The 144,179-nt window shown below is 45.5% G+C and overlaps 1 protein-coding gene, 1 long non-coding RNA gene and 1 pseudogene across 3 annotated transcripts; all 3 read left to right on the top strand.

Moving 5' to 3' along the window:
- Nucleotides 1-28,934: 28,934 nt before the first annotated feature.
- Nucleotides 28,935-52,030, top strand: LOC141173769 (gastrula zinc finger protein XlCGF66.1-like). Of its 2 annotated transcripts, none has more exons than XM_073658183.1 (5): nucleotides 28,935-29,043; nucleotides 36,949-37,098; nucleotides 37,228-37,407; nucleotides 37,491-37,614; nucleotides 51,912-52,030. In XM_073658183.1, exons 2-5 carry the CDS (start codon nucleotides 37,021-37,023, stop codon nucleotides 52,013-52,015), a joined length of 486 nt encoding a protein of 161 aa, XP_073514284.1. In that variant the 5' UTR covers nucleotides 28,935-29,043; nucleotides 36,949-37,020; the 3' UTR covers nucleotides 52,016-52,030. The 2 variants fall into 2 exon arrangements, with proteins under 2 accessions (XP_073514284.1, XP_073514283.1); XM_073658182.1 differs by lacking the exon at nucleotides 51,912-52,030 and adding an exon at nucleotides 51,672-51,850.
- Nucleotides 52,031-57,654: 5,624 nt separating this feature from the next.
- LOC141173772 (uncharacterized) lies at nucleotides 57,655-59,618 on the top strand. The gene is made up of 2 exons (XR_012252665.1): nucleotides 57,655-57,762; nucleotides 59,150-59,618. It is a non-coding gene; the product is annotated as an uncharacterized lncRNA (long non-coding RNA).
- Nucleotides 59,619-77,460: 17,842 nt separating this feature from the next.
- Nucleotides 77,461-98,332, top strand: LOC141173770 (uncharacterized; annotated as a pseudogene).
- Nucleotides 98,333-144,179: the final 45,847 nt, after the last annotated feature.

The raw sequence follows: 144,179 nt of genomic DNA, 5'->3' as shown, positions 1-144,179 counted from the left end.
GTCTTAGGCAGAGCTGGAGCCGGGTATTAAACACTGAGCAAAGATGGTGACTTTACCGGAAATGTGAAGATCCAGGAGAAGTCCACTTCAGGAAGACAAAAGTTCTGAGATCCCAGAGAGAGTGAAACAACAGCCAGCAGTTCCTTTCAGCAGAAGTCCCTTTAGCGGAGGATTCAGGCAGCAATCCTTTCAGCGGATGACTAGAAGTAAACACAAAGTCAGCAAGACTCTATTCAGAGGGCTAGCACAGGTGAGTAGCAAGCTACAGGCACACAATACTCAGGCAAGGCATAATTGCAACACATGCAGTTTAAGTAGATCCACAGGCAGGAATCACATGACCCCAGTGAGGCAGTGGAAGCCATCTTGGCTAAGGGAAAAACTACTGGCAAAGTAAAATTAAACCTGGCATCCTGACAACCAGCTGGTGTTACCACCTCCAAAGAAAATGATGACCTGCCAATCACGCTGGCTGTTGCGGGTAAAGAGGTGGCAGGTCTGCGCCCCAAAACAGGTGTGACTGCTGTCCCCCCAGTCACAGAGGATGAAGAGGCCGCGGATGCACAAGATATGGCAGACGGTGGTTGGCCCGGCCGGCTAGGCCGCATTGTAGCACACTGAGCTTCCCACTGCAACTTATGCTTCATGTCCATGTGCCGGTTCATGCATGAAGTACTCAAACTATGTATTTTTTGGCCTCTACTTAGCTTTTGCTGACAAATGTTACAGATAACACGAGTTGGGTCATCTTTATCGATCTGAAAAAATGCCCAGGCTATGCAAGGCTTAGCACCCATGCGACCTGAAGAGCCACCACGACTTGTGGTGAGAGGCAGAGTTGTGTTTGAGGATGCAGTTGTTGACGTGCTTCCAGTACTACGTCTCTGTCCAGGAAGGCGCAACCTGACCTCGTCGTCACTAGCATCTTCCTCCACCTCCTCTTCTGACCTCATCTCTTGGCTGACTGTGGGTTGACAGTAAGTGGGATCTCCGACCTCATCATCATCACCCTGTGCGTTATCACACCCGTCGTCCTCAGAGCCAACCTGTTCCTGCCCTGACAAAAAACTAAAGTTGTCGCTCCAATCAGGTATTTGAGTCTTATCATCGTCTTCCTCATTGTCTCCACCATCAGGAGTTACAGTTTGGGAATGAGGGTCTACATTATGGTCAGAACCTTCTGCGTCTGGTCCTGGATCCGACTCATAAAGATTCTGGGCATCAGTGCAGATCATTTCCTCATCTGGATTCACAGAAGCGCTGGAGTCGACCTCTGATTCCCAGGCTATAGTATGAGTAAACAGCTCTGCAGACTCAACCATCTGTTCTACCTCATACTCAGACGGGCAGCTGGAGATTTGGGAGCTGTGAGGAAGCAAGTGCGATTTGGGTGACACCTTTGAGGACTGGAGTATTTGTGATGTTGAAGTTGATGTGGAGGAGAGCCCACTTAAAGGAGCACTTGATATCCATTGAAGCACCTGCTGTTTTTGTGCCTCATCTGGAATTTGTAGCGATTGGCGTGGCCGTAAGAAAGGGATCTTATCACATTGTCCGCTAAAAGAAGTAGACATTTTAGTTTGGCCGGAAGATGGTCTTTCTTCTGCAGATGTTACTGTTGCTTTAACACCTACCCCACGGACACAACCTTTTTTCCCCTTCCCAACACGCCTATTCCCCTTTCCACCAGCAGCAGGCCTTTTTCCACTCATTTTGGTGGTTAACTAATTCACAACTCTGGAGTTGTTTGCACAAAAAAACAATGGATGGTAACCGAGCAGAGCAGAGTGGCCAAACTGTGGTATTAGGCCAAAACTATTGGCTGGGTTAGATGCAGAAAAAAATTATTTTGAATTTGCAACCTGATGGAGGTCAGTATAGATGGACTAATACAACAAGTCCCACACACAGCTAGAAGCCCAAATATTTTTTCAGAGGTACTGTAGATGCAGATAAAAATTATTTTTAATTTGCAACCTGATGGAGGTCAGTATAGATGGACTAATAGACCAAGTCCCACACACTGCTAGAAGCCCAAATATTTTTTCAGAGCTAGATGCAGAAAAAAATTATATTCAATTTGCAACCTGATGGAGGTCAGTATAGATGGACTAATAGACCAAGCCCCACACACTGCTAGAAGCCCAAATATTTTTTCAGAGCTAGATGCAGAAAAAAATTATTTTGAATTTGCAACCTGATGGAGGTCAGTATAGATGGACTAATAGACCAAGTCCCACACACTGCTAGAAGCCCAAATATTTTTTCAGAGCTAGATGCAGAAAAAAATTATTTTTAATTTGCAACCTGATGGAGGTCAGTATAGATGGACTAATAGACCAAGTCCCACACAGTGCTAGAAGCCCAAATATTTTTTCAGAGCTAGATGCAGAAAAAAATTATTTTTAATTTGCAACCTGATGGAGGTCAGTATAGATGGACTAATAGACCAAGTCCCACACACTGCTAGAAGCCCAAATATTTTTTCAGAGCTAGATGCAGAAAAAAAATATTTTTAATTTGCAACCTGATGGAGGTCAGTATAGATGGACTAATAGACCAAGTCCCACACACTGCTAGAAGCCCAAATATTTTTTCAGAGCTAGATGCAGAAAAAAATTATTTTGAATTTGCAACCTGATGGAGGTCAGTATAGATGGACTAATAGACCAAGTCCCACACACTGCTAGAAGCCCAAATATTTTTTCAGAGCTAGATGCAGAAAAAAAATATTTTTAATTTGCAACCTGATGGAGGTCAGTATAGATGGACTAATAGACCAAGTCCCACACACTGCTACAAGCCCAAATATTTTTTCAGAGCTAGATGCAGAAAAAAATTATTTTTAATTTGCAACCTGATGGAGGTCAGTATAGATGGACTAATAGACCAAGTCCCACACACTGCTAGAAGCCCAAATATTTTTTCAGAGCTAGATGCAGAAAAAAATTATTTTTAATTTGCAACCTGATGGAGGTCAGTATAGATGGACTAATAGACCAAGTCCCACACACTGCTAGAAGCCCAAATATTTTTTCAGAGCTAGATGCAGAAAAAAATTATATTCAATTTGCAACCTGCTGGAGGTCAGTATAGAAGGACTAATAGAACAAGTCCCACACACTGCTAGAAGCCCAAATATTTTTTCAGAGCTAAATGAAGAAAAAAAATATTTTTAATTTGCAACCTGATGGAGGTCAGTATAGATGGACTAATAGACCAAGTCCCACACACTGCTAGAAGCCCAAATATTTTTTCAGAGCTAGATGCAGAAAAAAATTATATTCAGTTTGCAACCTGATGGAGGTCAGTATAGATGGACTAATAGAATGATGCTATGCCCAAAAGATTTTACTTCACTAGGTGCAGTAAAAAAATTGGTATTCTATACACAGGTGGTATATCTTGCAACACAGATAGGCTACTCCACTGACTAACACACTCTGCAATAGGCCAAAAAGGATTAGCTTTGCTAGATTCAGCCAAATGCTGTGAAAAAAACTTGCACAGCACTGGCACAGACCTGCCTGGCAAAAACTGATCGGAACTCATGTAACCTAGTCCTGAAAAGGACTCCAATTACAATTAGTCTTTACTAGAGATGAGCGTTGTTCTACTCGAACTGTTCGCCAATCTCAAATTCGAGCTGTTTTGGGCGGTGTTCGAGCCGGTCGGCGAACACGAACAATTTGAGAAAAATTCGGCTGTTCGAGGTTATGTTCGATAACTGTTCGTGCACCAAAATCATAACTGGATTTTTTCTCAGTAATGATGAAAATTAATGTTAATACGCAGTTTGAGTGTACAGCGGGGCGGGGGGAGGGGCAGGGGATGGATCTCTGCAGGAACAATGAAGATCTCCATTTTTTTTTCTCTTTCCCGCATTTGCAGTGGGGAGGTGCAATCTGTCAGCCTATCAGCAGCGCACACACGGAGCGAAGTGCTTTTTTTCACACAAGCAAGGGCATGTGTGATTGGCAGTGTATGTCACATGTCCTTGCCCTATAAGACCAAGCCATTTTCCCCGTCGCCACCATTTTCTCACTGCTGCAGCTGCGTGTTAGACGGCACCGCTGTTGCTGTGTGCGCTATACCTTGTTAATTTCAAACCAATTTTCGCACAAATATACAGATAGCTTGGGAGTAGGGAATAGTTGTGATTGCAGTCCTTTTAAGGACTAGGTTACAGCATTTCCTACGACTTTTATCAGGCAGGTCTGTGCTCTTAAATAGATAGATTGTGGGAGTAAAGACTAATTGTAATTGGAGTCCTTTTCAGGACTAGGTTACATCAGTTCCTATCAGTTTTTGCCAGGCAGGTCTGTGCCAGTGCTGTGCAAGTTTTTTTCACAGCATTTGGCTGAATCTAGCAAAGCTAATCCTTTTTGGCCTATTGCAGAGTGTGTTAGTCAGTGGAGTAGCCTATCTGTGTTGCAAGATATACCACCTGTGTATAGAATACCAATTTTTTTACTGCACCTAGTGAAGTAAAATCTTTTGGGCATAGCATCATTCTATTAGTCCATCTATACTGACCTCCATCAGGTTGCAAACTGAATATAATTTTTTTCTGCATCTAGCTCTGAAAAAATATTTGGGCTTCTAGCGGTGTGTGGGACTTGGTCTATTAGTCCATCTATGCTGACCTCCATCAGGTTGCAAATTAAAAATAATTTTTTTCTGCATCTAGCTCTGAAAAAATATTTGGGCTTCTAGCAGTGTGTGGGACTTGGTCTATTAGTCCATCTATACTGACCTCCATCAGGTTGCAAATTAAAAATAATTTTTTTCTTCATTTATCTCTGAAAAAATATTTGGGCTTCTAGCAGCGTGTGGGACTTGTTCTATTAGTCCATCTATACTGACCTCCATCAGGTTGCAAATTAAAAATAATTTTTTTCTGCATCTAGCTCTGAAAAAATATTTGGGCTTCTAGCAGTGTGTGGGACTTGGTCTATTAGTCCATCTATACTGACCTCCATCAGGTTGCAAATTGAATAAAAAAATTTTCTGCATCTAGCTCTGAAAAAATATTTGGGCTTCTAGCGGTGTGTGGGACTTGGTCTATTAGTCCATCTATACTGACCTCCATCAGGTTGCAAATTAAAAATAATTTTTTTCTGCATCTAGCTCTGAAAAAATATTTGGGCTTCTAGCAGTGTGTGGAACTTGGTCTATTAGTCCATCTATACTGACCTCCATCAGGTTGCAAATTAAAAATAATTTTTTTCTGCATCTAGCTCTGAAAAAATATTTGGGCTTCTAGCAGTGTGTGGGACTTGGTCTATTAGTCCATCTATACTGACCTCCATCAGGTTGCAAATTAAAAATAATTTTATTCTTCATTTATCTCTGAAAAAATATTTGGGCTTCTAGCAGCGTGTGGAACTTGTTCTATTAGTCCATCTATACTGACCTCCATCAGGTTGCAAATTAAAAATAATTTTTTTCTGCATCTAGCTCTGAAAAAATATTTGGGCTTCTAGCAGTGTGTGGGACTTGGTCTATTAGTCCATCTATACTGACCTCCATCAGGTTGCAAATTAAAAATAATTTTTTTCTGCATCTAGCTCTGAAAAAATATTTGGGCTTCTAGCGGTGTGTGGGACTTGGTCTATTAGTCCATCTATACTGACCTCCATCAGGTTGCAAATTAAAAATAATTTTTTTCTGCATCTAGCTCTGAAAAAATATTTGGGCTTCTAGCAGTGTGTGAGACTTGGTCTATTAGTCCATCTATACTGACCTCCATCAGGTTGCAAATTAAAAATAATTTTTTTCTGCATCTAACCCAGCCAATAGTTTTGGCCTAATACCACAGTTTGGCCACTCAGCTCTGCTCGGTTACCATCCATTGTTTTTTTGTGCAAACAACTCCAGAGTTGTGAATTAGTTAACCACCAAAATGAGTGGAAAAAGGCCTGCTGCTGGTGGAAAGGGGAATAGGCGTGTTGGGAAGGGGAAAAAAGGTTGTGTCCGTGGGGTAGGTGCAGAAGAAAGACCATCTTCCAGCCAAACTAAAATGTCTACTTCTTTTAGCGGACAATGTGATAAGATCCCTTTCTTACGGCCACGCCAATCGCTACAAATTCCAGATGAGGCACAAAAACAGCAGGTGCTTCAACGGATATCAAGTGCTCCTTTAAGTGGGCTCTCCTCCACATCAACTTCAACATCACAAATACTCCAGTCCTCAAAGGTGTCACCCAAATCGCACTTGCTTCCTCACAGCTCCCAAAATCTCCAGCTGCCCGTCTGAGTATGAGGTAGAACAGATGGTTGAGTCTGCAGAGCTGTTTACTCATACTATAGCCTGGGAATCAGAGGTCGACTCCAGCGCTTCTGTGAATCCAGACGAGGAAATGATCTGCACTGATGCCCAGAATCTTTATGAGTCGGATCCAGGACCAGACGCAGAAGGTTCTGACCATAATGTAGACCCTCATTCCCAAACTGTAACTCCTGTTGGTGGAGACAATGAGGAAGACGATGATAAGACTGAAATACCTGATTGGAGCGACAACTTTAGTTTTTTGTCAGGGCAGGAACAGGTTGGCTCTGAGGACGACGGGTGTGATAACGCACAGGGTGATGATGATGAGGTCGGAGATCCCACTTACTGTCAACCCACAGTCAGCCAAGAGATGAGGTCAGCAGAGGAGGTGGAGGAAGATGCTAGTGACGACGAGGTCAGGTTGCGCCTTCCTGGACAGAGACGTAGTACTGGAAGCACGTCAACAACTGCATCCTCAAACACAACTCTGCCTCTCACCACAAGTCGTGGTGGCTCTTCAGGTCGCATGGGTGCTAAGTCTTGCATAGCCTGGGCATTTTTTCAGATCGATAAAGATGACCCAACTCGTGTTATCTGTAACATTTGTCAGCAAAAGCTAAGTAGAGGCCAAAAAATACATAGTTTGAGTACTTCATGCATGAACCGGCACATGGACATGAAGCATAAGTTGCAGTGGGAAGCTCAGTGTGCTACAATGCGGTCTAGCCGGCCGGGCCAACCACCGTCTGCCATATCTTGTGCATCCGCGGCCTCTTCATCCTCTGTGACTGGGGGGACAGCAGTCACACCTGTTTTGGGGCGCAGACCTGCCACCTCTTTACCCGCAACAGCCAGCGTGATTGGCAGGTCATCATTTTCTTTGGAGGTGGTAACACCAGCTGGTCTTGAGCGCTGTCCGACATCGATAGCACCACCTTTGGATCAAGGCAACCTAACATGTCCGCCTGCATCTTCCTCACAGACCGGCAGTTTGCCGGGGACACCCTTATCAACCCCGTCTAAGCACAATAGCCAGCCCTCGGTCCCTCAGATGTGGACAAGTAAAAGACCATTTCCTCCTAGCCATGAGAAAGCTAAGAGGTTGAATTTCACCATCTGCAAGCTCTTGGCTACAGAAATGCTGCCTTTCCGCCTGGTGGACACAGAGGATTTTCGAGACCTTATGTCTGTCGCAGTGCCCCAGTACCAGATGCCCAGTCGGCACTACTTCTCAAAGAAAGGTGTGCCTGCGCTCCACCAGCATGTCGCACACAACATCACCGCTTCTTTGAGAAACTCTGTGTGTGACAGGGTGCATTTCACCACAGACACTTGGACGAGTAGGCATGGACAGGGGCGTTACATGTCGCTGACTGGGCACTGGGTAACTATGGTGACAGCAGGACAAGGGGCTGCTGTCCAAGTCTTGCCGTCCCCACGAGTTGTGCGTCAATCCTCTTTATGTCATTTTTCCTCCACTGCTTCTGCCTCCTCAACCTCCTCTCGGTCTTCCACCTGCACCCAAAGCCTGTCTGGTCATGCCACAAGCTTTCTAACTGCGCAGAAGGGATCCTGCACACCTCCTTACTATGCTGGCAGTAGGGCTCAACGTCATCAGGCGGTTTTTACATTGAAATGTCTGGGAAATGTGAGTCACACAGCTGAGGAGTTGTGGTCAGCTCTGGAGAACCAATTTCATGAATGGTTGTCTCCACTGGACCTGAAACCAGGGAAGGCCGTGTGCGACAATGCTGCAAACCTGGGTGCGGGCCTTCGCCGGGGCAATGTCACACACGTGCCTTGTATGGCTCACGTGTTGAACCTGGTTGTCCAGCAATTTTTAGCCCACTATCCCAGACTAGATGGCCTTCTGCAGAGGGCACGGTCGCTGTGTGCTCACTTCCGCCGTTCGCATCCCGCAGCTCAGCGACTTACATCTCTACAGAAGTCGTTGGGCCTGCCACTTCACCGGCTAAAATGCGATGTGCCTACCCGGTGGAATTCAACTCTGCACATGTTGCAGCGACTGTGGCAGCACCGACAAGCCCTGGTGCAATACGTTCTGACGTATAGCCTGGGCCAACGAGATTCAGAGGTGGGGCAAATCACGCTGGAGGAGTGGTCTCAGATCAGGGACCTATGCACCCTTCTGCACAGTTTTGAAATGGCGACGAAGATGTTTAGTGCTGACGATGCCATTATCAGCATGACTATTCCGGTGATTTACATGCTGGAGCACATGTTAAACAGAATTCGGAGTCAGGTGGTGGCACAAGAGGAGGTGGAGGAAGTAGAGGAGGAGGAGTTGTATGCGGAAGGGCTAACATCTGCAAGGTCCAGACGGTCGGCAGCACCAGGGCGGCAGGCATGTGAGGGTGGGGGAGATGATTTTACCAGGGCGCATGGTAGCAGCCAAACTAGTGAGGAAGGTGCAGGAGCCCAGGAAGAAGTGGAGGACGAACTGATGGAAGACTCATCAGATGAGGGAGACCTTGATCACATTTCTGTTGTGCGAGGTTGGGGGGAGAGGACAGAGGAAGGAAGCATGATTGTTACCTCGCCACCAACACAACAGGGACTTGGTGCTCCTGGATGCGCAACACACATGAGTGCCTTCTTGCTGCACTACCTGCAACATGACCCTCGAATTGTGAGAATTAGAAATAATCCTGACTACTGGGTTGCCACACTGTTAGATCCCCGGTACAAAAGTAAATTTGCAGAAATTATTCCTGCCATAGAAAGGGATGCACGCATGCAGGAGTATCAGCAGAGACTGTTGCAGAATCTTACATGTGCTTTTCCACAAAATACCAGTGGTGCACATAGTGAATCTCACAGTTCCAACTTGCCAACCGTGGTCTGTATGGAATTGTTCAATAAAGGGCCCAAAATTAAGATAACATAGATGGGAGAGGTCTCTATGAATAGGAATTCCTAAGTATTTGATACCCTGTGAGGGCCAGGCAAAGGGAAAGTTGGACTGGATGGAATCCTATATGGATTTAGGGAGGGAGACATCGAGGGCCTCAGACTTCGCTGCATTGATTTTAAAATTTTACCATGTAACAAAGTGATCTATTTCAGCCATAACAGCAGGGATGGATATATGTGATTGAGTGATATATACTAGGACATCATCAGCAAATAGAGAGCACTTGTACTCGGTGCCTCCCACCTCAATCCACCTAATATTGGGGTTATGGCGAATTGATGAGAGCAGGTGCTCCGTCACTAGGATGTATAAGAGAGGGGACAGAGGACATCCCTGCCTTGTCCCATTGGTGATTGTGAAAGGTGATGAAAATGTTCTGACGCACCCCCTGGGCCTTGGGACACCCGGAGCCGGACCCTTTTTGGTGGATGCTGGTGGTTGTAGTCTTCGTGGCGGCGATCCGGTTCCGTGGCTCAGGGCGGTCAAACCAGTGGCGGAACTATTTATGTGGTTTTGATGTTTAAATGTCCGACTACGCCACCCGTGGATTGCGGTCAGAGTGAACCGCCGCTACAGGGCAGACCGCTAAGGCTGGTGTTGTGGGTGCAGCAGAGCGTAGCATAACTCCCCACGGGAGGAGTATAGCCTCAGGGCAGTGTATGCGGAGGATGGGGGTGATGGTGCAGGGCAGCAGCAGTAACGACACGGAGTCAGTGATGCAGTTCAGGGCCTTTACTCACAGTTCTTATTATCCAGACCACGTCTGCAGGTAACGGCTGCCCACGTCGTACTGTGCTCACCAGGTGAGGGGCTCAGACAACTCCCAGATAACTTTGGAGCACTTCACAGGACCCCCTTTGTGTGTCCTTTGTCTGGCCTTTCTTACCAACACTTCTGTCCGGCTGCCTCGGGCCTCCTCTTGGTAAACTTGGCGCCAGTTTCCCTGACCCTATGTGGTGCCTTCCTAGCGGGTGGAGCAAGGGGCTGCGCCACATAAAATGTCAGAGCCTCTGGTTTCTAGCTGAGGGTCGTTTCCTGCCTCCACTAGTTCGGGGACCGGTCTCCCCCTTTGGCCTGACCCCTCCACGCAGGTGGATTCGGGCGTGCGGTGGCGACTCGCCCGTCCGCACCCCTGGGATCCCTTCATTCCTCGTTCCTGGAGCCTTCTCCGCTCCTCTTCCTTCCTTCTCCCTCTTGCAGGCCTGGGCCTCTGTTACTAGGCCCGCCTCCGGAGCAGAGCTCATGCAGAGCCCCTGCTCCCTGCCACTTCTGCTCAGACTTCTCTGCACTGAACTAAGATGGTGCCCACCTTTTATACTCCCTTCTCAATGCACCCAGGAACTGCTTCCTCCCTGCTCCTGCACTGCAGGGTTCCCCTTCCTCAGTGTTCCCTCCCCCCACTCCAGCCAGGGACAGGGACTGTCGTGCCTATCTCAGGGGCATATTGGTCGCCCTGCCCCACGGCAATGTGGTGTAATGCATGCAGGTGTCGGGTCCTGATCCACACTCCATCCTTATCTGAGAGTGAGATATCACACCTCTGGGTGAGGTGCAATACGTCTGTAGCAACCGAGCCCTCGGTGCTACAGTTCCATTTATCTTCAGCCTAGGTGACGTATTGTGATACAGGGCCGTGATTTTGGCTATAAAAGGGTCCCCTAGACCCCTACCCCAAGCTTTTTAAGAGAATCATATATGGCGTGCCAGGAGACTCTATGGAATGCTTTCTCAGCATCCAACGAGAGTATCTACTTACAAATTTTTAACTGCATCTAGCCCAGGAAATACTTTGTGCCTAGTAGCAGTGTCTGCTAGTCAGCGGATTATCCCGGCTGTTAAGCAAGCTACACCACCTGTAGTTTGGACACTTAATTTTTTCAAAGGAAATGCTTCGGGACCACGGGATACTTAGTGAAGAGCATCAGGAGGCACCCCAAGGCATAGGGGCTGGGACTGGCACTAGGATGCCTTGCGGTGGACAGCCGAGCTCGATCCTTATAAAAGCTTTTTAACTGCAGCAGCTTTAGTGGACGCTACTGGAGCTGGAATTACGCGGCTGCTGGCATGAGACTTGCCCTCCAATAGATCCTTGTAAATGGATTTAAAGTGTATTCATTCAAATTAGAGGGACAATTTAAATTAAAAAGCTTAGAGCTGCCTCCACCACAGGGGGGCTCTCTCGACCCACCAGCGGACAGGCACCAGTATTGGGAGAGGGGGGCTGGCCGTCAGGGTTCACCGCGGCTCTGGCACAAACCCGGCGACACGGAGGTGGCACGGGCAGGAGCGGACTGGCCGTCTCGGCTTCTCACTTTTTGGATTTTAGAAGGGCATGACATGCCTATATCTGTGTCTCCCCCTCCTTTTACTCCTCCACCTCTTTTCTTTTCGCATGACTATATGTACTTGTCACTTTTCCATGTGTTAGTTGTGTCTTCTGAGCAGTTTGTCAGCTTTTGGACACCTTTGAAGGTGTTTTCTATGTGTTTCTATGTGTTTTTGTTTGCCTGCCATTGGTTTTAACGGTGTTCGAAGGTGTTCGACGAACAGTTCGACGAACTGTTCGGCGAACACACGGGTGTTCGACGAACCGAACCGAACTCGAACACTACGGGGGTGGCTCAACACTAGTCTTTACTCCCACAACCTATCTATTTAAGAGCACAGACCTCCCTGATAAAAGTCGTAGGAAATGCTGTAACCTAGTCCTTAAAAGGACTGCAATCACAACTATTCCCTACTCCCAAGCTATCTGTATATTTGTGCGAAAATTGGCTTGAAATTAACAAGGTATAGCGCACACAGCAACAGCGGTGCCGTCTAACACGCAGCTGCAGCAGTGAGAAAATGGTGGCGACGGGGAAAATGGCTTGGTCTTATAGGGCAAGGACATGTGACATACACTGCCAATGACACATGCCCTTGCTTGTGTGAAAAAAAGCACTTCGCTCCGTGTGTGCGCTGCTGATAGGCTGACAGATTGCACCTCCCCACTGCAAATGCGGGAAAGAGAAAAAAAAATGGAGATCTTCATTGTTCCTGCAGAGATCCATCCCCTGCCCCTCCCCCCACCCCGCTGTACACTCAAACTGCGTATTAACATTAATTTTCATCATTACTGAGAAAAAATCCAGTTATGATTTTGGTGCACGAACAGTTATCGAACATAACCTCGAACAGCCGAATTTTTCTCAAATTGTTCGTGTTCGCCGACCGGCTCGAACACCGCCCAAAACAGCTCGAATTTGAGATTGGCGAACAGTTCGAGTAGAACAACGCTCATCTCTAGACCTGATATTTTTTTAACAATGACCTGTAATCCTAAATGGCCGGAAATTACAGAAAATCTACAACCCTGGCAGCAAGTTGAACACAGGCCAGACTTAGTTGCACGCGTATTTCGACTAAAACTCAGCAGCCTTTTTGAAGACATCAAAAAAGGCCTTTTTGGAACAGTCGTAGCAATGGTACACGTCATAGAGTTTCAGAAACGAGGTCTCCCACATGCGCATATACTAATTATTTTAGATGCGGATTCCAAGTTTCGCACGGAGGATGAAATTGACAACATAGTGTGGGCTGAAATTCCTAACCAAGAAAAGTATCCTGAACTGTATAATATTGTAATCTGTAATATGGTTCATGGCCCATGCGGTGTAGCAAATCCAAAAAGTCCATGCATGGAAAACGGAAAGTGTACAAAAGGGTTTCCAAAGCAGTTGAAACAGCACACTGTTAAAGATTTGGACGGCTACCCATCCTACCGGAGACAACTGATTGATAACATTGTACACAACAAAAAGATTATAAATAACTCATGGATAGTTCCATACAACCCGTACTTATTAAAACGCTACAACTGTCAGATCAACGTTGAAATCTGAGCTTCAATAAAAAGTGTTAAATATCTTTTCAAGTACATCTACAAGGGGCATGACAAAGCTAACGTCGAAATCCTACAAAAAACAGTCAATCACGATGAATCATCACGGTTTGTTGACTCAAGATATGTTAGTGCTCCAGAAGCTGCTTGGAGAATATTTGCATTTCCAATGCATTCACAGTCCCATGCCATTATACGTTTAGCTATTCATTTACCAAATCAACAGCAGCTTTATTTCTTTGAAAATGCTCAAGTCGAAGATGTCTCTAAAAATTTAAGCACAACGTCAACATTAATGGAATGGTTTTTGCTGAACCAACGTGACGAAAACGCAAGGCAGTATTTGTATCGAGAGATTCCAGAGCATTATGTTTGGAATAAAACTTGGAAGCCAAGACAACGAGGACTTAGCAGAATAATTGGACGCATGTATACTGTTAGTGTCAAGGATCAAGAAAGATATTACCTTCGGCTGTTACTACTGCATGTCAAAGGAGCTAGAAGTTACGAAGATTTGAAAACAGTTAATGGAGTATTGCACGATACATTTAAAGCTGCAGCTTTGGCTTTAGGAGTTCTATTGGATGATACTATGTGGACACTTACTTTAGAAGACGCAGTTACTCTACATATGCCTAAGAAACTTCGTGAATTGTTTGCCTACATTTGTGTCTTTGGACCGCCTACAAATCTGGCTCAACTTTGGACAAATTTCAAAGAACATATAATTGAAGATTACTGCTTACGTCTTCACAACAAAAGTGGAAATTGTCACAATTGCGAATGTTATGCCATGCAAGATGTCCAAAATATCCTACTACTGCATGGAATAACGTTTTCAGACTTTAATTTGCCACAGCCTGCAAGTCAAGTTGCACAAATTCAAGAGTATGACGAAGCTTATGAATTATTGTTGGCAACAGAGAAGAAAAACTCCTTAAATCAAGAACAACGGATTGCATATGACACTATTGTGAGCGCTGTAGAAAACCAAGCCGATCCAACGCCAAAATGTTTCTTTATTGACGGTCCTGGAGGCAGCGGTAAAACATACGTCTATGAAGTTTTAATGCATCACGTTAGAGGGTTAGGAAAAGTCGTATTGCCATCGGCTACAACAGGTATTGCAGCAAACCTTTTACGAGGAGGTCGCACTATGCATTCACTCTTTGGGATACCAGTTCCGGTCAATGAAATCTCCGTTTCCAGAATCAAACAAGACACATTTGCAGGAAAACAGTTGAACAGTGCAAATCTTTTGATACTTGATGAGTGCACCATGGCGCCCAAATATGCTTTGAGCTTAATTGACAGACTTCTGCGTGAAGTTATGACTACAAATATTGCTGAAAAAAATGAAATTCCTTTTGGAGGTAAAGTTTTTGTCCTTGGCGGAGATTTTAGGCAATGCCTTCCAGTTGTACCGAATGGAACAAGAACAAATATTATCGAGTCAACCTTAAAAATGTCAGACCTTTGGAAAGAGTTTAATAAACTACAACTAATTAACAACATGCGATCTTCTGACCCAGAGTACAGCAACTGGCTTCTTAAACTTGGTAATTGTGAACTGAGCAATGAATATAACCTTGGAGAAGACATTATTGAAATACCAGAAGACATGGTGTGCACTGACTGCATCGTAAGTGATGTTTTTGGACAACGCGTTGAAATAGATGTAAACGACCAAAGCAGTGTTGAGAGGGCCTCTTCCTATGCAATTCTCTGTCCCAAGAACGATGACGTAGCTCTGCTAAATTCCCGTGTGATGGATAGAATGCCTGGAGAGTATAAATTATACAAAAGTGATGATTCGGTGGATGTCGACAATGAAGATGAACGAGAGCATTATCCAGTTGAATTTTTAAATAGTGTTACGCCATCAGGAATGCCATTCCACAGACTACAACTTTAAAGTTGGAGCAATCGTAATGTTGCTTCGGAATCTAAATACAAGAAATGGTCTATGTAATGGAACTCGCCTTATTGTTACTGGACTCCATTCCCACATAATTCAAGCAACAGTGATCACTGGATCTGCAAAAGGAGAGGAAGTGTTCATTCCACGCATTGATTTATGTCCTTCAGACACCGATCTTCCATTTAGGCTTCGACGTCGACAGTTTCCAGTAAAACCAGCATTTGCCATGACAATAAACAAGTCACAAGGTCAAACTCTACAACGTGTTGGCATATATTTACCGGAGCCCGTTTTTGGACATGGACAACTCTATGTTGCATTTTCAAGAGTTAAAATGAGATCCAATGTCAAGGTGCAAGTTTTGGATACCCATTTACAAGGAAAGTTGCTTCCAAATAGTCCAAAAGTATTCACCAAAAATGTCGTGTACAAAAATATTTTAGGTTGATATTGTTAATAAATAAATTCTAGGGTCTTACTTCTTTTGTCCGATGATTTATTGTAAAATATTGTTACATATTCATGGAATTGTTTATATATTTTGATCATCTGTTTAATAATTTTGTTCAGTTGTATTAAGTTCTATAACCAATAATAGTTAATAAAGTATTATTCTGTGTATTCATTGTATTATTGTTAAATCTTCATAGCGGCATCTGCAGCATGTGCTACTAAAGTGAATGCAGATTTGTGCCTCTCCACGCACTTAGTCCCGGCGTGGAAAGCAGCGAATCTACAGACAGCAGCTAATCACAGCAGTATCTGAGAGCGCGTGCTGTGCCTCACATCCTGCGAGGAGCTGCTGAAAACAGGACAGACAGCGCTAGAGCAGAGAAAGGAAACAAGGGGAGGATTAGGGTTTAGTTTTTGAACTGTGCTGTAGAGATGGGGGAATGAGTAGGTCATACAAAACCAGGATAAGGGGGCCATACAAGCTAAGATGAGGAAGGCGTACAATCCAAAATAAGTCAGCCATACAAAGCAGGATTAGACGAATGACGGAGCCATACAAACCACATTGACAGAGCGCGCGGTGGATGCTGGATGTGACACGATGACGGATAACCCCGGCCACAGCCCGTCATTCACTGTGGTGCGCGGAACAGCACACCCCCGGCTGCAGCCGCAAATAGTTGTGATGTAAACGGAAGCAACATACGGCTGCAGGCGGGAGAATTACGTGCTGGCTGTGCGTCGTCAGCGATGTTGTCACAAGCAGGATTGACAACATGACGTAATGACAAAATTCATTAGGGGCACCGAGGGGATACATTGTGAAGTTAATTAAAAGTAGTGCACAACCCATTTAAACACTGCTTCGCTGCTTAGTGGCGCCCGGTCAGCCGCATGTTTATTCTAGAATACCCGATGCATTAGAATCGGGCCACCATCTAGTAAGCTTTATAAATGCCTCAAACTTCTGTGTGTGAATCAGACATGAGATCTAACGTGATAGAAGATTTCAGTCTGGGGAAGATGGGAAACATTCATATAGACGACGGGTGGTGATGTAGTCAGTGACGGACTCTGGCTAACTATGTTTCTAGAGCCTTAGTAGAAGATGAAGATATCGTCCTCATCATGAAGTAGTTATTTCTCATGTCACGTGTAATGAATATCTCCTGCAGTTTTGCTAATGCCGATTCCAGTGTCGGTAAATGAGTCGAGAATTAGCTTTATGGAAGATAAGTCTATGAGAAACGTGTTCAGCTGCAAACTCCGAGGAAGAAACTGCTTGTTGTCTGCAGCCTAAAATATATAGGTTTTATTACAAGATGTAAAGCAGAAAGCTAAATACTGTAAAATAATAAATCTCCTCATATGTTCCCTTTATTATCTCCAGTAATTGTATTATTACACAGGATTTTTATGATGTTGCATAGGCTCATCATTTTCTCATTGAGGTGTCTACAATATTGAATCCTCTCAGTGAAGATCTTCTATATAAGAAAATTTTCCTGATTTACCCATCAAGGATGGATATGGACAGAGAGAAGATGGCGGAGAGGATATTACACCTCACCCTAGAGATCCTCTTCCGGCTTACTGGAGAGGTGAGAGATTCTGATGACGTCACATTACATCATTCTTATCTATGGGAATAACAGATGGACAGAACTGGAGAGGTGAGGACTCTGGAAATGTCTGTAGTGAGATTTATTAATGTGTCTCTCCATAACTAGGGTTATACAGTAGTGAAGAAGACCTCTAGAGAGTGCTGTCAGGACCTGGTGTCTGAGGGATGGGGAAGACCCCTGAGCCTAATCACGGGGCCTCCACCTCACCCCCTGATACATGAGGACATCAATGACCAGAAGATCCTAGAACTCACCTACAAGATGATTGAGCTGCTAACTGGAGAGGTGACACTGCTGGGAATGCTGGGACATTATACAGTAATGCTATGAAGAGATCGGTGGGATGACTGTATCATTGTATGTGTCAGGTTCCTATAAGGTGTCAGGATGTCGCTGTCTATTTCTCCATGGAGGAGTGGGAGTATTTAGAAGGACACAAAGATCAGTACAAGGACATCATGATGGAGGTTCCCCAGCCCCTCACATCACCAGGTAATAGACAGGACTAAATACACACGGCCCATAATTATCTGTATGTAAAGAATGAATTCAGTCCCTGTATGTGTTTCCTCCAGATGAATCCAGTAAGAGGACAACACCAGACAGATGTCCCCGTCCTCTTATTTCGCAGGACTGTAGACAAGAAGATCCCAATATTTCTCAGTATCATCAGGTAGATGGAGAGAAGGTGTCATGAGATCTCCCCTATGATGTGTAGACGGCTGTGAAGGTCTTGTGCTCAGTCTTGTTTTATCCACCAGTATTATATGTTTTATACTTGTGTAATGAGAACGGTGGAGATGGCAGGATTAGAGATGATCATAGAGGTGACTTCTCCATCTGTCTGTGACTTTTACAATATTTGTTTCAGGGTGAAGATCTGACCCATATTAATACTACACAGACATATGTGAGGGATGATGATCAGTGTACAGAGAAGACTCCTATAAATAACCGACCAGGTGAGTAGTAACCACTAAATGCAGAGAAGTCACAGATTCTTCCCAGTCACAGGCTGTGGCTGCTTTATCGGTCGTGTAGTCCGGTCATATCACAATCATGTGATCACCATTTTGCCGCTAGAGCATAACATTCTCCCCTAGTTACTCATTTTTCTGATGGAGACTGTTGAGTTTGATCATTTCAGTAGATGTGTTATTGTCTATAGTCACAGTTTTTTACTACAGTAGTTAGTGCCCAAAATACTGATTTAACCCCTTCCTGCAGCCAGTTTTGTGTTCCTAATCAGGGCCCATTTTTCAAATCGTGTGTCACTTTATGTGATGATTAATTTGGAATTCTTCACAAAAGATAATAGGAAACAAATGGACCTTACAAATTATTTTCAAACTTCTCTTGAATCCGACAATCCCCTATATACGGTTGTACACTACTGTCTGGGTACATGGCAGGTTAAGAGGGGAAGGAGCGCCATTTACCTATATGATTGCAGATCTTGCTGGAATAGTTTTCAGATACAATGTATTGGGAGCACTGTTCATGGTCACATGGCAGCTCAAAAGATGGCTACCATCTACTCCGGAGCTATCTACTCCGTTTTCCAGATCCCAGGGATTGTCTTGCTCATCACTTATTTAACCCCTCTACATGGATCTGGAGGTACACAGAGACCCCTAGGCTTGGGCCATGGTGTTGCCTGCTATTCTGTGGAGTGAGATTGAAAGAAAAATAGTCAGGTAGCCGGGTCAGAACCAGGAGGGCAGAGAAAATACAAAATCAGAAGACACAAGAGTAGTCAGTAAACGGGCCGAGGTCACAACAGGAAACAAATACACAAGCCGGGAGCTGAGCACAGAGGACTAAGCCAGAGGAGGACAAGGCTGTATCTGGCAGCTTCCAGCAATATGCTTCCAGCTTTAGTAGGGTGCGGTGCTCTCCAAATGGCTGAAGCAGGGAGCAGATTACTTCAACTGGACAGCACACATACCATACTGCCAAACTGGATGGTACTACTGGTCCCAGGCACCCAAATCATAGTGGCTGGACAGAGCCTGCCCCACCCAGAGCTTCTGGTTCTCACATCTCCTCCATTACCAGCGCCGCCTGCAGGATGAATAAGTCATTGCCTGATGATAGAAACAGACGTCGCAGGAGCAGATCCCAGAGGAGGTGGGACACACCCATGTGCAGAAGCCCTTATATGTCACAATGACAGAAAACCAGAGCTGTAGAAATCCCCATAAAGTGACTCCATTTTGGAAATTATAACCCTCAGTGAATTAATCTATAGGAGTAGAGACTATTTTGACTCCACAGCCAATTTCCTGGAAATTAGCACACAGTGGATTTTGGTGAGTGAAAATTGCAAATACGAGAGTCAGTCAATAAGTAATGCCTCCTATTTTTTTTTCTCCTTTTAATTGGCAAGAAATTCAAATGCAATTACATAGGTTGAAAACCACAACATTAACGATTAATTTGTCACTTTTCAATATAATCTCCATCCATTTCCACAGTCTTGGTTTAACAAGGGCATGTATTCCAGCATGGTAAAAAGCATGGTCTTGCTTCCTAAGCCATTGACGCACGGATTTTTTCACGGCCTCCTCATACTCAAAGTGAATCCCACGATGAGCATCTTTTAGCAGCCCGAACAGGGAAGGTCACCACGAATGATGTCATCGACTCGCTGAATGTTGCTTGGAGTCACTGCGGTTACTGGCCTGCCACTCCGCATTTTATCAGCCAAAGGTGATGGCCCTTCAGCTGTGTTACAGCGACAAACCCATCGTCTAACAGTACTGACATCCACTGTTGCATCACCGTACACATTTTTCAGTCTCTCAGAATGGGCGTTTCACCTTCTGCATGCAAGAATTCAATCACAGAACGTTGTCTAATACAAACATCGATGTCAGCCATTTTGCAAACAGATACAGTCCTGCCACCTGTTGGTGCAGGAAGTTGCAATTGCTGTGGATTGGAGAAGAAGGTTTGAGGAATTGTGCCAAATTTGAATATTTAACATAACTACCTTATTTAAGGAGAAAAAAAAATAGGAGGCATTACTTAATGACTGACCCTCGTATATTAATTTATTACCCAACACATAGTGCCCAGATTGTGCTCCAGGACACATACACACCGTAAATTAAGTGGGTTCTTCTCACTATAGTAATGCCAAATACATGGAGGCTAAATGTGGTTTGGGCACACTGCAAGGCTCAGAAGCTGAGGGGAGATTTGACTTCGGGAGAGTGGATATTGGTGGATTGGTTTATGGAAGCCATGTTGTTTTTCAAGAGCCTTTGAGCCACTAATAATGTGGAAACCTCTGTTTTTCCACTGATAGATGATGGACCTGAGCGGAGTCTTGTTTTTTTGTGAAATGAATTGAAGTTTTTATTGCTATTATTATCACTTACATAACATTGGTATGAAATGGAATGTATAATTCAAGGATATTATATTAAAAAATATATTTTTTTTATTCTTAGCAGATGACTGTGTCAGGAGATCAGAGGGACAGCTGACATCTTCAATTTTTAAATGATCTTGAGATTACACAGGATACAATTGAAGTAAATACCATTACTCCAGATATACCATCATCCCTTCACAGCAAAGATCTGTCATCTGATCCTTTGAAACAGGTCCTGTCTTCTGATTCATTACCTACTACTAAGGAAAATAAGAGTCACAAAATAAGCATTAAAAAATGAACTGCTCCTAAAGCAAAAAAGCCATCTTCACATTCAAAACCTGGAAATAGTTTTCCCCTCAAAAAGTCTCTTCTTAAACATCAAAAAATTCACACAGCAGAGACTAGATTTTCTTGTTCCAAGTGTGGGAAATGTTTTAACCATAAATCATATCTTGTTTGTCATGAGAGAACTCACACACAGGAGAAGCCATTTTCATGTTCAGAATGTGGGAAATGTTTTAACCGGAAATCAGATCTTGTTAGGCACCAAAGAACTCACACGGGGGAGAAGCTTTTTTCATGTTCGGAATGTGGGAAATGTTTTAACCAGAAATCAGATTTTGTTAAGCACCAAAGAACCCACACAGGGGAGAAGCCTTTTTCATGTTCAGAATGTGGGAAAAGTTTTAACCGGAAAGCAAATCTTAATAGCCACCTCAGAATTCACACAGGGGAGAAGCCTTTTTCATGTTCAGAATGTGGGAAATGTTTTAACCGGAAAGCGAGTCTAGATATCCACAAGACAACCCACACAGGGGTGATGCCTTTTTCATGTTCAGAATGTGAGAAATGTTTTAACCAGAAATCAGATTTTGTTAGTCACCAGAGAACTCACACAGGGGTGATGCCTTTTTCCTGTTCAGAATGTGGGAAATGTTTTGTGAAGAAATCATCTCTTCTTAGTCACCAAAGAATTCACACAGGGGAGAAGCCTTTTTCATGTTCAGAATGTGGGAAATGTTTTGTAGAGAAATCAAATCTTAATAAACATCAGAGAACCCACAAAGAGGAGAAGCCTTTTTCATGTTCAGAATGTGGGAAATGTTTTAACCGGAAAGAGCATCTTGAAAGCCACCAGAGAACCCACATAGGGGATAAGCCTTTTTCATGTTCAGAATGTGGGAAATGTTTTGTTGAGAAATCAAATTTTAATAAACATCAGAGAAGCCACATAGGGGAGAAGCCTTTTTCATGTTCAGAATGTGGGAAATGCTTTAACCGGAAAGGGCATCTTGATAGCCACCAGAGAACTCACAGAGGTGAGAAGTCTTTTTCATGTTCAGAATGTGGGAAATGCTATAATCAGAAAGCGCATCTTGATAGACACCAGAGAACCCACACAGGGGAGAAGCCTTTTTCCTGTTCAGAATGTGGCAAATGTTTTGTACAGAAATCATCTCTTCTTAGTCACCGAAGAATTCACACAGGGGAGAAGCCTTTATCATGTTCTTAATGTTGAATATGTTGGAAATCAACTCTCAATAAAAATCAGAGAAGTCACACCGAGGGGAAGCCTTTTTCATATTCAAAATGTTGGATATTTTTAACCGAAAATTATATCTCCTTAAAGGGGTTGTGCACTACTAAAGCAACCCCTTGTCATTCCTCATGTTTGGCCTGGTTAAAATAGCACTCATACTCACCATTCCGGCGCTGTTCCTGCGGTGTCATCACTCGCATTTTCGGGGCTCATGTTTGGTTGTTACATCACTCGAGCCCTGCGCCCAATCAGCGCCGGATTCACTGTCCCCTTTTTCAGACTTATTGAACATCAACAGGAAGCCAGGAGTGCGGCTGCTCTCTGACTTCCTCTTGATGTTCAATTTGTCCAACTGTGGAGACAGTGACGCCAGTGCTGATTGGGCATAGGGCTCACATGAGCCACGGGAATGCAAGTGCCGACACTGCTGGAATGGCGCCGGCATGGGAGATTAGTTTGTGTTTTTATTTTAACAGAAGAAAACCTGTATGTGTTTGAAAATGTGCATATTGCTCCCCATCTTAATTATCCAGATGTGATAGAATTCTAATAATCCTTCTACACTGATTGGGGACAGTTCATCAGCATTTCTTTACGCGCAGACACTAATGTCTTCCTTGCAAATAAACTCCACATGTAATTGATGAGAACCGACTCATATCCATTGCATCCACACGTGTCGTCCTCCACACCCTGTCGTTCCTGTGTTAAATCCAATATAGTGTCGTGGCCTGGTATTCAATCCGTTGAAGCTGGCACAGTTCCTGTAGTTGCCATTTCTTGTTGCGGCTATGCATCCACTCTGGTCCTCTTCCCAAGGCGAAGCTTCTGAGGTTGGACATGGTAGCATCTGAAACCTGCTATGTATGCCTCACCTATGGTCTCCTGGGTCTGTCTATATTCCTCCCTGGTTGTGAAACCTTTGAACGGTGTCTACAACCGCTAGTCCCCTGCAGCTCCCCCGGATTGGCCGGGCTGAGTAGTATCCCACCGCTGCCACCAAATGTGAAGACACGGGGTCTTCCATGGGCGTAATACTTCTCAGACATCATAGAGTCAAACCATATGGCAATACTTTATTGAACCAAAAACAGACAATAAACATATAGAACAGTCCCAGCAATGACCCAAGATGGTGCAAAATTACACAGTCTGGACCTTGCGCTTACTCTTCCAGGACCAACTACCTCAACCCCACACCCCGCTTTGGTTGGACACCCACAGAAAGGAAGTAGCTGCAAGCTTAGGAAGGTGACAGTCCATTCAAATAAGTGGCCAGGAGATCCGAGGATCCTACCTTAGCTTCTCCAAACATATCCATGGAACCAGGTGACTGGATGGTACCAACCTGGCTTTCTCCGAGCGTACCATGGGTTCCAGTTGACCAAAGGGTCCCACCTGGCAACCCCAAAAAACATATCCATGGGACCAGGTGACCTCACTGTCCCAACCTGCTTTCCCCAAATGTATCCATGGGTTCTGTGATCGTCAATGGCGCAGATCTGTATCCCTTTCAGCTGAGCCGGGGTCCTCCTAAGCTGACATCCTGTATCCCTCTTGATCGAGCCATGTGTCCTGCATGCTGTCCTGAAGAGTCTCTCAATCTACTTGCAGCATGACAGAAATCCTTTTTTATATTTAAATCTGTGGCTCATTCACAGGTCAGGGGGGAAGTTGGCAGTGGCTTAGGGTTCATTGTTTGAGCATTTAATCGATTTGCATAGTTTGTCCTCTGTTTTGCGAGTCAACAAGCCACAGGGCTCACACAATGGTTAATCAACATATATAGCAAAATTGTTCAAAGACCATACATCTCTGTCTCACAAAATTATCAGGGAATAAGTTGCAGTAAATATCAACTTAAGTGTTAACATTCAGATAATATGACAAAGTCTCCTGACTTACTGAAAATAGACGTCTGAATAATTAAGATTAATCTCTGTGTTACAGCAAATGTGCATATGTAGCAGAGCTCTGTGTGTATGTAAATGTGCTTATGTAGAAAATCTGTGTGTATATAAATGTGCGTATGTTGCAGAGCTTTGAATGTATGTAAATGTGCATATGTAGCCGAGCTGTTAATGTATGTAAATGTGCTTATGTTGCATAGCTGTGAATGTATGTAAATTTGTGTATATAGCAGAGCTGAGTGCATGCATTGTCTATGCAGCAATGTTGCGTGTGTATATATGTGCACTGTAGAGTGTTCATTAATGTTCTTGCTGTGAAGCTATATGTGAATAAAACACATGGTGCAGAGAAACACTAACAATAGATCTACTAGTTTCATATTCTACCCTAGTGCATTAAAATGTGTGATATTCACCCCTCCACTTTACACCAGCAAGGAAAATTTAATTAGTAGAATAAATATTTTTCCTTTTTACTGCTGTCTTAACCTTGGATGTGTCTTATGATTAGGTGTGTTTTATAGTCAGCAAAGTATAGTATATTAGAATTAAAAATATATGCAGTTACTAATATCTTTAATCCAAAAAGCTATATTCAATGTGCATTCAATATTTCACATTGTTATACAGTGGGTGAAATAAGTATTGAACACGTTGTCAAGTACACACTTCTCAACATGTGACGTGGGGTGTGCCTGCAAGGGTTAATTCATCTCCTCACACTCAACCCAACACTCAACCTCTGTTCTAGGCTATAAAATGAGCGTAAATAACACCCCGACTTGGTCCGCACACCCCGGTTACAGAACACGATGCCACCACTCATCAAACCCCAGGTGATAAGTCCCCTAAATACAGTGGGAACGGAAAGTATTCAGACCCCTTTAAATTTTTCACTCTTTGTTTCATTGCAGCCATTTGGTAAATTCTAAAAAGTTCATTTTTTTCTCATTAAAGTACACTCTGCACCCCATCTTGACTGAAAAAAACAGAAATGTAGAAATTTTTGCAAATTTATTAAAAAAGAAACACTGAAATATCACATGGTCATAAGTATTCAGACCCTTTGCTCAGTATTGAGTAGAAGCCCCCTTTTGAGCTAGTACAGCCATGAGTCTTCTTGGGAATGATGCAACAAGTTTTTCACACCTGGATTTGGGGATCCTCTGCCATTCTTCCTTGCAGATCCTCTCCAGTTCCGTCAGGTTGGATGGTGAACGTTGGTGGACAGCCATTTTCAGGTCTCTCCAGAGATCCTCAATTGGGTTTAGGTCAGGGCTCTGGCTGGGCCAGTCAAGAATGGTCACATAGTTGTTCTGAAGCCACTCCTTTGTTATTTTAGCTGTGTGCTTAGGGTCATTGTCTTGTTGGAAGGGGTCTGAATACTTTCCGTACCCACTGTATGTTAGTGTCAGACAATCAAAAAGGCCACACACTCTCTGAAAGGCTATAGATTCTTTAAAGCATACAAGGATCAAACCTATTAAAGATGTTAAGCTTTAATATAAAAATATACAGTGTTTACAAATAAAGGTATAAAAAGGTAAAAATAAAACCACACACAAATATGCAAAACAGCTATCAAATAAAGAGGGATAAATAACAGAAATGCCCTAATGTTTACATCTACAATTAAGTTCTATTTCCTTGAGGGAAGGGGAATGAATTATGAATCAGACCGGTACATCAGGCCCTCACATGTGAGCAACTGTCTTTTGTGCAACCCATCTTTTATATGCCTGGTCCTGGGCTCATGTTTCCTGGACGGACTGGATTATAATATTACAATTGCTGGTCTGTGACTGGATCCTGGGCTAATTTAGGGGCAAGCACTTTGCATTTTAAATAGTTTGTGCCTCAGTACCTCTCAGTATTCTTCCAGGAGACCCCACTATGGTTCTGAGTTCCAGCAATAAGAGTAGGCAGACATTGTATTTGTGTAGAGACAGTCATTGGGATGCTAACTTAACTAGTTATTTTACTGCTGTTCTACATTTCCTTTACAATGTAAAATTTCCTTCACACGCATTTCACCAATTTTCTAACTAAATATATTTCTAAATGTGCTATTGACATGAAATTCTCACCAGAATGTCACACAAGAAAGATCTCATCATGGGTAAAACCAGTGATCTGTCTCCAGACCTATGCAACTTTATTGTTGCAAAACATACTGATGGCATTGGTTACAGAAGAATTTATAAACTACTGAAGGTCCCAGTGATCACTGTTGCATCAATAATCCGGTAGTTTAAAAAAACGTAATTTCAGTATAATTGGCCATAACCAGGTTTCAGACAATTTTAGAAAGAGGATTGAAAAGAATTATACAAAAATTGTCCAAGAGCCAAGTATTACATGAGGAGAGCTGCAGAAAGACCTGGAATCAGCCGGTACAATTTTTTTCAAAGAAAACTATACTCCTACTTCATTAAAGTATGTTTAAGCGTGTTTTAAAGTTTGCTGAACAACATTTAGACAAGAATGTGAAATACTGGGAGAAAAAGGTCTGGTCAGATGAGACCAAAATTGAACTCTTTGGATGCCGTATTACACACCATGTTTGGTGACGGAAAGGCACTGCATATCACCACCAAAACTCCATAGTAACAGTGAAGTTTGGAAGTGGGAATATGATGATGTGGGGCTGTTTTTCAGCATACGGCAAACTTTATATCATTGAAGGAAGGATGAATGGACAAATGTACCGAGACATTCTTGATAAAAATCTGCTGTCATCTACCAACATGATGAAGATGAAATGAGGGTTTACATTTCAGCAAGACAATGATTCCAAACACACAGCCAAGTAAACTTTCAATAGGTTTCAGATTAAAAAAAATAAAGCTGCTACAATGACCCAGCGAATCACCTGACCTGAATCCAATAGAAAATATATGGAAGGAATGAAAGCTCAGAGCTCATAGAAGGAGCTCATGGGTCCTTCAGGATTTGAAGAATGTTTGTGTGGAAGAATAGAACAAAAACACACCTGAGCAATGCATGCGACTAGTTTCTCAATACAGGAGGTAACATAGCTCTGTACACAAGGACAGAGAGATCAGACAAGGTCCTCATATTCAGGCAGCTTCTATTTTACTCCAACCCTCTTTATAAGAACAAGATCAGAGTCTCATTATACCGAGCAGAGAAGCTCCAGGGACAAAGACCCCATCTGGTCCTAACACGCTGGGGGTCCGGAGTATCCAGCCACGGGGCCCGGATTCTCTCATTTGTGGCCCCAGCGTTTCTTGTAGAATAAATCCCTTTCTCATCCAGTCCTGTAGTAATCAGTTACCAGGTTTTGTAGGAGGGTTTGTCTGACTCCATCTTATGTTATCAATATCTGTGCGAGAAACAGGAAACGTCCGAGCGCAGTTTTACCGAGTGTCCAGTGTCAGTTCTTCTACAGTCTGATAAAGAGCCGCGGTGTCTCCGACCGAACCTGGGGAGTATACAGCTGTATACAGTGTACACACCCGGCTCCGTACACACACAGCTCTGTACACACATGGCTCCGCTCCATACACACATGGCTCCGTACACACACGGCTCCGCTCCGTACGCCTCGTGCATGTGCGGTTCCGCTTCGTACACCTCATACACAAGAGGCTCCGCTGCACACAGGGCTCCGCTCAGTAAACACTCTGCTCCGCTCCATACACACATGACTCCACTATGTAGACACATGGCTCTGGTCTGTATACAAACCGCTTTGTACATACGGCTCCAATCTTTACATGCACAGGTCCACTCTGTACACGTACGGCTACGCTCCGTATACAGTGTACACACATGGCTCCGCTCCGTAAAACACCTCGTACACTCATTGCTACGCTCTGTACACATATGGCTCCGCTCAGTATACGACATATGCACACAGCTCCGCTCCATATACCTCATACTCACATGGCTCCGCTCCGTACACCTCGTACACACGCGACTCCGCTCCGTACACCTCGTACACGCGCGGCTCCGCTCCGTACACCTCGTATACGCGCGGCTCCGCTCCATACACCTCGTACATGTGCGGCTCCGCTCCGTTCACCTCGTACACGCGCGGCTCCGCTCCGTACACCTTGGCTCCGCTTCGTACACCTCGTACACGCGCGGCTCCGCTCAGTACACCTCGTACACGCGCGGCTCCGCTCCGTACACCTCGTACACGCGCGGCTCCGCACCGTACACCTCGTACACGCGCGGCTCCGCTCCGTACACCTCGTACACGCTAGGCTCCGCACACCGCGTACACGCGCGGCTCCGCTCCGTATACCTCGTACACGCGCGGCTCCGCTCCGTACACCTCGTACACGCGCGGCTCCGCTCCGTACACCTCGTACACGCGCGGCTCCGTTCCGTACGCCTCGCACACGCGCGGCTCCGCACGCCTCGCACACGCGCGGCTCCGCTCCGCACGCCTCTCACACGCGCGGCTCCGCTCCGTACGCCTCGCACACGCGCGGCTCCGCTCCGTACGCCTCGTACACGCGCGGCTCCGCTCCGTACACCTCATACACGCGCGGCTCCGCTCCGTACACCTCGTACACGCGCGGCTCTGCTCCGTACACCTCGTACACGCGCGGCTCCGCTCCGTACACCTCGTACACACGCGGCTCTGCTCCGTACACCTCGTACACACGCGGCTCTGCTCCGTACACCTCGTACACACGCGGCTCTGCTCCGTACACCTCGTACACACGCGGCTCCGCTCCGTACGCCTCGTACACACGCGGCTCCGCTCCGTACGCCTCGTACACACGCGGCTCCGCTCAGTACGCCTCGTACACACGCGGCTCTGCTCCGTACGCCTCGTACACACACGGCTCTGCTCCGTACGCCTCGTACACACACGGCTCCGCTCCGTACACCTCGTACACACGGCTCTGCTCCGTACACCTCGTACACACGCGGCTCTGCTACATCCACACTATAAACCCCTCCTGACCCCACACATTAAACTTCAGCTAATCCAGCACCATGACAACCAGCACAGCAGAGTCCTGCATCCACTGAGGCCCCTGATCATGTGACCCCTGACTCCTCCCCTCCTGTGACCTCATCACAGCTCCTGTGCGCACAGAGCAGCCATATATGTGGTGGCGGCTCTGCAGGTGGAGGTATGTGGAGACCCCATTACTGGGCGCAGGGGGCAATAACCCCTTCAGCACGGAGACTCTTTTGGGGTCTTGTGTTGCCCCTTTATAAGAATCATAAGGTTTTTGTTCTGTTTCCTGTAATAGATACATACGACCCAACTATGGAGACAGGAAGGGAGGAAACCTATTGTTCTCATAGTACAGGACCCCTTTACTGCCCCACAGTGTAATGCCCCCATTATACCCCTTATGCAGGATGTATGATGCAGGATGTATGATGCCCCACACAGTGTAATGCCCCCATTATGCCCCTTATGCAGGATGTATGATGCCCCCACACAGTGTAATGCCCCCATTATGCCCCTTATGCAGTATGTATGATGCCCCCACAGTGTAATTCCCCCATTATGCCCCTTATGCAGGATGTATGATGCCCCCACAGTGTAATGCCCCCATTATGCCCCTTATGCAGGATGTATGATGCCCCCACACAGTGTAATGCCCCCATTATGCCCCTTATGCAGGATGTATGATGCAGCTTATGCAGTATGTATGATGCCCCACACAGTGTAATGTCCCCATTATGCCCCTTATGCAGGATGTATGATGCCCCCACACAGTGTAATGCCCCCATTTTGCCCCTTATGCAGTTTGTATGATGCTGCCACACAGTGTAATGCCCCCATTATGCCCCTTATGCAGTATGTATGTATGATGCCTCCACAGTGTAATGCCCACATTATGCCCTTTATGCAGTATGTATGATGCCCCCACACAGTGTAATTCCCCCATTATGCCCCTTATACAGTATGTATGATGCCCCCACGCAGTGTAATGCCCCCACACATTACAATGTTCCCACAGTACCGGTGATTAACCGGACAATAACATTTTCACAGTCCTTATCTATTAACTAATACAATATTTACAGCCAGAACTGTTTATCTTTCTCCCACAGTAATAGCTCTGCTTTACGGTACCTGTCTCATCTATTGCATTATTTCTGTGTCTTGTTGTGTTTAAATATGTGACTCCTCAAATTTTGTGTTATATGAGGCTGCGTAGTCTCGAAAGATTGCAACTTACCATTTTTTCAGTTAGCCATTAAAAGGTATCAACCACTGAGGACTCTCAAATCTTAATATTTATGAATTTGTTAGTGAACTCCACATGAATAGAGTGGGCCTTAGATTTACATCGGAGTTTAATTATAGCCAATTGACTTTCCTGGATGTACTAATCAGGAATTAATGGGATGAGAGCCTAGGGACAGTCTTCTACCATAAACCTACAAGCACTAATAGCCTATTGAAGTGGGATAGCCACCACCCCATCCCCCTAAAAAGGAAAACCAAAGGGCCAATTTTTATGGTTGACAAGTAATTGTTCTAATGTCAAAGATTTTAATATACAGGCAATAGACATGAACACCAGATTCAGGGAAAAAGGTATCCACAGTATATTTTTGATTCCGCACTATCCTTTGCATAGGAATGGGAGAGACAGACACTCCTCCAAACCTAAGCAAGAGATCAAGAAAAAGATGGGATAACACGAGAAATAGGAACTTAAGACAATCAGAGTGACCATATCTTTCATATCCTCAGAAAAAAATGGTATATACACTGTGTGCAGAATTATTAGGCAAGTTGTATTTTAGAGGATTATTTTTATTATTGATGTACAACTATGTTCTCAATCAACCCAAAAGACTCATAACTATCCAAGCTTAATATTTTTGGAAGTTGGAGTGGTTTTTTTTTAGATTTGGCTATCTTAGGAGGATATCTGTTTGTGCAGGTAACTATTACTGTGCCGAATTATTAGGCAACTTAATAAAAACCAAATATAATCCCATCTCACTTGTTTATTTTCACAAGGTAAACCAATATCCGTGCACAAAATTTAGAAATAAACATTTCTGACATGCAAAAACCAAAACAAAAAAATTACTGATCAATATAGCCACCTTTCTTTATGATGACACCCAACAGCCTTCCATCCATAGATTCTGTCAGTTGCTTGATCTGTTTTCGATCAACATTGCGTGCAGCAGCCACCACAGCCTCCCAGACACTGTTCCGAGAGGTGTACTGTTTTCTCTCCCTGTAGATCTCACATTTTATGATGGACCACAGGTTCTCTATGGCGTTCAGATCAGGTGAACAAGGGCACCATGTCATTATTTCTTCTTTTAGACCTTTACTGGCCAGCCACGCTGTGGAGTAGTTGGATGCATGTGATGGAGCATTGTCCTGCATGAAAATCATGTTTTTCTTGAACGATACCGACTTTTTCCTGCATCACTGCTTGAAGAAGTAGTCTTCTAGAAACTGGCAGTAGGTCTGGGAGTTGAGCTTCACTCCATCCTCAACCCGAAAAGGTCCCACAAGTTCATCTTTGATGATACCAGCCCATACCAGTACCCCACCTCCACCTTGCTGGCGTTTGAGTCGGAGTGGAGCTCTCTGCCCTTTACTGATCCAGCCTCTGGCCCATCCATCTGGTCCATCAAGAGTCACTCTCATTTCATCACTCCATAAAACCTTTGAAAAATCAGTCTTAAGATATTTCTTGGCCCATTCTTGACGTTTTATCTTATGTTTCTTGTTCAAAGGTGGTCGTTTTTCAGCCTTCCTTACCTTGGCCATGTCCCTAAGTAGCGCACACCTTGTGCTTTTTGATACTCCAGTAACGTTGCAGCTATGAAATATGGTAAAACTGGTGGCGAATGGCATCTTGGCAGCTTCACGCTTGATTTTCCTCAATTCATGGGCAGTTATTTTGCGCCTTTTTTGGCCAACACGCTTCTTGCGACCCTATTGGCTATTTGCCATGAAACGCTTGATTGTTCGGTGATCACGCTTCAAAAGTTTAGAAATTTCAAGACTGCTGCATCCCTCTGCAAGACATCTCACAATTTTGGACTTTTCAGAGTCAGTCAAATCTCTCTTCTGACCCATTTTGCCAAAGGAAAGGAAGTTGCTTAATAATTAGCACACCTTATATAGGGTTTTGATGTCATTAGTCAACACCCCTCCTCATTACAGAGATGCACATCACCAGATTTACTTAATTGGGAGTTGGCTCTCAAGCCTATGCAGCTTGGAGTAGGACAACATGTATAAAAAGTATCATGTGATCAAAATACTCATTTGCCTAATAATTCTGCACACAGTGTACAGTGGGGAAAAAAGTATTTAGTCAGCCACCAATTGTGCAAGTTCTCTCACTTAAAAAGATGAGAGAGGCCTGTAATTGACATCATAGGTAGACCTCAACTATAAGAGACAAAATGAGAAAACAAATCCTGAAAATAACATTGTCTGATTTGGAAAGAATTTTTTTTTCAAATTTTGGTGGAAAATACAGTATGTATTTGGTCAATTACAAACAAGCAAGATTTCTGGCTCTCACAGACCTGTAACGTCTTCTTTAAGAGGCTCCTCTGTCCTCCACTCATTACCTGTAGTACTGGCACCTGTTTGAACTTGTTATCAAGTCCGCAACCTCAAATAGTCACACTCCAAACTCCACTATGGTGTAGACCAAAGAGCTGTCAATGGACACCAGAAACAACATTGTAGCCCTGCACCAGGCTGGGAAGACTGAATCTGCAATAGGCAAGCAGCTTGGTGTGAAGAAATCAGCTGAGCAATAATTAGAAAATGGAAGACATACAAGACCACTGATAATCTCCCTCGATCTGGGGCTTCACAGAAGATCTCACCCCGTGGGGTCAAAATTATCTCAAGAATGGTGAGCAAAAATCCCAGAACCAGATGGGGGGACCTAGTGAATGACCTGCAGAGAGCTGGGACCAATGTTACACAGGCTACCATCAGTAACACACTATGCCGCCAGGGACTCAGATCCTGCAGTGCCAGACGTGTCCCTCTGCTTAAGCCATTACATGTCCAGGCCCGTCTGAAGTTTTCTAGAGAGCGTTTGCTAGAGAGCATTTGGATGATCCAGAAGAGTGTTGGGAGAACGTGATATGGTCAGATGAAACCAAAGTAGAACTGTTTGGTAGAAACACAACTCGGCGTGTTTGGAGGAGAATGAATGCTGAGTTGCATTCTAAGAACACCATACCTACTGTGAAGCATGAGGGTGACAACATCATGCTTTGGGGATGTTTCTCTGCCAAGGGACCAGGACGACTGATCAGTGTATATGAAAGAATGAATGGCGCCATGTATCATGAGATTTTGAGTGCAAACTTCCTTCCATCAGCAAGGGCATTGGAGATGAAACGTGGCTGGGTCTTTCAGCATGACAATGATCCCAAGCACACCACCAGGGCAACGAAGGAGTGGCTTCGTAAGAAGCATTTCAAGGTCCTGGAGTGGACTAGCCAGTCTCAAGTTCTAAACTCTATAGAAAACCTTGGGAGGGAGTTGAAAGTCCGTGTTGCCCAGCGACAGCCCCAAAACATCACTGCTCTAGAGGAGATCTGCATGGAGGAATGGGCCAACATACCAGCAACAGTGTGTGCCAACCTTTTGAAGACTTGCAGAAAACGTTTGACTTCTGTCATTGCCATCAAAGGATATATAACAAAGTATTGAGATGAACTTTTGTAATTGACCAAATACTGTATCTTCCACCAAAATGTAAAAAAAAATTCTTTCCAAATCAGACAATGTGATTTTCAGGATTTGTCTTCTCATTTTGTCTCTCATAGATGAGGTCTACCTATGAAGTCAATTACAAGCCTCTACCATCTTTTTAAGTGGGAGAACTTGCACAATTGGTGGCTGATTAAATACTTTTTTTCCCCACTGTACTTGTTTCTTACCCGGTTTCTATAAAAAACCTGCACCCAAGGGGACTTGGCTAGGTAAAAAAATTTGTGGTTTCTTTAGGCATGGAGAATGTTATACATGTAACTGGATGAGACCATGTAAATCTTTCTCTAGTTCCTCCTCGGGTAAAACCTTTTTCCAGAGGGAAAAAGCCTCAATATATCCTAAAACCTCAGGACTTTTATATATGGTCACATGCATCTGCCCCCTAGATTATGTAGGCAAGGCCAAGAGGAAATTTAGAATGAGGGTCGGGAAGAATTTGGGTGATATACGCTATGGTCGGGACAACTCATTACCGAGATACATGAACAGTGTACATCGAGTGTACATTGCTCAATGAGCAAATTTCCTATGCCTGTTTTGTATGAATACAGCCCCATTCTGGATTACATTTTTGGATTTTATACTCTACCCATTGCTGCTCATTTCCCTGTGAATGGAGTTCACATAGTGTACAGCGAGCTGCCGATGGGACAGCATCGCCCAGGAGGACACCGGGGACCGCCGGAGAGGTGAGTATGAAGGTTTATTTTTTTATTTTTACTTTTTTAACACTGCCGCTGGCACGCGGGCTGGTAGAAGGAGGCTGCTGCTTCTACCATCCACGCTGCTTTCGCTGTTATCAGCCAGAGCAGCGGTCGGATGAGAGGAGTAGCAGCCTCTTCTCCCCACCCAGGTACCAGCCAAGGCGCGATTTTACGCCTATTGTTTTAAATTAAAACGCAGCAAATCTGCATGTATAGATATTATTCATACGGATTTGCTACGATTCAGTGCAAGTCAATGGGCGCGATTTTGCAGCGAAATCACGCCTGAATTGGTTGTGCTGCGGTTTGTGCCGCAATAATAATCCGGAGCGGAAATTTCCACATCATGTGCACAGCACATGCGGATTATCATAGCTGTACATGGCAGACCTCTTACCAAGGGGTTTCTGCGGCGGGAAAACTGCCGCGGAAACGCATTAACACACATTGTGTGAACTCAGCCTTAGATTGGTATGATGTTGAGTGCCAAGAGGAAGACATCTGATAGTACATTCTGAAGGAAAGTAAAAAGGGCAGCACAGTGGCTCAGTGGTTAGCAGCCTTGCAGCGCTGAGGTCCTGGGTTCAAATCCCACCAAGGACAACATCTGCAAGGAGTTTGTATGTCTTCCCCGTGTTTGCGTGGGTTTCCTCCGGGGTCTCCGGTTTCCTCCCACACTCCAAAGACATACTGATCAGAAATCTAGATTGTGAGACCCAATGGGGACAGTGCTGATAATGTCTATAAAGCGCTGTGGAATTAATGACACTATATAAGTGAGATAAATAAATTAAAATAAATTTAAATAAATAATGACAGCGGGAATCCAGATTTCAGGCAGGGAGCATAGCGGGGCAAAGAGCAGGGTGAGGTCCTTTAGCTCAGGCCATGAGACCTACTTAAACTGTTCAGAACCTTTGGCCTGGGGGAGGCCAGAAGGCCTTTTTCAAACAGCTCTCATTGGTACAACATACAAGTCTCTGATTTGCTCCGGTGATGCACTGTACTACTGTAGTGCGGTGTATTATCACTGCCTGTCAGTGTAATACTAATGGCCGCAAACACATGAGATAAGTGTTGGCTGAACGGTCATTTGGCAGACGGCTATCTCTCCCGACTCTCCCATACACATAAATATTCCAACTTTCCTGTGGTCTATATGAGAGAGTTGCCTCCAGACTTCTCTATCTGAGAATTATCTACAGGAAGAACAAACGGATTAGCCTCTGAAATTCATGATTCCAGATCCTTCTCTGCCCTGTCATCATCTGTCAGGAGGCCCCCAAATACATTATGAAGTCGATCAAACCCCCCAAAATCAGTGCTTTCCTGCAACTTTAATCTAATGTGTATGGGGGCGTTAAAAGGTAACTTATTGGATGCTTCTTCTTGCCTGGCCTAATAGACCTTTGTACATTGCAGGCCCAGGCGCCATTATTAGGCATGTAAGTATTGTATCGGAGGAGAGGCATTCAGCAGGAATCCCTCACAAACCTTGGGTGCCATGTTTGCTTTTGGCAGCAACAAATCCTTAAACTGCCAAGGTTTTTGTTGCAGCCGCACCTGTGCCATCCCTGCATTGTACATCTATGTTCTGGTGTCCAAAAGTTATTTTTTTTAAAACACTGCAGCACGGTGGCTCAGTGGTTAGCAGCCTTGCAGCACTGGGGTCCTGGGTTCAAATCCCACAAAGGACAACATCTGCAAGGAGTTTGTATGTTCTCCCTGTGTTTGCGTGGGTTTCCTCCGGGTTCTCCTGTTTCCTCCCACACTCCAAAGACATACTGATAGGGAATCTAGATTGTGAGCCCCGATGGGGACAGTGACGATAATGTATGTAAAGCGCTGCGGAATATGTTAGCGCTATATAAAAATAAAAGATTATTATTAACTTGTTAAAAAATAACAATGTATCTTCTGATTTTTGCATGTTTTTTCTTTTTACAAGAATTATTGGTGCCAATTTTCTTTTGAAACATTTTAATATCTGCTTTTTTCTGGTGTTTTTCTTGTAATATAGGAAAGTTTAAGGCCAGAAATAAACCCCATAAAACTCTGTACATGGAGACTTTGGTGTCAAATAATTTCTGCCCTCGGTGTTTTTTTTACAAAAGCCTCAAATTTCTGTGTGTGAATCAGACATGAGATCTAACATGGTAGAGCCCGGGGAAGATGGGAAACATTCATATAGACGGCCGGAGGTGATATAGTCAGTGACAGACTCTGGCCAAATATGTTTCCAGAGCCGTAGTAGAAGATGAAGATTTCGTCCTCATCATGAAATAGTTATTTCTCTTGTCACGTGTAATGAATATCTCCTGCAGTATTGCTAATGCTGATTCCAGTGTTGGTAAATGAGATGAGAATTAGTGTTATGGAAGATGAGTCTATGAGAAACGTGTTCAGCTGCAGACTCCAAGGAAGAAACTGCCTGTTGTATGTGGCCTAAAATATATAGGTTTTATTACTAGATGTAAAGAAGAAAACTAAATACTGTAAAATAATATATCTCCTCATTGTCTCCAGTAATTGTATTATCACACAGAATTCTTTATGATGTTACATCGGCTCATCATCTTCTCATTCAGGTCTCTACAATATCGGATCCTCTCAGTGAAGATCTTCTATGTAAGAAAATTTTCCTGAGTTTCCCATCAAGGATGGATATGGACAGAGACAAGATGGCGGAGAAGATAATGCACCTCACCCTAGAGATCCTCTTCCGGCTCACTGGAGAGGTGAGAGATTCTGATGACGTCACATTACATCATTCTTATCTATGGGAATAACAGATGGACAGAACTGGAGAGGTGAGGACTCTGGAAATGTCTGTAGTGAGATTTATTAATGTGTCTCTCCATAACCAGGATTACACAGTAGTGAAGAAGACCTCTAGTGAGCGCTGTCAGGACCCTGTGTCTGAGGGAAGGGAGAGACCTCTGAGCCCAATCACAGGGCCTACCCCTCACCCCATTATACATGAGGACATCAATGACCAGAAGATCCTAGAACTCACCTACAAGATGATTGAGCTGCTGACTGGAGAGGTGACACTGCTGGGAATGCTGGGACATTATAGGGTAATGTTATGAAGGGATCGGGGGGATGACGGTATCATTGTATGTGTCAGATTCCTATAAGGTGTCAGGATGTTGCTGTCTATTTCTCCATGGAGGAGTGGGAGTATTTAGAAGGACACAAAGATCTGTACAAGGACGTCATGATGGAGGTTCCCCAGCCCCTCACATCTCCAGGTAATAGACAGGACTAAATACACAGTGACGCAGGGCGGTCAATTAAAGGGAAAGTAAAAGGGGAAATAAAGTTTTTAGAGATAATGTTCGTGACGCCACCTGTGGTATGCGGCTATATGGGGCCGCCGCTGCGGTGCAGATCCTCTGGAGCTGATGGTCACACAGCAGAGTTGATTCAGCTCTCCACAGGCAGAGCTAAGCTCCAGGGCAGTATATGTAGAATTGTGGAGGTGGATGTTGTTGATGCGGTGTAATGCAGGCGATACCGCAAATAATGACCAGTCCACAGCTTAATGGCGGTTTCCTTTTATCTTTACTTGCGGTAGTTAGGCAGACCGGGGCAGGGGTACTAGCTGGTAGTAGAGGTCCGGGCGGCCTGGAAGCAAGTTGGGGATCCACCTCGCCATGTAGAGTTGTAGGCCTTCCCTCTGCGCTATTCTCTTTGGCCCTGCTGCTTGAAGCTATGCTGTGGCCCTCGTCCCTGAGTAAAACGTCTCTTCCTCACCCGTATGGCAGGCAGCTCGGGTCTTCCTTAAGTGTCGCTCCCACGTGGCGGTGCTGGGCTCTATGGTGCTGCTGTGCCGCCGGGCGTCTCGTGGGGCCAGGAGACCTGCAGTCTCCTGCCCTCCGGATTCGGCTGCTGGGCCTTCAGTGCCCCACAACCACGGACTCCGGTGTCCGGTTCCTTTGCGCTTCTCTCCACTGGGGCGCGCTTGTACACAGCTCCCTTCCCCAGGTCCATCCTCGTCGCTCTCCTGTCTCCAACTCCTCTCCACTAACTCTTTCTAACCCCGCCTCCAGATTCCAATTTGAAGGGGAGGAGCTCCCCTTTCTAGTCTGGAGCCAGGAAAGTGTTGTATGCTGGTAAACCAGGCATGGCATCACACCCTGTGAGGGAGGCAAGGCCACAGTGGCAACCGGACCACTGGGGTGCCACAAATGCAAAACCACAGTTTTTGCCCAAAGGGTCTCAAAGAGTTAGAGACTGCATCCAAAGAGTCACTCTTAAAGGTGCAGCAACCATATAGTCGCAAGGGGGGGAAACCTGATAAGTTGGTCTAAAGTCTGTAATTATAGCAATGGCTGTTGCAGAGGTAACTGGGGCCTCATTTTTGAGAATTGCCTCACAGTAAGATCTTTTCGGTTGGCTATAGCAACCAGATTGTAGCTTTCAACATTGAAGCTACTGAGGTAAAATGAAAGCTGAGCACTGATTGGTTGCTATGGACAACTAGAAGAGTCTTACTGTGAGGAAGTGATACACTGTATGCTTTATATGTGTAGATTCACTTATTAGATAGCTGAGACAAATAAAAAACTCGAGTCCTGGCTTGAAGGGAAACAGATGAGACAGGCTGAATCAAAGGCAGCTAAAACATCTGAACACAGGAACGTTGTCTTCAGAAGTGTGCCTAATAGCCAGGTGTCCATGTTTAAATATTCAACTTCATCCAAAACCCCTCCCGGGCTAAGAGACCCATTCCCATTCCTAGAGGTGAATTGTCATAGTGTATATAGAATGGAGTCTGTCTACAATAATGTACTGCGCCTGCACTAGTTCTCGGGAGCTAGAGGTCAGATAATGTCCATCCCCTAGTGTGCATGTCCGGAAGTGACGCGCTTTAACTGAAACTCCAGATAAACTGATTGCTGCCGCGCCAGTCATACCTGTGACTGCGCATGACCGTAGTTATGTGTTACACACCAGAGCGTATCTAGGAACATTGTCGGAGATTACGTATGCCTGGATGTGTGCATTCCACGCTGAAGAGCATCCCAGTCTCCTATCTGCGACTGCCCATGTCCGGAAGTACAGTGCTGGCCAAAAGTATTGGCACCCCTGCAATTCTGTCAGATAATACTCAGTTTCTTCCTGAAAATGATTGCAATCACAAATTCTTTGGTATTATTCTCTTCATTTAATTTGTCTTCAATGAAAAAAACACAAAAAGAATTGTCCTAAAGCCAAATTGGATATAATTCCACACCAAACCTAAAAAAGGGGGTGAACAAAAGTATTGGCACCCTTTGAAAAATCATGTGATGCTTCTCTAATTCGTGTAATTAACAGCACCTGTAACTTACCTGTGGCACCTAACAGGTGTTGGCAATAACTAAATCACACTTGCAGCCAGTTAACATGGATTAAAGTTGACTCAACCTCTGTCCTGTGTCCTTGTGTGTACCACATTGAGCATGGAGAAAAGAAAGAAGAACAAAGAAATGTCTGAGGACTTGAGAAACCAAATTGTGAGGAAGCATGAGCAATCTCAAGGCTACAAGTCCATCTCCAAAGACCTGAATGTTAATGTGTCTTCCGTGTGCAGTGTCATCAAGAAGTTAAAAGCCCATGGCACTGTGGCTAACCTCCCTAGATGCGGACGGAAAAGAAAAATTGACGAGAGATTTCAACGCAAGATTGTGCGGATGGTGGATAAAGAACCTCGACTAACATCCAAACAAGTTCAAGCTGCCCTGCAGTCCGAGGGTACAACAGTGTCAACCCGTACTATCCGTCGGCGTCTGAATGAAAAGGGACTGTATGGTAGGATACCCAGGAAGACCCCACATCTTACCCCGAGACATAAAAAAGCCAGGCTGGAGTTTGCCAAAACTTACCTGAGAAAGCCTAAAACGTTTTGGAAGAATGTTGTCTGGTCAGATGAGACAAAAGTAGAGCTTTTTGGGAAAAAGCATCAACATAGAGTGTACAGGAAAAAAAAAGAGGAATTCAAAGAAAAGAACACGGTCCCTACAGTCAAACATGGCGGAGGTTCCCTGATGTTTTGGGGTTCCTTTGCTGCCTCTGGCACTGGACTGCTTGACCGTGTGCATGGCATTATGAAGTCTGAAGGCTACCAACAAATTTTGCAGCATAATGTAGGGCCCAGTGTGAGAAAGTTGGGTCTCCCTCAGAGGTCATGGGTCTTCCAGCAGGACAATGACCCAAAACACACTTCCAAAACACTATAAAATGGTTTGAGAGAAAGCACTGGAGACTTCTAAGGTGGCCAGTGTTATGCACACGCCCGGGCTAAGCGGCGTGTGCGTGTGATTGGTAGTGATTCCACTGGACCGTGCCGGAGAGTGAATGCCTGGAGGGGCGTGACTAAGTATTCACCCGATCCGACCAGGGTCGCACGACGGCATACGACGCCAGTGCACCAAGGAGGAACCGAGCAGAGGGACCAGGTGCTACTCCAGGACAGACCCCGGACACGGCTGTTGACCCACACAGGGAAATACAGGAACAGGCTGGTAGGCTGGCACACAGACTGGAGGGTATAGGCAGGCACGACTGGTATGCAGGCAGGCGGGTATGCAGGCAGGGGGGTAAAGGCAAGCACAGCTAGAGTGCAGACAGGGAGGCACTAGCAGGTAGGAACACAGGCGGGATGGGACCCAGTACACACCGGGACTAAGGAACAATACAGGCAGAGGGTTACAGGCAAGCACAGCTAGAGTGCAGACAAGGCTGAGCAGGGAGGACAGGGCTCTGTTCACACGGAACAGACAGGAAGGGAAAGACAGAGCCAGATACACAGTACTTGCAGAGACAACAAGCAGGAGTTAGGTACGAGTTCAGACTCTGCAGAAAAAGGAAGGGAACGGACATAGAGGCAAAACAGGTAAAGGACAGGAGAGAGTTCAGACTGGAACTGAGTGTACGGAGGAGACCGACACTGCAGAGGGATACAGGAGCGGGTCTGGGAATACGGCCCCCAGAGAGGCGGAACGAACAGGCAAGGAGCGTGTTCAGACAGGACAGACCAGAGAACACAAAAAGGACACAGTTCAGACACGGGAGCTGATACCGCAAAGCAGGAGACATACAGGACTCAGTTCAGACACGGGAGCTGAAACCGCAAAGCAGGAGACATACAGGACTCAGTTCAGACACGGGAGCTGATACCGCAAAGCAGGAGACATACAGGACACAGTTCAGACACGGGAGCTGATACCGCAAAGCAGGAGACATACAGGACTCAGTTCAGACACGGGAACTGATACAAAAAGCAGGAGACAAGAGACGGGACCTGGCACCTTCAGAGTGAAAGCACACACTGAAGGAAACACTATGCTCAGGCAGGGATAGAAGGGAGCTGCTGAGCTATATACCAAGTGACAGACCGCAATAGGCTGAGGAAGCACAAGGGGTGTGACCCACAGCAGGTACAAAAGGCAGGAAGTGATCGGGCGCCGCCCTTAAGCAGCAGAAACAGACACAAACAGACAGCATGGAGGGAAGCCAGAGAGACATTCTGGACAGGAGATCAAGTGCGCCCTCTTGCACAGTGGGAGATGGACCACCATGCAAGGACGCCGCCAGGTATGTTACAGTACCTCCCCCCTTACGCCCCCTCTTCTTCAGGCCTGCCAGAATCTTCCGCAGGGAATTCGAGGGCCAGTCGTTCACTGGGTTGGAGGGGGACAGAGACTTAAGGGTAATCTCTGCTTCGAGGTACATCTTGTCAAGCTCACAGGAAGAAATAGACGGGTTATCACGTACATAATGAGGAAAAGTCACTGTCTCTTTGTTATCTGGTGGTATCCCGGAGGATTCAGGAAACAACTGGAGGTCCTCCGCCGGGTCAGAAGAGTGCAGAGGCTCAGAGAAAACAACTGCTTCAGAGTACACTAGGTCGGACTCACTGGAGGAAGCAGGCGAGGTATCGGGTACCGAGTATAGGAAAGTCTCTGTCCATTCACCACCAGGTGGCACCCCGAAGGGTTCTGGAGACAGCTGGCGGTCCTCCGCCTGGTCAGAGGGGTGTAGAGACTCACGGGTAACCTCTGCTTCAGAGTACACTAGGTCGGACTCACTGGAGGAAGCAGGCGAGGTATCGGGTACCGAGTATAGGAAAGTCTCTGTCCATTCACCACCAGGTGGCACCCCGAAGGGTTCTGGAGACAGCTGGCGGTCCTCCGCCTGGTCAGAGGGGTGTAGAGACTCACGGGTAACCTCTGCTTCAGAGTACACTAGGTCGGACTCACTGGACGAAGCAAGCGAGGTATCAGATCCAGGATATAGGAAAGTCTCTGTCCATTCACCACCAGGTGGCACCCCGAAGGATTCTGAACACAACTGGAGGTCCTCCGCCTGGTCGGAGGGGTGTAGAGACTCAGGAGTAACCTCTGCTTCGGAGTACACTAAGTTGGACTCACTGGACGAAGCGAGCGAGGTATCAGGTACAGAGTATAGGAGAGTCTCTGTCCTTTCGCTACCAGGTAGCACCCCGAAGGGTTCAGGAGACAACTGGAGATCCTCCGCCTGGTCGGAGGGGTGTAGAGACTCGGAGGTAACTACCACTTTGGGGTACCCATTGTCAGGCTCACAGGACGAAGCGGACAAAGTATTGAGTACCGGGTGTAGAGAAGTCTCTCTCCATTTGTCATCGAGTGGTATCCCGGAGGGTTCAGGAGGCAACAGGGGATCCTCCGCCAGGTAGTAGAGGTGCACAGACTCTGAGGTAATCACAGCTTTGGAGCATCCTTGGACATGCACACCGGTTAAAGAGAAAGAAGCATCTGATGCCGGGTGCAGGAAGTTCTCCTGTGTGGAGTCTGGATGGGCAGAAGTCTCTTCGGCCAGGAGAACTGGTGCACTACCCACGCACATTACCCATTGGGGTTTCTCCGGGATACAGGGAGATGAAGCTTCAGTAGGGACTCCAAGGCTGGGGTCAGGAGGTCTCAGGGAGGACAGACCCTGGCGTGACGGCTTGCCTCTAAGTCTAGCACGTCTGGACTGCCTCTTGAGGTTGAGAGAAGTATTCAGGAAAGCGTAGTCACCCTGTGAGGATTCTGGGTGGGCAGTAGTCTCATTGGGCTGGAGGACTATTGCGCTACCCACACACATTACCCGTCGGGGCTGCTCCGGGATATTGGGAAGTGAAGCTTCAGCAGGGGCTTCAGAGTTAGGGTCCTCGAAGACCATACGAAAGGCCACCAGGAAGGCCTGCAGGTCAAGGATGACAGGATCCCATGCTTCCCATAGGGGGGTGACCCATTTCAAGGCATCACCCGCTAGGTAGTCAATCATAAAGGCCACTTTAGCCCAATCGGAAGGAAAATAGAGAGGGTAGGCCTTAAAGTGTAACATGCATTGCTCCACAAATGCACGACACTGTCTTGGATCCCCATAGTAACGTGGCGGATCCGCAGGAACGAGGGCTGATAGATCCATCTGGACGGGTGCGTAATTCGCCTGGAACTCAGCTAAAGGGGGAAAAAAAAATTTATTTTATTTTAATGCATGTATTCGCTGGAAAAAACTTCTCAAAGAGCGAAGGCCGTGGGGCTCAACGGGAACCATGGCCTGAGCATGCTGTTATGCACACGCCCGGGCTAAGCGGCGTGTGCGTGTGATTGGTAGTGATTCCACTGGACCGTGCCGGAGAGTGAATGCCTGGAGGGGCGTGACTAAGTATTCACCCGATCCGACCAGGGTCGCACGACGGCATACGACGCCAGTGCACCAAGGAGGAACCGAGCAGAGGGACCAGGTGCTACTCCAGGACAGACCCCGGATACGGCTGTTGACCCACACAGGGAAATACAGGAACAGGCTGGTAGGCTGGCACACAGACTGGAGGGTATAGGCAGGCACGACTGGTATGCAGGCAGGCGGGTATGCAGGCAGGGGGGTAAAGGCAAGCACAGCTAGAGTGCAGACAGGGAGGCACTAGCAGGTAGGAACACAGGCGGGATGGGACCCAGTACACACCGGGACTAAGGAACAATACAGGCAGAGGGTTACAGGCAAGCACAGCTAGAGTGCAGACAAGGCTGAGCAGGGAGGACAGGGCTCTGTTCACACGGAACAGACAGGAAGGGAAAGACAGAGCCAGATACACAGTACTTGCAGAGACAACAAGCAGGAGTTAGGTACGAGTTCAGACTCTGCAGAAAAAGGAAGGGAACGGACATAGAGGCAAAACAGGTAAAGGACAGGAGAGAGTTCAGACTGGAACTGAGTGTACGGAGGAGACCGACACTGCAGAGGGATACAGGAGCGGGTCTGGGAATACGGCCCCCAGAGAGGCGGAACGAACAGGCAAGGAGCGTGTTCAGACAGGACAGACCAGAGAACACAAAAAGGACACAGTTCAGACACGGGAGCTGATACCGCAAAGCAGGAGACATACAGGACTCAGTTCAGACACGGGAGCTGAAACCGCAAAGCAGGAGACATACAGGACTCAGTTCAGACACGGGAGCTGATACCGCAAAGCAGGAGACATACAGGACACAGTTCAGACACGGGAGCTGATACCGCAAAGCAGGAGACATACAGGACTCAGTTCAGACACGGGAACTGATACAAAAAGCAGGAGACAAGAGACGGGACCTGGCACCTTCAGAGTGAAAGCACACACTGAAGGAAACACTATGCTCAGGCAGGGATAGAAGGGAGCTGCTGAGCTATATACCAAGTGACAGACAGCAATAGGCTGAGGACGCACAAGGGGTGTGACCCACAGCAGGTACAAAAGGCAGGAAGTGATCGGGCGCCGCCCTTAAGCAGCAGAAACAGACACAAACAGACAGCATGGAGGGAAGCCAGAGAGACATTCTGGACAGGAGATCAAGTGCGCCCTCTTGCACAGTGGGAGATGGACCACCATGCAAGGACGCCGCCAGGTATGTTACAGCCAGCAATGAGTCTAGACCTGAATCCCATAGAACACATGTGGAGAGATCTCAAAATGGCAGTTTGGAGAAGGCACCCTTCAAATATCAGGGACCTGGAGCAGTTTGCCAAAGAAGAATGGTCTACAATTCCAGCAGAGCATTGTAAGAAACTCATTGATGGTTACCAGAAGCGGTTATTCACAGTTATTTTGGCTAAAGGTTGTGCAACCAAGTATTAGGCTGAGGGTGCCAATACTTTTGTCTGGCCCTTTTTTGGAGTTTTGTGTGAAATGATCAATGATTTGATTTTTGCTTCATTCTCTTTTGTGTTTTTTCCTTGCAAGCAAATTAAATGAAGAGAATAATACCAAAGAATTTGTGAATGCAATCATTTTCAGGAAGAAACTGAGTATTATCTGACAGAATTGCAGGGGTGCCAATACTTTTGGCCAGCACTGTATACGTTCCACGCCGAAGTGCATAATGAATTTGGATTGCATTCCACCAATATAGAAAAGTCCTGTCTCTGAGATCAGTGTCATGGGAGATTAAAAACAAGTATTGTGTCACGGTTCCTCCCCTCACTGTGTCCGGGATGCAGTTACTGACAGCTCAGCCGTCCAATCATGTACAGGGGCGTGCTGAAGCTGTCGGTACTTTGATTGACAGCTCGGTCATCCAATCTGGTACAGGGGCGTGCTGAAGCTGTCAGTGTGTTTATTGACAGCTCAGCTGTCCAATCTGAGACTGGGAGGCACTGGCTATCTTCAGGTGTTCATTATTCCAGGTGACTGCCAGGCTACTTAACTGGGCTTTTTCTGCCAGACGTACATTCAGCTAGTGTGAGGTTTGTGGCTCTGTGCCTTAATGTTCTGTGTATTGATCTTCTGATGCCTGACCTTGTACCTTGTTCTGACCATCCGTCTGTTTAACCCCTTCTGCTCTGATCCACTATCCTTCTGGTCTTCTGACCAATGGACTGTTACCTGACTATGCCTTTGCCTCTTCCCTCGGTTTATGACGTACCCTCCTGGCTTTTGACTTCGGACTCCTTGACTATTCCTTCTCACAGCCTGGCCGTGAAAAGTGACTCAGCGTCACATATTGCACATCCTCACATCATGCAATAGGCTTTTACATATACTTTATCACTACAAAAAATATTGGATGATGGCCCACAGTATATTCCTAAATGGTCAAATTTGGACCCTATTGCATAATTAGAGATACACAAGGATCATCATACTTGTTAATTACTATATAGTAAATATAGAATATACAAGTGATAAGAAATAATTCAGATATAGAAGCTCAGATATCTTGATAAAGTACAACAAAATGTGAACCCCATTCACAGGGAACTGAGTAACAATGGGTAGAGTATACAATCCAAAAATGTAATCCAGGATGGGGCTGTATTCATACAAAACAGGCATATGAAATTTGCTCATTGACTCCCTTCGGGACTAGTGAATACAGTCAGGAGACCCACTCACTTTCCTTTTTGAGGATACAGCTATTGTGACCAACTCCTCTTACATTGGGTTTAACCACCTCAATGATACAATTGGAGATGTCTTCGGTTTCACTGTACATGTACACTGTTCATGTGTCTCGATAATGGGGTGTCCCGACCATGGCGTATATTGGTCAAATGCTCCCCCACCCTCCTCATAGATCCCGTCTTGGTCTTGTTGCCTACATTATCTAGGGAGCCGGTGCATATGGCCATATATACCCGTCCTGAGGTTTTACAGTTGGAATAATCCCTCTGGAAAAAGGTTTTACCGGTGGAGGAACTCGAGAAAGATTTACATGGTCTCATCCAATTACATGTACAACATTCTCCACATCTAAAAAAAACTACAGATTCTTCTATCTAGCCAAGTCCCCTTGGGTGCAGGTTTTTTTATAGACACTATGCACTAAATGGTCCCTAATTGACCGATTCTTTCTGGAAGTTATTGTGGGAATAGATCCCACAGCTCCCTTCAGGTCCAGGTCGGCCACAAGTACATCCTGGTGTTTTGTTAAGATATTAAAGATATGGTTACTCAGTTCCTATTACTCGTGTTATCCCATCTTTTTCTTGGTCTCTTGGTTAGGTATGGAGAAGAGTCTGTCTCTCCCGTTTTTCTGTACACAATCGTGCAGAATCCAAAATGTACTGTGGGTAACCTTTTGCATGAATCTTGTGTTCATGTCTATTGCCTGTATATTAAACTGTGACATTTGAACACTTCCTTCTCGACCGTAAAAATTTGCCCTTGAGTATTCTTTTTTTCAGGGAGATGGGGTGGTGGCTATCCCACTTCAATAGTTTATTAGTGTTGTAGGTTTATGATAGATGAGTGTCCCTAGGGTCACATCCAGTTCTTTCTTGATTAGTACATCCAGGAAAGGCAATGGGTTATAACTAAACTCCGTTGTAAATCTCAGGCCCCCTCTATTGATAAAAGAGAGAGAACCACCGAATGATAGGTCCAATTAGACAAAGGAATTGAATAAATAGCCTTTATTGGTGTTATGGTAAAAAGTGGCACTACATGCAGAAGGAGGGCCGCACTGTAGTAACCAGACACAATAATATACAACATCATAGTAGTTACATTTTATGCTGCACTGTGAAATGTACTAGAAAATGAAAAGACAGGTACATACACCAAAAAGCAGTATTGAATATATATCATATGGTGAATATCACCTGAAGGTCAGGTATAGATGGCAGGTGAATGGCCAGCTAATATAAGTATATATAATGAGGAAAATACCATGTACACAATGTTTTTGACCATTCATGTGCCAAGTATATCTGGACTGCTGGTGCTACATGCCAAAATTGACAACAAACAATCAATCAATAGAAGAATTGCATACCTGTACACTACTGTAAGCAGCATATGTGAGTGGCACCACGCGGCCTACCCCGACGCGCGTTTCGGACACACGTCCTTCGTCAGGGGGTACCGTCCATATGAACCACCTCGTATATGAATGCTGATGTGACCAATCAATTTCGACCGGGGCGTGCATAATTAACATGTCCCCCAATCACAATACTGCAGGGACAAGTACACACAGCTGTATATCAGCCGATGTATCCAGGCAGCGGTGGTGCGCGCGCATGCGCCGTCAGGAGGAACCGGAAGCTGCGGGCGCTGCTTCATGCATCAGCTAACATCGGGACCACATGGCCCAAGTCACCTGACACATAGAGACGCGCGCATCACAGCCCCCCGGAACACAGACAGGGCATGCGCGCAACGCCAGCCAGGTAACAATGGGCAACCGATGCGCCCTATGTTGCAACCGCTAGATATCAGCAGCTAAATGCCTGGAGGCAAAAGAAGAGGTTGCGTAAAGAAGACTTGGAAAAATTTAACCTGGTGATCTAAAGGTACGTAATGTGGGATGTCACAAAATCTGAAATGTAGTGCATAGTGAGAAATGTGTATGTGAATAATGTAATATAGTTGTATGTAAAGTGGGGTGAAAAAGAACAAAATATGAAGTATAATAATGTGTGTAAAAAAAACTAATTGAGGATATAGCAGACAAAATAGTGATGATAGAATGTGCTGTGCGTGTGAAAAAAGTGATAATTAAACATTGTGTGAATGTAATATGAGTGAGTGACAGTATGTGTATATATATAACCATAACATAAAATGCAAGTGCGTGTGATAATTATAGTGAAGAGAGAATAAGGACTAATGGGTAGAATAATGAATAATAAAATAATAAACAAATATATGCATAAAAATAATAATAATAATAATAATAATAATGGCCATGAATCAAAAGTGGAACTAATAATAATATACAAGAAGATGTATAATATGTGACAAAAATAAACAGCTAAATAATAATGAGAGCAAAATACAAATCTGCTCACAAGGTATATTAACATAACAAAATGTGTAGAGGGAGAAGAGAAAGAGAGAAAAAAAGGGAAGGGAAGGGGGAGGGGGAAATGTTAAAATATGTATGTACAATGGTATACATTAATCACACCACCCTATACTATCATGACCTGTTCATGTAAAAAGGAGAAAGGCAACAATAAAACAAGATGTGACAAGTGAACTTAAATCTATGTATACGAATACAGCAGAGCAATACATACAGTCAAGGATATACGTATCAATAACACAATGAACATGTAACTGGTAAATAAGCTCAGATGTAAATCTCAGGCCCACTCTATTGATGTTGAGTTTCTTGACAAATTCAAGAAACTATTCACTCGTCCATGACCAGATGATAAAAATGTCATCAATATATCTATACCATACCCCAATATACGGATGCCACCACTTATGATCATCTCTGCATATTGTGGTTTCCTCCCACCAGCCCAGGAAAAAGGTTAGCATGCAAGGGGGCACAGCGGCTCCCCATCGCAGTACCCCTGAGCTGGAGGAAGTACTTCCTGTCAAAAAGAAAGAAGTTCTGAGTAAGAGTGAATTTTATAAGATCCTCCATGAAGTCATTATGTCTGCTACACTCTATTGATCTCCATTTCAAGAAATGTCTTACTCCTCTGATACCATCCACATGCGTTATATTACTGTACAAAGCCTCGATATCTAGTAAGGCCTGCACCCCTACATGCATGTATACATGCTCGGGGGTATTCATGTAGGGGAGCAGGGAAAGGGAAAACCATGTTCCAGAGGTTTTATTCCAACAGTAAAACCTCAGGACTTATTCCAACTGCAGGATCTCAGGCGGTACTGTGGGAACATTATCCTGTGGGGGCATCAACCATACTGCATAAGGGGCATAATGGGGGCATTACACTGTGTGGGGGCATCAGCCATACTGTATAAGGTGCATAATGGGGGCATTACACTGTGTGGGGGCATCATACATCCTGCATAAGGGGCATAATGGGGGCATTACGCTGTGTGGGGGCATCATACATACTGTATAAGGGGCATAATGGGGGCATTACACTGTGTGGAGGCATCATGCATCCTGCATAAAGGGCATAATGGGAGCCTTACACTGTGTGGGGCATCATACATCCTGCATAAGGGGGGCATTACACTGTGTGGGGCATCATACATCCTGTATAAGGGGCATAATGGGGGCATTACACTGTCGGGGGCATCATACATCCTGCATAAGGGGCATAATGGGGGCATTACACTGTGGGTCCAGTAAAGGGGCCCTGTACTATGAAAACAATACGTTTCCTCCCTTCCTGTCTCCATAGTTGGGTCGTATGTATCTATTGCAGGAAACAGAACAAAAACCCTATGATTCTTATAAAGGGGCAACACGACCTCAAAAGAGTCTCCGTGGTGAAGGGGTTAATGCCTCCTGCGCCCAGTAATGGGGGGTCTCCACATACCTCCACCTGCAGAGCCGCCACCACATATATGGCTGCTCTGTGCGCACAGGAGCTGTGATGAGGTCACAGGAGGGGAGGAGTCAGGGGTCACATGATCAGGGGCCTCAGTGGATGCAGGACTCTGCTGTGCTGGTTGTCATGGTGCTGGATGAGCTGAAGTTTATGTGTGGGGTTAGGAGGGGTTTACAGTGTGGATGTAGCAGAGCCGCGTGTGTACGAGATGTGCGGAGCCGCGCGTGTACGAGGTGTACGGAGCGGAGCCGCGCGTGTACGAGGTGTACGGAGCGGAGCCGCGCGTGTACGATGTGTACGGAGCGGAGCCGCGGGTGTACGGAGCGGAGCCGTGTGTACGAGGTGTCCGGAGCGGAGCCGCGCGTGTACGAGGTGTACGGAGCGGAGCCGTGTGTACGAGGTGTCCGGAGCGGAGCCGCGTGTGTACGAGGTGTACGCAGTGGACCCGCACATGTGTACGAGGCATGTGGAGCTGCGCGTGTGCGAGGCGTGCGGACTCCGGCTATGACACCGCACCTTTCCAGGGACATGACAGCTGATCAGTACAGCGGTCACGTGCCCCTAACAGCCACAGGTGGAGTCGCGATCCACCCATGGCAGTTAACATTTTACAGGGAATCTGTCACCCCTGGGACCTATCTGACCTCTAATATGGGGATACAGGTGATAGAAATGTGAATCTATACTTACCTGTATGTCCCATATTAGAGGTGATGTCCCATATTAGAGGTCTACTTGCTGTGTAATAGCTTTTTATTAAATTAGTTTTGGCAAGCTTCACGTCTGGGGGACGCGAAGAAATCCCCGCCTATTAGCTTCCTTTCCATATCCCCCCTCCTCCCCGGCACGTCACAGGGGCCTGTGACGTGCAGTTCCCATCCGGATCCCGCACCTGCGCAATTTACCCTGTATGGAAGGAGCTCTTCTTCCTGCCATCTGTGTAGCCTTGTGGAGCAGGAAACTTGTGCGCAGGCGCCGGTGAGTCACAATTGTGAAATTGCACTTTTTTTTACAATTTCACCGCACTTTGAATTTTTTTCCTGTTTTCCAGTACACAATATGGTAAAACCAATGGTGTTGTTCAAAAGTACAACTCGTCTTGCAAAAAACAAGCCCTCACATGGCCATATTGACGGAAAAATAAAACAGTTATGGCTCTGGAGAGAAGGGGAGCAAAAAACGAAAACGCAAAAATGGAGAAACCCAAAGTGGTAAAGGGGTTAATATCAAATAATTATAAAAAAAAATAGAAAAGTGTTAGAAAATATTTGTTTTTATTTCTTTCATATAGGCATCGAAGAAAACCAGCGTATGGATCTTTTCCAGCCTGGGTGCCAGGTTATCTGGGCCCATTCCATCCGGTGTTGTTCATTTGGCGCGAAATCCCTTCCCTGATCCCCTGAATTCCTACATGGGATGTAAATTCCCTCAGGACCGACCCGCTGAATTCACGGCTTATGAATCAACATTTACATTTTGTTCATATTTATCCGGAACTTTGGAAAACCGTCTAAATGGTTAACATTTTTGATGAATTGTATAATTTATTTCAGTTAAATGTACAATATAGATTTTTGGCAATGTTCACACTCTGCATCTGAGGCTGAATGGTCCACAATGTACGTTATATAATCATTGTCATAGATCATTTTATAGAGAAATTCAAGGAACTGGTGGTATATATACGTCCTGTCACATCACGTGCCACAATAGTCGACATAAATGAGAGAAGCTGTGCCCTGTTGCTTATCAATACCATGTTTGACCAGCAGGATAAGGAGGCACCAGAGGGCTGCAAGGTCTGACCAAGTTTTCCTGACAATTCCTCACCCACTAATTCACGTTACCTAACAGGTACCCGATCCACCTGTTAAGAGATCGGTGGTGGCAGCAAACGGTGTATTTATGTGATATTGTGGTTTGAGGGTGGCTGGAAGGAACTGGTGGTATATATACGTCCTGTCACAGCACGTGCCACAATAGTCGACATAAATGAGAGCAGCTGCGCCCTGTTGCTTATCCTCGGTCAATACCGTGTTTTACCAGCAGGATAATGGGGTGCCAGAGGGCTGCAAGGTCTGACCAAGTTTTCCTGACAATGTCAGAAGCTCCCTGTCATCTCCACCAGCTACAGGAACCTTTCCTTGCAACCCGAAAAAATGTAAAACCTGTCCGTTTATAACGACCACAGACAAGATGAAGATCCCCAATTCACATCAGGACTATAAGATCCCAGGTACTTTCAGCTGTATCACATCTAATGTAGTGTACTTAATTATATGTACCAAATGTCCAGCTGGGGGTCTTTATGTAGGGGAGACAGGGCAAAAACTTAGAACAAGGATGAATCATCATCGCCACACAATAAAAGAAAAAAGAATAGATCTGCCTGTAGCCAAGCATTTTTGTTCCCCTGATCACAGCATAAAAGACATGAAATTACTGGTATTAAAAGGTAACTTCAAATCTCAAAGAGAAAGAAGAATCTCAGAATACAAACTGATGGTGACCTTTAACACTTTCAGAGCAGGAATGAATGTGTCGCATGGATTTATGTCATTCTACATCAACTAAGGAATGTGTTCCTCAGACTCTCAGACCTGTGAGGTCATCACAACACTGGACACGGGACAATAAAACCTTCACACTCCTTATCTATTAACTGCTGAAATATTTATAGCCAGAACTGTTTATCTCTTCCATAATATCTCTGCTTTTCATCACCTGTCTTACCTATTGCATTTTTTGTGTGTCTTATTGTGTATAAATATGTGACTCTTCAGATTTTGTGGTACACCAGCCTGATGAAGAGACCTGAGTAGTCTCGAAAGCTTGCAATTTGTTACCATCTTTTCAGTTAGCCATTAAAAGGTATCAACCACTGAGGACTCTCAAATCTAAATATTTTTCTATCTACTGGCTAACACGGTACAAGAATATATATTTTCCCTATATCAAAATGGAGGATACCAGAATGTACCGCATCTTCATGGAACTTAAGCCACTTCTGAAGAAACATGCACAATTGGACAGCGACATTTTTTTCTTATCTAAATGCAAAAAGGAGAATCTAATTCCCAAAGGACTCTGGATTACAAACCCAATTCTTCATACCTACAATACTCATTATGCACAAAACCTTTGCCACAGGACTTCTGAGAAACTAAGGAACCACCTTTTGCATGTCTTCTATAGCATCAAGAGTAAAGTCCAAGGGCAGTTTGAAACTCAGAGGAAAACACTTACAGAAAACACAGAGCAAAAATTACAGCAATACTATAACAAACTACGGACCCTTCTGATTCATAACAAGGAAAAGAAGCTGCACAGATTGCGCCTAAACTCAGGAAGCTATACAAACAGTTACAAAACAAAGCCAAAACCTGACAATTTGGACAACCACTCCATTCCAGACACAGAAGCATCTAACTGTGTCATCAATCTCTCAGATTATACACCCAACAAAGCGGAGTTGGCTGTGCTTTCTAGGGGACTCTCATTTTGTCCTACTAAGGCCCTAGATAAAACTAAACTCTGTAGCGATATGGAAAATTATTTCAAGAGACTGCGCCTGAGGGAATACTTCAATGCTACAGAAGATTCAGAATCCACCCTAACTGAAGGAAAAGGGATCTTGACAACCAAGAAGGGGTCAGATTGGACACCTCCACCTGGACGAAACCCTCATTTGGATACATATATAGACTCCTTCAGACATGTGATAAAATCCACCATCTTAGACACAAACAGGAGACAAGCATCCAACATCAGTGCCCAGGAGAGAAAGGCCATACAATCTTTGAAAACCAACAAAGAAATCATCATTAAACCTGCTGACAAGGGTGGTGCAGTAGTCATGATGAGCACATCAGACTACATGAAGGAAGCAAACAGACAACTGATGGACATGTGCTGCTCCAAAAAACTGGAGTTTGACCCTACACAGGACTATTACAAGGAACTAAACAAGTTGGTATTGTGTCTGCCTGACAAATCCATAAGAGCCGATGACCTGACACCAGAGAGTCCAAGAATACGGACATTCTATATGCTCCCCAAAATCCACAAATCTGGAAATCCAGGAAGAACAATTATTTCATGTGTGGGCACCCTTACTGAGCAAGTTTCTGGATGGGTAGAGTGTGTACTTAAACCACTGGTAAAGAGTACGCCCAGCTACATTCAGGATACGACAGACCTACTGAATAAACTAGCAGCAATAGGTCCTCTACCAGAAGGAACCATCCTGGCCACCATGGATGTGGAATCTTTGTATTCTAATATCCCACACAAGGATGGATTAAATGCCTGCAAAATCTTCATAGAGAATACAGGAATTGTTGCTGATTCTGTGGTCAAACTTACAGAATCCATCCTCACCCACAATTACTTTGAATTTGATAACAACATATATCTACAGGAAACTGGTACAGCGATGGGAAGTAAAATGGCTCCACAGTATGCAAATCTTTTCATGGCCAAGCTTGAAAGTGACTTTTTGTCCTCATGTCCCATCAGGCCTCTGGTCTACTATCGTTTCATTGACGATATTTTAATCATCTGGACGGAGTCTGAGCAACAGCTGAAGACGTTCCATGAACATTTTAATCAATTTCATCCCACCATCAACCTAACGCTCAACTACTCCTGTACTGATATGAACTTTTAGGACACCATCATCAAGCTACCGAACAATGAAATAGAGACATCCTTGTACCGGAAACCAGTTGACCGTCCTACATACCTTAAATTGGACAGTTTCCATCCAAAACACATAAAAAACTCTATTGTTTACAGCCAAGGCATCAGATATAATCGGATATGTTCCAATCAGATGGATAGAGACAAACACCTTGATGACCTCAGAAAGACCTTTTTGAAACAGGGCTACCATCCAAGAACAATTGAGAACCAGATTAAAGAGCCACCAGAATATCAAGGAATCATCTCCTACATTACAAAACCAAACAAGAAAACAACCGGGTGCCTCTAGTAGTCACCTACAATCCAAATTTGGAGGCGCTAAGAAGAGCTGCACGGAAACTACAACCCTTACTACAAAAAGATGCCCGATTACAATCCATATTTCCAGACCCCCCACCTCTGTGTTTCAGGCAGCCCCCAAATCTAAGAAGCATCATTGTCAGAAGCTCCCTGTCATCTCCACCAGCTACAGGAACCTTTCCTTGCAACCAGAAAAAATGTAAAACCTGTCCGTTTATAATGACCACAGACAAGACGAAGATCCCCAATTCACATCAGGACTATAAGATCCCAGGTACGTTCAGCTGTATCACATCTAATGTAGTGTACTTAATTATATGTACCAAATGTCCAGCTGGGGGTCTTTATGTAGGGTAGACAGGGCAAAAACTTAGAATAAGGATGAATCATCATCGCCACACAATAAAAGAAAAAAGAATAGATCTGCCTGTAGCCAAGCATTTTTGTTCCCCTGATCACAGCATAAAAGACATGAAATTACTGGTATTAAAAGGTAACTTCAAATCTCAAGGAGAAAGAAGAATCTCAGAATACAAACTGATGGTGACCTTTAACACTTTCAGAGCAGGAATGAATGTGTTGCATGGATTTATGTCATTCTACATCAAAGAAGGAATGTGTTCCTCAGACCTGTGAGGTCATCACAACACTGGACACAGGACAATAAAACCTTTACACTCCTTATCTATTAACTGCTAAAATATTTATAGCCAGAACTGTTTATCTCTTCCATAATAACTCTGCTTTTCATCACCTGTCTTACCTATTGCATTTTTTGTGTGTCTTATTGTGTATAAATATGTGACTCTTCAGATTTTGTGGTACACTAGCCTGATGAAGAGACCTGAGTAGTCTCGAAAGCTTGCAATTTGTTACCATCTTTTCAGTTAGCCATTAAAAGGTATCAACCACTGAGGACTCTCAAATCTAAATATTTTTCTAGAGAAATTCATAAACATTTTGAAATCTAATAGATAGATAGAGTGGAGACATGAGGGTCAGTGGGTGGTCTCATCTTTAGAAAACCATATGGACCAGGGCTCAACCCATTGAACGCCCTTTCCCGTGGGCCAGACACTACTCAGATCAGACAGAGCGAGGGTAACACAGTGCGGCAATAATTTATTGCACCAACACCAGCCAGTCACATACAGTACAGCGCCAGCAAGTACATGAGATGGTGCACATGACATAGTCTCACCTTTCCACTGGCTCTGAGCAGCTGTGACTTCGGAGCATCCAGGGCTGACTACCCCAACTTTTGGCCGGCAACCAGAGGCGAGGTAGTGGCAAGCTTAGGAAGCTGAGTGAGTGCAGTGAGGTACGTGGCCAGGTGACCGGATTGTCCCAACCTCGATTCTCCAGCGTCTTTGAGGGTTCAATGATGGTCAGTGGAGCAGATCTGTGTTCCACCAGCTGGTCGGTGGCTTGCTGTAGAGTGTTTGGGAAAAGAGGCAGATCCTACTTTTCTAGGTCACACCTCGTATTCAGGCATTTTTTTTCCACAGGATTGGGAGAAAGTCATCTCTTATTGTCGAAGTGTTCATAGTTTTTCCTTCAATATTTGCAGAACAACCTTGAACTCACTAATACAATAGGTAGACAGCAAAACTATCAATGATCAATCTGTCAGTTATCCTGTGCCTTTGTTCCACGAGGACAGCAGGACAATAAGCTGTAGGGGGCGCTATAATCTGTACACAGCAGCCATTCAAGATTCCAACAATTATTTACATCTACAACTAGAGTCAGCGACAATAGCTCATGTCCCTGTGCCGACTGACTAACTGCATTTGGCAGAATTAAGAAGAAATGCTGTGCCCTCACATAGATATATATATAAATATTCAACTATATACAGTACAGACAAAAAGTTTGGACACACCTTCTCATTTAAAGATTTTCTCTATTTTCATGACTATGAAAATTGTACATTCACACTGAAGGCATCAAAACTATGAATTAACACATGTGGAATGATATACTTAACAAAAAAGTGTAAAACAACTGAAAATATGTCTTATATTCTAGGTTCTTCAAAGTAGCCACCTTTTGCTTTGATGACTGCTTTGCACACTCTTGGCATTCTCTTAATGAGCTTCAAGAGGTAGTCACCGGAAATGGTTTTCACTTCACAGGTGTGCCCTGTCAGGTTTAATAAGTGGGATTTCTTGCCTTATAAATGGGGTTGGGACCATCAGTTGTGTTGTGCAGGAGTCTGGTGGATACACAACTGATAATTCTACTGAATAGACTGTTAGAATTTGTATTAAGGCAAGAAAAAAGCAGCTAAGTAAAGAAAAACGAGTGGCCATCATTACTTTAAGTATATTTTAGTATTTGCCCTTAAACTGAATGATTTATGTCAAGCGTTTGGGATATCCTTCCACAAGCTTCTCACAATAGTTGGTTGGAATTTGGGCCCATTCCTCCTGACAAAACTGGTGTAACTGATCCAGGTTTGTAGGTCGCCTTGCTCGCACCTGCCTTTTCAGCTTTCCCCATAAATTTTCAATAGGATTGAGATTAGGACTTTGTGATGGCCACTCCAAAGCATTGACTTTGTTATTCTTAAGCCACTCTCTGGCAGTATGCTTCGGGTCATTGTCCATTTGGAAGACCCATTTCCGCCCAAGCTTTAACTTCCTGGCTCATGTCTTAAGATGTTGCTTCAGTATTGCCACATAATCTTCTTTTCTCATGATACCATCTATTTTGTGAAGTGCACCAGTCCCTCCTGCAGCAAAAAAAATCTACAACATGATGCTGCCACCCCCGTTTTACAGTTGGGATGGTGTTCTTATGCTTCCAATCTTCTCCCTTTTTCCTCCAAACGTAACGATGGTCATTAAGCCCAAAAAGTTCTATTTTAGTTTCATCAGACCACAGGACATGTCTCCAAAAATTAAAGGAGTTGTCCAGTAATTTTTACTATGGCCCAAATGTATTTACCCTGTTAAGATAAGGGTTTTTGTAAGTACCTTTTGTTGTCCTTGTGGCCTGTGAGCGGCGCTATCGCTGGCCGCTCACAAGCATCGCGTAACCCCCAACTGCAGCCAGCTCTTCCTTTGGCTGATGTCACGTCAAGTGAGGCGAGACATCAGTGACACGGTCCCCGCAGTGGATGCCGGGCTGTGGGCAGGGTTACCCCGTGGGTCACGCCCAGCATCCACTGCGCGCTTTCCCAATGAGAAGAGGGAAAGTGCGCGGTGGATGCTGGGTGTGACGCGCGGGGTAACCCCGCCCACAGCCCATCACTCACTGTGGAACGCAGCACTGAGTCACACCCGGCTGCAGCCAGAATTTGACGTGACATCAGGGGATGTCAGAGCCGGCTGCAGCCGGGCGTCACGTTAGCGGCCAGAAGGACAACGAAAGGTATTTACAAAAACCCTTATCTGAACAGGGTAAATACATTGGGGGACATTTGGGCCATAGTAAAAAGTACTGGACATCTTCTTTAAGGTCTTTGTTACTGTGCAGATTTGCAAACATTAATCTGGCTCTTTTATGTTTCTTTTGCAGTAATGGCTTCTTCCTGGCTGAGTGGCCTTTCAGCCCATGTTGATACAGTATCCATTTCACTGTGGATATTGACACAATCTTACCAGCTTCCGCCATCATCTTCACAAGGTCTTTTGCTTTGGTCCTTGTGTTGATATGCACATGTCGGACCAAAGCACGTTCATCTCTGGGACACAGAACCCGTCTCCTTCCTGAGCCATATGATGACTGGACATTCCCATCTTGTTTTTACTTGTGTATAATTATTTGTACAGATGAACGAAGCACCTTCAGGTATCTTGAAATTGTACCCAAGGATGAGCCAGACTTGTGCAAGTCCACAATTCTCTTCCTGATATCTTGGCTTATTTCTTTAGACTTTCCCATGATGCTACACAAAGAAGCAGTGTGTTTCAGGTGTGCATTAAAATACATCCACAGGTGTGTCTCTAATTAACTTTGCAGTAAGTAATAAAAATGCCATAAAACATTCTCGCTTCCTAATTTTTCTGCCATTTGACAAATATTAAAAATGATGGTAATCCTAATTGACTTAAAACTGGAAAGGTTTATTTTGATTTCATGTCAGATATTGAGAAAAACATGCATATGTCTTTTTATATAGTGTATGTAAACTTCTGGTTTCAACTGTACATGGAACTTTATTCACACAGATACAGTTGAAACCAGAAGTTGGGTTCCTCTTTATGTATAATTTGATCTCGTTTCCTTATTGTCTTAATTAATTCACCTAGACGGGCATTTTATAGGTAGCTTTTAGGAGGGTAGCTACCTTCTGTCCTACAATCATCATGATTTTATTATGTCTTGTTAATATCTTAAGCCTAATATATCAGGCCTTCTTGCCCTTTTTGGGGGCATGATTAATTTTTACATATTACTGACTTAGACATTTAAACATTAGTTTATCTTAGATCTCTTGCTATGAATTTTTATAGATTTTTAATCATGATGTCCATTAGATACATATATACCCGCAATTATGTGCTCACTTGCCCTATATTGATTATTTTATATTGATACGCTGTTCTCCAGCACATGTCACTTTATGTTAGTATCCCTGTGCACTTGTCACTTTATCTTAGTATCCCTGTGCACTTGTCACTTTATCTTAGTATCCCTGTGCACTTGTCACTTTATTAAAATGCCTATTGATTTTCACATATGTGTTATTTGCTATATTTTCAGCACTAGTCACTTTTTTGCACCTATGGTAATGCCACTTCATGGAGATAACTTTAAAGGGCATTTTCATAATTTCATTCTTATCCTATCCTACTCTTTCCTGGCACTGGCACTGGTGCCGGTCCATTCATATAACTTTAATTAGCATCTTCACTTTCACCACACTCATCAGTGTATTCACTTTCCACCAGTGAGAGGCTAGGCAGCTTTATTTATTCTTTATTTTTCATATTTACACAGTGATTTATTAGACATCATCACGTTTCTCATTAGATATAATCCCCTCAGTGTATCATTGTGCATCATTTTCTCTTCAACACGACCCCCCTTAAATTATTCTAATATATTCATAACATCATTTCATAATCTATAATTCATCATATACCTACATTGTTTCCTATTGAGTTCCCCTTTTTGTATTATTGCATCATTTCATCTACACGACCCTTAGTAATCCATTGATTTCAATCCGCATCCATCTCCGTCACAGAGACTGTGCGTATACGCCGTCTCGATGCCTCCAGGACTTCTGATGACGCTCATCACATGACCCGCTTGCGTTCCACGCTTGCGGTCATTGGGCGCCGGAAGGAAGATTCCCATTCGGAGAAGCAGGTACCACAGCGTCAAGCATCCATTAAGTCTCACATGGTCGGGCACTCTGGGACTACCATTGACCACCTTTGTATTTAAATATTTGAGTCACCCCTCACCCTGACACACCCCCAAAAAAAGCTGGCAGCAAAACACGCATCGGGGTGAGGGGAAGCAGCTGGAGACTACTTCCACCGTCCAGGATTACTACGCTCAGCCTTACATACAAGTATTACCTCTAGATTACCCTTTGATTATACCTATAGGCATTTGTCATTCATATCCCTAGGCACCCATGCCAATGTTGCATCTATGCCTCACTTGTTCACTACACGGACACTGATCCTAATCACTTAGCATTATCCCTGTCAGGTCTATACTGTTTGCATTTGATATTTGTACTCTTTCTGGTTTGGGATTTTTTGCTATCTAAGGCCCCTTTCACATGTCCATGTTTCTAGTACATGTGGTGACAGTTTCCACACATTCTGGAGACACTGACACATGTAGACCCATTCAAATCTATGGGTCTGCGCACATGTCATTGTGTTTTCATGGACTGTGTGCTCCACACGCTGACATGTCCATTTTTTGGCGGATGCACAGTCTGCAATATGTCCCACATGGATGACATCTGTGTGTTATCAGTGTGACACGTATCGGCGCCTGGGAATCAACACTACAGTTTGTGCTGTTCCCAAGCGCCGGGTGCTCAACACTGCCCTCATCATGGTTCCTGCCGACACTGCGATCAGCACCAGCAGGGACAATGATGAGGGTATTAGTGTCTGCTCCCCCAGTGTCCACCAGTGTAAAAAAAAGATTAAAATAATAAAATTCATATAGTCACCTGTCCAGAGATGTCCCCCGCTGTAATCGTCTGACCGCTGACGCTGAGGAGCCGAGGAGAATGAGCCGCTCCAACGGGCCCCGGAGCTGCGCTCAGGATCGGTGTCCGGAGCCGCTCGCTGGAGTGAGTCATTCTACCAGGCTCCTCTGCTGAATGTCCCTCACTACCAGCGCCCCTATGACAACTCCTCCTGCCAGGGAAGAAAGAAATGGTAAACGGCATGGCTAAAATTTGCTGCAGCATCCGTCCCTCTTTCTATTCTTCAAAAGTTGGGAGGTATACACACGGCTCCGCACGCTTCGTACACGCGTAGCTCCGCTCCGCACAACTCGTATACACGCGGCTCCGCACACCTAGTACACGCGCGGCTACACTCCGCACGTTTCGTACACGCACGGCTCCGCTCCGTACAAGCACGGCTCCGCACGTCTTGTTCACGTGCAGCTCCGCTCCGTACACCTCGTACACACACGGCTCACCTCCGCATGCCTCGTTCACACACGGCTCCGCTCCGCACACCATGTACACACGTGGCTCCGCTCAGTACATTTTGTACACACGCGGCTCCGCTCCATACAGCCCGTACCCACACGGCTCTGCTCCGTACATCTTGTAAACGCGCAACTCCGCTCCGTACAGCTCATACACGTACGGCTCCACATCGCACACGCGCGGCTCCGCTCCGTACACCTCGTACATACACGGATCTGTTACGTACACCTCATACACACGCGGCTCCGCTCCGTTCACCTCGTACACACACGGCTCCGCTCCGTACGCCTCGTACACGCGCGGCTCCGCTCCGTACGCCTCGTACACGCATTGCTCCGCTCCGTACACATCGTACACACACGGCTCGGCACGCCTCGTACACACACAGCTCCGCTCGGCAAGCCTCGTACACACACAGCTCTGCTCCGCACACCACGTATACACGGGGCTCCGCTCCGTACATTTCGTAGACACACGGCTCCGCTCCATACAGCCCGTATCCGCACGGTTCTGCTCCGTACACCTTGTACACGCGCAGCTCCACTCAGCTCGTACACACACGGCTCCGCTCTGTACACTTCGTACACGCGCGGCTCCACTTCGCACGCGCACGGCTCTGCTCCGTACACGCGCGGCCCTGCTCTGTACACTTCGTACACGCACGGCCCCACTCCATACGCCTCGTACACGCGCGGCTCCGCTCCGTACGCCTCGTACACGTGCGGCTCCGCCCCGTACACCTCGTATACACGCGTGGCTCCTCTCCGTATACCTCGTACACACGCGGCTCCACTCCGTACACAACGTATACACGCGCGGCTCTGCTCTGAACGCCTCGTACACGCGCGGCTCCGCTCCGTACCCCTCGTACACACGCGGCTCCGCTCCGTACACACACGGCTCTGCTCCGTACACCTCGTACACACGCGGCTCCGCACACCTCGTATACACGCGTGGCTCCTCTCCGTATACCTCGTACACACGCGGCTCCACTCCGTACACAACGTATACACGCGCGGCTCTGCTCCGTACGCCTCGTACACGCGCGGCTCCGCTCCGTACACACACGGCTCTGCTCCGTACACCTCGTACACACGCGGCTCCGCTCCGTACACCTCGTACACATGCGGCCCCGCTCCGTACGCCTCGTACACGCGCGGCTCCGCTCCGTACGCCTCGTACACGCTCCGTACGCCTCATACACGCGCGGCTCCGCTCCGTACGCCTCGTACACGCGCGGCCCCGCTCCGTACGCCTCGTACACGCGCGGCTCCGCTCCGTACGCCTCGTACACGCGCGGCTCCGCACCGTACGCCTCTTACACGCGCGGCTCCGCTCCGTACGCCTCGTACACGCGCGGCTCCGCTCCGTACGCCTCGTACACGCGCGGCTCCGCACCGTACACGCTCCGTACGCCTCGTACACGCGCGGCTCCGCTCCATACGCCTCGTCACGCACGGCTCCGCTCCGTACGCCTCGTACACGCGCGGCTCCGCTCCGTACGCCTCGTACACGCGCGGCTCCGCTCCGTACGCCTCGTACACGCGCGGCTCCGCTCCGTACACACACGGCTCTGCTCCGTACACCTCGTACACACGCGGCTCCGCTCCATACACCTCATACACACGCGGCTCAGCTCCGTACACCTCGTACACACGCGGCTCAGCTCCGTACACCTCGTACACGCGCGGATCCGCACCGTACACCTCATACACGCGCGGCTCCGCTCCGTACACCTCGTACATGCGCGGCTCCGCTCCGTACACCTTGTACACGCGCGGCTCCGCTCCGTACACCTCGTACACGCGCGGCTCCGCTCCGTACACCTCGTACACGCGCGGCTCCGCACCGTACGCCTCGTACACGCTCCGTACGCCTCATACACGCGCGGCTCCGCTCCGTACGCCTCGTACACGCGCGGCTCCGCTCCGTACGCCTCATACACACGCGTCTCCGCTCCGTACACCTCGTACACGCGCGGCTCCGCTCCGTACGCCTCGTACACGCGCGGCTCAGCTCCGTACGCCTCGTACACGCGCGGCTCCGCTCCGTACACACACGGCTCTGCTCCGTACACCTCGTACACACGCGGCTCCGCTCCGTACACCTCATACACACGCGGCTCCGCTCCGTACACTTCGTACACACGCGTCTCCGCTCCGTACACCTCGTACACGCGCGGATCCGCACCATACACCTCGTACACGCGCGGCTCCGCTCCGTACACCTCGTACACGCGCGGCTCCGCTCCGTATACCTCGTACACGCGCGACTCAACTCCGTACACCTCGTACATGCGCGGCTCCGCTCCGTACACCTCGTACACGCGCGACTCTGCTCCGTACACCTCATACACACGCGGCTCCGCTCCGTACGCCTCGTACACACACGGCTCCGCTCCGTACACCTCGTACACACCCGGCTCTGCTCCGTACACCTCGTACACAAGCGGCTCTGCTACATCCACACTGTAAACCCCTCCTGACCCCACACATAAACTTCAGCTCATCCAGCACCATGACAACCAGCACAGCAGAGTCCTGCATCCACTGAGGCCCCTGATCATGTGACCCCTGACTCCTCCCCTCCTGTGACCTCATCACAGCTCCTGTGCGCACAGAGCAGCCATATATGTGGTGGCGGCTCTGCAGGTGGAGGTATGTGGAGACCCCATTACTGGGCGCAGGGGGAATTAACCCCTTCAGCACGGAGACTCTTTTGGGGTCTCTGTGTGGTGTGAACAGTGAGGTGACAGTTGTGGGCAGAATGCGGCTTCGCTGGTTCCCGTCCACATTAGATCCCATCAGATGGCTGCAGGATGAGAGGACAGTGGAGAAGCCGTCATCCGCAGCCTATAAACGATGGAGACGTAGGGCAGGGTTCTCTATAAATATCCTGCGTCAATGCCGCCCCGCGCCCCTCACATCGTAGCCAGGGGTCTGAGAAGCTTATTGACCTCTGAGTAGTGTTGAGTGATACCTTCCGATATCCGGAAATATCGGATCGGATTGGATCGGACCGATACTTTTGGGGTATCGGATATCGCCGATTCCGATACCGGAAACCAATGCAAGTCAATGGGAGAGAAATATCGGAATGAAAATAAACCCTTTCTTTCCTTGTAGGTTAATTCTACATGAAGAAAAACAACTAAGAATAACGTAGAATTTATTGGGGGAGGTGGGGGAGACAATAAAGGCATAGAGGTTTAGCCCAATCAAATGGAATAGCAGGAATTAATATTTTTTTTAAGACGTTCTGAGTTACGGAAATATTGACTATGTTACGTTTTTTTATATTTTGTCATATATTTATGTTTCACTACTTCCATGCTCTTCACCTTCTTTTTTACTTCTCCCACACTTTCTCCTTCATCATCCTCAGCATCAGCTCATTCATCAACTTCTTCTTCACCTTCTTCATCTTCTTCTTCTTCACCTTCTTTGTATTATTCTTTCTTTTTACATTCTTCATATTATTCTTATTCAACTATTATTCTTCTTCATATTCTACTTCTTCATCTTCTTCATATTCTTCTTCTTCATCATATTCTTATTTGTGACAGGCATTCCTGTAGTTGTTATCTATAATAGTTTGAAGATTACACCTTTCGTTCTGCCCGTCACAAAAGATTTACAACAGGATTTGTCCGCGTTCAGTTTAGCCTGCAGCAGCAGGTCTTTTCCTGGGGCACCACGAGGAGGAACGGACTCACCCCCATACACTGCTTAGTCATCTTCTGCTTATAATTTAGATAATATCTTTTGCTGTGATCTTTAGTCTTATGCTTAATGTTCTTCCGTTTTTTGTTCTGCAGCTTCTTGTACTTCTGCTTCTTGGTTTTCTGTCTCTTGTTCTTCTGTATCTTGGTGGTTGTCTTCTTGTTCTTTGTCCTCTTGGTCAACTTCTTCAGGGTCATCTTCTTGGTCTTCTTCGGGGTGGTCTTCAGGGTCGTCGTCTTCGGGGTCCTCGTCTTCGGGGTCCTCGTCTTCTTCGGGGTGGTCTTCAGGGTCCTCGTCTTCAGGGTCTTCGTCTTCAGGGTCCTCGTCTTCAGGGTCCTGGTCTTCTTCGGGGTGGTCTTCAGGGTCGTCGTCTTCGGGGTCCTCGTTTTCTTCGGGGTGGTCTTCAGGGTCCTCGTCTTCGGGGACTTGGACTTCTTTGGGGTGGTCTTCAGGGTCCTCGTCTTCGGGGTCCTCGTCTTCTTCGGGGTGGTCTTCAGGGTCATCGTCTTCGGGGTCCTCGTCTTCAGGGTCCTCGTCTTCAGGGTCCTCGTCTTCCGGGTCCTCGTCTTCTTCGGGGTGGTCTTCAGGGTCCTCGTCTTCAGGGTCCTCTTCAGGGAGATCCAGAGTGATTACCAAGAACCATTTCAAAAAGCTTGAACTTGGAAATGTAGCAGAAGGTACAAGAAGGCTGAGGAACTGCCGAGAACCAGCTGATGGTACTGGAACCCGGATGGGTAGCAGAAGGTACAAGAGCCAATGGAACTACCGAGAACCAGCTGACGGTACTGGAACTGGGTTACTAAGCAGGAGGTACCTGTGCCAGAAAGCACTACCAAGGACCAGCAGACGTTGGTGGAACTTGGATACCGAGAAGGAGGTACCTAAGCCAAAAGCACTGCCGAGAACCAGCTGACGGTACTGGAACTCGGATGGGTAGCAGAAGGTACCCATGAAAAAAAAAAGTTGCAAGGCCGCGAGCCGGCCTGAGTTACCGAAACCCACAGTCCTACAGGGGGTGCTTGTCCTATTGGCACTATGGAACCAGCCTTCATTGCCAGATCCCGCAGCCCACATAGGAGTCACCTAAACTGCAGGCACCATAGAGTCGGCTAACCCGACCGCAACACGACAGGACAATGCATTGGAGGCAAAGTGACGTTGACACTACCCGGAAACTGCTGGCGTGCTGGAACCAGGCTGGGCAGGAGGGAGTACCCGTGCCAAAGACACTGCCGAGAACCAGCTGACGGTACTGGAACTCGGATGGGTAGCAGAAGGTACAAGAGCCAATGGAACTACCGAGGACCAGCTAACAGTACTGGAACTCGATTACTAAGCAGGAGGTAACAGTGCCAGAAAGCACTACCAAGGACCAGCAGACGTTGGTGGAACTTGGATACCGAGAAGGAGGCACCTAAGCCAAACGCACTGCCGAGAACCAGCTAACGGTACTGGAACTTGGATGGGTAGCAGAAGGTACCCATGAAAAAAAAAAGTTGCAAGGCCGCGAGTCGGCCTGAGTTACCGAAACCCACAGTCCTACAGGGGGTGATTGTCCTATTGGCACTATGGAACCTACCTTCATTGCCAGATCCCACAGCCCACATAGGAGTCACCTAAACTGCAGGCACCATAGAGTCGGCTAACCCGACCGCAACACGACAGGACAATGCATTGGAGGCAAAGTGACGTTGACACTACCCGGAAACAGCTGGCGTGCTGGAACCAGGCTGGGCAGGAGGGAGTACCCGTGCCAAAGACACTGCCGAGAACCAGCTGACGGTACTGGAACTCGGATGGGTAGCAGAAGGTACAAGAGCCAATGGAACTACCGAGGACCAGCTAACGGTACTGGAACTCGATTACTAAGCAGGAGGTAACAGTGCCAGAAAGCACTACCAAGGACCAGCAGACGTTGGTGGAACTTGGATACCGAGAAGGAGGCACCTAAGCCAAAGGCACTGCCGAGAACCAGCTAACGGTACTGGAACTCGGATGGGTAGCAGAAGGTACCCATGAAAAAAAAAGTTGCAAGGCCGCGAGTCGGCCTGAGTTACCGAAACCCACAGTCCTACAGGGGGTGCTTGTCCTATTGGCACTATGGAACCTACCTTCATTGCCAGATCCCGCAGCCCACATAGGAGTCACCTAAACTGCAGGCACCATAGAGTCGGCTAACCCGACCGCAACACGACAGGACAACGCATTTGGAGGCAAAGTGATGTTGACACTACCCGGAAACAGCTGGCGTGCTGGAACCAGGCTGGGCAGGAGGGAGTACCCGTGCCAAATACACTGCTGGGAAACAGCTGGCGGTGCTAGAACCCAGGGTAAATACTAAAAACAGAGTGGAGCCAGAGGCCTAATTGGAGCAAGTTTAAAATCAGTAGTAGTGTGAATGTGGACAGAGCAGGAGAAATTGCCGTACGCACAGCAGGGGAATAGCTGACGTTACTGAACCCCAATAACACGGCACCAAGTGGTGACTGTGCAGACAGCACTTCTGAGCGCCAACTGGCGGTGTTGGAGCTCAGGGATAATACTGAAAACAGAGGAGCCAAAGGTGTAATTGGAGCAAGTTTTAAATCTGTAGTAGTGTGAATGTGGACAGAGCAGGAGAAATTGCCGTACGCACAGCAGGGGAACAGCTGACGTTACTGAACCCCAATAACACGGCAGCAAGTGTTGACTGTGCAGACAGCACTTCTGAGCGCCAACTGGCAGTGTTGGAGCTCAGGGATAATACTGAAAACAGAGGAGCCAGAGGTGTAATTGGAGCAAGTTTTAAATCTGTAGTAGTGTGAATGTGGACAGAGCAGATGAAATTGCCGTACGCACAGCAGGGGAACAGCTGACGTTACTGAACCCCAATAACACGGCAGCAAGTGTTGACTGTGCAGACAGCACTTCTGAGTGCCAACTGGCGGTGTTGGAACTCAGGGATAATACTGAAAACACAGGAGCCAGAGGTATAATTGGAGCAACTTTAAAATCTGTAGTAGTGTGAATGTGGACAGAGCAGGAGAAATTGCCGTACGCACAGCAGGGGAAGAGCTGACGTTACTGAACCCCAATAACACGGCCGCAAGTGTTGACTGTGCAGACAGCACTTCTGAGCGCCAACTGGCGGTGTTGGAGCTCAGGGATAATACTGAAAACAGAGGAGCCAGAGGTGTAATTGGAGCAACTTTAAAATCTGTAGTAGTGTGAATGTGGACAGAGCAGGAGAAATTGCCGTACGCACAGCAGGGGAACAGCTGACATTACTGAACCCCAATAACACGGCAGCAAGTGTTGACTGTGCAGACATCACTTCTGAGCGCCAACTGGCGGTGTTGGAGCTCAGGGATAATACTGAAAACAGAGGAGCCAGAGGTGTAATTGGAGCAAGTTTTAAATCTGTAGTAGTGTGAATGTGGACAGAGCAGGAGAAATTTCCGTATGCACAGCAGGGGAACTGCTGACGTTACTGAACCCCAATAACACGGCAGCAAGTGTTGACTGTGCAGACAGCACTTCTGAGCGCCAACTGGCGGTGTTGGAGCTCAGGGATAATACTAAAAACAGAGGAGCCAGTGGTGTAATTGGAGCAAGTTTTAAATCTGTAGTACAGTGGATGTGGACAGAGCAGGAGAATTTGCCGGACACACAGCTGGGGATCAGCTGACGTTACTGAACCCCAATAACACTGGAGCAAGCGTTGACTGTGCAGACAGCTCTTCTGAGCAGCAACTAGTGGTATTGGAGCCCAGGGTAAATACTAAAAACAGAGGAGCCAGAGGTATAATTGGAGCAAGTTTTAAATCTGTAGTACAGTGGATGTGGACAGAGCAGGAGAATTTGCCGGACACACAGCTGGGGATCAGCTGACGTTACTGAACCCCAATAACACGGCAGCAAGCATTGACTGTGCAGACGGCACTTCTGAGCAGCAACTGGCGGTGTTGGAGCTCAGGGATTACAGTTCAGGTGGTAGAAACATGAACACAACAGGAGACCTGGATACTGTTGCCACCAATTATTTATTCTGGAAGAGGACTGGCAAATTCATGCGAGATCCAGGCCTTGTTCATTTTGAGAAAAGTAAGCCGGTCAACGTTATCGGAGGATAGTCGCATGCGACGGTCTGTTAGTACACCACCTGCGGCACTAAAGACACGTTCCGATAATACACTAGCAGCAGGGCAAGCTAACACCTCCAATGCATACTGGCTAAGCTCTGGCCATGTATCCAGCTTACAGACCCAAAACTTGAAGGGGGAAGAGCCGTCTGGGAGTACACTGAGAGGGCAAGACATGTAGTCTGTCACCATGTGACGGAAACGTTGCCTCCTGCTGACTGGAGCCGTCTGTGATGGTGTAGACATTTGTGGCGGCGGGGACACAAAACTTTGCCACATTTGGGCCATACTGGTCTTGCCTTGTGCTGAGGCGCTGCTTCTGCTCCCTCTTTGTGCAGAGCTTCTTCCACTGCCTCGACGCACTGAGCTGCTTTGTAAAGCACTAGCAGCACTGCTCTCGGTTGGAATGGAGAACATGATGGAATGCACCAGTGCGTCTCGGTACTCCCGCATTTTACGCTCCCGGTTCAACTGTGTTATGAGGCTTTGTAAGTTGTCCCGGTAACGAGGATCTAGGAGGGTGGACACCCAATAATCAGCCGTGTTGAGAATGTGGGCGATGCGGCGGTCGTTTCTCAGGCACTGCAGCATGAAATCAACCATGTGCTGCAGACTGCCAACTGGCCAAGAAACGCTGTCCCCTGCTTGAGGCGTGATCTCTGCCTGCTCTGCATCACCCCACCCACGCTCTAGATACTGACTACTAGAGCATTGTGTACCTCCCTCCTCTGGACAGATGTCTTCCTCCTCCAATGACTCCTCCTCATCCTCCTCACAAAGTGTCCCCTGCCTAGGTCTTTGTGAGGAACCACGTTGCGCAGACTGTAGAGAAGCAGATGGCATTTGTAACTCCTCATCCTCCACCTCTTTCAAAACCTCGTCCCTTAGTGCTTGCAGTGTTTTTTCAAGCAGGCAGATAAGGGGGATAGTCATGCTGACTAGTGCATCATCTGCACTCGCCATCCGCGTGGAATAATCAAACGCACGTAAAACGTGGCAAATGTCCTTCATAGAGGCCCACTCAGTGGTGGTGAAGTGTGAACGGCGCGCACTGCGACTTGTTTGCGCCTGCTGCAGCTGGTACTCCCATTACTGCTGCCTGCTGCTCACACAACCTCTCCAACATATGTAACGTTGAATTCCACCTGGTGGGTAGGTCACATATGATGCGATGTTCCGGAAGACGTAATCGGCGCTGCAGAGCTGCAATGCGCGATCTTGCGTTGCTGGAACGCCGCAAGTGAGCGCACTCTATGCGGACCTTGTGAAGCAGTGCATCAAGATCCGGATAGTCCCTCAAAAAACTCTGCACGACCAAGTTGAGCACATGTGCCAGACATGGGATGTGAGGGAGGTTGCCTAGGCCCAGAGCTGCCACCAGATTTCGGCCATTGTCACACACTACCATGCCTGGCTGGAGATTCGCTGGCACAAACCACACGTTGCTCTGCTGCTTGATGGCATTCCAGAGCTCCTGCGCTGTGTGGCTTCGATTCCCCAAAGAAATTAATTTTAATACGGCCTGTTGACGTTTGGCCATGGCTGTGCTCATATCGGTCATCCTAACAGGTAACCAACCGTTCACGGGTCGATGTGGAGGTAGACCGTGACGGCTCCTGCAGCGCTGATTCAGAGGAACTGGAGTATGAGGAGGAGTCAATGCGTACAGACTGGATTCCTGCAATCCTTGGAGTTGGCAGAACACGTACAGCGCCTCTCTCAAGATCTGTACCCGGCTCCACAACATTTACCCAATGGGCAGTGAGGGAAAGGTATCGTCCCTGTCCATGCTTACTGGTCCACGCATGGGTGGTCCTTGCTACTGACGGCTTTTTGTAGCGCATGTTTAATTTTTCCCTCCATATGCTGTTGCAGGGCAGGGACAGCTTGCCTGCTGAAATAAAAGCGGCTGGGCACGTTGTATTGTGGGACTGCCAATGCCATAAAGTTACGGAAGGTGTCAGTCTCCACCAGCCTGAATGATAGCATTTCAAGGGCCAGTAGTTTAGCAATGCCAGCATTCAGAGCCTGTGCTCGGGGGTGGTTTGCCGAGTATGGGCGCCTTTTCTCCCATGCCTGTGCTAACGAAGACTGGCCTGGGAGTGTGAGGATGACAGGGAAAGTGGTGCTGTGAGTGGAATTACACTGTGTCTCTGTACAACAGTGCCAGAGGTTCTTCCATTGCGATCCTGTGAGGAAGCCGAACCAGCTGTTTGTGAGCTGGAGGAAGAGGCTACAACACGAGCTGAAGAGGTGGTAGGTGGCGCTGTAGGTTGGCCTAGGTCTTCAGTGTGTTTTTGTAACTCCACCACATGCTTGGTCCGCACATGTTTCCACATATTTGTGGTATTGAGGTTGCTGACACTTTTCCCTCTTTTCACCTTCTGATTACACAGCTTGCATTTGACAAAGCAAATGTCATCTGCAACTGTGTCAAAAAAGGACCAGGCACTGCAAGTCTTGGGAGCGCCCGCTTTGGATTTTGGAAGAGCCATGCTCCTAATGGGTGCCGAAGTGGAGGCTACAGGCAACCAAGTCTGCCCCCTCCCTCTCCCTCCTTTTTGGGCCGTTCGGGGAATCTCTTCCTCAGAGCTGCTCCCACCACCTTCCTGTCCCTCACGCCATGATGGGTCAAGGACCTCATCATCTACACCACCCTCTTCAAACAACTGCTTCTCCTGGGTAGTCTCGACAGCACAGTACGCACCAGAAAGTGGCACCTGAGTCTCATCATCAGATGCGTACTGAGGTGTGCTGCTGACCATAGGCACTGGCCCACCCGCCTCTTCAGATTCAGAGAGACAAAACGGTTGCACATCACTGCATACTACCTCTTCTTCAAATTCTAGAATTCTGCTTAGCTGGCCCCCTCTTTCCAAGCCAAGAGATTCAGAGAAAAGAAGTAGAGATGGCTCCTGTCCAGGGCTCTCTGACTGCCTGGGCAGTTTGGCAGGTGGTGAAGAGACAGATGGGTGCTCTTCAGTGCTCAGGACCTGAGAGGATCTGGAACTAATTGAAGTCGATGCATTAGCTGCCATCCATCCGACAACGGCTTCAATTTGGTCTTCCCGCAGCAGTGGGGTACGGCTAGCTCCTACAAAGCTGCGCATAAAGGACTGTTCCCTGGTAAAACTGGGGGATGCTGAGTCACTGGTGCCCGCAGCAGGCACAGAATCCCCACGTCCTCTCCCTGCAGGCACAGAATCCTCATGTCCTCTCCCTGCAGTAACTCCACGCCCACGACCACATGCCTTACTCCCTGCCTTCTTCATCTTGGTAGACTGATAAAGATAGGCAGAAAAGTACTAAGGGCTTAGTGTGCTTATTCCTGAACAGCTGCTTACAGGTATAAGAAACACTAATTTTATAAAGTGTGGACTAGACTTTAATATGAGCTAATGTGGCCTACACAACTGTAAAGTGGAGTGTTTGGTGAACTTTATTTAGGTTTTTTTTTTGTCACAAAAAGACACTGGATGTGCCCAAAGATGTAATACCGACAGTATCACAAACTTTTTGTAGCTATTACAATGCAGGAAGGTAACCTACAATGCAATAGATGACGCTACAAAAAATAGGCTAAAGCTAATCTGGCTGGGGCTGCAGGGCCCAATGCTGCAGAAAGGCTCCTCTAACTACTCCTATATAGTGTGTTTGGAACCAATGTAGCTGAATACGGATGGAACCACCACACTAATAGGAGATATCAGGAAAAATTATCAATTAGCAAAAAAGGATAATGTATGAGGCAGTGACGCACGCTGAGTGCACTACAACCAGACGTGGCTGAAGCACACACTACAGCGTGAGCTGCACTCACACACACAGACCTTGCAGACAACGGTGAACAGTGCAGATGCAGAGCACTGTGCACTAGCGCTGCAAGACAAAAAAAAATTCTTCTTGTTAAGTAAAGAAAGTTTATTTTTGGACTTTGGCATCCCCTATTCATCTCCATACCATCTGGTCCGGGCCTGCCAAGTACAACGACAGCATGCGATCTGCAGAGTCAGGAGATATGACACTGCCAAATACATATATACACTGCTCAAAAAAATAAAGCGAACACTCAAATAACACATCCTAGATCTGAATGAATGAAATATTCTCATTGAATGCTTTGTTCTGTACAAAGTTGAATGTGCTGACAACACAATCACACAAAAATCATCAATTTAAATCAAATTTATTAACCAATGGAGGCCTGGATTTGGAGTCACCCCCAAAATTAAAGTGGAAAAACACACTACAGGCTGATCCAACTTTGATGTAATGTCCTTAAAACAAGTCAAAATGAGGCTCAGTATTGTGTGTGGCCTCCACGTGCCTGTATGACCTCCCTACAACGCCTGGGCATGCTCCTGATGAGGTTGCGGATGGTCTCCTGTGGGATCTCCTCCCAGACCTGGACTAAAGCATCCGCCAACTCCTGCAACGTGACGTTGGTGGATGGAGCGAGACATGATGTCCCAGATGTGCTCATTCGCATTCAGGTCTGGGGAATGGGTGGGCCAGTCCATAGCTTCAATGCCTTCATCTTGCAGGAACTGCTGACACACTCCAGCCACATGAGGTCTGGCATTGTCCTGTATTAGGAGGAACCCAGGGCCAACAGCACCAGCATATGGTCTCACAAGGGGTCTGAGCATCTCATCTCGGTACCTAATGGCAGTCAGGCTACCTCTGGCGAGCACATGGAGGGCTGTGCGGCCCTCCAAAGAAATGCCGCCCCACATCATTACTGACCCACTGCCAAATCGGTCATGCTGAAGGATGTTGCAGGTAGCAGATCGCTCTCCACGGCGTCTCCAGACTCTGTCACGTCTGTCACATGTGCACAGTGTGAACCTGCTTTCATCTGTGAAGAGCACAGGGTGCCAGTGGCTACTTTGCCAATCCTGGTGTTCTGTGGTAAATGCCAAGCGTCCTGCATGGTGTTGGGCTGTGAGCACAACCCCCCTCTGTGGATGTCAGGCCCTCATTCCACCCTCATAGAGTCGGTTTGTAACCGTTTGTGCAGACATATGCACATTTGTGGCCTGCTGGAGATAATTTTGCAGGGCTCTGGCAGTGCTCCTACTGTTCCTCTTTGCACAAAGGTGGAGGTAGCGGTCCTGCTGCTGGGTTGTTGCCCTCCTACGGCCCCCTCCACGTCTCCTGGTGTACTGGCCTGTCTCCTGGTAGCGCCTCCAGCCTCTGGACACTATGCTGACAGACACAGCAAACCTTCTTGCCACAGCTCGCATTGATGTGCCATCCTGGATGAGCTGCACTACCTGAGCAACATCTGTGGGTTGTAGAGTCCGTCTCATGCTACCACGAGTGTGAAAGCACAGCGAACATTCAAATGTGACCAAAACATCAGCCAGAAAGCATTGGTACTGAGATGTGGTCTGTGCTCCTCACCTGCAGAACCACTCCTTTATTGAGGGTGTCTTGATAATTGCCAATAATTTCCATCTATTGTCTATTCCATTTGCACAACAGCATGTGAAATTGATTGTCAATCAGTGTTGCTTCCTAAGTGGACAGTTTGATTTCACAGAAGTTTGATTCACGTGGAGTTATATTCTGTTGTTTAAGTGTTCCCTTTATTTTTTTGAGCAGTGTATATTTTCCTTTTGAGGTTGGTGGGCCCAATAACAGCTATTGTGGGACCTGTGATTTCTATCTACACCACTGTGTGCAAAATGTGTATAGGATAATAGTGTATTATAAAGTTGTTATGGACATGACTTAACTAACATTGTGCAGTGAGTAATAACATCTGGACTAGGCCTGTCAAGTACATCTGCAGCATGCGGTCTGCAGAGTCCGGAGATATGACTGCAAAATGCCAAAACTGTGATTTTTTTTTTTTTTTTAAATTAAACCTTTTTTTTAACACTTTTTTAAACAACTTTCATTAGTGCGATCGTACAACATACAAGCCTCTGATTGCTCAGGTGATGCACTGTACTACTGTAGTGCCGTGTATCATCACTGCCTGTCAGTGTAATACTAACGGCCCCATACACATGAGATAAGTGATGGCTAAGCGGTCATTTGGCAGACGTCTATCTCTTCCGACTCCACCATACACACACATATTCCAGCTTTCCTGTGGTCTGTATGAGCGAGTCGCCTCCAGACTCCTGTAGCGGATGATTATCTACAGGAAAAACAAACGGATTAGCCTCTTAAATTCAGGGTGTCAGATCCTTCTCTGCCCTAATCTGTCGGGAGGCCCCCAAATACATTATACAGTTGAACAAACCACTGGGATCAGTGCTTTCATGCAACTTTAGTCTAATGTGTATGGGGGCATTAAAAGGTAACTTATTGGACGCTGCCTTTGGCCTGGCCTAATAGACTTTCGTACATTGCAGGCCCAGACACCATTATTAGGCATTTAAGTATCGTAGTAACTAGGCAGCCACATACTATCGAGTACTTGGGGGAGGAGGGGTATTCAGCTGAACTCTGTCAAACCTTCTTAGATGTCATGTTTGCTTTTGACAGCAGCAAGTGGTTAAACTGGCAGGGTTTTTGTTACAGCTGCACCTGTGCCATCCCTGCGGCGTACATCTATGTTCTGGTGCTCAAAAGAGTTATTTTTTTTAAAACAAACGTTTAATGTATTGAAAAATAACAAAATGTATCTTATACTTTTTGCATGTTTTTTTTCTTTTTTCACAAACTGTTGGTGCCAATTTTCTTTTGAAACATGTTAATATAAAACACTGTACATGGAGACTTTGGCTTCAAATCATTTCTTAATGCAGTGTTTGTGCAAATAAAAAAGCTTTTATAAAAGCCTCAAATTTCTGTGTGTAAATCAGACATGAGATCTAACGTGATAGAAGATTACAGTCCGGGGAAGACGGGAAACATTCATATAGACGGTCGGTGGCGATGTAGTCGGTGACGGACTCTGGCCAATTATATTTCTGGAGCCGTAGTAGAAGATGAAGATATCGTCCTCATCATGAAGTAGTTATTTCTAATGTCGCGTGTAATGAATATCTCCTGCAGTATTGCTAATGTCGATTCCAGTGTCAGTAAATGAGAATGAGAATTAGCGTTATGTAAGATGAGTCTATGTGACACGTATTCAGCTGCAGACTCCGAGGAAGAAACTGCTTGTTGTCTGTGGCCTAAAATATATGTTTTATTAGTAGTTATGAAGAAGAAAGCCAAATACTGTAATATAAACTATAAATCTCATATGTTTCCCTTATTATCTCCAGTAATTGTATTATTGCACAGGATTTTTATGATGGTACATCGGCTCATCTTCTTCTCATTCAGGTCTCTACAATATTGGATCCTCTCAGTGAAAATCTTCTATAGAAGAGAATTTTCCTGATTTACCCATCAAAGATGCATATGGACAGAGACAAGATGGTGGAGAGGATGTTACACCTCACCCTAGAGATTCTTTTTTGGCTCACTGGAGAGGTGAGAGATTCTGATGACGTCACATTACATCATTCTTATCTATGGGAATAACAGATGGACAGAACTGGAGAGGTGAGGACTCTGGAAATGTCTGTAGTCAGCTTTATTAATGTGTCTCTCCATAACCAGGATTACACAGTAATGAAGAAGACCTCTAATAAGCGCTGTCAGGACCCTGTGTCTGAGGAATGGGGAATACCCTTAAGCCTAATCACGGGTCCTCCACCACACACCCTGATACATGAGGACATCAATGACCAGAAGATCCTAGAACTCACCTACAAGATGATTGAGCTGCTGACTGGAAAGGTGACACTGCTGGGAATGCTGGGACATTGCACAGTAAGGCTATGAAGGGATTGGGGGATGATGTTGTCATTGTATGTGTCAGGTTCCTATAAGGTGTCAGGACTTCACTGTCTATTTCTCCATGGAGGAGTGGGAATATTTAGAAGGACACAAAGATCTGTACAAGGACATCATGATGGAGGTTCCCCAGCCCCTCACATCACCAGGTAATAGACAGGATTAAATACACACAGCCTATAATTATCTGTATGTAAAGAATAAATTCAGTTTCTGTATGTGTTTCCTCCAGATCTATCCAGTAAGAGGACAACACTAGAGATATGTCCCCGTCCTCTTCTTCCACAAGACTGTAAACAGCAAGATCCCAATGTTCCTCAGGATCATCAGGTAGATGGAGAAAAGGTTTTATATGATCTCCCCTATGATGTGTAAACGGCTGTGAAAGTCTTGTTTTATCCACCAGTATTATATGCTCTATATTTGTGGCATGAGAATGGTGGAGATGGCAGGATTAGAGCTGATCGTAGATGTGACTTCTCCATCTGTCTTTGACTTTTACAATATTTGTTTCAGGGTGAAGATCTGACCCATATTAATACTACAGAGACATATGTGAGGGGTGATGAGCGGTGTAAAGAGGAGATTCCTACATATGACTACCCAGGTGAGTACTGACCATTAAATGTAGAGAAGTTACCGATTATTCTCAGTCACCGACTGTGGTTGCTTTATCATTAGCGTAGGGTCTGCTGTATCACAATCGTGTGATCACCATTTTGCCTCTAGACCACAACATTCTCCTCCACCCAAAACTTTTCAAATGACTTTGGGTATTGAAAGCCCTTTTCTATAGAACTTACAACCTGGAAAATCCACCTGCACTCTGGGATTAGAAGACGCTGACCGTTACCTGCCCAGATCTGTAATTTGCAAAGCCAAATGACAATGTACGTAGAATGTGCTAACAAGTTAGAAAATCACTTGAAGAAAAATTATGATGGGCCTCTTAGAGAAAGCGGAGGGTAATGATGCTGTTGGCTTCCTAGAACCCTGATATCTTATTGGATGAATCTACCTTCTCTCCCTTCTTTGCTGCTGAATGTGCTCATATGGTCCCTACAAGACCAAGTCCAGTCTTTCTGGCCAAACTCTGCTTTTATAATCGACAAAATTTAATGAGCAGTGAGGGTCAAGTGTGAATTTCTGTACAATAACAACAGAGTTTCCCTTTATCGTGACTTTTCAATTTCTTTTAAAACCAACTAACTTCAAAAAGGATTGAGATAAGCTACATAAAAAAAACATTACACCTGTGCCATGATATATCTCTAAGCTAAATTTAAGACATCTCAGCTCTGCACTATTATAAAAAGTTCTCTTTGAATGTCTAATATTTCTTCTTGAAACTCATTTAATAGAAAACATTGGCCCTTATGATAGTTTAGATTGCCAAGAGCCACCAAGCCCCATAATCTAATTACCCCAGAGAGGTTTCACCACTAGTTACTAATTTTTTTACTGATGAAGACTGTTGAGTTTGATCATTTCAGTAGATGTTATTGTCTATAGTCACAGTTTTTGACTACAGTAGTTAGTGCCCAAAATACTCTGATTTAACCCCTGCTTGTAGATAGTTTTGTGTTCCTAATCAGGCCCCATTTTTCAAATCTATCACGTGTCATTATGTCGTGATAACTTTGGATTTATTCACAAAGGATAGTAGGAAACTAATGGACCTTACAGATTATTTTCCACCTTCTCTTGAATCCGACAATACCCTACATACGGTTGTACACTACTGTCTGGGCACATGGCAGGTTAAGAAGGGAAGGAGCACCATTTAGTTATTTGATTGCAGATCTTGCTGGAACAGTTTGCAGACACAATGTATTGAGGGCGCTGTTCATGTTCACCTGGCAGCTCAAAAGATAGCTTCCACGAACAAGTTTGGCACTCTCTACTCCGTTTTCTAGATCCCACGGATTGCTTTGCTCATCACCCTTTCAACCCCTCTCTATGGATCTGGACTTACACAGAGACCCCTAGGCTTGGGCCACGGTGTTACCTGCTGTTTTGTGGTGTGAGATGGGAAGAAGAATAGTCAGGTAGCCGGGCAGAGAAAAATCAGGAGACACAAGAGTACTCAGTAAATGGGCCCGGGTCACAAATACACAAGCCAGGAGCTCAGCACAGAGGACTGCACCAGAGGAGAACAAGGCTGTATCTGGCAGTTTCCGGCAATATGCTTCCAGCTTTAGTAGGGCGTCGTGATTTCCAGTTGGCACCATGCCCTTTACTGCAGCTGGACAGCACACCAACTCATACTGCCAGACTGGATGGTACTATTGGTCCCAGCAACCCTAATCTTAGTGGCTGGAGAGAACCTGCGCCATCCAGAGCTTCTGGCTCCTATGTCTCCTCCATTACCTGCTCCACCTGCAGAATGAATAAGGCAGCTCCTGGTGACAGAATCAGACGTCACAGGAGCAGATCCAAGAGGAGATGGCACACACCATTTACAGAAGCTCTAATATAACAAAATGGCAGAAAACCAGAGCCGTAAAAATCCCCATAAAGTGATTACGTTTTTGACATTATAAACCTCAGTGAATTAATCTATAGGAGTAGCGACTATTTTTGACTTCTCAGCCACTTTCCAGAAATTAGCACGCAGTGGATGTTGCCGAGTGAAAATTGCAAATATATAATTTCATTCCCCAACACAACACATAGTGCCCAGATTGTGCTCCAGGAGACACACACACACCATAAATTAAGTGGGTTCTTCTCACTGTAGTAATGCTAAATTCATGGTTGCTAAATGTGATTTGGGTACACTGCAAGGCTCAGAAGTGAGGGGGAGATTTGACTTTCTGAGAGTGGATATTGGTGGATAGGTTTATGGAAGCCATGTTGCTTTTTAAGAGCCTTTGAGCTGCTAATGTGGAAACCTCAGTTTTTCCACTGATAGATGAGTGGGGACTTGTTTTTTGTGAGATGAGTTGAAGTTTTTATTATTTTCGCCAACATAACATTGGTGGCTTTTTATTCCATATTTGAGAGGCAGAATAAACAAACAGTTGAACACCATGCTCAACTGGTTCATCCTGTGAGGTTTCTGTGACGAAACAGCTTCTAATCTTAATCAGCCAGACGTCTATGTTTGTTAAGCCAAGAGAAATACACTATTGTGTTTGTATTGACTTGTGAATGTATGTATTTTTCTTTGGCTGGTCAAGCAGGACATACTATTATGTGTATAAACCTAAATGTTGACTTCTTTTTGTCTGGAAACAAAAATGTTTGTTAATATGCTAATTACATATTGTATTAAAGCCAGCTAATTGTTGATTTACAAGAATCCTCCTGCTATACCAACTATGCAAATTGATTAAATGCACAAACAATGAGACGTGAGCCCAGTGGAATAATATCTTCCCTTATTTTTGACCTGTGAATTTGTACTTGAAAGGACAGTTGTAACTATCTAAGGGACATACAGTGAAGGAAATAATTATTTGATCCCTTGCTGTTTTTGTAAGTTTGCCCACTGGCAAAGACATGAACAGTCTATAATTTTAAGGGTAGGTTAAGTTTAACATTGAGAGATAGAATATCCCCCAAAAAATCAAGAAAATCACATTGTATAAATTTGATACATTTATTTGCATTTTGCAGTGAGAAATAAGTATTTGATCCCTCTGACAAACAACATGTAATGCTTGGTGGCAAAACCCTTGTTGGCAAGCACAGCAGTCAGACGTTTTTTGTAGTTGATGATGAGGTTTGCGCACATGTCAGGAGGAATTTTGGTTCACTCCTCTTTGCAGATCATCTCTAAATAATTACAATTTTGATGCTGTCGCTTGGCATCTCAGAGCTTCAACTCCCCCATAACTTTTCTATGGGATTAACCCCTTTAAAGCCCAAGATTTACTAATATGTATCTGCCCTGGGACTTAAGAGCCAGATACGTATTGGTACGTCATGGCGATCCCGCCCGCACACAGGCTGTGCGGGTGCGATTGCCGCCGGGTATCAGCTGATTGTCACAGCTGACACCCGGTGCTATGTGATGGGAGCGGTCCCGCACCTATCGCAGCATTACAGTGGCAAGGGGAGGTGATTGCGATACTCACCTCTCCTGCCAGCATCCAACGATGTCTGCCGCGGCTTCCCGGATGTTGCCATGACGACCCAATGCAGGAAGCAGGAAGATACTTTGGTCATGTGCCGTGCATGACCAAAGTATCTTCTGCATCTGGTGTGTTGACAGCCTGTATAGCACAGGGATGGTGCTCCACCCCTATGCTATACAGGCGATCAGGATAAAAAAAGTGAAAGTCCCATAGTGGGACAAAGAATAAAAGTAAAAAAAAGTGTTAAAAAATGAAAAAAATAAATAAAAACAAATTTGTAAAAAAATATAAAAAATAATAATAATCCACCAAAAATAAAACTATAATGTACCCATCAATAAATATTATTATGAAAAAAAACAACACATATTTCGTATCGCTGCGTCCAGAACGACCTGACCTATAAAACTGTCCTACTAGTTAACCCCTTTAGTGAACACGGTAAAAAAAAAAAAAAAAAACACGAAGCAAAAAACAATGCTTTATCATCATACCGCCAAACAGAAAATGGAATAACATGCGATCAAAAAGACGAATATAAATAAAAATGGTACCCCTGAAAACGTCATCTTGTCCCGCAAAAAAACAAGCTGCCATAGAGCTCCATCAGCCAAAAAATAAAAAAGTTATAGCTCTCATCATAAAGCGATTAAAAAAAAATGTTTTTCTATAAAATAGCTTTTATTGTGTAAAAGCGCCAAAACTTATAAAAACGATATAAATGTGGTACCGCTGTAAATGTACTGACCCGAAAAATAAAGCTGCCTTATCAATTTTACCACACGCGGAACAGAATAAAAAAACATTTAAAAAAAAAATTTCTGAATTGTTGGTTTTTGTTTATTCTGCCTACCAAAAATCGGAACAGAAAGCGATCAAAAAATGTCAAGTGCCTGAAAATGGCACCAATAAAAACGTCAACTCATCCCGCAAAAAACAAGCGTCACATGACTCTGTCGGCCAAAATATGGAAAAATTATAGCTCTCAAAATATGGCGATGCAAAAACTAGATTTTACGAAAAAAGCGTCTTTTAGTGTGTGACAGCTGTCAATCCTAAAAACCCAATATGATCCTGGCATCACTGTAATCGCACCGACCCGAAGAATAAAGTCGTCTAATCACTTATACTGCACGTGGAACGGTGTAAAAAATAAACTCTAGGGTTAGGATTGGGGTTAGGGTTAGGGTTGGGCTAGGGTTAGGGTTGGGGTTAGGGTTCGGCTAGAGTTAGGGTTGTGCTAGGGTTAGGGTTGGGCTAGGGTTGGGGTTGGGGTTAGGGTTGGGCTAGGGTTAGGGTTGAGGTTGGGGTTAGGGTTGGGCTAGGGTTAGTGTTAGGGTTGGGGTTGGTATAGAGTTAGGGTTCAGCTAGGGTTGGGCTAGGGTTAGGGTTCAGGTTAGGTTAGGGTTGGGCTAGGGTTAGGGTTGGGATTTTTTTCAAAAGTGAAAAAGGAAAAAGGTAACAATATGGCAACTAGTGTTGAGCGCAAGTGCTCGCTACTTGAGTTTGCATCGGGTGCTCGGGTATGCACTGAGTATCGTGGGTGCTCAAGTGACATGCTCGAGTCTCCGCCCCATATGCTTCGCGGCCATCAGGGGCACATCCGCTAATTATTCAAGCAAATTTTACATTCAAAAAGTCAAATGGCCCTCCTTCCCTTCCGAACCCTGCTGTGCGCCCAACAAGTGGTTTTCCCCCACATATGGGGTATCTGCTTACTCAGGAGAAATTGCACAACAAACTGCATGGTGCAATTTCTCCTGTTACCCTTATGAAACTGCAAAATTTGGGGCTGAAAAACTTTTTTGTGGGAAAAATGTGACAATTTTATTTTTACGGCTCAATGTTCTAAACTTCTGTGAAGCACCTGGGGGCTCAAGGTGCTCACCACACATCTAGATAAGTTTCCTGAGGGGTCTAGTTTCCAAAATGGTGTCACTTGTGGGGGGTTTCCACTGTTTAGGCACATCAGGGGCTCCCCAATCGCAACATGGCATCTGCTAATTATTCAAGCAAATTTTACATTCAAAAAGTCAAATGTAGGTCCTTCCCTTCCGAACCCTGCTGTGCCCCAAAACAGTGTTTTTTTCCCCACATATTGGGTATCTGCGTGCTCTGGGGAAATTGCACAACAAATTTTGTGGTCCATTTTTTCCTGTTACCCCTGCGAAAATTTTAAAAATTGGGTCTAAAGTAACATTTTTGTGAAAAAAGTTAAATGTTAATTTTTTTCTTCCACATTCCAAAAATTCCTATGAAACACCTGAAGGGTAAATACAATTCTTGGATGTGGTTTTCAGCACTTTGAGGGTTGCAGTTTTTAGAATGGTGTCACTTTTGGGTATTTTCTGTCATAAAGACCCCTCAAAGTGACTTCAAATGTGATGTGGTCCCTAAAAAAATGGTTTTGTAAATAAGAAATCGCTGGTCAACTTTTAAACCTTATACCTCCCTAATAAAAAAAATATTGGTTCCAAAATTGTGCTGATGTAAAGTAGACATGTGGTAAATGTTATTTATTAACTATTTTGTGTGACTTATCTCTCTGAATAAAAATTCATAAAAAATCTAATTTTGAAAATTGCAAAATTGTCAAATTTTCACCAAATTTCCATTTTTTTCTCAAATAAACGCAAGTGATATCGAAGAAATGTTACCACTATCATGAAGTACAATATGTCACGAAAAAACATTCTCAGAATCAGGGAGATCCGTTGAAGCGTTCCAGAGTAATTATCTCATAAAGTGACAGTGGTCAGAATTGTAAAAATTGGCCTAGTCATTAATGTGCAAACCACCTTGGGGCGTAAAGGGGTTAAGGTCTGGAGACTGGCCAGGCCACTCCATGACCTTAAAACAAAAACCACCAAAAAGGCATAATGGAAAAAACGCCAATATAAATAAATTCAATATATTTTATTTAATTAGTCAATCAAGATAAAAAACACAACACAAGTCAAAAAGCCATTAAAAACATTAGAAACAACAACAAAGGGGCTCAAGAGGGGAGAGGGGTATGCCCATAAGGTTAGTATAAATATAGATATCAAAAAACAGTACCCTCTAATAAATGCTGTACAAGCGATGATATAACTAGCACATGCACATATATATACAATTGCATATATCCATCATAGGGATTTGATAATAAATAATGAAAAAATAGCGTTTCATATATAGTATCATAAAAAAAAATAATAATAAAGGGGGTTAGGAAAAAAAAATAAAATAAAATAAAAAAAAAAAAAAAAAAAAAAAAATATATATATATATATATATATATATATATATATATATATATATGTATACAGGGTGGTCCAAAAGTAGGTGGACAGAAAGTGTAATAAGGTTATGAAGGGGGAGATTTATCAAACATGGTGTAAAGTGAAACTGGCTCAGTTGCCCTTAGCAACCAATCAGATTCCGCTTTTCATTCCTCACAGACTCTTTGGAAAATGAAAGGTGGAATCTGATTGGTTGCTAAGGGCAACTGAGCCAGTTTCACAGATCTAGTTTTCACAGATAGATCTCCCCCAAATCTGTTTTCTTTTCAGATAATTCAGATAACACATAATGGCAAATAATTTAAATACAGATCAAAGAAAATGGATTTTAACAGAGTATTGGAAATCTCAAAATGATGAAACCGTTAGAGCAAATTGGGTTGAAACATTTGGTACTCAAGCCCCAAAGAGACAAACCATTTACCGCATTCGTGACAAATTCAATGCCACCGGCTCAATCCTTAATGCTCCAAAAACTGCTCGACCCAAAACAGTCTGTACAGAAGACAATAAACAACTTGTTGCTGAAACATTTGTTCAGAATCCAAAAAAGTCACCAGAAGAGCCTCTTTGGAATTGTGAATTTCACGAGTTTCTATCATGCGAATCCTGAAATCTATTGGGTGGAAAGCTTATCGTCCACGTCTAATTCATGGTTTATTGGAGGATGATCCAGACAGGCGGCTGCAATTTAGTGAGATTATACTTAACAAAATTGAAGAAAATCCAGTAATTTTAGATAACATTATGTGGCGTGATGAAGCTTCTTTCAAATTATCCGGCCATATTAACAGACATAATTGTATTTACTGGTATAATGAGAACATGCATTTAACATTAGAGCAACAACTAAATGAGCCTGGTGTCAATGTTTGGGGTGGTATTTCAAGTTTTGATGTTTTAGGACCAATATTTTTTGATGGAACATTCACAGGAGATAAGTATCTCAAAATTCTAACGAATCAAGTTGTTCCCCAGTTACAGCAACAGCCTAATTCAAATGTTATTATTTTCTGTCCACCTACTTTTGGACCACCCTGTATACAGTACAGACCAAAAGTTTGGACAGACCTTCTCATTTAAAGTTTTTCTGTATTTTCATGACTTTGAAAATTGTACATTCACACTGAAGGCATCAAAACTATGAGTTAACACATGTGGAATTATATACTTAACAAAAAAGTGTGAAACAACTGAAAATATGTTGTAGCGTCGGCGTCCCTGCCTCCTGCTAGGCAGGGACGCTGTTCCCCTCACCTCTCCGCTCTGTGCCCGGCGTCTTCCTCCCGCTCTGCTGGCAGCGCGCGCTGCTTCCCGGCCACGGTGCTTAGGGCGCGCGCGCTCCCCCTCTCTTAAAGGGGCCGTGCGCGCCGTCCTAAGGAGTCCCCGGCCAATGGCCGGAGGACTTCACCATATATAAGGCACCTCCTCCAAAATGGAGGTGCCCGAGCAATGTTGTTGCAAAGCCTTCACTCTGCTTCAGCCCTCAGGTCCCGTTTCCAGTTACCTGCCAGATTCCTGCCTGTTACCTGCCAGTCACCTGCCAGATTCCTGCCTGTTACCTGCCAGTCACCTGCCAGATTCCTGCTTGATACCTGCCAGATATCCGTTTACCTGCTTGCAAGCCTGCGGTCCGACGGTCTGCCTTCCGACACCTGTCAGTCTGTCTATGGACCAGCCTGCCCGCTCACCTGGGAGCGCTCATCTGCTACCTGCCTGCTAGCCTACCTGGAGGCTCCGCCGTCACTTGCCGTGACCACCTGCCTGTCCAGAGACTCTTGTCTGCTCACCTGGGAGCGCTCATCTGCTACCTGCCTGCTAGCCTACCTGGAGGCTCCGCCGTCACTTGCCGTGACCACCTGCCTGTCCAGAGACTCTCGCCTGCTCACCTGGGAGCGCTCACCTGCTACCTGCCTGCTAGCCTACCTGGAGGTTCTGCCGTCACTAGCCGTGACCACCTGCCTGTCCAGAGACTCTCGCCCGCTCACCTGGGAGCGCTCACCAGTCACCTGCCTGCTGTCCTTCTACCCAGAGACTGTCCCTGTCACTTGCCGTGAGTACCCGTCCTTTTCCCAGAGACTGTCCCTGTCATTTGCCGTGACTACCTGCCCGTCTTCCCTGGGAGCCACCCGCTTCCTTACAAGGACCGCCCCCTTGTATAGTTGCTCAGAGGTTCCGCCTCCCAGACCCGTTACAGTTTGCTCGGGCCATGGAATCCGGTGGCACCCAAGCTCCCTCGCTCTCGGACCTATGTCATGAACTGTCCCGTCAGAGGTCCCAACAGGAGTCCATCCTGAGTCACCTGCGGAGTGTCAACTCTCGCCTGGACACTCTGTCTGCTCCACCTGCAACCACCGCTAGTGTCATGACTCGCACCCCGGCAGCGCCGCTGCCCACCAATACCATGGTATCCTGTCCCGGACCCCGGTTTTCTGCACCTCCTCGTTTCGGAGGTGACTCCGCTCAAGCTCGGGGCTTCATAAACCAGTGCACCCTGCACTTTGAACTCTTGTCCCACCAGTTTATCTCCGACCGGTCCAAAGTAGCCTTTATCATGTCCCACCTCACGGGGGAGGCTCTGGCTTGGCTAAATCCTCTGTGGGAGAGAGGAGATCCCCTGGTGTCCGACCTGCCAGCCTTTCTCACGGCTTTCCGGAAAGTCTTCGACGAACCCGGACGGAAGACCTCATCCGCATCGTCTCTGCTACGCCTCCGTCAAGGAGATCTCACCGTGGGCCAATATGCCATACGGTTCCGTACCCTTGCTTCGGAGCTGGCCTGGGATAACGACGCTCTGGTGTCTGTCTTCTCGGAAGGTCTGTCCGGCCGTATTAAAGATGAACTCGCCTGTCGGGACATTCCTACCACTCTCGACGACTTAATAACACTTGCCACCCGGATTGACATCCGATTCCAGGAGCGCGCCAAAGAGGTCACCCATGAGAGGAGGTTTCCACGTCTAGCCCCCACCTTCCAGAAACCCGTCACTCCCTCCGTTACTCCCCAGGCACACTCACCTGAGCCTATGCAGGTCGACCAGACCAAGATGGTCAAAACCCGTCAAGACTTACGCCGTGCCGAGGGGAGCTGCTTCTACTGTGGCAGTAAGGAGCACCGGATCCGTTCCTGCCCAGAGAGGTCGGGAAACGCCTGTGTCTAGGATCGCTCAGAGAGGTCGCCCTAGACAAAAGTAAACCCTCTCCATCTCTGATGCTGTCAGTCTCTATCACCTGCGGAGAGAACCGTTATTTCGAACTGGCTCAACTTGACTCAGGAGCAGCTGGAAATCTCATTTCTCAGTCTCTGGTAGAGAAATACCGCATTCCCACCAAACCTCTGGCCGTACCTTTATCTGTCGCCGCCGTGGATGGGGGCCTCTTACCACATCCCATCCAACTCATAACCGAATCCATAACTCTGCAGGTGGGAATGCTGCATTCTGAGAGCATCTCCTTTCATGTTCTGCCTGGACTCTCTCACACACTCTTGTTAGGCCTACCTTGGCTCCAGAAACATGCACCCGTGCTTGACTGGCAGACCGGAGAAGTCCTTCGCTGGGGACAGGACTGCCATAGGACTTGTCTAGTTTCCGTTCATCCTGCTCGTCCTTCTCCTACCCCAGTCAGTCTACCCGGTCTACCGGTTCCCTATTGGTCTTATGCGGATGTCTTCAATAAAAAAGAAGCAGAGACATTACCCCCTCATAGAAGATAAGATTGTCCAATCGACCTGATACCCGGCTCTACTCCTCCCCGTGGGCGTATCTACCCTTTGTCCGCAGCGGAAACCCGGTCCATGTCAGAATATATTGAGGAGAATCTGGCCCGGGGATTTATCCGGAAATCTACCTCCCCGGCGGGAGCAGGCTTCTTCTTCATCAAAAAGAAGGACGGCTCACTCCGTCCATGTATAGATTATAGAGGCCTTAACCAGATTACAGTGAAGAATAAATACCCCCTCCCGCTCATTACTGAATTATTTGACCGCCTGAGGGGGGCTAGAATCTTCACCAAACTGGATCTCCGTGGGGCGTATAACCTGGTCCGTATCCGTCAGGGGGATGAGTGGAAGACGGCATTCAACACCCGGGACGGCCACTATGAGTACCTTGTAATGCCCTTCGGTCTCTGTAACGCTCCTGCCGTCTTTCAAGAGTTGGTCAATGACATCTTCCGTGACCTTCTCTACTCCTGCGTGGTGGTGTACCTGGACGACATCTTGGTCTTCTCTCCGGACCTTCCTACTCACCGGAGGGATGTTCGTCAGGTTCTGCTCAGGCTCAGGCAGAACCACCTCTACGCTAAATATGAGAAGTGCATCTTTGAGCAGACCTCTCTCCCATTTCTGGGCTACATAATCTCTCAGACCGGCCTACAAATGGATCCTGAGAAACTGTCTGCCATCCAGAAGTTTCCCCGACCAGAGGGGTTGAAGGCTATTCAGCGGTTCCTGGGCTTCGCCAACTATTACCGCCTCTTCATACCGCACTTCTCTTCCCGGACTGCCCCTATCTCTGCGCTCACCCGTAAGGGTACTAATCCCAGAAGATGGCCGCCCGAAGCTGAGGAGGCCTTTCTCTCCTTAAAACAGGCCTTCTCCTCCGGTGCTGCATCGTCCGGACGGCAACAAACAATTCTTCCTAGAAGTTGACGCTTCCTCCTCCGGAGCCGGGGCGGTACTTACCCAAAAGTCATCTTCTGGAAGAATGGTAACCTGCGGTTTTTTTTCCAAACTCTTTTCCTCTTCTGAGCGCAACTATTCTATTGGAGACCGTGAATTGTTAGCCATTAAGCTGGCATTGGAGGAGTGGCGTTACCTGCTCGAGGGGGCTCTTCACCCGGTAATAATTTACACAGACCACAAGAACTTGGCTTAGCTTCAGAGCGCCCAGAGACTTAACCCGCGCCAAGCCCGGTGGTCCTTGTTTTTTGCCCGCTTTGATTTTGTTCTTCATTTTCGCCCGGCAGACAAAAACATCAAAGCTGACGCCTTGTCCCGATCCTTCCTGGTATCTGATCTAGAGGAGGAACCTAAGCACATCATTGATCCCGCCAGAGTAATGCAAGTGGCTCCCGTGAATCTAAATCGTCTCCCTCCCGGTAAGACGTTTGTAACTGTACCTGATCGGAAGAAAGTCCTACACTGGGGTCACTCGTCTAAGCTAGCTGGCCACGCCGGTCAGAAAAAGACCCTCCAGCTCATTACCCGGCATTACTGGTGGCCTACCCTGCACAAGGATGTAATAGACTTTGTTTCTGCCTGTGTGTCCTGCGCCCGCAACAAAGTTCCGAGACACCTGCCAGCCGGTCGCCTTCTTCCTCTTCCAGTACCTGCTGCCCCGTGGCAGCATATTGCTATAGAATTTATAACGGATCTTCCTGTCTCTGCCGGTTGTACGGTCATTTGGGTGGTCGCTGATCGCTTCTCCAAGATGGCGCACTTCATTCCCCTGCCGGGTCTCCCGTCTGCTCCTGAACTGGCTAAAGACTTTATCCGCCACATCTTCCGTCTCCATGGCCTGCCCCTCCACATCGTGTCAGATCGTGGGGTTCAGTTCACCTCACGCTTCTGGAGAGCCACATGTAAGTTGCTTGACGTCACTCTGGACTTCTCCTCCGCTTACCATCCACAGTCCAATGGTCAAGTGGAGCGGATCAATCAGAACCTGACCAGTTACCTCCGGCACTTCGTTAATGCCCACCATTCGGACTGGGTGGATCTCCTACCATGGGCCGAGTTCTCTTACAATAATCACGAGAGCGAATCTTCCTCCAAATCCCCGTTTTTTGTAGTCTTCGGTCAGCATCCTCGGATCCCATTTCCCGTCTCCACCTCGGTGGACAATCCGGTTGCGGAATCTCTCGTTCGCGAATTCTCCTCCATTTGGGAGAGTACCCGATCCGCACTCCTTCAGTCGTCCGAACGGATGAAAAAATACGCTGACAAGAAACACCTGGATCCTCCACAATTCCGTCCTGGAGATAAAGTCTGGCTCTCGTCCAAATATGTCCGGCTCAAGATTCCCTCCTACAAGTTAGGGCCTCGGTTCATCGGCCCACTGGAAGTTATCAAACAGATCAACCCGGTGGCCTATAAATTAAAACTCCCAGCCAACTTGCGGATCCCTAACTCCTTCCATGTATCTCTCCTCAAACCCGTGGTACTTAACTCTTTTTCCAAGTCTACAGGTACGCCTCCTGCTCCGGTTTCCGCTGAGAACGAGTTTGAGGTAGAGAACATTCTGGCCACCAAAAGGGTAAGAGGAAAAACCTTTTTTCTGGTAGATTGGAAGGGGTTTGGTCCTGAGGAGAGAACGTGGGAGCCCCGGGAGAACATCCATGCTCCCCCTCTCTTAAAGGGGCCGCACGCGCCATCCTAAGGAGTCCCCGGCCAATGGCCGGAGGACTTCACCATATATAAGGCACCTCTTCCAAAATGGAGGTGCCCGAGCAATGTTGTTGCAAAGCCTTCACTCTGCTTCAGCCCTCAGGTCCCATTTCCAGTTACCTGCCAGTTACCTGCCAGATTCCTGCCTGTTACCTGCCAGTCACCTGCCAGATTCCTGCCTGTTACCTGCCAGTCACCTGCCAGATTCCTGCTTGATACCTGCCAGATATCCATTTACCTGCTTGCAAGCCTGCGGTCCGACGGTCTGCCTTCCGACACCTGTCAGTCTGTCTATGGACCAGCCTGCCCGCTCACCTGGGAGCGCTCATCTGCTACCTGCCTGCTAGCCTACCTGGAGGCTCCGCCGTCACTTGCCGTGACCACCTGCCTGTCCAGAGACTCTTGTCTGCTCACCTGGGAGCGCTCATCTGCTACCTGCCTGCTAGCCTACCTGGAGGCTCCGCCGTCACTTGCCGTGACCACCTGCCTGTCCAGAGACTCTCGCCTGCTCACCTAGGAGCGCTCACCTGCTACCTGCCTGCTAGCCTACCTGGAGGCTCTGCCGTCACTAGCCGTGACCACCTGCCTGTCCAGAGACTCTCGCCCGCTCACCTGGGAGCGCTCACCAGTCACCTGCCTGCTGTCCTTCTACCCAGAGACTGTCCGTGTCACTTGCCGTGAGTACCCGTCCTTCTACCCAGAGACTGTCCCTGTCACTTGCCATGACTACCTGCCCGTCTTCCCTGGGAGCCACCCGCTTCCTTACAAGGACCGCCCCCTTGTATAGTTGCTCAGAGGTTCCGCCTCCCAGACCCGTTACATATGTCTTATATTCTAGGTTCTTCAAAGTAGCCACCTTTTGCTTTGATGACTGCTTTGCACACTCTTGGCATTCTCTTGATGAGCTTCAAGAGGTAGTCACCGGAAATGGTTTTCACTTCACAGGTGTGCCCTGTCAGGTTTAATAAGTGGGATTTCTTGCCTTATAAATGGGGTTGGGACCATCAGTTGTGTTGTGCAGAAGTCTGGTGGATACACAGCTGATAGTCCTACTGAATAGACTGTTAGAATTTGTATTATGGCAAGAAAAAAGCAGCTAAGTAAAGAAAAACGAGTGGCCATCATTACTTTAAGAAATGAAGGTCAGTCAGTCCAAAAAATTGGGAAAACTTTGAAAGTGTCCCCAAGTGCAGTTGCAAAAACCATCAAGCACTACAAAGAAACTGGCTCACATGAGGACAGCCCCAGGAAAGGAAGACCAAGAGTCACCTCTGCTTCTGAGGATAAGTTTATCCGAGCCACCAGCCTCAGAAATCGCAGGTTATCAGCAGATCAGATTAGAGACCAGGTCAATGCCACACAGAGTTCTAGCAGCAGACACATCTCTTCAATAACTGTTAGAGGAGTCTTTGTGCAGCAGGCCTTCATGGTAAAATAGCTGCTAGGAAACCACTGCTAAGGACAGGCAACAAGCAGAAGAGACTTGTTTGGGCTAAAGAACACAAGGAATGGACATTAGACCAGTGGAAATCTGTGCTTTGGTCTGATGAGTCCAAATTTGAGATCTTTGGTTCCAACCACCGTGTCTTTGTGCGATGCAGAAAAGGTGAACGGATGGACGCTACATGCCTGGTTCCCACCGTGAAGCATGGAGGAGGAGGTGTGATGGTGTGGGGGTGCTTTGCTGGTGACACTGTTGGGGATTTATTCAAAATTGAAGGCATACTGAACCAGCATGGCTACCACAGCATCTTGCAGCGGCATGCTATTCCATCCGGTTTGCGTTTTGTTGGACCATCATTTATTTTCCAACAGTACAATGACCTCAAACACACCTCCAGGCTGTGTAAGGGCTGTTTGACCAAGAAGGAGAGTGATGGGGTGCTACGCCAGATGACCTGACCTCCACAGTCACCAGACCTGAACCCAATTGAGATGGTTTGGGGTGAGCTGCACCGCAGAGTGAAGGCAAAAGGGCCAACAACTGCTAAGCATCTCTGGGAACTCCTTCAAGATTGTTGGAAGACCATTTCCGGTGGCTACCTCTTGAAGCTTATCAAAAGAATTCCAAGAGTGTGCAAAACAGTCATCAAAGCAAAAGGTGGCTACTTTGAAGAACCTAGATTATAAGACATATTTTCAGTTGTTTCACACTTTTTTGTTAAGCATATAATTCCACATGTGTTAATTCATAGTTTTGATGCCTTCAGTGTGAATGTACTATTTTCATAGTCATGAAAATACAGAAAAATCTTTAAATGAGAAGGTGTGTCCACACTTTTGGTCTGTACTGTGTATGTATGTATATATATATATATATATCAACTTTATTTGAAGTGCTAGTGCAAAGAAACATACACAAACACATTTAAATATACATAAATATGCATGTACTAAATTGATAATAAATATTCATTTCATATATAGAGAGATAATACTTCCCACCTTCCCATAATGGCTACAGCGAAAGGGATCAAAATAGAAAAATTATTCAGAACATACCCCAGCCCGTTCACACAACTCCAATGGCCATTTCGCTCCTGCTTCCTCAGAGAGTGACTCCATGACCTTACTGTGCTTCTTTTTGAGCCACTCCTTTGTTGCCTTGGCTGTATGCTTTGGGTCATTGTCTTGCTGGAAGACACAGCCAATACACAGCCAAGACCCATCTTCAATGCTCTTACTGAGGGAAGGAGGTTGTTGGCCAAAATCTCGCGATACATGACCCCATCCATACGGTGCAGTCGTCTTGTCCCTTTTGCAGAAAAACACCCCCCAAAGTATAATGTTTCCCCCACCATGCTTAATGGTTGGGACAATGTTCTTAGGGTTGTACTCATCCTTCTTCTTCCACCAAACACAGCGAGTTGAGTTAATGCCAAAGAGCTCAAATTTTGTCTCATCTGACCTCAGCACCTTCTCCCAATGACTCACAGAATCATCCAAGTGTTCATTGGCAAACTTCAGACGGGCCTGCACATGTGTCTTATTGAGCAAGGGGACCTTACGGGAACTGCAGGATTTTAAACTTTTAAGGCATAATGTGTTACCAATGGTTTTCTTGGTGACTGTGGTCCCAGCTGCCTTGAGATCATTAACAAGATCCCCCCGTGTAATTTTAGGCTGATCTCTCACCTTCCTCATGATCAAGGATACCCCACGAGGTGAGATTTTGCATGGTGCCCCAGATCGATGTCGGTTGACAGTCATTTTGTATTTACCGTATTCCATTTTCTTACTATGGCACCCAGTTGTCTCCTTCTCGCCCAGAGTCTTAATTATGGTTTTGTAGCCCATTCCAGCTTTGGCCAGGACTAAGATCTTGTCCCTGACATCCTTAGAAAGCTCTTTGGTCTTGCCCATGTTGTAGAGGTCTGAGTCTGACTGATTAACTGAGTCTGTGGACAGGAGTCTTTTATACAGGTGAGTATGAAAGACAGCTGTCTTTTAATGCAGGCAGAGAGTTGATTAGGAGCGTCTAACTGGTCTGTCGGAGCCAAAACTCATAATGGTTTGTAGGGGATCAAATACTTATTTCTCACTGCACAATGCAAAAAAATTATCTAATACAATGTGATTTTCTTGATTATTTTTTGGATATTCTAGCTCTCAATGTTAAAATTAACCTACCCTTAAAATTATACACTGTTCATGTCTTTGTCAGTGGGCAAACTTACAAAAACAGCAAGGGATCAAATACTTATTTCCCCCACTGTATGTAGCAGTCAGAATTAAAATAGAGAATCAAAGATCAGAGAGACTTCAGGACATCAGCTTGGCAGCATGGCTCCATCCAGAGAGACACAGATTTGGATTCTACATGGTTCCGGCCTAAGGGTACACGGCCCTGACTGGAAAGATACGGATCTGCTCCAATGACCATCAGAGCGCCCATGGATACTTTTGGGGAGACCAGGTTGGGACGATGAAGTCACCTGGCCCCATAGATATGTTGTTTGGGGTTGCCAGGTGGGACCCTCCAGTCACCTGGAACCAATGGAGACATTCGGAGAAGCCAGATTGGGACCCGCCAGTCATCTGGCTCCATGGAAACTCTCGTAGACCAAGGTGGGACCCTTGTGTTCCCTGGTCTTTTAGCTCGATGGACTATCAGCTTCCGAAGCTACCTCCTCTGTGTGGGGGCCCGCCAAAAGTGGGAGGCCACCGGTTGAGGAAGTTGGGCATGGAAGTTCCAGAGTCGCAGCTGTTCTACTCCTAGGCGGGCTAGCGGAAGAGTGAGACTGTGTAATTTTGCACCATCTTGGGTATTTGCTGGAACTGTTTTATGTGTTTATTGTCCGTTTGGTGGTTGAATAAAGTATTGCCGCACTGTTTTACCCTCACCCTGTTTTGTCTGAGCAGTATTATGCCCATGGAAGACCCTGGGTCTTCACAGTTTCTTATTAGACTATGAACTGTCATTGTCTTGGTGAATAATTCTATATTTTTACAAAACTTACTATTTTTACGGAGAGTTTAAGTAGAAATGTCCAAAAATATAAAATTCAAAGATATTTTTTGTTCAAATATAACAATTGGCTTTATTCTTGGCAGATGACTGTAGCAGGAGATCAGAGGGACAGCTGGTATCTTCAATTTTTAAATCAGATGTTCTAGAGATCCCACAGTATACAACTGAATTGAATGCCATTACTCCAGATGTACCATCATTCCTTCACAGCAAAGATCTGTCATCTGAGCCTTTGAAACAGGTCCTGTCTTCGGATTTATTACCAACTACTAAGGAAAATCAAAGTCACAAAATAAACATTAAAAAACAAATTGCTCCTAAAGCAAAGATGCCATTTTCATGTTCAGAATATGGGAATAGTTTTCCCCTCGAAAAGTGTTTTCCTAAATGTCAAAAAATTCCCAAAGCAGAAAATAGATTTTCTTGCTTCAAGTGTGGGAAATGTTTTAGCCAGAAATCAAATCTAGTTAGGCATGAGAGAACCGACACAGGGGAGAAGCCTTTTTCCTGTGCAGAATGTGAGAAATGTTTTAACCGGAAAAGTAATCTTGTAATACACCAGAAAACTCACAGAGGTGAGAAGCGCTATTCATGTTCAGAATGTGGGAAGTGTTTTAATGATAAATCATATTTTGTTAAGCACCAGAGAACTCACACAGGTGAGAAGCCTTATTCATGTTCAGAATGTGGGAAGTGTTTTAACCAGAAAGGGCATCTTGATAGCCACTGGAGAACCCACACGGGGGAGAAGCCTTTTTCCTGTTCAGAATGTGGGAAATGTTTTAACCACAAATCAAATTTTGTTAAGCACCAGAGAACTCACACTGGGGAGAAGCCTTTTTCCTGTTCAGAATGTGGGAAATGTTTTACAGTGAAATCAAATTTTGTAAATCACCAGCAAACTCACACAGGGGAGAAGCCTTTTTCATGTTCAGAATGTGGAAAATGTTTTAACCGGAAATGGAATCTTGTTATACACCAAAGAACTCACACAGGGGAGAAGCCTTTTTCATGTTCAGAATGTGGGAAATGTTTTAACCAGAAATCAGATTTTGTTAAGCACCAGAGAACTCACACAGGGGAGAAGCCTTTTTCATGTTCAGAATGTGGGAAATGTTTTATCAAGAAATCAAATCTTCTTAGTCACCAGAGAACTCACACAGGGGAGAAACCTTTTTCCTGTTCAGAATGTGGTAAATGTTTTAACCATAAATCACGTCTTGTTGAGCACCAGCGAACTCACACAGGGATGAAGCCTTTTTAATGTTCAGAATGTGGAAAATGTTGTAACCACAAATCAAATTTTGTTAAGCACCAGCCAACTCACACAGGGGAGAAGCCTTTTTCATGTTCATAATGTGGGAAATGTTTTGTGATGAAATCATCTCTTTTTAGTCACCAAAGAATTCACACAAGGGAGAAGCCTTTTTCATGTTCTTAATGTGGGAAATGTTTTACACAGAAATCAACTCTTAATAAACATCAGAGAAGTCACACAGGGGAGAAGCCCTTTTCATGTTCAGAATATTGGAAATTGTTTAAACTGAAAATTGTATAGTCTTAAAGGAGTTGTCCACTACTAGGACAACCCCTTGTCATTCCTCATGTTTGACCTCGTTAAAATGAAAAAACTCATAATCACCTTCTGTGTCAGCGCCGTTCTAGTGATGTTGAGACTTGCATTCCCGGGGCTCATGTGAGGTTGCTACATCACACAAGTCCTGCCCCCAATCGGCTTCAGTTGGCTTCACTGTCGCCGCCTTTGGACTTGTTGAACATCAACAAGAAGCCAGGGCTCCAGCTGCTCTTGGACTTCCTCTTAATGTTTGATTTGTTTGAAGGTGGGGACAGTAACGCCAGCACTGATTGGGCGCAAGGCTCACAATTACCTCACATGAGCCTTGGGAATGTAAATGATGACACTTCTGGATTGGGAAGTTTGTGTAATTGTTTTTATTTTAACAGGATCAAGCATGGGGAATGAGAAGGGGTTGTCAAAGTAGTGGATAACCCCTTTAAACATCAAAAATCCCACATAGAGACTAGTCATTATCATACCTAGAGTGTGAAAAATGATTTTCTAGAAAATCATATCTTGTTGACCATCAAAAACAATTCAGACAGGGAGAGAAACTATATTTGTTATTGGCAAACTGTACAAAAACAGATAACTGACATTTGTATAATTAAATGAGATAGAGCTATTGCTTTAAAACTGACTTTATTTTTTGGACTATAAGACACACTTTTAGCAAAAAAAAAATCTTGCTACTAATTGAGGCGTCTTGCAGACTGGAGGCAGATTTCTGTGACAGAGGAGAACAATGAGACAGTGTCCTTCCTGATCACTGAAAGAACCGCTTTCTCTCCTCCAGCTCAACACTTATCTAACTGATTGGTGCAGAGCATGAGAGGAAGGTATCGGGACCTGCACAGAGGCTGCACGTCCTGAGTGAGCAGCTGAAGAACCTTCCACCCAACTAGCTCAAGGACCTTTCAGATCATGTAATCAATCACATGATCTTGAAGGAACTACAACATGGGGTCATGTTTGTGTATATATAGTGTATGTGTATACAAATGTGTATATTTAGTAGAGCTGTATATACAGTACAGATCAAAAGTTTGGACACACCTTCTCATTTAAAGATTTTTCTGTATTTTCATGACTTTGAAAATTGTACATTCACACTGAAGGCATCAAAACTATGAATTAACACATGTGGAATTATATACTTAACAAAAAAGTGTGAAACAACTGAAAATATGTCTTATATTCTAGGCTCTTCAAAGTAGCCACCTTTTGCTTTGATGACTGCTTTGCACACTCTTGGCATTCTCTTGATGAGCTTCAAGAAGTAGTCACCGAAAATGGTTTTCAATTCACAGGTGTGCCCTGTCAGGTTTAATAAGTGGGATTTCTTGCCTTATAAATGGGGTTGGGACCATCAGTGGTGTTGTGCAAAAGTCAGGTGGATACACAGCTGATAGTCCTACTGAATAAACTGTTAGAATTTGTATTATGGCAAGAAAAAAAGCAGCTAAGTAAAGAAAAACGAGTGGTCATCATTACTTTAAGAAATGAAGGTCAGTCAGTCCGAAAAATTGGGCAAACTTTGAATGTGTCCCCAAGTGCAGTTGCAAAAACCATCAAGCGCTACAAAGAAACTGGCTCACATGAGGACCACCCCAGGAAAGGAAGACCAAGAGTCACCTCTGCTTCTGAGGATAAGTTTATCAGAGTCACCAGCCTCAGAAATCGCAGGTTAACAGCAGCTCAGATTAGAGACCTGGTCAATGCCACACAGAGTTCTAGCAGCAGATACATCTCTACAATAACTGTTAAGAGGAGACTTTGTGCAGCAGGCCTTCATGGTAAAATAGCTGCTAGGAAACCACTGCTAAGGACAGGCAACAAGCAGAAGAGACTTGTTTGGGCTAAAGAACACAAGCAATGGACATTAGACCAGTGGAAATCTGTGCTTTGGTCTGATGAGTCCAAATTTGAGATCTTTGGTTCCAACCACCATGTCTTTGTGCGATGCAGAAAAGGTGAACGGATGGACTCTACATGCCTGGTTCCCACCGTGAAGCATGGAGGAGGAGGTGTGATGGTGTGGGGGTTCTTTGCTGGTGACACTGTTGGGGATTTATTCAAAATTGAAGGCATATTGAACCAGCATAGCTACCACAGCATCTTGCAGCGGCATGCTATTCCATCCGGTTTGCATTTAGTTAGACCATCATTTATTTTTCAACAGGACAATGACCCAAAACACACCTCCAGGCTGTGTAAGGGCTATTTGACCAAGAAGAAGAGCGATGGGATCCTACGCCAGATGACCTGGCCTCCACAGTCACCAGACCTGAACCCAATCCAGATGGTTTGGGGTGAGCTGGACCGCAGAGTGAAAGCAAAAGGGCCAACAAGTGCTAAGCATCTCTGGGAACTCCTTCAAGATTGTTGGAAGACCATTTCCGGTGACTACCTCTTGAAGCTCATCAAGAGAATGCCAAGAGTGTGCAAAGCAGTCATCAAAGCGAAAGGTGGCTACTTTGAAGAACCTAGAATATAAGACATATTTTCAGTTGTTTCACACTTTTTTGTTAACTATATAATTCCACATGTGTTAATTCATAGTTTTGATGCCTTCAGTGTGAATGTACAATTTTCAAAGTCATGAAAATACAGAAAAATCTTTAAATGAGAAGGTGTGTCCAAACTTTTGGTCTGTACTGTATGTAAGTGTGCATACAGTGGCATGTAAAAGTTTGGGCACCCGTGGTCAATATTACTGGTATTGAGAACAGTTAAGCAAGTTGAAGATTAAATAATCTCTGAAAGGCCTAAAGTTAAAGATGACACATTTTCTTGTTGTATTTTAGACAAAAGAAAAAAATATATTTTAAAAATTGCAAAAAGAAAAATGGGTCGATGCAAAAGTTTAGGCATTCTTTCAGATTTGTGTGCTTAGATATCTTTGACCAAGGTTTCAGATCTTAATTAACCTGTTAGAGTTATGGCTTTTTCACTATCATTGTTTGGAAAGTTCAGGTGATGCAAATTTCCCAACTTTATAAAAACCCAACCTCCTCTAACCTTGTGCCAGAAAAACAGCAGCCATGGATTCTTCTAAACAGCTGCCTAGCACTCTGAAAATGATACTTTTATACTTGAAAAAGGGGGTGCAACTAGGTACTGACCATGCAGGGTGCCCAAAATTTTGCATTGGAGCATTTTCACTTTTGTAATTTTTAAAATGTAAAAAATGACAATATGTATATTTTTTCACCTAAAATACAAAGGAAATGTGTCATCTTTAATTTTAACCTTTTTAGAGATCATTTTATCTTCAACTTGATTAACTGTTCTCAATAACAGTAATTTTGACCATGGGTGCCCAAACTTTTACATGCTACTGTGTGTAGCAGAGTTGTGTGTGTATATGTAAATGTGCATATGTAGCAGAGATTTTGTATGTAAATGTACATATGTAGCAGAGCAGTGTGTATGTAAATGTGCATATGTCGCAGAGCTTAGTGTGAGTGCACTGTCCATGCAGCAGTGTTGTGTGGGTATATATGTTCGCTGTAAATATCCGTACTGTGAAGCTATGTGAATAAAACACATGGTGCAGAGACACACTAACAAAAGATTTATTACTTTGCTATTCTATACTAGTGAATTAGAGTCATGAGTAGTGTTGAGCCACCCCCGTAGTGTTCGAGTTCGGCTTGGTTCGTCGAACACCCGTGTGTTCGCCGAACTGTTCGTCGAACACCTTCGAACACCGTTAAAACCAATGGCAGGCAAACAAAAACACATAGAAACACATAGAAAACACCTTCAAAGGTGTCCAAAAGCTGACAAACTGCTCAGAAGACACAACTAACACATGGAAAAGTGACAAGTACATATAGTCATGCGAAAAGAAAAGAGGTGGAGGAGTAAAAGGAGGGGGAGACACAGATATAGGCATGTCATGCCCTTCTAAAATCCAAAAAGTGAGAAGCCGACATGGCCAGTCCGCTCCTGCCCGTGCCACCTCCGCGTCGCCGGGTTTGTGCCAGAGCCGCGGTGAACCCTGACGGCCAGCCCCCCTCTCCCAATACTGGTGCCTGTCCGCTGGTGGGTCGAGCGAGCCCCCCTGTGGTGGAGGCAGCTCTAAGCTTTTTAATTTAAATTGTCTCTCTAATTTGAATGAATACACTTTAAATCCATTTACAAGGATCTATTGGAGGGCAAGTCTCATGCCAGCAGCCGCGTAATTCCAGCTCCAGTAGCGTCCACTAAAGCTGCTGCAGTTAAAAAGCTTTTATAAGGATCGAGCTCGGCTGTCCACCGCAAGGCATCCTACTGCCAGTCCCAGCCCCTATGCCTTGGGGTGCCTCCTGATGCTCTTCACTGAGTATCCCGTGGTCCCGAAGCATTTCCTTTGAAAAAATTAAGTGTCCAAACTACAGGTGGTGTAGCTTGCTTAACAGCCGGGATAATCCGCTGACTAGCAGACACTGCTACTAGGCACAAAGTATTTCCTGGGCTAGATGCAGTTAAAAATTTGTAATTAGATACTCTCGTTGGATGCTGAGAAAGCATTCCATAGAGTCTCCTGGCACGCCATATATGATTCTCTTAAAAAGCTTGGGGTAGGGGTCTAGGGGACCCTTTTATAGCCAAAATCACGGCCCTGTATCGCAATACGTCACCTAGGCTGAAGATAAATGGAACTGTAGCACCCTGAGGGCTCGGTTGCTACAGAGGTATTGCACCTCACCCAGAGGTGTGATATCTCACTCTCAGGTAAGGATGTAGTGTGGATCAGGACCCGACACCTGCATGCATTACACCACATTGCCGTGGGGCAGGGCGACCAATATGCCCCTGAGATGGGCACGACAGTCCCTGTCCCTGGCTGCAGTGGGGGGAGGGAACACTGAGGAAGGGAAACCCTGTAGTGCAGGAGCAGGGAGGAAGCAGTTCCTGGGTGCATTGAGAAGGGAGTATAAAAGGTGGGCACCATCTTAGTTCAGTGCAGAGAAATCTGAGCAGAAGTGGCAGGGAGCAGGGGCTCTGCATGAGCTCTGCTCCGGAGGCGGGCCTAGTAACAGAGGCCCAGGCCTGGAAGAGGGAGAAGGAAGGAAGAGGAGCGGAGAAGGCTCCAGGAACGAGGAACGAAGGGATCCCAGGGGTGCGGACGGGCGAGTTGCCACCGCACGCCCGAATCCACCTGCGTGGAGGGGTCAGGCCAAAGGGGGAGACCGGTCGCCGAAACTAGTGGAGGTAGGAAACGACCCTCAGCTAGAAACAAGAGGCTGTGACATTTTATGTGGCGCAGCCCCTCGCTACACCCGTTAGGAAGGCACCACATAGGGTCAGGGAAACTGGCGCCAAGTTTACCAAGAGGAGGCCCGAGGCAGCCGGACAGAAGGGTTGGTAAGAAAGGCCAGACAAAGGACACACAAAGTTATCTGGGAGTTGTCGGAGCCCCTCACCTGGTGAGCACAGTACGACGTGGGCAGCCGTTACCTGCAGACGTGGTCTGGATAATAAGAACTGTGAGTAAAGGCCCTGGACTGCATCACTGACTCCGTGTCGTTACTAGAGATGAGCGTTGTTCTATTCGAACTGTTCGCCAATCTCAAATTCGAGCTGTTTTGGGCGGTGTTCGAGCCGTTCGGCGAACACGAACAATTTGAGAAAAATTCGGCTGTTCGAGGTTATGTTCGATAACTGTTCGTGCACCAAAATCATAACTGGATTTTTTCTCAGTAATGATGAAAATTAATGTTAATACGCAGTTTGAGTGTACAGCGGGGTGGGGGGAGGGGCAGGGGATGGATCTCTGCAGGAACAATGAAGATCTCCATTTTTTTTTCTCTTTCCCGCATTTGCAGTGGGGAGGTGCAATCTGTCAGCCTATCAGCAGCGCACACACGGAGCGAAGTGCTTTTTTTCACACAAGCAAGGGCATATGTCATTGGCAGTGTATGTCACATGTCCTTGCCCTATAAGACCAAGCCATTTTCCCCGTCGCCACCATTTTCTCACTGCTGCAGCTGCGTGTTAGACGGCACCGCTGTTGCTGTGTGCGCTATACCTTGTTAATTTCAAGCCAATTTTCGCACAAATATACAGATAGCTTGGGAGTAGGGAATAGTTGTGATTGCAGTCCTTTTAAGGACTAGGTTACAGCATTTCCTACGACTTTTATCAGGGAGGTCTGTGCTCTTAAATAGATAGGTTGTGGGAGTAAAGACTAATTGTAATTGGAGTCCTTTTCAGGACTAGGTTACATCAGTTCCTATCAGTTTTTGCCAGGCAGGTCTGTGCCAGTGCTGTGCAAGTTTTTTTCACAGCATTTGGCTGAATCTAGCAAAGCTAATCCTTTTTGGCCTATTGCAGAGTGTGTTAGTCAGTGGAGTAGCCTATCTGTGTTGCAAGATATACCACCTGTGTATAGAATACCAATTTTTTTACTGCACCTAGTGAAGTAAAATCTTTTGGGCATAGCATCATTCTATTAGTCCATCTATACTGACCTCCACCAGGTTGCAAATTAAAACTAATTTTTATCTGCATCTACAGTACCTCTGAAAAAATATTTGGGCTTCTAGCTGTGTGTGGGACTTGTTGTATTAGTCCATCTATACTGACCTCCATCAGGTTGCAAACTGAATATATTTTTTTCCTGCATCTACCTCTGAAAAAATATTGGGCTTCTAGCTGTGTGTGGGTCTTGTTCTATTAATCCATCTATACTGACCTCCATCAGGTTGCAAACTGAATATCATTTTTTTCTGCATCTACCTCTGAAAAAATATTTGGCCTTCTAGTAGTGTGTCGGACTTTCTCTATTAGTCCATCTATACTGACCTCCATCAGGTTGCAAATTAAAACTAATTTTTATCTGCATCTACAGTACCTCTGAAAAAATATTTGGGCTTCTAGCTGTGTGTGGGACTTGTTGTATTAGTCCATCTATACTGACCTCCATCAGGTTGCAAACTGAATATATTTTTTTCTGCATCTACCTCTGAAAAAATATTTGGCCTTCTAGTAGTGTGTCGGACTTTCTCTATTAGTCCATCTATACTGACCTCCATCAGGTTGCAAATTAAAAATAATTTTTATCTGCATCTATAGTACCTCTGAAAAAATATTTGGGCTTCTAGCTGTGTGTGGGACTTGTTGTATTAGTCCATCTATACTGACCTCCATCAGGTTGCAAACTGAATATATTTTTTTCTGCATCTACCTCTGAAAAAATATTTGGCCTTCTAGTAGTGTGTCGGACTTTCTCTATTAGTCCATCTATACTGACCTCCATCAGGTTACAAATTAAAAATAATTTTTATCTGCATCTACAGTACCTCTGAAAAAATATTTGGGCTTCTAGCTGTGTGTGGGACTTGTTGTATTAGTCCATCTATACTGACCTCCATCAGGTTGCAAACTGAATATATTTTTTTCTGCATCTACCTCTGAAAAAATATTGGGCTTCTAGCTGTGTGTGGGACTTGTTGTATTAGTCCATCTATACTGACCTCCATCAGGTTGCAAACTGAATATATTTTTTTCTGCATCTACCTCTGAAAAAATATTGGGCTTCTAGCTGTGTGTGGGTCTTGTTCTATTAATCCATCTATACTGACCTCCATCAGGTTGCAAACTGAATATCATTTTTTTCTGCATCTAGCTCTGAAAAAATATTTGGCCTTCTAGTAGTGTGTCGGACTTTCTCTATTAGTCCATCTATACTGACCTCCATCAGGTTGCAAATTAAAACTAATTTTTATCTGCATCTACAGTACCTCTGAAAAAATATTTGGGCTTCTAGCTGTGTGTGGGACTTGTTGTATTAGTCCATCTATACTGACCTCCATCAGGTTGCAAACTGAATATATTTTTTTCTGTATCTACCTCTGAAAAAATATTTGGCCTTCTAGTAGTGTGTCGGACTTTCTCTATTAGTCCATCTATACTGACCTCCATCAGGTTGCAAATTAAAACTAATTTTTATCTGCATCTACAGTACCTCTGAAAAAATATTTGGGCTTCTAGCTGTGTGTGGGACTTGTTGTATTAGTCCATCTATACTGACCTCCATCAGGTTGCAAATTCAAAATAATTTTTTTCTGCATCTAACCCAGCCAATAGTTTTGGCCTAATACCACAGTTTGGCCACTCAGCTCTGCTCGGTTAACATCCATTGTTTTTTTGTGCAAACAACTCCAGAGTTGTGAATTAGTTAACCACCAAAATGAGTGGAAAAAGGCCTGCTGCTGGTGGAAAGGGGAATAGGCGTGTTGGGAAGGGGAAAAAAGGTTGTGTCCGTGGGGTAGCTGTTAAAGCAACAGTAACATCTGCAGAAGAAAGACCATCTTCCAGCCAAACTAAAATGTCTACTTCTGTTAGCGGACAATGTGATAAGATCCCTTTCTTACGGCCACGCCAATCGCTACAAATTCCAGATGAGGCACAAAAACAGCAGGTGCTTCAACGGATATCAAGTGCTCCTTTAAGTGGGCTCTCCTCCACATCAACTTCAACATCACAAATACTCCAGTCCTCAAAGGTGTCACCCAAATCGCACTTGCTTCCTCACAGCTCCCAAATCTCCAGCTGCCCGTCTGAGTATGAGGTAGAACAGAAGGTTGAGTCTGCAGAGCTGTTTACTCATACTATAGCCTGGGAATCAGAGGTCGACTCCAGCGCTTCTGTGAATCCAGACGAGGAAATGATCTGCACTGATGCCCAGAATCTTTATGAGTCGGATCCAGGACCAGACGCAGAAGGTTCTGACCATAATGTAGACCCTCATTCCCAAACTGTAACTCCTGTTGGTGGAGACAATGAGGAAGACGATGATAAGACTCAAATACCTGATTGGAGCGACAACTTTAGTTTTTTGTCAGGGCAGGAACAGGTTGGCTCTGAGGACGACGGGTGTGATAACGCACAGGGTGATGATGATGAGGTCGGAGATCCCACTTACTGTCAACCCACAGTCAGCCAAGAGATGAGGTCAGCAGAGGAGGTGGAGGAAGATGCTAGTGACGACGAGGTCAGGTTGCGCCTTCCTGGACAGAGACGTAGTACTGGAAGCACGTCAACAACTGCATCCTCAAACACAACTCTGCCTCTCACCACAAGTCGTGGTGGCTCTTCAGGTCGCATGGGTGCTAAGCCTTGCATAGCCTGGGCATTTTTTCAGATCGATAAAGATGACCCAACTCGTGTTATCTGTAACATTTGTCAGCAAAAGCTAAGTAGAGGCCAAAAAATACATAGTTTGAGTACTTCATGCATGAACCGGCACATGGACATGAAGCATAAGTTGCAGTGGGAAGCTCAGTGTGCTACAATGCGGCCTAGCCGGCCGGGCCAACCACCGTCTGCCATATCTTGTGCATCCGCGGCCTCTTCATCCTCTGTGACTGGGGGGACAGCAGTCACACCTGTTTTGGGGCGCAGACCTGCCACCTCTTTACCCGCAACAGCCAGCGTGATTGGCAGGTCATCATTTTCTTTGGAGGTGGTAACACCAGCTGGTGTTGAGCGCTGTCCGACATCGATAGCACCACCTTTGGATCAAGGCAACCTAACATGTCCGCCTGCATCTTCCTCACAGACCGGCAGTTTGCCGGGGACACACTTATCAACCCCGTCTAAGCACAATAGCCAGCCCTCGGTCCCTCAGATGTGGACAAGTAAAAGACCATTTCCTCCTAGCCATGAGAAAGCTAAGAGGTTGAATTTCACCATCTGCAAGCTCTTGGCTACAGAAATGCTGCCTTTCCGCCTGGTGGACACAGAGGATTTTCGAGACCTTATGTCCGTCGCAGTGCCCCAGTACCAGATGCCCAGTCGGCACTACTTCTCAAAGAAAGGTGTGCCTGCGCTCCACCAGCATGTCGCACATAACATCACCGCTTCTTTGAGAAACTCTGTGTGTGACAGGGTGCATTTCACCACAGACACTTGGACGAGTAGGCATGGACAGGGGCGTTACATGTCGCTGACTGGGCACTGGGTAACTATGGTGACAGCAGGACAAGGGGCTGCTGTCCAAGTCTTGCCGTCCCCACGAGTTGTGCGTCAATCCTCTTTATGTCAAAATTCCTCCACTGCTTCTGCCTCCTCAACCTCCTCTCGGTCTTCCACCTGCACCCAAAGCCTGTCTGGTCATGCCACAAGCTTTCTAACTGCGCAGAAGGGATCCTGCACACCTCCTTACTATGCTGGCAGTAGGGCTCAACGTCATCAGGCGGTTTTTACATTGAAATGTCTGGGAAATGTGAGTCACACAGCTGAGGAGTTGTGGTCAGCTCTGGAGAACCAATTTCATGAATGGTTGTCTCCACTGGACCTGAAACCAGGGAAGGCCGTGTGCGACAATGCTGCAAACCTGGGTGCGGCCCTTCGCCGGGGCAATGTCACACACGTGCCTTGTATGGCTCACGTGTTGAACCTGGTTGTCCAGCAATTTTTAGCCCACTATCCCAGACTAGATGGCCTTCTGCAGAGGGCACGGTCGCTGTGTGCTCACTTCTGCCGTTCGCATCCCGCAGCTCAGCGACTTACATCTCTACAGAAGTCGTTGGGCCTGCCACTTCACCGGCTAAAATGCGATGTGCCTACCCGGTGGAATTCAACTCTGCACATGTTGCAGCGACTGTGGCAGCACCGACAAGCCCTGGTGCAATACGTTCTGACGTATAGCCTGGGCCAACGAGATTCAGAGGTGGGGCAAATCACGCTGGAGGAGTGGTCTCAGATCAGGGACCTATGCACCCTTCTGCACAGTTTTGAAATGGCGACGAAGATGTTTAGTGCTGACGATGCCATTATCAGCATGACTATTCCGGTGATTTACATGCTGGAGCACATGTTAAACAGAATTCGGAGTCAGGTGGTGGCACAAGAGGAGGTGGAGGAAGTAGAGGAGGAGGAGTTGTATGCGGAAGGGCTAACATCTGCAAGGTCCAGACGGTCGGCAGCACCAAGGCGGCAGGCATGTGAGGGTGGGGGAGATGGTTTTACCAGGGCGCATGGTAGCAGCCAAACTAGTGAGGAAGGTGCAGGAGCCCAGGAAGAAGTGGAGGACGAACTGATGGAAGACTCATCAGATGAGGGAGACCTTGATCACATTTCTGTTGTGCGAGGTTGGGGGGAGAGGACAGAGGAAGGAAGCATGATTGTTACCTCGCCACCAACACAACAGGGACTTGGTGCTCCTGGATGCGCAACACACATGAGTGCCTTCTTGCTGCACTACCTGCAACATGACCCTCGAATTGTGAGAATTAGAAATAATCCTGACTACTGGGTTGCCACACTGTTAGATCCCCGGTACAAAAGTAAATTTGCAGAAATTATTCCTGCCATAGAAAGGGATGCACGCATGCAGGAGTATCAGCAGAGACTGTTGCAGAATCTTACATGTGCTTTTCCACAAAATACCAGTGGTGCACGTAGTGAATCTCACAGTTCCAACTTGCCAACCGTGGGACCGTCAAGTCTTCAGCACTCAAACCGTAACAGAACCACAGTATCTGCTGGTAACATCAATTTTGCGGAATCATTTCACCACTTTTTTAGCCCATCCTTTGCAAGGCCACAGGAGACAAGAAGTCTGACACATAGTCAACGCCTAGAGACGATGGTACAGGAGTATCTCCAAGTAAACATTGAAGCCACGACTGTGTCACTGGACCCTTGCTCTTTTTGGGCTTCCAATCTGGATAAATGGCCGGAGCTAGCCACTTACGCCTTGGAGATCTTGTCATGCCCCGCAGCCAGCGTTCTGTCTGAACGTGTGTTCAGCGCTGCTGGTGGTGTGCTGACAGATAAGCGCACGCGGCTCTCCACTGATAATGTAGACAGACTCACGTTCATAAAGATGAACAAATCATGGATCCGAAACGACTTTTCTACCCCTGTGTCATCCTGGGGAGAGTAAAAGCTTGATGATTGGTTAAAATCACCCTACCAACCGTTTTAAGCTTTCAAATTACTAATCATGTTTATCTGTATCTTGACTGGAAAATAATTTGGGCTTTGTAGCAGTGTGCAGCACTGATCCTATTAGGCCATCTATACTAAAGCTTCACCAGATTTAAAATTAAAAATAATTTTTAGCTGCATCTAGCCCGGAAAATAATTTTGGGGCTCCGAGATGCGCAAGGCACATAAGTGCCTTCTTGCTGCACTACCTGCAGCATGACCCTCATATTGTCAGAATTCGAAGTAATCATGACTACTGGGTTGCCACACTCTTAGATCCCCCAAACTTTTCGATCAACCTTTTCATTTTAATAAAGACCAAAAAAATGGTCATTTTTGAAATTATAAGCATTAGCAGGTTGTTAGAAACTGAAATCAAACAGTTTTCAACTCAAAACTTTATTCTAGGTGATGTTACATTTTCACATAGGACCCCTTGTTCGAAAGGAGCTTCTGAACTCTCTCGTCCATTGAATTTGTCAGGTTTTGGATGGTTTCTGCTTCAATTGTTTTGCATGAGGACAGAATACCCTCCCAGAGCTGTTGCTTAGATGTGAACTGCCTCCCGCCATCACAGACACTCCTTTTAATGATGCTCCAAAGGTTCTGAATGGGGTAGAGGCCAGGGGAGCATGGGGGTCACACCATAAGTTTGTCCCCTTTTATGCCCATATCAGCCAGAGATGCAGATGTTTTATGTGCAGCATGAGATGGTGCATTATCATGCAGAAAAATGATCTTGCTGTGAAATACACGGTTCTTCTTCTTGAACCATGGCAGGAAGTGCTGTTTGAGAAAATCCACATACATTATGGAGTTCATCTTTAGCGCCTTCAGGGATCCTAAAGGGGCCGACAATCTCTCTCCCCATGATTCCAGCCCAAAACATTACTCCACCTCCTCCTTGTTGGCGCTGTAGCCGTGTTTGCGTGGGGTGTCCATCAACCAGCCATCCTCCACTCCATCCATCTGGACCATCGAGCGCTGCACGGCACTCATCCGTGAACAAAACAGTTTTGAAATCAGTCTTCATGTAATGTTTGGCCCACTGGAGCCGTTTCTGCTTGTGTGAAGTGGATAGAGGAGGTCGACAGGATGGCGCATGCACAGCTGCAAACCTCTGAAGGACCCTGCATCTTGTTGTTCGGGGACGTTGGAGGCACAAGCAGCTTCAAAAACTTGTCTGCTGCTATGACAAGGCTTTTTTGCCGCTGCTCTTTCAACCTGACGTAATTGCCTGTAGGAAAGAGTCCTCAATTTGCCCTTATCAGCACTCACACGTGTGTACTGTGAATCAGCTACATACTTCTTGATTGCCAAGACACTTCATCCTGATCATCGCACAATGTTGATTGTAGTCATGCCTTGACCTAAACACTCCACAATTTGTTGCTTCTCAGCAGCCGACACATCCTTTTTCTTTCCCATTTTGGCAGAAAATGTAGGCTGCTTAATAATGTGAGAGAGCCTTCTTAAGTAGTCTTGCCTTTCATTGGACACACCTGCCAAACTAATTAGCACAGGTGTCTGCAATTGCTTACAGTGATATAAAGAGCCCTGACACACATCACCATCAATGAGTTTAACTGACAAACAAACAAATTCTTCCCTTATCACTCCTAAACACTTTTTGCATAATAATTTGGAACGCAGTGTACATGTGCTTTTCCACAAAACACCAGTGGTTCACGTAGTGAATCTTACAGTTCTAACTTGCCAACCGTGGTCTGTATGGAGTTGTTCAATAAAGGGCCCAAAATTAAGATAACATAGATGGGAGAGGTCTCTATGAATAGGAATTCCTAAGTATTTGATACCCTGTGAGGGCCAGGCAAAGGGAAAGTTGGACTGGATGGAATCCTATATGGATTTGGGGAGGGAGACATCGAGGGCCTCAGACTTCGCTGCATTGATTTTAAAATTTGACCATGTAACAAAGTGATCTATTTCAGCCATAACAGCATGGATGGATATATGTGATTGAGTGATATATACTAGGACATCATCAGCAAATAGAGAGCACTTGTACTCGGTGCCTCCCACCTCAATCCACCTAATATTGGGGTTATGGCGAATTGATGAGAGCAGGTGCTCCGTCACTAGGATGTATAAGAGAGGGGACAGAGGACATCACTGCCTTGTCCCATTGGTGATTGTGAAAGGTGATGAAAATGTTCTGACGCACCCCCTGGGCCTTGGGACACCCGGAGCCGGACCCTTTTTGGTGGATGCTGGTGGTTGTAGTCTTCGTGGCGGCGACCCGGTTCCGTGGCTCAGGGCGGTCAAACCAGTGGCGGAACTATTTATGTGGTTTTGATGTTTAAATGTCCGACTACGCCACCCGTGGATTGCGGTCAGAGTGAACCGCCGCTACAGGGCAGACCGCTGAGGCTGGTGTTGTGGGTGCAGCAGAGCGTAGCATAACTCCCCACGGGAGGAGTATAGCCTCAGGGTAGTGTATGCGGAGGATGGGGGTGATGGTGCAGGGCAGCAGCAGTAACGACACGGAGTCAGTGATGCAGTTCAGGGCCTTTACTCACAGTTCTTATTATCCAGACCACGTCTGCAGGTAACGGCTGCCCACGTCGTACTGTGCTCACCAGGTGAGGGGCTCAGACAACTCCCAGATAACTTTGGAGCACTTCACAGGACCCCCTTTGTGTGTCCTTTGTCTGGCCTTTCTTACCAACACTTCTGTCCGGCTGCCTCGGGCCTCCTCTTGGTAAACTTGGCGCCAGTTTCCCTGACCCTATGTGGTGCCTTCCTAGCGGGTGTAGCGAGGGGCTGCGCCACATAAAATGTCAGAGCCTCCGGTTTCTAGCTGAGGGTCGTTTCCTGCCTCCACTAGTTCGGGGACCGGTCTCCCCCTTTGGCCTGACCCCTCCACGCAGGTGGATTCGGGCGTGCGGTGGCGACTCGCCCGTCCGCACCCCTGGGATCCCTTCATTCCTCGTTCCTGGAGCCTTCTCCGCTCCTCTTCGTTCCTTCTCCCTCTTCCAGGCCTGGGCCTCTGTTACTAGGCCCGCCTCCGGAGCAGAGCTCATGCAGAGCCCCTGCTCCCTGCCACTTCTGCTCAGACTTCTCTGCACTGAACTAAGATGGTGCCCACCTTTTATACTCCCTTCTCAATGCACCCAGGAACTGCTTCCTCCCTGCTCCTGCACTACAGGGTTCCCCTTCCTCAGTGTTCCCTCCCCCCACTCCAGCCAGGGACAGGGACTGTCGTGCCCATCTCAGGGGCATATTGGTCGCCCTGCCCCACGGCAATGTGGTGTAATGCATGCAGGTGTCGGGTCCTGATCCACACTCCATCCTTACCTGAGAGTGAGATATCACACCTCTGGGTGAGGTGCAATACGTCTGTAGCAACCGAGCCCTCAGGGTGCTACAGTTCCATTTATCTTCAGCCTAGGTGACGTATTGCGATACAGGGCCGTGATTTTGGCTATAAAAGGGTCCCCTAGACCCCTACCCCAAGCTTTTTAAGAGAATCATATATGGCGTGCCAGGAGACTCTATGGAATGCTTTCTCAGCATCCAACGAGAGTATCTAATTACAAATTTTTAACTGCATCTAGCCCAGGAAATACTTTGTGCCTAGTAGCAGTGTCTGCTAGTCAGCGGATTATCCCGGCTGTTAAGCAAGCTGCACCACCTGTAGTTTAGACACTTAATTTTTTCAAAGGAAATGCTTCGGGACCATGGGATACTTAGTGAAGAGCATCAGGAGGCACCCCAAGGCATAGGGGCTGGGACTGGCAGTAGGATGCCTTGCGGTGGACAGCCGAGCTCGATCCTTATAAAAGCTTTTTAACTGCAGCAGCTTTAGTGGACGCTACTGGAGCTGGAATTACCGCGGCTGCTGGCATGAGACTTGCCCTCCAATAGATCCTTGTAAATGGATTTAAAGTGTATTCATTCAAATTAGAGAGACAATTTAAATTAAAAAGCTTAGAGCTGCCTCCACCACAGGGGGGCTCGCTCGACCCACCAGCGGACAGGCACCAGTATTGGGAGAGGGGGGCGCGTCAGAACATTTTCATCACCTTTCACAATCACCAATGGGACAAGGCAGGGATGTTCTCTGTCCCCTCTCTTATACATCCTAGTGACGGAGCACCTGCTCTCATCAATTCGCCATAACCCCAATATTAGGTGGATTGAGGTGGGAGGCACCGAGTACAAGTGCTTTCTATTTGCTGATGATGTCCTAGTATATATCACTCAATCACATATATCCATCCATGCTGTTATGGCTGAAATAGATCACTTTGTTACATGGTCAAATTTTAAAATCAATGCAGCGAAGTCTGAGGCCCTCGATGTCTCCCTCCCCAAATCCATATAGGATTCCATCCAGTCCAACTTTCCCTTTGCCTGGCCCTCACAGGGTTTCAAATACTTAGGAATTCCTATTCATAGAGACTTCTCTCATCTATGTTATCTTAATTTTGGGCCCTTTATTGAACAACTCCATACAGACCACGGTTGGCAAGTTAGAACTGTAAGATTCACTACGTGAACCACTGGTGTTTTGTGGAAAAGCACATGTACACTGTGTTCCAAATTATTATGCAAAAAGTGTTTAGGAGTGAAAAGGGAAGAATTTGTTTGTTTGTCAGTTAAACTCATTGATGGTGATGTGTGTCAGGGCTCTTTATATCACTGTAAGCAATTGCAGACACCTGTGCTAATTAGTTTGGCAGGTGTGTCCAATGAAAGGCAAGACTACTTAAGAAGGCTGTCTCACATTATTAAGCAGCCTACATTTTCTGCCAAAATGGGAAAGAAAAAGGATGTGTCGGCTGCTGAGAAGCAACAAATTGTGGAGTGTTTAGGTCAAGGCATGACTACAATCAACATTGTGCGATGATCAGGATGAAGTGTCTTGGCAATCAAGAAGTATGTAGCTGATTCACAGTACACACGTGTGCGTGCTGATAAGGGCAAATTGAGGACTCTTTCCTACAGGCAATTACGTCAGGTTGAAAGAGCAGCGGCAAAAATGCCTTGTCATAGCAGCAGACAAGTTTTTGAAGCTGCTGGTGCCTCCAACGTCCCCCGAACAACAAGATGCAGGGTCCTTCAGAGGTTTACAGCTGTGCATACGCCATCCTGTCGACCTCCTCTATCCACTTCACACAAGCAGAAACGGCTCCAGTGGGCCAAACATTACATGAAGACTGATTTCAAAACTGTTTTGTTCACGGATGAGTGCCGTGCAGCGCTCAATGGTCCAGATGGATGGAGTGGAGGATGGCTGGTTGATGGACACCCCACGCAAACACGGCTACAGCGCCAACAAGGAGGAGGTGAAGTAATGTTTTGGGCTGGAATCATGGGGAGAGAGATTGTCGGACCCTTTAGGATCCCTGAAGGCGCTAAAGATGAACTCCATAATGTATGTGGATTTTCTCAAACAGCACTTCCTGCCATGGTTCAAGAAGAAGAACCGTGTATTTCACAGCAAGATCATTTTTTTGCATGATAATGCACCATCTCATGCTGCACATAAAACATCTGCATCTCTGGCTGATATGGGCATAAAAGGGGACAAACTTATGGTGTGACCCCCATGCTCCCCTGACCTCTACTCCATTCAGAACCTTTGGAGCATCATTAAAAGGAGTGTCTATGATGGCGGGAGGCAGTTCACATCTAAGCAACAGCTCTGGGAGGGTATTCTGTCCTCATGCAAAACAATTGAAGCAGAAACCATCCAAAACCTGACAAATTCAATGGACGAGAGAGTTCAGAAGCTCCTTTCGAACAAGGGGTCCTATGTGAAAATGTAACATCACCTAGAATAAAGTTTTGAGTTGAAAACTGTTTGATTTCAGTTTCTAACAACCTGCTAATGCTTATAATTTCAAAAATGACCATTTTTTTGGTCTTTATTAAAATGAAAAGGTTGATCGAAAAGTTTGGGGGATCTAAGAGTGTGGCAACCCAGTAGTCATGATTACTTCGAATTCTGACAATATGAGGGTCATGCTGCAGGTAGTGCAGCAAGAAGGCACTTATGTGTCTTGCGCATCTCGGAGCCCCAAAATTATTTTCCGGGCTAGATGCAGCTAAAAATTATTATTAATTTTAAATCTGGTGAAGCTTTAGTATAGATGGCCTAATAGGATCAGTGCTGCACACTGCTACAAAGCCCAAATTATTTTCCAGTCAAGATACAGATAAACATGATTAGTAATTTTAAATCTGGTGGAGCTTATTATAGATGGCCTAATAGAATCAGTGCTGCACACTGCTACAAAGCCCAAATTATTTTCCAGCCAAGATACAGATAAACATGATTAGTAATTTGAAAGCTTAAAACGGTTGGTAGGGTGATTTTAACCAATCATCAAGCTTTTACTCTCCCCAGGATGACACAGGGGTAGAAAAGTCATTTCGGATCCATGATTTGTTCATCTTTATGAACGTGAGTCTGTCTACATTATCAGTGGAGAGCCGCGTGCGCTTATCTGTCAGCACACCACCAGCAGCGCTGAACACACGTTCAGACAGAACGCTGGCTGCGGGGCATGACAAGATCTCCAAGGCGTAAGTGGCTAGCTCCGGCCATTTATCCAGATTGGAAGCCCAAAAAGAGCAAGGGTCCAGTGACACAGTCATGGCTTCAATGTTTACTTGGAGATACTCCTGTACCATCGTCTCTAGGCGTTGACTATGTGTCAGACTTCTTGTCTCCTGTGGCCTTGCAAAGGATGGGCTAAAAAAGTGGTGAAATGATTCCGCAAAATTGATGTTACCAGCAGATACTGTGGTTCTGTTACGGTTTGAGTGCTGAACACTTGACGGTCCCACGGTTGGCAAGTTGGAACTGTGAGATTCACTACGTGCACCACTGGTATTTTGTGGAAAAGCACATGTAAGATTCTGCAACAGTCTCTGCTGATACTCCTGCATGCGTGCATCCCTTTCTATGGCAGGAATAATTTCTGCAAATTTACTTTTGTACCGGGGATCTAACAGTGTGGCAACCCAGTAGTCAGGATTATTTCTAATTCTCACAATTCGAGGGTCATGTTGCAGGTAGTGCAGCAAGAAGGCACTCATGTGTGTTGCGCATCCAGGAGCACCAAGTCCCTGTTGTGTTGGTGGCGAGGTAACAATCATGCTTCCTTCCTCTGTCCTCTCCCCCCAACCTCGCACAACAGAAATGTGATCAAGGTCTCCCTCATCTGATGAGTCTTCCATCAGTTCGTCCTCCACTTCTTCCTGGGCTCCTGCACCTTCCTCACTAGTTTGGCTGCTACCATGCGCCCTGGTAAAACCATCTCCCCCACCCTCACATGCCTGCCGCCTTGGTGCTGCCGACCGTCTGGACCTTGCAGATGTTAGCCCTTCCGCATACAACTCCTCCTCCTCTACTTCCTCCACCTCCTCTTGTGCCACCACCTGACTCCGAATTCTGTTTAACATGTGCTCCAGCATGTAAATCACCGGAATAGTCATGCTGATAATGGCATCGTCAGCACTAAACATCTTCGTCGCCATTTCAAAACTGTGCAGAAGGGTGCATAGGTCCCTGATCTGAGACCACTCCTCCAGCGTGATTTGCCCCACCTCTGGATCTCGTTGGCCCAGGCTATACGTCAGAACGTATTGCACCAGGGCTTGTCGGTGCTGCCACAGTCGCTGCAACATGTGCAGAGTTGAATTCCACCGGGTAGGCACATCGTATTTTAGCCGGTGAAGTGGCAGGCCCAACGACTTCTGTAGAGATGTAAGTCGCTGAGCTGCGGGATGCGAACGGCGGAAGTGAGCACACAGCGACCGGCCCTCTGCAGAAGGCCATCTAGTCTGGGATAGTGGGCTAAAAATTGCTGGACAACCAGGTTCAACACGTGAGCCATACAAGGCACGTGTGTGACATTGCCCCGGCGAAGGGCCGCACCCAGGTTTGCAGCATTGTCGCACACGGCCTTCCCTGGTTTCAGGTCCAGTGGAGACAACCATTCATGAAATTGGTTCTCCAGAGCTGACCACAACTCCTCAGCTGTGTGACTCACATTTCCCAGACATTTCAATTTAAAAACCGCCTGATGACGTTGAGCCCTACTGCCAGCATAGTAAGGAGGTGTGCAGGATCCCTTCTGCGCAGTTAGAAAGCTTGTGGCATGACCAGACAGGCTTTGGGTGCAGGTGGAAGACCGAGAGGAGGTTGAGGAGGCAGAAGCAGTGGAGGAACTTTGACATAAAGAGGATTGACGCACAACTCGTGGGGACGGCAAGACTTGGACAGCAGCCCCTTGTCCTGCTGTCACCATAGTTACCCAGTGCCCAGTCAGCGACATGTAACGCCCCTGTCCATGCCTACTCGTCCAAGTGTCTGTGGTGAAATGCACCCTGTCACACACAGAGTTTCTCAAAGAAGCGGTGATGTTGTGTGCGACATGCTGGTGGAGCGCAGGCACACCTTTCTTTGAGAAGTAGTGCCGACTGGGCATCTGGTACTGGGGCACTGCGACGGACATAAGGTCTCGAAAATCCTCTGTGTCCACCAGGCGGAAAGGCAGCATTTCTGTAGCCAAGAGCTTGCAGATGGTGAAATTCAACCTCTTAGCTTTCTCATGGCTAGGAGGAAATGGTCTTTTACTTGTCCACATCTGAGGGACCGAGGGCTGGCTATTGTGCTTAGACGGGGTTGATAAGGGTGTCCCCGGCAAACTGCCGGTCTGTGAGGAAGATGCAGGCGGACATGTTAGGTTGCCTTGATCCAAAGGTGGTGCTATCGATGTCGGACAGCGCTCAACACCAGCTGGTGTTACCACCTCCAAAGAAAATGATGACCTGCCAATCACGCTGGCTGTTGCGGGTAAAGAGGTGGCAGGTCTGCGCCCCAAAACAGGTGTGACTGCTGTCCCCCCAGTCACAGAGGATGAAGAGGCCGCGGATGCACAAGATATGGCAGACGGTGATTGGCCCGGCCGGCTAGGCCGCATTGTAGCACACTGAGCTTCCCACTGCAACTTATGCTTCATGTCCATGTGCCGGTTCATGCATGAAGTACTCAAACTATGTATTTTTTGGCCTCTACTTAGCTTTTGCTGACAAATGTTACAGATAACACGAGTTGGGTCATCTTTATCGATCTGAAAAAATGCCCAGGCTATGCAAGGCTTAGCACCCATGCGACCTGAAGAGCCACCACGACTTGTGGTGAGAGGCAGAGTTGTGTTTGAGGATGCAGTTGTTGACGTGCTTCCAGTACTACATCTCTGTCCAGGAAGGCGCAACCTGACCTCGTCGTCACTAGCATCTTCCTCCACCTCCTCTGCTGACCTCATCTCTTGGCTGACTGTGGGTTGACAGTAAGTGGGATCTCCAACCTCATCATCATCACCCTGTGCGTTATCACACCCGTCGTCCTCAGAGCCAACCTGTTCCTGCCCTGACAAAAAACTAAAGTTGTCGCTCCAATCAGGTATTTGAGTCTTATCATCGTCTTCCTCATTGTCTCCACCAACAGGAGTTACAGTTTGGGAATGAGGGTCTACATTATGGTCAGAACCTTCTGCGTCTGGTCCTGGATCTGACTCATAAAGATTCTGGGCATCAGTGCAGATCATTTCCTCGTCTGGATTCACAGAAGCGCTGGAGTCGACCTCTGATTCCCAGGCTATAGTATGAGTAAACAGCTCTGCAGACTCAACCATCTGTTCTACCTCATACTCAGACGGGCAGCTGGAGATTTGGGAGCTGTGAGGAAGCAAGTGCGATTGGGGTGACACCTTTGAGGACTGGAGTATTTGTGATGTTGAAGTTGATGTGGAGGAGAGCCCACTTAAAGGAGCACTTGATATCCGTTGAAGCACCTGCTGTTTTTGTGCCTCATCTGGAATTTGTAGCGATTGGCGTGGCCGTAAGAAAGGGATCTTATCACATTGTCCGCTAAAAGAAGTAGACATTTTAGTTTGGCTGGAAGATGGTCTTTCTTCTGCAGATGTTACTGTTGCTTTAACACCTACCCCACGGACACAACCTTTTTTCCCCTTCCCAACACGCCTATTCCCCTTTCCACCAGCAGCAGGCCTTTTTCCACTCATTTTGGTGGTTAACTAATTCACAACTCTGGAGTTGTTTGCACAAAAAAACAATGGATGGGAACCGAGCAGAGCTGAGTGGCCAAACTGTGGTATTAGGCCAAAACTATTGGCTGGGTTAGATGCAGAAAAAAATTATATTCAATTTGCAACCTGATGGAGGTCAGTATAGATGGACTAATAGAACAAGTCCCACACACAGCTAGAAGCCCAAATATTTTTTCAGAGGTAGATGCAGAAAAATTTTTTATTCAGTTTGCAACCTGATGGAGGTCTGAATAGATGGATTAATAGAACAAGTCCCACACACAGCTACAAGCCCAATATTTTTTCAGAGGTAGATGCAGAAAAAAAATATATTCAGTTTGCAACCTGATGGAGGTCAGTATAGATGGACTAATAGAGAAAGTCCCACACACAGCTAGAAGCCCAAATATTTTTTCAGAGGTACTGTAGATGCAGATAAAAATTATTTTTAATTTGCAACCTGATGGAGGTCAGTATAGATGGACTAATACAACAAGTCCCACACACAGCTAGAAGCCCAATATTTTTTCAGAGGTAGATGCAGAAAAAAATATATTCAGTTTGCAACCTGATGGAGGTCAGTATAGATGGAGTAATAGAACAAGTCCCACACACAGCTAGAAGCCCAAATATTTTTTCAGAGGTAGATGCAGATAAAAATTATTTTTAATTTGCAACCTGATGGAGGTCAGTATAGATGGACTAATAGAGAAAGTCCCACACACTGCTAGAAGGCCAAATATTTTTTCAGAGCTAGATGCAGATAAAAATTATATTCAATTTGCAACCTGATGGAGGTCAGTATAGATGGACTAATAGAGAAAGTCCCACACACTGCTAGAAGGCCAAATATTTTTTCAGAGCTAGATGCAGATAAAAATTATATTCAATTTGCAACCTGATGGAGGTCAGTATAGATGGACTAATAGAACAAGTCCCACACACAGCTAGAAGCCCAAATATTTTTTTCAGAGGTACTGTAGATGCAGATAAAAATTATTTTTAATTTGCAACCTGATGGAGGTCAGTATAGATGGACTAATAGAGAAAGTCCCACACACTGCTAGAAGGCCAAATATTTTTTCAGAGCTAGATGCAGATAAAAATTATTTTTAATTTGCAACCTGATGGAGGTCAGTATAGATGGACTAATAGAGAAAGTCCCACACACTGCTAGAAGGCCAAATATTTTTTCAGAGCTAGATGCAGATAAAAATTATATTCAATTTGCAACCTGATGGAGGTCAGTATAGATGGACTAATAGAACAAGTCCCACACACAGCTAGATGCCCAAATATTTTTTCAGAGGTACTGTAGATGCAGATAAAAATTATTTTTAATTTGCAACCTGATGGAGGTCAGTATAGATGGAGTAATACAACAAGTCCCACACACAGCTAGAAGCCCAATATTTTTTCAGAGGTAGATGCAGAAAAAAATATATTCAGTTTGCAACCTGATGGAGGTCAGTATAGATGGAGTAATAGAACAAGTCCCACACACAGCTAGAAGCCCAAATATTTTTTCAGAGGTAGATGCAGATAAAAATTATTTTTAATTTGCAACCTGATGGAGGTCAGTATAAATGGACTAATAGAGAAAGTCCCACACACTACTAGAAGGCCAAATATTTTTTCAGAGCTAGATGCAGATAAAAATTATATTCAATTTGCAACCTGATGGAGGTCAGTATAGATGGACTAATAGAGAAAGTCCCACACACTGCTAGAAGGCCAAATATTTTTTCAGAGCTAGATGCAGATAAAAATTATATTCAATTTGCAACCTGATGGAGGTCAGTATAGATGGACTAATAGAACAAGTCCCACACACAGCTAGAAGCCCAAATATTTTTGTCAGAGGTACTGTAGATGCAGATAAAAATTATTTTTAATTTGCAACCTGATGGAGGTCAGTATAGATGGACTAATAGAGAAAGTCCCACACACTGCTAGAAGGCCAAATATTTTTTCAGAGCTAGATGCAGATAAAAATTATATTCAATTTGCAACCTGATGGAGGTCAGTATAGATGGACTAATAGAGAAAGTCCCACACACTGCTAGAAGGCCAAATATTTTTTCAGAGCTAGATGCAGAAAAAAATTATATTCAGTTTGCAACCTGATGGAGGTCAGTATAGATGGACTAATAGAGAAAGTCCCACACACTGCTAGAAGGCCACATATTTTTTCAGAGGTAGATGCAGAAAAAAATATATTCAGTTTGCAACCTGATGGAGGTCTGTATAGATGGATTAATAGAACAAGTCCCACACACAGCTAGAAGCCCAATATTTTTTCAGAGGTAGATGCAGAAAAAAATATATTCAGTTTGCAACCTGATGGAGGTCAGTATAGATGGACTAATACAACAAGTCCCACACACAGCTAGAAGCCCAATATTTTTTCAGAGGTAGATGCAGAAAAAAATATATTCAGTTTGCAACCTGATGGAGGTCTGTATAGATGGATTAATAGAACAAGTCCCACACACAGCTAGAAGCCCAATATTTTTTCAGAGGTAGATGCAGAAAAAAATATATTCAGTTTGCAACCTGATGGAGGTCAGTATAGATGGACTAATACAACAAGTCCCACACACAGCTAGAAGCCCAATATTTTTTCAGAGGTAGATGCAGAAAAAAATATATTCAGTTTGCAACCTGATGGAGGTCAGTATAGATGGACTAATACAACAAGTCCCACACACAGCTAGAAGCCCAATATTTTTTCAGAGCTAGATGCAGAAAAAAATTATATTCAATTTGCAACCTGATGGAGGTCAGTATAGATGGACTAATAGAATGATGCTATGCCCAAAAGATTTTACTTCACTAGGTGCAGTAAAAAAATTGGTATTCTATACACAGGTGGTATATCTTGCAACACAGATAGGCTACTCCACTGACTAACACACTCTGCAATAGGCCAAAAAGGATTAGCTTTGCTAGATTCAGCCAAATGCTGTGAAAAAAACTTGCACAGCACTGGCACAGACCTGCCTGGCAAAAACTGATAGGAACTGATGTAACCTAGTCCTGAAAAGGACTCCAATTACAATTAGTGTTTACTCCCACAATCTATCTATTTAAGAGCACAGACCTGCCTGATAAAAGTCGTAGGAAATGCTGTAACCTAGTCCTTAAAAGGACTGCAATCACAACTATTCCCTACTCCCAAGCTATCTGTAGATTTGTGCGAAAATTGGCTTGAAATTAACAAGGTATAGCGCACACAGCAACAGCGGTGCCGTCTAACACGCAGCTGCAGCAGTGAGAAAATGGTGGCGACGGGGAAAATGGCTTGGTCTTATAGGGCAAGGACATGTGACATACACTGCCAATGACACATGCCCTTGCTTGTGTGAAAAAAAGCACTTCGCTCCGTGTGTGCGCTGCTGATAGGCTGACAGATTGCACCTCCCCACTGTAAATGCGGGAAAGAGAAAAAAAAAATGGAGATCTTCATTGTTCCTGCAGAGATCCATCCCCTGCCCCTCCCCCCACCCCGCTGTACACTCAAACTGCGTATTAACATTAATTTTCATCATTACTGAGAAAAAATCCAGTTATGATTTTGGTGCACGAACAGTTATCGAACATAACCTCGAACAGCCGAATTTTTCTCAAATTGTTCGTGTTCGCCGAATGGCTCGAACACCGCCCAAAACAGCTCGAATTTGAGATTGGCGAACAGTTCGAGTAGAACAACGCTCATCTCTAGTCATGAGAGTCATTGGGTGCTCTCATCCGCTGGCCTGGATTTCTTTAGAAAGACTACACAGGCCAGAACTCATCCCACTCAACGCCCATACTCCTTTGCCGTGGGCAAAACACTACTCAGACAACACAGGGTGAGGGTATCACACTCGGAAAAGACTTTATTGGGTCGCCAACATTTAACAACGTACAGTGCATTGTGAAAGTATTTGGCCCCTTGAACATTTCTACCTTTTGCCACATTTCTCGCTTCAAACATAAAGATATAAAATTCTAATTTTTGGGGGAAGAATCAGCAAGTGGGACACAATCGTGAAGTGGAACGAAATTTATTGGATATTTTAAACTTTTTTAGCAAATTAAAAACTGAAAAGTGGGGCGTGCAATATTATTCGGCCCCTTTGAGTTAATACTTTGTAGTCCCACCTTTTGCTGCGATCACAGCTGCAAGTCGCTTGGGGTATGTCTCTATCTGTTTTGCACATTGAGAGGCTGAAATTCTTGCCCATTCTTCCTTGCAAAACAGCTCGAGCTCAGTGAGGTTGGATGGAGAGCGTTTGTGAACAGCAGTTTTCAGCTCTTTCCACAGATTCTCAATTGGATTCAGGTTTGGACTTTGACTTGGCCATTCTAACACCTGGATATGTTTATTTTTGAACCATTCCATTGTAGATTTTGCTTTATGTTTGGGATCATTGTCTTGTTGGAAGATAAATCTCTGTCTCAATCTCAGGTCTTTTGCAGACTCCAACAGGTTTTCTTCCAGAATGGTCCTGTTCAGTATTTGGCTTCGTCCATCTTCCCATCAATTTTAACCATCTTCCCTGTCCCTGCTGAAGAAAAGCAGGTCCAAACCATGATGCAATGACTAGAAGCAATAGAATGAAACTGAATGGGAGGAGACACAGATTAGATATTAGAAAAAACTTTTTGACAGAATGATCAATGAGTGGAACAGGCTGCCACGAGAGGTGGTGAGTTCTCCTTCAATGGATGTCTTCAAATAGAGGCTGGACAGACATCTGTCTGAGATGATTTAGTGAATCCTGCTTTGAGCAGGGGGGTTGGACCAGATGATCCAGGAGGTCCCTTCCAACTCTACTATTCTATGATTCTATGCTGCCACCACCATGTTTGACAGTGGGGATGGTGTTTTGAGGGTGATGAGCTGTGTTGTGTTTATGCCAAACATATCATTTTGCATTGTGGCCAAAAATTTCGATTTTTGTTTCATCTGACCAGAGCACCTTATTCCACATGTTTGGTGTGTCTCTCAGGTGGCTTGTGACAAACTTCAAACGAGAATTTTTATGGATATCTTTGAGAAATGGCTTTCTTCTTGCCACTCTTCCATAAAGGCCAGATTTGTGCAGTGTACGACTGATTGTTGTCCTATGGACAGACTCTCCCACCTCTGCTGTAGATCTCTGCAGTTCATCCAGAGTGATCATGGGCCTTTTGGCTGCATCTCTGATCAGTCTTCTCCTTGTTCGAGATGAAAGTTTAGAGGGACGGCCGGGTCTTGGTTGATTTGCAGTGGTCTGATACTCCTTCCATTGAAATATGATCGCTTGCACAGTGCTCCTTGAGATGTTTAAAACTTGGGAAATCTTTTTGTATCCAAATCCAGCTTTAAACTTCGCCACAACAGTATCTCGGACCTGCCTGGTGTGTTCCTTGGTCTTCATGATGCTCTCTGCACTTGAAACAGAACCCTGAGACTATCACAGAGCAGGTGCATTTATATGGAGACTTGATTACACACAGGTGGATTCTATTTATCATTACCAGTCATTTAGGACAACATTGGATCATTCAGAGATCCTCACTGAACTTCTGGAGTGAGCTTGCTGCACTGAAAGTAAAGGGGCCGAATAATATTGCACACCCCATTTTTCAGTTTTTAATTTGTTAAAAAAGTTTAAAATATCCAATAAATTTCGTTCCACTTCACGATTGTGTCCCACTTGTTGATTCTTCCCCCTCAAAAATAGAATTTTATATCTTTATATTTGAAGCCAGAAATGTGGCAAAAGGTAGAAAACTTTCACAATGCACTGTATATTACATAGTAATCGTGCAAGTGACAGTCTCACCCTTCGACTAGCTTGCCGTGGATTTGAACCTCCATGTCTTTGGGGCATTTTGGGCCAACTACTACAACTTGCAGCACCCCTCTTTTGGCAGACACGCACTGAGAGGAGGCATCGGCAAGCTTAGGAAACTGACCCGCCGGGGGCTGATACAATCCGTAATCAGCAGACATTTCACAAATTAGTATACAAATAGGGGCATTGGACAGTCTCACATGAAACAATTGTGGTTCCAGGCAAAATGTGTATAACCTACGCTGCTGATGAAGATTCCAGGAAGCAGATGAATTTATTCATACAGGTTAAAAGTCAACGTGTTTCGAAGTCATACGCAACATCTTCCTCAGGACATAACCTAATAGGTTCCATGTATAACTTCATCAGTTTTATATGCGGTCTTTTTGAAAAAACGCCAAACAGGAGTACATGATGTGTCAATTTCATATGTAAACCCATTAAAAAGAGGTCGGTTGAAGTGTTAAAAGACAGAAAAATATTGAATATATTAATTGCATTAAAACATAATATTGTATATTAATAAAAACTAAAAAATTATTTTCATACCATTAGTGTAAAAAAAAAATTGTTATATGAGTGTATTCCTAAATGGGGTGCGAACTGGTGCCCAATTGATTTATTGGCGTGTGAATGTGGTTTAACAGTGCTGTATTCCACCTAAGAGTTTGATTGATCAGAATAGAGCTGCAAAATTAGTTCATTATGAAAGGGGAAAAAAAGGGGAATGATATCCCAATGGTTTACAGTGGGTACGGAAAGTATTCAGACCCCTTTAAATTTTTCACTCTTTGTTTCATTGCAGCCATTTGATAAATTCTAAAAAGTTCATTTTTTTCTCATTAAAGTCCACTCTGCACCCCATCTTGACTGAAAAAAACAAATGTAGAAATTTTTGCAAATTTATTAAAAAAGAAAAACTGAAATATCACACGGGCATAAGTATTCAGACCCTTTGCTCAGTATTGAGTATAAATACTAAGTGAAGGGCTAAGTGCTAATCTTTAATTTATAATTAAAATATATCCAATCATACCAAAAAATTGTGTTGTATATGCAGCCAATCGAATATGAGCTTTTTGTATTGATTTGTGAAACGTGCTAAATATCTCAAAAATTAATATATAACTGCTCATTGAAAAAACAATTTTAAAATAAATAGATAATTGATTAAAAGAGAAGCTGTCATTTGTTGATCCTGGAATATTATTAATCATGTTAAAATCTTGATGAATTAGTTCATAAATATAGATAAAAATGGGATAAATAAAAAAGGGGAGAGGGGTTGATCAAAGGATTAATTAAAAACTGTTAAGTGGGAGTATGTTCTCTGGTTTCCTCCCACACTCCAAAGACATACTGATAGGGAGTGTAGATTGTGAGCCCCATTGGAGACAGCGATGATAATTATGTATGTAAAGCGCTGCGGAATATGATAGCGCTATATAAAAACAAAGATTATTATTAATAAAAATGATTAAACGAACACATCTGTGATTTCAATGTAAAAAGTTAGAGATGCGCTAAGAAGTAAATCCAAAACTGAAAAATATAGAAATAATTGCGGAATTTCATATGAATATAAACCAATAGAATATATAGGTAAAGGTTCCCAAAACAGTGTTTCCTACCTTCTGTTATCTTCTGACACTAATGATCTGTGCCATATGGAAATTCCTATGGATATATCCGTATGATGATCATTTTGTTCCCTCCAAATGAACTGTCCTGTAGAGCGTTGCATTCTGGCCAATAGAGATCCTGGCAAATATCCTGCAGAGCGTTGCACTATGCTCAATCAAGATCCTGCATAATGCCAAAAAAAGTCCGTCCCATTTTGCCGGGTACTGGATTATATGTCCGTGTGTCCCAATCTTAGGTGCAGTGGTGCCGGGCAGTCACTGTATATCGCGCAGTGATTCCAACAGGCTGCCGCCTTTGCAGCTAAGTGACATCACTCAGGCAACGTGGACTCTCCATCAGGAAATTAATTCCAGAGTGAGTACCTTTCTTACACGTTTCCGCCTTCATCAGAGATGGTGCCTGTTACCTATGGCGTTGTTTATATAGGTGCCTGTTACCTATGGCGTTGTTTATATAGGTGCCTGTTACCTATGGCGTTGTTTATATAGGTGTCTGTGACCTATGGCGGTGTTTATAAAGGTGCCTGTTACCTATGCCATTGTTTATATAGGTGTCTGTGACCTATGGCGGTGTTTATAAAGGTGCCTGTGATCTATGGCGGTGTTTATAAAGGTTTCTGTTACCTTTGGTGGTGTTTATATAGGTGCCTGTGACCTATGGTGGTGTTTATATAGGCACCTGTTACATGTGGTGGTGTATATACAGTGCCTACAAGTAGTATTCAACCCCCTGCAGATTTAGCTGGTTGACACATGCGGAATTAACTTGGCATTGTGACATTTGTACTGTAGATCAGCCTGGAAGTGGGAAATGCACTGCAGCAAATTTTTTTTTTTTTTTTTTTTTTTAAACATTAAAAGTTAATTCAGAGTGTCATTTATTATTCGACCCCTCAAACCACAAGAATTCTGTTTGGTCCCCCTAAAGTATTAAGAAGTAGTTCAGGCACCAAGAATAATGAGCTTCACATGTGTGGATTAAAGATCTCTTTTGCCAGCCTTTTCTGACTATTTAAGACCCTCCCCAAACTTGTGAACAGCACTCAGACATGGTCAACATGGGAAAGACAAAGGAGCATTCCAAAGGCCATCAGAGACAAGATCGTGGAGGGTCACAAGGCTGGCAAGGGGTACAAAACCCTTTCCAAGGAGTTGGGCCTACCTGTCTCCACTGTTGGGAGCATCATCCGTAAGTGGAAGGCTTATGGAACTACTGTTAGCCTTCCACGGCCTGGACAGCCTTTGAAAGTGTCCTCCCGTGCCGAGGCCAGGCTTGTCCGAAGAGTCAAGGCTAACCCAAGGACAACAAGGAAGGAGCTCCGGGAAGATCTCATGGCAGTGGGGACATTGGTTTCAGTCAATACCATAAGTAACGTACACCACCGCAATGGTCTCCGTTCCAGACGAGCCTGTAAGGTACCTTTACTTTCAAAGCGTCATGTCAAGGCTCATCTACAGTTTGCTCATGATCACTTGGAGGACTCTGAGACAGACTGGTTCAAGGTTCTATGGTCTGATGAGACCAAGATCGAGATCTTTGGTGCCAACCACACACGTGACGTTTGGAGACTGGATGGCACTGCATACGACCCCAAGAATACCATCCCTACAGTCAAGCATGGTGGTGGCAGCATCATGCTGTGGGGCTGTTTCTCAGCCAAGGGGCCTGGCCATCTGGTCCGCATCCATGGGAAGATGGATAGCACGGCCTACCTGGAGATTTTGGCCAAGAACCTCCGCTCCTCCATCAAGGATCTTAAGATGGGTCATAATTTCATCTTCCAACAAGACAACGACCCAAAGCACACAGCCAAGAAAACCAAGGCCTGGTTCAAGAGGGAAAAAGTCAAGGTGTTGGAGTGGCCTAGTCAGTCTCCTGACCTTAACCCAATTGAAAACTTGTGGAAGGAGCTCAAGAATGAAGTCCACATGAGACACCCAAAGAACCTAGATGACTTGAAGAAGATCTGCATGGAGGAGTGGGCCAAGATAACTCCACAGACCTGTGCCGGCCTGATCAGGTCTTATAAAAGACGATTATTAGCTGTAATTGCAAACAAGGGTTATTCCACAAAATATTAAACATAGAGGTTGTATAATAATTGACCCACACTTTTATGTTTAAAATTTAATAAAATTCAACTGAGCAACATAACTTTTTGGTTTGTAAGATTTATGCTTCTGTTCATAAATCCTACTCTCGTTTGCAGTTTGAAGGCTCTAACTTATTTGCATCTTATCAAACCAGCTAAATCTGCAGGGGGTTGAATACTACTTGTAGGCACTGTAGGTGCCTGCTACCTATGGTAAAGTTTATATAGGTGTCTGTTACCTATGGCGGTGTTTATATCAGTGCCTGTTACCTATGGTTGTGTTTATATACGTGCCTGTTACCTATGGCAGTGTTTATATAGGTGCCTGTTACCTATGGCGGTGTTTATATATGTGCCTCTTACCTATAACAGTGTTTATATAGGTACCTGTTACCTATGACGGTGTTTATATAGGTGCCTGTGACCTATGGAGTGTTTATATAGGCGCATGTTACCTATGGCGGTGTATATTTAGGTGCCTGCTACCTATGGTGGCATTTATATAGGTGCCTGTTACCTATGGTGGTGTTTATATAGGTGCCTGTGACCTATGGTGGTGTTTATATAGGTGTCTGTTACCTATGGCGATGTTTATATACGTGCCTGTTACCTACAGCGGTGTTTATATACAGTTATATGAAAAAGTTTGGGCACCCCTATTAATCTTAAGCTTAATGTTTTATAAAAATTGGTGTTTTTGCAACAGCTATTTCAGTTTGATATATGTAATAACTGTTGGACACAGTAATGTTTCTGCCTTGAAATGAGGTTTATTGTACTAACAGAAAATGTGCAATTTGCATTCAAACAAAATTTGACAGGTGCATAAGTATGGGCACCCTTATCATTTTCATGTTTTAAATACTCCTACCTACTTTTTACTGACTTACTAAAGCACTTTTTTTGGTTTTGTAACCTCATTGAGCTTTGAACTTCATAGCCAGGTGTATGCAATCATGAGAAGAGCTACCTCAAGTGGCCACTTGCAAGTTGTTATCCTGTTTGAATCTTCTCTGAAGAGTGGAATCATGGGCTCCTCAAAACAACTGTCGAATGATCTGAAAACAAAGATTATTCAACATAGTTGTTCAGGGGAAGGATACAAAAAGCTGTCTCAGAGATTTAACCTGTCAGTTTCCACTGTGAGGAACATAGTAAGGAAATGGAAGAACACAGGGACAGTTATTGTTAAGGCCAGAAGTGGCAGGCCAAGAAAAACATCAGAAAGGCAGAGAACAAGAATGGTGAGATCAGTCAAGGACAATCCTCAGACCACTTCCAGAGAGCTGCAGCATCAACTTGTTGCAGATGGTGTCACTGTGCATCGGTCAACTATACAACGCACTTTGCACAAGGAGAAGCTGTATGGGAGAGTGATGCGAAAGAAGCCGTTTCTGCAAGCACGCCACAAACAGAGTCGGCTGAGGTATGCAAAAGCACATTTGGAGAAGCCAATTTCTATTTGGAAGAAGGTCCTGTTGACTGATGAAACCAAGATTGAGTTGTTTGGTCATAAAAAAAGGCGTTATGCATGGCGGCAAAAAACACAGCATTCCAAGAAAAACACTTGCTACCCACAGTAAAATTTGGTGGAGGTTCCATCATGCTTTGGGGCTGTGTGGCCAATGCCGGCACCGGGAATCTTGTTAAAGTTGAGGGACGCATGGATTCCACTCAGTATCAGCAGATTCTTGACAATAATGTTCAAGAATCAGTGATAAAGTTGAAGTTACGCAGGGGATGGATCTTTCAGCAAGACAATGATCCAAAACACCGCTCCAAATCTACTCAGGCATTCATGCAGAGGAACAATTACAATGTTCTGGAATGGCCATCCCAGTCCCCAGACCTGAATATCATTGAACATCTGTGGGATCATTTGAAGAGGGCTGTCCATGCTCGGCGACCATCAAACTTAACTGAACTGGAATTGTTTTGTAAAGAGGAATGGTCAAAAATACCTTCATCCAGGATCCAGGAAATCATTAAAAGCTACAGGAAGCGACTAGAGGCTGTTATTTTTGCAAAAGGAGGATCTACTAAATATTAATGTCACTTTTCTGGTGAGGTGCCCATACTTATGCACCTGTCAAATTTTGTTTGAATGCAGATTGCACATTTTCTGTTAGTACAATAAACCTAATTTCAAGGCAGAAACATTACTGTGTCCAACAGTTATTACATATATCAAACTGAAATAGCTGTTGCAAAAACACCAATTTTTATAAAACATTAAGCTTAAGATCAATAGGGGTGCCCAAACTTTTTCATATAACTGTAGGTGCCTGTGACTTATGGCAGTGTTTATATAGGCGCCTGTCACCTATGCCGGTGTATATATAGGTGCCTGTTATCTATGGCAGTGTTTATATAGGTGCCTGTTACCTATGGCGCTGTTTATATACATGCCTGTTACCTAAGACGGTGTTTATATAGGTGCCTGTGACCTATGGCGGTGTTTATATAGGTACCTGTTACCTATGACGGTGTTTATATAGGTGCCTGTGACCTATGGAGTGTTTATATAGGCGCATGTTACCTATGGCGGTGTATATATAGATGCCTGCTACCTATGTGGCATTTATATAGGTGCCTGTTACCTATGGTGGTGTTTATATAGGTGCCTGTGAGCTATGGCGGTGTTTATATACGTGCCTGTTACCTACAGCGGTGTTTATATAGGTGCCTGTGACTTATGGCAGTGTTTATATAGGCGCCTGTTACCTATGCCGGTGTATATATAGGTGCCTGTTATCTATGGCAGTGTTTATATAGGTGCCTGTTACCTATGGTGCTGTTTATATACATGCCTGTTACCTAAGACGGTGTTTATATAGGTGCCTGTGACCTATGGCGGTGTTTATATAGGTGTCTGTGACCTATGGCAGTGTTTATATAGGTGCCTGTGACCTATGGAGTGTTTATATAGGCGCATGTTACCTATTGCTGTGTGTATATAGGTGCCTGCTACCTATGGCGGTGTTTATATAGGTGCCTGTGACCTATGGCGGTGTTTATATACAGTGGTGGCCAAAAGTATTGGCACCCCTGCAATTCTGTCAGATAATACTCAGTTTCTTCCTGAAAATGATTACAATCACAAATTCTTTGGTATTATTATCTTCATTTAATTTGCTTGCAAGGAAAAAACACAAAAGAGAATGAAGCAAAAATCAAATCATTGATCATTTCACACAAAACTCCAAAAATGGGCCAGACAAAAGTATTGGCACCCTCAGCCTAATACTTGGTTGCACAACCTTTAGCCAAAATAACTGAAAACAACCGCTACTGGTAACCATCAATGAGTTTCTTACAATGCTCTGCTGGAATTGTAGACCATTCTTCTTTGGCAAACTACTCCAGGTCCCTTCTCCAAACTGCCATTTTGAGATCTCTCCACAGGTGTTCTATGGGATTCAGGTCTGGACTCATTGCTGGCCACCTTAGAAGTCTCCAGTGCTTTCTCTCAAACCATTTTATAGTGCTTTTGGAAGTGTGTTTTGGGTCATTGTCCCGCTGGAAGACCCATGACCTCTGAGGGAGACCCAGCTTTCTCACACTGGGCCCTACATTATGCTGCAAAATTTGTTGGTAGCCTTCAGACTTCATAATGCCATGCACACGGTCAAGCAGTCCAGTGCCAGAGGCAGCAAAGCAACCCCAAAACGTCAGGGAACCTCCGCCATGTTTGACTGTAGGGACCGTGTTCTTTTCTTTGAATGCCTCTTTTTTTTTCCTGTACACTCTATGTTGATGCTTTTTGCTAAAAAGCTCTACTTTTGTCTCATCTGACCAGAGAACATTCTTCCAAAACGTTTTGGGCTTTCTCAGGTAAGTTTTGGCAAACTCCAGCCTGGCTTTTTTATGTCTCGGGGTAAGAAGTGGGGTCTTCCTGGGTATCCTACCATACAGTCCCTTTTCATTCAGACGTTGATGGATAGTACGGGTTGACACTGTTATACCCTAGGACTGCAGGGCAGCTTGAACTTGTTTGGATGTTAGTCGACGTTCTTTATCCACCATCCGCACAATCTTGCATTGAAATCTCTCGTCAATTTTTCTTTTCTGTCCACATCTAGGGAGGTTAGCCACAGTGCCATGGGCTTTAAACTTCTTGATGACACTGCACACGGAAGACACAGGAACATTCAGGTCTTTGGAAATGGATTTGTAGCCTTGAGATTGCTCATGCTTCCTCACAATTTGGTTTCTCAAGTCCTCAGACAGTTCTTTGGTGTTCTTTCTTTTCTCCATGCTCAATGTGGTACACACAAGGACACAGGACAGAGGTTGAGTCAACTTTAATCCATGTTAACTGGCTGCAAGTGTGATTTAGTTATTGCCAACACCTGTTAGGTGCCACAGGTAAGTTACAGGTGCTGTTAATTACACAAATTAGAGAAGCATCACATGATTTTTCAAAGGGTGCCAATACTTTTGTCCACCCCCTTTTTTAGGTTTGGTGTGGAATTATATCCAATTTGGCTTTAGAACAATTCTTTTTGTGTTTTTTTCATTGAAGACAAATTAAATGAAGAGAATAATACCAAAGAATTTGTGATTGCAATCATTTTCAGGAAGAAACTGAGTATTATCTGACAGAATTGCAGGTGTGCCAATACTTTTGGCCAGCACTGTATATCCAACAAGTCCCTGACCAGCATTACCACCCATATGGGATTTATGAAGGAAGATATGTCATCTATAAGGAGAGACATTCAAAGGGCGTTTGAAAGAATTAAAGAAACAGAGGGCAGAATTAGTAATATTGAGGATCAATTGTCTCCTATGCAAAAGGATATGAAAACATACAAGCAAAATCTGATTACCCTGCTTAATAAAGCGGATGACTTGGAGAACAGACTCTGTAGAAACAGTCTACTCCTTATAGGAGTCCCAGAAAGATCTGAAGGCAAAAACCCGGTTGAATTTATGGAGACCTGGTTCAGGGATGTGTTTGGAAGAGAGGCGCTGTCTCCTATGTTGGCAATAGAGCGTGCTCATAGGGAGCCTTTCAGACCCCCACCACCAGGAGCTCCGCTAAGACTCTTTGTATTGAAGTTACTGCACTATAGAGAAAAAATCCTGCATAAAGCAGGTGACTGTCTTAACTTATCCATTGAAAGTACCAAGGTGGCCATCTTTCCTGACTTCTCTGCTGAAGTGCAGAAACGCAGAGCACAATTTACATCTGTAAAGAAAAGGCTGCGAGACTTACTACTCCCATATTCTGTGATGTATACGGCGCACCTGAGGATCGTAGTCTCAGGAAAGGGGCTCATCCATGAATCTCCCCGGGAAACTACACAATGGTTGGACATCAGCGAAGCTTAATTGAAAGCGGATAAATCTGGACCTCTATAATCATCAACACTTTTGCTTTGGTGGCTTTTGAATCATGATGCCATTTGATATGGACAGCGGGAATCTCTGAAAAGGATTTGAAGAAGAGCTTTTCTTTTTAGGTCAGGCTTTGGACTTATAAAAGCTCCCAATCTCCCCTCCGGGAAGAAATGTCTGTATTGTTTGATTGGTTGTATTGCAATGTTAGAAGTTATTTATGTTATGTGTTAAAAAGGGGTACATGCAAAAAAGAAGGGAGGGTGGAGGAACAGCTCAAAACGGTCTACTGGTTATTATGTCTACCTACTGCTATATGGCTAAGCTCGTAAATATTATAGCGTGGAAGGTGCGGGGCATGAGAGACCCAACTAAGAGGTGGCTGTATATACTGGTTACATCAATACCAACCAGCTATTGTCTGTTTGTTGGAAACACACTTGACCCATGAAACAAAACAAATCATTAATAGGTCGTGGATAGGCCATGCTTTTCATTCGGTATTTTCTTCTCATGCCAGAGCGGTATCTGTTTTGATTCATAAATCAATCCCATTTAAATGCCTTAAAACTGTCATGGATACTGAAGGGGGGTATATTGGTATATTGGGCTATATATACGGAATTCAAATAATTTTAGAAGCTTTTATATAAACCTCCTCCATATAAGGATAAAATTATTAAAAACGTATTATACTTTACCTTGGACTCTCCTATGACTCCAGTTTTGTTGATGGGAGATTTCAATAATCATTTCCACCCACATTGGGATAGATTGCATACGGGTAACATCCCTGACTCGGCCTCCTCTACGGGGATGGCTAGATTATTTTCAGAAATTGGGTATGTGGATATTTGGAGACAGAGAAATCAATTAGACAATATCCATGCTACTCAATGTCACACCATTCCTTGTCAAGGACTGACTTGGCAATTGGACCAGAATCTCTGAATCCGTTAATTCATGAAGTGAAATATTTACCCAGGGGAATCTCAGACCATTCTCCGATATGTGCGCAATTGAGAACAGGGGGAATAGAGGGGGCAATGAAATACCCGTGACGATTGAATCCATATTGGCTAATGTTGGTGGGTAATTCTTTAAAATAGGATCTGATAAAACTTTTTTAAATAAACGAGGGATCAACATCACGTGCCTTGTATGGCTCACGTGTTGAACCTGGTTGTCCAGCAATTTTTAGCCCACTATCCCAGACTAGATGGCCTTCTGCAGAGGGCACGGTCGCTGTGTGCTCACTTCTGCCGTTCGCATCCCGCAGCTCAGCGACTTACATCTCTACAGAAGTCGTTGGGCCTGCCACTTCACCGGCTAAAATGCGATGTGCCTACCCGGTGGAATTCAACTCTGCACATGTTGCAGCGACTGTGGCAGCACCGACAAGCCCTGGTGCAATACGTTCTGACGTATAGCCTGGGCCAACGAGATTCAGAGGTGGGGCAAATCACGCTGGAGGAGTGGTCTCAGATCAGGGACCTATGCACCCTTCTGCACAGTTTTGAAATGGCGACGAAGATGTTTAGTGCTGACGATGCCATTATCAGCATGACTATTCCGGTGATTTACATGCTGGAGCACATGTTAAACAGAATTCGGAGTCAGGTGGTGGCACAAGAGGAGGTGGAGGAAGTAGAGGAGGAGGAGTTGTATGCGGAAGGGCTAACATCTGCAAGGTCCAGACGGTCGGCAGCACCAAGGCGGCAGGCATGTGAGGGTGGGGGAGATGGTTTTACCAGGGCGCATGGTAGCAGCCAAACTAGTGAGGAAGGTGCAGGAGCCCAGGAAGAAGTGGAGGACGAACTGATGGAAGACTCATCAGATGAGGGAGACCTTGATCACATTTCTGTTGTGCGAGGTTGGGGGGAGAGGACAGAGGAAGGAAGCATGATTGTTACCTCGCCACCAACACAACAGGGACTTGGTGCTCCTGGATGCGCAACACACATGAGTGCCTTCTTGCTGCACTACCTGCAACATGACCCTCGAATTGTGAGAATTAGAAATAATCCTGACTACTGGGTTGCCACACTGTTAGATCCCCGGTACAAAAGTAAATTTGCAGAAATTATTCCTGCCATAGAAAGGGATGCACGCATGCAGGAGTATCAGCAGAGACTGTTGCAGAATCTTACATGTGCTTTTCCACAAAATACCAGTGGTGCACGTAGTGAATCTCACAGTTCCAACTTGCCAACCGTGGGACCGTCAAGTGTTCAGCACTCAAACCGTAACAGAACCACAGTATCTGCTGGTAACATCAATTTTGCGGAATCATTTCACCACTTTTTTAGCCCATCCTTTGCAAGGCCACAGGAGACAAGAAGTCTGACACATAGTCAACGCCTAGAGACGATGGTACAGGAGTATCTCCAAGTAAACATTGAAGCCACGACTGTGTCACTGGACCCTTGCTCTTTTTGGGCTTCCAATCTGGATAAATGGCCGGAGCTAGCCACTTACGCCTTGGAGATCTTGTCATGCCCCGCAGCCAGCGTTCTGTCTGAACGTGTGTTCAGCGCTGCTGGTGGTGTGCTGACAGATAAGCGCACGCGGCTCTCCACTGATAATGTAGACAGACTCACGTTCATAAAGATGAACAAATCATGGATCCGAAACGACTTTTCTACCCCTGTGTCATCCTGGGGAGAGTAAAAGCTTGATGATTGGTTAAAATCACCCTACCAACCGTTTTAAGCTTTCAAATTACTAATCATGTTTATCTGTATCTTGACTGGAAAATAATTTGGGCTTTGTAGCAGTGTGCAGCACTGATCCTATTAGGCCATCTATACTAAAGCTTCACCAGATTTAAAATTAAAAATAATTTTTAGCTGCATCTAGCCCGGAAAATAATTTTGGGGCTCCGAGATGCGCAAGGCACATAAGTGCCTTCTTGCTGCACTACCTGCAGCATGACCCTCATATTGTCAGAATTCGAAGTAATCATGACTACTGGGTTGCCACACTCTTAGATCCCCCAAACTTTTCGATCAACCTTTTCATTTTAATAAAGACCAAAAAAATGGTCATTTTTGAAATTATAAGCATTAGCAGGTTGTTAGAAACTGAAATCAAACAGTTTTCAACTCAAAACTTTATTCTAGGTGATGTTACATTTTCACATAGGACCCCTTGTTCGAAAGGAGCTTCTGAACTCTCTCGTCCATTGAATTTGTCAGGTTTTGGATGGTTTCTGCTTCAATTGTTTTGCATGAGGACAGAATACCCTCCCAGAGCTGTTGCTTAGATGTGAACTGCCTCCCGCCATCACAGACACTCCTTTTAATGATGCTCCAAAGGTTCTGAATGGGGTAGAGGTCAGGGGAGCATGGGGGTCACACCATAAGTTTGTCCCCTTTTATGCCCATATCAGCCAGAGATGCAGATGTTTTATGTGCAGCATGAGATGGTGCATTATCATGCAGAAAAATGATCTTGCTGTGAAATACACGGTTCTTCTTCTTGAACCATGGCAGGAAGTGCTGTTTGAGAAAATCCACATACATTATGGAGTTCATCTTTAGCGCCTTCAGGGATCCTAAAGGGGCCGACAATCTCTCTCCCCATGATTCCAGCCCAAAACATTACTCCACCTCCTCCTTGTTGGCGCTGTAGCCGTGTTTGCGTGGGGTGTCCATCAACCAGCCATCCTCCACTCCATCCATCTGGACCATCGAGCGCTGCACGGCACTCATCCGTGAACAAAATAGTTTTGAAATCAGTCTTCATGTAATGTTTGGCCCACTGGAGCCGTTTCTGCTTGTGTGAAGTGGATAGAGGAGGTCGACAGGATGGCGCATGCACAGCTGCAAACCTCTGAAGGACCCTGCATCTTGTTGTTCGGGGACGTTGGAGGCACAAGCAGCTTCAAAAACTTGTCTGCTGCTATGACAAGGCTTTTTTGCCGCTGCTCTTTCAACCTGACGTAATTGCCTGTAGGAAAGAGTCCTCAATTTGCCCTTATCAGCACTCACACGTGTGTACTGTGAATCAGCTACATACTTCTTGATTGCCAAGACACTTCATCCTGATCATCGCACAATGTTGATTGTAGTCATGCCTTGACCTAAACACTCCACAATTTGTTGCTTCTCAGCAGCCGACACATCCTTTTTCTTTCCCATTTTGGCAGAAAATGTAGGCTGCTTAATAATGTGAGAGAGCCTTCTTAAGTAGTCTTGCCTTTCATTGGACACACCTGCCAAACTAATTAGCACAGGTGTCTGCAATTGCTTACAGTGATATAAAGAGCCCTGACACACATCACCATCAATGAGTTTAACTGACAAACAAACAAATTCTTCCCTTATCACTCCTAAACACTTTTTGCATAATAATTTGGAACGCAGTGTACATGTGCTTTTCCACAAAACACCAGTGGTTCACGTAGTGAATCTTACAGTTCTAACTTGCCAACCGTGGTCTGTATGGAGTTGTTCAATAAAGGGCCCAAAATTAAGATAACATAGATGGGAGAGGTCTCTATGAATAGGAATTCCTAAGTATTTGATACCCTGTGAGGGCCAGGCAAAGGGAAAGTTGGACTGGATGGAATCCTATATGGATTTGGGGAGGGAGACATCGAGGGCCTCAGACTTCGCTGCATTGATTTTAAAATTTGACCATGTAACAAAGTGATCTATTTCAGCCATAACAGCATGGATGGATATATGTGATTGAGTGATATATACTAGGACATCATCAGCAAATAGAGAGCACTTGTACTCGGTGCCTCCCACCTCAATCCACCTAATATTGGGGTTATGGCGAATTGATGAGAGCAGGTGCTCCGTCACTAGGATGTATAAGAGAGGGGACAGAGGACATCACTGCCTTGTCCCATTGGTGATTGTGAAAGGTGATGAAAATGTTCTGACGCACCCCCTGGGCCTTGGGACACCCGGAGCCGGACCCTTTTTGGTGGATGCTGGTGGTTGTAGTCTTCGTGGCGGCGACCCGGTTCCGTGGCTCAGGGCGGTCAAACCAGTGGCGGAACTATTTATGTGGTTTTGATGTTTAAATGTCCGACTACGCCACCCGTGGATTGCGGTCAGAGTGAACCGCCGCTACAGGGCAGACCGCTGAGGCTGGTGTTGTGGGTGCAGCAGAGCGTAGCATAACTCCCCACGGGAGGAGTATAGCCTCAGGGTAGTGTATGCGGAGGATGGGGGTGATGGTGCAGGGCAGCAGCAGTAACGACACGGAGTCAGTGATGCAGTTCAGGGCCTTTACTCACAGTTCTTATTATCCAGACCACGTCTGCAGGTAACGGCTGCCCACGTCGTACTGTGCTCACCAGGTGAGGGGCTCAGACAACTCCCAGATAACTTTGGAGCACTTCACAGGACCCCCTTTGTGTGTCCTTTGTCTGGCCTTTCTTACCAACACTTCTGTCCGGCTGCCTCGGGCCTCCTCTTGGTAAACTTGGCGCCAGTTTCCCTGACCCTATGTGGTGCCTTCCTAGCGGGTGTAGCGAGGGGCTGCGCCACATAAAATGTCAGAGCCTCCGGTTTCTAGCTGAGGGTCGTTTCCTGCCTCCACTAGTTCGGGGACCGGTCTCCCCCTTTGGCCTGACCCCTCCACGCAGGTGGATTCGGGCGTGCGGTGGCGACTCGCCCGTCCGCACCCCTGGGATCCCTTCATTCCTCGTTCCTGGAGCCTTCTCCGCTCCTCTTCGTTCCTTCTCCCTCTTCCAGGCCTGGGCCTCTGTTACTAGGCCCGCCTCCGGAGCAGAGCTCATGCAGAGCCCCTGCTCCCTGCCACTTCTGCTCAGACTTCTCTGCACTGAACTAAGATGGTGCCCACCTTTTATACTCCCTTCTCAATGCACCCAGGAACTGCTTCCTCCCTGCTCCTGCACTACAGGGTTCCCCTTCCTCAGTGTTCCCTCCCCCCACTCCAGCCAGGGACAGGGACTGTCGTGCCCATCTCAGGGGCATATTGGTCGCCCTGCCCCACGGCAATGTGGTGTAATGCATGCAGGTGTCGGGTCCTGATCCACACTCCATCCTTACCTGAGAGTGAGATATCACACCTCTGGGTGAGGTGCAATACGTCTGTAGCAACCGAGCCCTCAGGGTGCTACAGTTCCATTTATCTTCAGCCTAGGTGACGTATTGCGATACAGGGCCGTGATTTTGGCTATAAAAGGGTCCCCTAGACCCCTACCCCAAGCTTTTTAAGAGAATCATATATGGCGTGCCAGGAGACTCTATGGAATGCTTTCTCAGCATCCAACGAGAGTATCTAATTACAAATTTTTAACTGCATCTAGCCCAGGAAATACTTTGTGCCTAGTAGCAGTGTCTGCTAGTCAGCGGATTATCCCGGCTGTTAAGCAAGCTGCACCACCTGTAGTTTAGACACTTAATTTTTTCAAAGGAAATGCTTCGGGACCATGGGATACTTAGTGAAGAGCATCAGGAGGCACCCCAAGGCATAGGGGCTGGGACTGGCAGTAGGATGCCTTGCGGTGGACAGCCGAGCTCGATCCTTATAAAAGCTTTTTAACTGCAGCAGCTTTAGTGGACGCTACTGGAGCTGGAATTACCGCGGCTGCTGGCATGAGACTTGCCCTCCAATAGATCCTTGTAAATGGATTTAAAGTGTATTCATTCAAATTAGAGAGACAATTTAAATTAAAAAGCTTAGAGCTGCCTCCACCACAGGGGGGCTCGCTCGACCCACCAGCGGACAGGCACCAGTATTGGGAGAGGGGGGCGCGTCAGAACATTTTCATCACCTTTCACAATCACCAATGGGACAAGGCAGGGATGTTCTCTGTCCCCTCTCTTATACATCCTAGTGACGGAGCACCTGCTCTCATCAATTCGCCATAACCCCAATATTAGGTGGATTGAGGTGGGAGGCACCGAGTACAAGTGCTTTCTATTTGCTGATGATGTCCTAGTATATATCACTCAATCACATATATCCATCCATGCTGTTATGGCTGAAATAGATCACTTTGTTACATGGTCAAATTTTAAAATCAATGCAGCGAAGTCTGAGGCCCTCGATGTCTCCCTCCCCAAATCCATATAGGATTCCATCCAGTCCAACTTTCCCTTTGCCTGGCCCTCACAGGGTTTCAAATACTTAGGAATTCCTATTCATAGAGACTTCTCTCATCTATGTTATCTTAATTTTGGGCCCTTTATTGAACAACTCCATACAGACCACGGTTGGCAAGTTAGAACTGTAAGATTCACTACGTGAACCACTGGTGTTTTGTGGAAAAGCACATGTACACTGTGTTCCAAATTATTATGCAAAAAGTGTTTAGGAGTGAAAAGGGAAGAATTTGTTTGTTTGTCAGTTAAACTCATTGATGGTGATGTGTGTCAGGGCTCTTTATATCACTGTAAGCAATTGCAGACACCTGTGCTAATTAGTTTGGCAGGTGTGTCCAATGAAAGGCAAGACTACTTAAGAAGGCTGTCTCACATTATTAAGCAGCCTACATTTTCTGCCAAAATGGGAAAGAAAAAGGATGTGTCGGCTGCTGAGAAGCAACAAATTGTGGAGTGTTTAGGTCAAGGCATGACTACAATCAACATTGTGCGATGATCAGGATGAAGTGTCTTGGCAATCAAGAAGTATGTAGCTGATTCACAGTACACACGTGTGCGTGCTGATAAGGGCAAATTGAGGACTCTTTCCTACAGGCAATTACGTCAGGTTGAAAGAGCAGCGGCAAAAATGCCTTGTCATAGCAGCAGACAAGTTTTTGAAGCTGCTGGTGCCTCCAACGTCCCCCGAACAACAAGATGCAGGGTCCTTCAGAGGTTTACAGCTGTGCATACGCCATCCTGTCGACCTCCTCTATCCACTTCACACAAGCAGAAACGGCTCCAGTGGGCCAAACATTACATGAAGACTGATTTCAAAACTGTTTTGTTCACGGATGAGTGCCGTGCAGCGCTCAATGGTCCAGATGGATGGAGTGGAGGATGGCTGGTTGATGGACACCCCACGCAAACACGGCTACAGCGCCAACAAGGAGGAGGTGAAGTAATGTTTTGGGCTGGAATCATGGGGAGAGAGATTGTCGGACCCTTTAGGATCCCTGAAGGCGCTAAAGATGAACTCCATAATGTATGTGGATTTTCTCAAACAGCACTTCCTGCCATGGTTCAAGAAGAAGAACCGTGTATTTCACAGCAAGATCATTTTTTTGCATGATAATGCACCATCTCATGCTGCACATAAAACATCTGCATCTCTGGCTGATATGGGCATAAAAGGGGACAAACTTATGGTGTGACCCCCATGCTCCCCTGACCTCTACTCCATTCAGAACCTTTGGAGCATCATTAAAAGGAGTGTCTATGATGGCGGGAGGCAGTTCACATCTAAGCAACAGCTCTGGGAGGGTATTCTGTCCTCATGCAAAACAATTGAAGCAGAAACCATCCAAAACCTGACAAATTCAATGGACGAGAGAGTTCAGAAGCTCCTTTCGAACAAGGGGTCCTATGTGAAAATGTAACATCACCTAGAATAAAGTTTTGAGTTGAAAACTGTTTGATTTCAGTTTCTAACAACCTGCTAATGCTTATAATTTCAAAAATGACCATTTTTTTGGTCTTTATTAAAATGAAAAGGTTGATCGAAAAGTTTGGGGGATCTAAGAGTGTGGCAACCCAGTAGTCATGATTACTTCGAATTCTGACAATATGAGGGTCATGCTGCAGGTAGTGCAGCAAGAAGGCACTTATGTGTCTTGCGCATCTCGGAGCCCCAAAATTATTTTCCGGGCTAGATGCAGCTAAAAATTATTATTAATTTTAAATCTGGTGAAGCTTTAGTATAGATGGCCTAATAGGATCAGTGCTGCACACTGCTACAAAGCCCAAATTATTTTCCAGTCAAGATACAGATAAACATGATTAGTAATTTTAAATCTGGTGGAGCTTATTATAGATGGCCTAATAGAATCAGTGCTGCACACTGCTACAAAGCCCAAATTATTTTCCAGCCAAGATACAGATAAACATGATTAGTAATTTGAAAGCTTAAAACGGTTGGTAGGGTGATTTTAACCAATCATCAAGCTTTTACTCTCCCCAGGATGACACAGGGGTAGAAAAGTCATTTCGGATCCATGATTTGTTCATCTTTATGAACGTGAGTCTGTCTACATTATCAGTGGAGAGCCGCGTGCGCTTATCTGTCAGCACACCACCAGCAGCGCTGAACACACGTTCAGACAGAACGCTGGCTGCGGGGCATGACAAGATCTCCAAGGCGTAAGTGGCTAGCTCCGGCCATTTATCCAGATTGGAAGCCCAAAAAGAGCAAGGGTCCAGTGACACAGTCATGGCTTCAATGTTTACTTGGAGATACTCCTGTACCATCGTCTCTAGGCGTTGACTATGTGTCAGACTTCTTGTCTCCTGTGGCCTTGCAAAGGATGGGCTAAAAAAGTGGTGAAATGATTCCGCAAAATTGATGTTACCAGCAGATACTGTGGTTCTGTTACGGTTTGAGTGCTGAACACTTGACGGTCCCACG

This window comes from Phyllobates terribilis, unplaced genomic scaffold (assembly GCF_046119375.1).
Source record: "Phyllobates terribilis strain yellow unplaced genomic scaffold, ASM4611937v1 Scaffold_13__5_contigs__length_258822181, whole genome shotgun sequence".
NCBI classification, from domain to species: domain Eukaryota; kingdom Metazoa; phylum Chordata; class Amphibia; order Anura; family Dendrobatidae; genus Phyllobates; species Phyllobates terribilis.
The sequence above is the reverse complement of the archived record's forward strand: the minus strand, read 5'-3'. Positions and strand labels throughout refer to the sequence as shown.

Bases quoted from the DNA above. Each gene is read 5' to 3' on its own strand.
- LOC141173769 (XM_073658182.1), top strand. From the start codon at position 37,021: ATGGATATGGACAGAGACAAGATGGCGGAGAAGATAATGCACCTCACC. The intron at 37,408-37,490 runs GTGACACTGCTG...TGTATGTGTCAG, and splicing joins TTGAGCTGCTGACTGGAGAG to ATTCCTATAAGGTGTCAGGA. The intron at 37,615-51,671 runs GTAATAGACAGG...CCTGTTTTCCAG, and splicing joins CCAGCCCCTCACATCTCCAG to TACACAATATGGTAAAACCA.